Below are 121,896 nucleotides of genomic sequence, written 5' to 3'. Positions count from 1 at the left end.
AATGTTAACCTGTTTAAAGGTTTTACTCACATCAGCTACGGAGAGCTTGATCACACAGTCATCTGGAACAGCTGGTGCTCTCACGCATGGTTCAATGTTGCTTGCCTCGAAGCGAGCATAGAAAGCATTTAGCTTGTCTGGTAGGCTCACGTCACTGGGTAGCTTGTGGCTGGGTTTCCCTTTGTAATCCGTGACAGTTTGCAAGCTCTGCCACATTCAATTATTTATTAATGAAGCCGGTGACTAATGTGGTAAACTCATCAATGCTATCTGATGAGTTCCGGGAAATACATTTGTCTGTGATAGTGAAACAGTCTTGTAGCTTGGCATTCACTTCACTTCCGCATTGAGCGTGTCACTGGTACTTGCTGTTTGAGTTTTTGCTTGTAAGCAGGAATCAGTAGGATAGAGTTATGGTCAGATTTTCCAAATGGAGGGCGAGGGAGCGCTTTGTATGCGTCTCTGTGTGTGGAGTAAAGGTGATCGGATTACAGTTTTCCTGCATTATGTGGCTGGGAATTGTCAGGAGAGGTGGAGAATTGGAATGGTACCCCTAGCGGTTGGAGTGCAGTAACATTCATGTCATTCATTGTACTGTGTATATTTTTCCCCTGACCCTAAATGTATTCATCCATTCCAATTCAACAGTCAGCATACCAACAATGTGGAATATTTGGTTATGTATGAGAGAGATGCATATTGAAGCTAGATCAACTTTATTATTAGGCTTATGATGAATAAGACACAGATAACTGCCAAGAAGCAGAGAGAGAGGTGACACCCTGGCCAAATGTGGTCACAAAAATGTGATAAGTGCCAAGTTGTTGCACTGCTGAATGACACAGATGAGCTTGGTTTCAATGACAGATCAGCAACTGATCCCAGGTCTGGGTCTCCATCCACATGTTTTCAGTTTAGGTTGCTTGGTTCATTTCATGGTAGTACTGCATTTGGCAACTTGAAACATTGGCACATTGTTTGCATAACATTATTAACAGAGACTGATAATTTTATACAGTCAAAAAACAAACTGTATTTGAACCTTGTTATAAAAACAAAAAATATACACGACTTACTATTAGCACAATACATCATAGCATTACAACAAATAATGCAGTATGTATGTTAAAGCAAGATATTACTCTTGTAAACTTAATAGTAGGCCACTGGTCTAGCTGTGCATTGTTTTTCAACTTTCCCATGCCATGATCAGCCTAGACAACATTGGCCAGCTATGGGATCTGCAAAAGACATTCACCAGCCAGGGGAGAAACTTCAATAAGGTGCCTGGAACGTTCATGAAGTCAAATTTGCCTTAAATGCTGAAATAAATAAATAAAATGGGATTATTTTAACCCCAAACCATCCCTTCAATTGAATCTTAAAAGATTGAAGCCTCTATCTGTGACAGGCTTCATAAAATCAACTAAATCCAATCAATTGACATCCATCGGTAAGAAAGTGTTAACTCTTCACACTTTTTGTCAATGACTCAACCTAGTCCTAGAATCACAGTTAAACAGAGGGAAAAGACAGTCACATTATCTAAGTCAATACTCAAATTGTGTCAGAGACATCACATCAATAGCACAAAACAAGACTTCATCTTGATCTACCTGGCGTACCTTATTGTTTGTTCTGTTTTAAAGCATTAATGAGCCTATACTGGATAACCCCAGCCGCCTGGACATACAGTATTGTGTTGTTGTAATTGTATTACCTTCTGAAAACTATCAAAGTAATGGATTCACATACATTTTTTGACAACAGAAATACAGGTGCTGTACAAACAGTAAATTGCACATAATCCCTCTAAAACTCGAATTTGTAGCCTATTCTATGAAAATGTAATTAAAATGGACATATTATGACATCTGAAAATCTAATACATATTCACTAAATAACTAAACAACAACATGGGGAACAAGAAAGAAAACAACCCACGGAGGAGGTGACAATACTGTCACTGCAGTCCTTGATTAGAAATATTGTGTGGTTTCCTGGTTTAAACTCCATGTAAGTGTAACAGTTGCCCTTAAGAAAAGGCACTTAAGCTGAATTTGTTTAAATCAGTAGAAATATGTCATATAAAATGATCTATGAAACTTGTGTGACTAATCTATGTCATGCTGCAAAAGAAGATTATTCAATAATTTAATGGCAAATATCAGATAAATGTAAAGTATCGTAAAAATCTGCTAAATTGACAAAAGCTTTTTAAGTGTAAATTACCTTTAGCAGCAAATTTCAATGTTCCATCTGCTATAGAAACCCCTTCAGAGACATACATTCTGGGGCAGTAGGGTCACCACCAGGAATTCTTTTTACAAAAAGAAGATGCATAATTTTCACCTGCAAGAAACATTTCCAGTAAAAAAAAAAGCAATATCTTGGATCTCTCATGAGGCAACTGAAGTAAAATAACTTTGCCCATGCCCCTTTAACCTATTTGATTTTAAACTCTCTAGTTGACTTTGGGTCTATCAAACTGGAATAGTAAAAAGATAATGACTTTCCAAAACCTTGCTGATCACAGACATATAGACGTATAGCAAAGAACATCTACATTTACTTGTGTCTCTAACCTAGAACTTCTAAAGGTTTATGGGAGAGTAAGTGACAGAAAATACCAGCATCAGTAACAATAATAGACATTTACTCTTCATGTAGATGAGAAATATTTCATCAGCTTGCTAAATTGCATCCAGTTAATTTGTGAAGGCTTTCTCTCGCGACCATCAAAGTGGCTAACAGAGAAACGCAAAGCGTAGAAAACATAATAGCATAAATAGGAATTAAACCAAAGAGACAGACAACACTGTAATCACAATATGAGATTAACTTGACCCTTTTCTGAAAAACTTGATGGTCCTCAAGCTTGGATGAGCACAAAAAACTCCCAGAGTTTAACACAATAAAACAGCCAATGAGAGCCTAGGTTAATGCTGTTTATAAAAAAAGAAACAGAAAGAAAAAACATTGGTCACAACTATTCAATAAGGAAACAGAACAACAACTGTCCGACTTGCTCCTTTCTATAAACTCAGCACTTCATAGGTTTCAGTTCTTGAAAAGGGGGAATAACATTGACAACCCATTTTCTCTCTCAACCTGAGGGACCAGGAAGGAGATCAGTCAGCCTATTACAACACAAGTCCACCTCACAACAAAAAACACAGCGACAGACAGGAAGGGAGAGAGTTCTGTCTTCCCCTTGCTTTACCACCATGTGATCTTGAACTCATAGATTGGCCTCTTGCAGTAGTAGTGGTTGATGAGGTGTTTGTCGCAGACGCCGATGCATTGCTGGTCGGCAGTGATGCCGCGCTCCGCCAGGTCGCTGACAATGCAGTGGAGCAAGTCGTAAACATCCGCCACCGCCTCCCAGGGCCCGAACGACACGTCCACCTCACAGTGGTGTTCAAACAGTTTGGCCTCGCTCTCCGTGCGCTCAAAGCGCAGTGAGTTGAAGAGTGGCCGCTCGTACGGCGTGATGGGCATCTCCTCCTTGTACACGCAGATCTTCAGCTTGGCGAAGCGTGCCTTCCTCTGCATGGCCCGCAGCTTGGCGATCTCCACGATGCGCTCCAGATTATCTGGAAACAATACAAGGGATAACTTACTTCACTCCAGTCCAAGCTTTTCCAAAATAGTTCATTGACACATTTCCATTTACTTCACACATTTCTACTTTATTATAGTCAATGCCACTTAAAAGGCCCAATGCAGCCATTTTTATCTCAACATCAAGTAATTTCTAGGTTCCATTCAAAAAGAAACTAAATTAGCTTTTTACCCAAAAACTATTTCTCAAGCAATAACTTTGCTAGGACTGTCTGGGAGTGGTCTGAGTGAGGGACTAATTGGAGTGGCCTAATGGGAGGGATACGTAACCTGAAAACTAGTGGTTATTGGTAGAGAGGTTTAAACGCTTTTTGTTATTAATTTATAGAGCTTGGTGATGGCACCAGGCAAGCCAAAACCCCACCCATGTAAAACCTGCTGATTAGAAGGTCCTTTGTAAATTGTACACTACATGCCCAAAAGTATGTGTACACCTGCTCGACAAACATCTTATTCCAAAGTCATGGGCATTAACATGGAGTTGTTCCCCCCTTTGCTGCTATAACAGCCTCCACTCTTCTGGGAAAGCCTTCCACTAGATCAGGTATTCCCAAACTTGGGTACGCGCAATGCCGTCAGGGGTACGCCAAATAAAAATACACGTTTTTTTTCTCACCTGAGTAGCCTCGTTTCACTGCCAAAAATAAAATGAAACAATGTTCAGCGAAATAACAATGACAAATACAGGTAGCCTAGTCAAATAATCAACATTCAATCACATTACTCTCTCACGGGAAACCTTCACTCTAGTGCAGACATTTAGAAAGTAAACATGACAATTTGAAAAATAAGCCACAGGAGTTTTTTGAGCGAGAATAAAGATGACTTTCAAGTAGTAAGACGTATAAAAGCAAAAGATACCATTAATAAGAAGGGGCTAGAAGCGTCTTATATTTTGAGCTACCGAGTGGCTAGGACAAGCAAGCCCCATACTATTGTGGAGGACTTCATTCTTCCTGCTGCCACGGATATGGCTGGGACAATGCTGGGGGAAAAGGCCCAAAAAACTATACAGACAATAAGTCTATATACAATGTGAGCAAATGAGGTGAGATAAGGGAGGTAAAGGCAAAATAAAGGCCATGGTGGCAAAGTAAATACAATATAGCAAGTAAAACACTGGAATGGTAGATTTGCAGTGGAAGAATGTGCAAAGTAGAGATAGAAATAATTGGGTGCAAAGGAGCAAAATAAATAAATAAATACAGTAGGGGGAGAGGTAGTTGTTTGGGCTAAATTATAGATGGGCTATGTACAGGTGCAGTAAATAAGGTTTAATATGAAAGATGGCTAAATAAAGAGCAAAATTATTGATTATTATTATATTATTATTTGTGCCCTGGTCCTATAAGAGCTCTTGGTCACTTCCCACGAGCTGGGTTGTGACAAAAACACTCATTGTCATTGTACGCTGTAGCGTTAAGATTTCCCTTCACTGGAACTAAGGGGCTGAGCCCGAACCATGAAAAACAGCCCCAGACCATTATTCCTCTTCCACCAAACTTTACAGTTGGCACTATGCATCCGGGCAGGTAGCGGTTCTCCTGGCATCAGCCAAATCCAGGTTCGTGCGTTGGACTGTCAGATGGTGGGTTTGAGGTCAGGGCTCTGTGCAGGCCAGTCAAGTTCTTCCACACCAATCTCGACAAACCATTTCTGTATGGACCTTGCTTTGTACACGGGGCATTGTCATGCTGCAACAGGAAAGGGCCTTCCGCAACCTGTTACCACAAAGTTGGAAGCACAGAATCGTCTACAATGTCATTGTATGCTGTAGAGTTAAGATTTCCCTTCACTGGAACTAAGGGGCCGAGCCCGAACCATGAAAAACAGCCCCAGACCATTATTCCTCTTCCACCAAACTTTACAGTTGGCTATGCATTCGTGCAGGTAGCTTTCTCCTGGCATCCGCCAAACCCAGATTAATCCGCCGGACTGTCAGATGGTGAAGCGTGATTCATCACTCCAGAGAACGCATTTCCACTGCTCCAGAGTCCAGACGGCGAGCTTTACACCACTCCAGCCGACGTTTGGGATGGTGATCTTAGGCTTGTGTGTGGCTGCTCGACCATGGAAACCCATTTATTGATGCTCCCGATGAACAGTTATTGTGGTGACATTGCTTCCAGAGGCAGTTTGGAACTCGGTAGTGAGTGGTGCAAACGAGGCAGACGATTTTTATGCACTTCCGCATTCGGCGGTCCCGTTCTGTGAGCTTGTGTGGCCTATCACTTCGTGGCTGAGCCTTTGTGGCTCCGAGACGTTTCCACTTCACAATGTCAGCACAGAGAATGTCAGCAAGGAGATTGCATGGCTGTGTGCTCAATTATATACATCTGTCAGCAACAGGTGTGGCTGAAATAGCTGAATCCACTAATTTGAAGGGGTGTCCCACATACTTTTAGCCATGTAGTGCATTTTCAACCAGCAACTATCAGGAAGTAACACTGATCACATTTTTTGACGCTTTTAAAGTGTTAGTTTCCTCAGCTGTTGTCCAATATGATACAACACAGGAAAACCAATTTTGACTGCACTGGGCCTTCATACATAAGCAACCATATGCAATAGGGTTAGCGGGTGAAAGTAAAGTGCCAGTTACCCTTGTAGTAGGGCAGGAGATCGAGGAAGGCCTGGCGGACTTTCTCTCCTGTGAGAGGCTGAGTGTCCTCCAAGCTGTCTAACAGTGGACCAATAGCATAGTACAGGGCCTCCCTATGTACCGCCCTCACATGATCCCTCTGAGGTAGCTCGCCCTCGCGCAGGAAGTTCAGGATGTCCCTATACAAGGAACATGCAAACAAACACGGTTTTGAGTTGAAATTGCATCCACCATCCTTCATCATCTGTTCATTCAACCTTGTCGAGACATGGATAGCCCACCTTACCATTTTGTCAGTCAACCTGTTAGTGGTGCTTTCTTGTCAAAGTGTTGCAGAATAAGGGTCTGGCATGCTCACTCACTGTTATTAACATGTAATACGCATGTTTTGCTGCAGGCTATTTGAAGAGTGCTCACCTGAAATATGCCCCATCCCGGTCAATGAAGAAGCAACCTTCAGCATCACGTGGGATATGATGGCGTCCACTGAACATGGCGGCGAGCATGGTGTCTTCATAGCGCCGTAATGTGGACAGACGGGTGGTGAAGTAGGTGCCACCCACATTGAGAGAAATTACCTCAGGAAACTACGAGTGATTGGAAAAAAATCAGGACAGTGCATTATCCATTTTGGAAGTTCTGTGCATAAAATACAGTAAATGTTATTTTGGTTTTAAAAAAAGGTGGATTCCATTAGATACCATAATCATTCATTCATTTTTTTTATTTTTACTTTTATATAACATCATCAGACCAATTTTACTAAACATTTTAAAATGTGACAAGTGCAAATACAGAACTCATCAACAATAAATTACTATTGTCATTTTCTTTTGTTTTCTTCTATCACCTCTAATCTTGGTGCTCCTGAGTTGCGCAGTGGTCTAAGGCACTGCATCTCAATGATAGAGGCGTCATTAGTGTGCTAGTTCGATTCCAGGCTGTATCACAACTGGCTAGGATTGGGAGTCCCATAGGGCGGCGCACAATTTGCCCAGCATCGTTCGGGTTAGGGTCGGCCGTCATTGTAAATAAGAATTTATTCTTAACTGACTTGCCTAGTTAAACCAGGGTTAAATAAGATTTAAAAAATTGATTCCTCTGCAGTTGCTTCACAGAAGCCAAATAAATAAATTAATAAGTATATATATATATATATATATATATATATATATATATATATAATATATACACACACACACACACACACACGCATACATTACCAGTCAAAGTTTTGGATGCACCTACTCATTAAAGGGTTTTTCTTTATTAGTACTATTTTCTACATTGTAGAATAATAGTGAAAGACATCAAAACTATGGAATCATGTAGTAACCAAAAAAGTGTTAAATCAAAATAGATTTTAGATTCTTCAAAGTAGCCCCCTTTTGCCTTGATGACAGCTGTGCACACTCTTGGCATTCTCTCAACCAGCTTCACCTGGAATGCTTTTACAATAGTCTTTAACTTCTTGGTGACAGGGGGCAGTATTTTCACGTCCGGATGAAATGCATGCCCATATTCAACTGCCTGCTACTCATCCCCAGATGATAAGATATGCATAGTATTAGTAGATTTGGATAGAAAACACTCTGAAGTTTCTAAACTTGTGATGTTTATGGGACATATTGGAGTGCCAACAAAAAAAGCTTGTCAAAGGTAAGGCATGAATTATATTTTTATTTCTGCGTTTTGTGTCGCACCTGCAGGGTTGAAATATGCTTCTCTCTCTTTGTTTACTATGGCGCTATCCTCAGATAATAGCATTGTTTGCTTTCGCCGAAAACCCTTTTTGAAATCTGACATGTTGGCTGGATTCACAACAAGTGTAGCTTTAATTTGCTATCTTGCATGTTTTGCTATCTTTCATTTCATGAAAGTTAGATTTTTATAGTCATTTATTTGAATTTGGCGCTCTGCATTTTCACTGGCTTTTGGCCAGGTCCCACATATCCCAGTGAGGTTAAAGAGTTCCCACATATGCCGAGCACTTGTTAGCTGCTTTCCTTCACTCTGTGGTCCAACTCATCCCAAACCATCTCGATTGGGTTGAGGCTGGGTTATTTGTGGAGGCCAAGTCATCTGGTGAAGCACTCCATCACTCTCCTTCTTGGTAAAATAGCCCTTACACAGCCTGGAGGTCATTGTCCTGTTGAAAAACAAATGATAGTCCCAATAAGCGCAAACCAGATGGGAGGGCGTATCGCTGCAGAATGCTGTGGTAGCCATGCTGGTTAAGTGTACCTTGAATCCTAAATAAATCACTGACTGTCACCAGCAAAGCACCCCCACACAATTACAGATCCTGCTCCATTCTTCACGGTGGGAACCACACATGAGGAGAACATCCGTTCACCTACTCTGCGTCTCACAAAGATACAGCGGTTGGAATCAAAAATCTCAAATTTGGACTCATCAGACTAATGGACAGATTTCCACTGGTCTAATGTCCATTGCTCGTGTTTCTTTACCCAAGGAAGTCTCTTATTATTGGTGTTCTTTAGTGGTGGTTTCTTTGCAGCAATTCAACCATGAAGGCCTGATTCACACAGTCTCCTCTTAACAGTTGATGTTGAGATGTGTCTGTTACTTTTACTCTGTGAAGCATTTATTTGGGCTGCAATTTCTGAGGCTGGCGAATCTAATGAACATATCCTCTGCAGCAGAGGTAACTCTAGGTCTTCCTTTCCTGTGACAGTCCTCATGAGAACCAGTTTCATCATAGCACTTGATGGTTTTTGCGACTGCACTTGAAGTAACTTTCAAAGTTCATGAAATGTTCCGGATTGACTGACCTTAATATCTTAAAGTAATGATGGACTGTCATTTCTCTTTGCTCATTTGATTTGTTATTGCCATAATATGGACTTGGTATTTTACAAAATAGGGCTATCTTCTACATACCACCCCTACCTTGTCACAACACAACTGATTGTCTCAAATGCATTAAGAAGCAAAGAGATTCCACAAATGAACTTTTAAGAAGGCACACCTGTTAATTGAAATGCATTCCAGGTGACTACCTCATGAAGCTGGTTGAGAGAATGCCAAGAGTGTGCAAAGCTGTCATCAAGGAAAAGGGTGGATACTTTGAAGAAACTCAAATTTAAAATATATTTGTATTTGTTTATTATTTTTTATTGAACAAGGCAAGTCAGTTAAGAACAAATTCTTATTTACAATGAAGTCTTACCCTGCCCAAACCCTCCCTTAACCCAGACGACGCTGGGCTAATTGTGCGCCGCCCTATGGGACTCCAGATCACGGCCAGTTGTGATACAGACCCGGTTTCGATCCTGGGCTGTAGTGATGCCTCTAGCACTGCGATGCAGTGCCTTAGACCACTATTTAACACTTTTTTGGTTACTACATGATTCCATATGTGTTAATTCATAGTTTTGAATGTAGAATATACAATGTAGAATATAGTAAAAATAAAGAAATACCCTTGAATGAGTAGGTGTCTAAACAAATAAAACCCACAAATGTTGTCTACTTGATAGCTATTTGTGTAGGTAGCTATCTCAAATAAATGTGTTATTAACGAGATAAAAATGTATTAAAAGACTTAAAAGCAATACAAATAAAGTTGTTCAGTATGCATCTACATATACATTTAAGCAATAAGGCACGAGGGAGGGTGTGTGGTATATGGCGAATATACCACGGCTAAGGGCGGTTCTTACGCACGAGTGCCTGGACACAGCCCTTAGCCATGGTATCAGCAATAAGAGGATGGGATTACTGCTAAGGATATTATAATCACAAGGCAGATATCAACCAGACATATTGGGCAAAAGTGACAGTCATTAGACCTGACACTGTCGGCAAGGGTTCCCCTTCACACGATTAAAGATCAATCCCAGTGAGGGGCTGTCACAGAAAACAAGAGCCAATTGGGCTATCCCTCTGTGTGGGTGGTGAACCAATCATGGTAAAGACAAAACCGGAAGAAGAAATACATGGGCAGCGTTCAGTATGTTTTTACGTTCTGGAACGTTCAACTGAACGGAAACAGTGCTGTACTGAAGACCAGTTGAAAAACAGGGCAGGGTTGGGTTGTGGAACGTTGTAAGCATGGCCACTGGCCTTTAAATAAGTAACTCATTGCTTCAAGCCACACCTCCCCACACGTCAAACGGTAGCAAACGTATCTCAAAGTCTGTTCAAGAACGTACAACAATGTTTTGGGGAAACTTGTCGTTCAGTAAACGTAGCAAGCGTTCAAACTAACTGAACGTGCCTACGTTGCCCGTGGAGACGAATCCATATAATTTACAGCTTCTTTCTGATCAATGCTGAATTGTACAGAAAATGTGCAAAGATAGTCTCACAGATAACGACGTTTATATAGCCATTGAACTCACATCCTAATTAAGCACCTTTAGTAACAAATGTCCCTGGATAAACAACAACAAACGCCCATCTCCTCACCTCTGGAGATGCGTTTAACGTGGTGCTGAGAGACTTGCCCAGATTTAGGTTCGGTGCGGGAGTGGATCGCTTTCGGAAATCACCCTTCACAGAGCCTGCACTAGACATTGCATCGCCTGGTTTTCCAGCCTCACTAGCGGCCGAAAAAAACACCATTACTCTCGAATGAGGGAGTGTTCGCCTCTCCTGAGCGAACACCCTTAACCGTGAAGGAGCCACGGGTAAAGGGCTGGACATGTTGAAAGAGAGCGGCGGTCGTTCTCCATTGGAAGCCTCGTCAGATCCATACTGCTGCATGCACACACACCAGGTCTGTGAGTGGCCAGTGCATCCGGTGAACTCAAATCAATCACCAAGGATAAAGCACCATCCACGTTTGATTGTAAGGGATGACAGGACAACACTGTAATCAACCTAGTGGTGGTACGTGTCAGCTGATAGGGACATTTACAGTATGGTACGAGATAATAATCCCCTTTACCTACTTTGAGTGTACTCCCATTTACGCCCTCTAGCTGACATATTGCAATAAGGCAGTTTGGAGTAGAAATGTCTCCAGGGAGAAGAAACACGCTACGCACGACGAGAACCTCAAACTGTTACGCCAACTGAGCGTGTTCTGTACAATAGCCTATGGGTTGCTTAGCCTACGTTTAATACGTAGTTTATATCCTTCCAAGTATTCCGATTATGCGTATGTTATACTGAAAATGAGACTAACCAATGAAAACCGTGATTTTAAACCGACAAAAACAACACACCTTTCAAGATTGTAAATGCATAATAAACTCAATAATACATTTGCGGCCTCCAGATTAGCACGACAAAGTTCTGCTATAATGTAACCCAAATCAAGCGTGATAATATGCTCTATATCCCTCAAACTCAACTGTTGACCTCGAAGCCAGTTCCACTGCATTTTTCATCGTTCCCCTCTAATCAGGGACTGATTTAGACCTGGGACATCAGGTGTGTGCAAATATTTATCAGGTAGAACAGAATGCCAGCAGGCTGCAGACCTCGTAGGGTTATGCCGCGTTCAAAACCTTCTGGGAAAAATACGAGGTCAAATTATGACTTCAGTGATCTTCAGGTCGCAGCACTAGAAAGAGGCCCAAGTTCCCGAGTTGGAATTCCGATTTGGATGACCGTTCAAATCATTTTTTCCCCAGTCGAAGCTTGTTTTTTCCCCCATAGTTCCCTGTTTTGAACGCACTGAAGTTGGAGATCTCCGAGTTCCCAGTTTTTACCACGGCAATAAGAGTTGAGTACCCCTGCTCAAAAGACAGACCCTTTTTGCGGTGCGCGCAAATTGGTGGCAAAACAATGGGGACTTCTTATAGAACGCCAGAAAAAAAGCCCATTTACATGTTGCTTATGGGTGAATTTCACACTAATTTTGAATTATAATTTAATTTTAAGGCTCTTATGAATATCTTGCTTAATATAATGTGTGTCATCATCGCAAATTGAACGGCATTATACTTTTTTTTTAAACACTTCAACCAGTAAAATGGCTCTTTGGCTAGCTTGTGCTACAACATATATAAATGAGCGTTAGCATTCTAGCTAACTGCTGCATCCAAAATAGTGTAGCGATCCGCCCAGACAGCTGTGTGTTGTACTTACCAGTACCCAGTATTCGCGGGGTCCGACATGCCAATCAACCTGCTATCTGCCAACCACGGGAATGCTCTGATGCCGGATATCCTGGTGGAGTGGCGGGGCGATTGCAAGTTAAGACCATGTTTACCAATTGTTCTCTCTCTTACGTATGGTCTTCACAAGAGAAGGTCACAGTTGTTTTATAGGGTATCTTTAATTTATTTGGCGTGGGCTACGGCCAAAAAGTAGCCTGTGTGGAGTTAGGTTAATAAACCGTAAACTAAATTCATTGTCTGGACAATTGTCCCTTTATGATCTAGCCAGGTCATTACAATAGTTATTTTTCAAAGATCAAAAACAAATATAATCTTAGCAACTGTTTCAAGCAACAATCAAAATATCACTGTAAGCGTATGAAATATCACTGTAAGCGTACAAAAGTATAAATATATTATCTTTAGAAGTCACGTAGATCTAGGCTATGCTGAATGGGTGCAGATGGCGATGGCTTGCCTACTGCTGCCAAGAGTCGCACGCATCTGTGCGCGATGTCAGTGTCTCATGAACTGGAAAAGGGTCTAATGAGATGGTCTTGTATGGAGCGAGATAGCTGCCAAAAGGTTGAATGTCGGTAGCGTTCGTTAGGATCGTGAAAAAATCTATAAGTAAATTACGATAGTAAGAAAAGCCATGCGTGAAACATGAAATGTAAACGTTCAATTTGATATGTAAACTTACAAACCCTGTTTCGACTATGAATTAACATTTATACGTTCAAATCTATACATCTCCCTTTACTCGGTTACAGATATTTTTTATAGGCACACACATTTGTCAGTAATGTGGCATCTGCAAAGGACATTAATCGACCATTGCTAGTCAAAATTAAGCAAGCAACTCTCAACGGTAGAGTTGCTTTGCAGCTTCCGGTTTCATTTCCAAAATAAAAGTCTAGAGTTTGTTATATAACTGTATTTAATAATGACATTATACCAGTAGATGGCGGAGTATAGGCATGGTCCTTCAGCAAATGACTTGTGTGATAATGACAGACACAGAAGAGCTGTGGCTAGAATAACCACATGAGTTGCAATATAGAAAGTAAATATCATTTAGGCTAGGTCTATTCCACTATCTAAATATGACATGCTGTTGTGTGTTATTTAATGGCCATATCATTTCAAAATTTATTTTTATAGCCATGTGGGGCTACTGTGATGATCACGTAACTGAATGAATCACACTTTCTCCAGTATTTGGGAGCACGGACTGTAGGCCTTATATTAGACATTTTGACTGTTGGATTAGTGAATTCCACTCTGTATGTAGGCTTGTTATAGCCATTTGCATTGCACAACCCCATCACGCAGAGGCTATATCCATATCAATAAATGAGACAAAACAAAATATTGATGAAGTCGAGGGTATAACATGTCCTGAGCGAAATAGCCAAGGGGTCCCAAATGGTCAAGACTATCTATAGCCTATTCTTATTGGCAGATCTGTTTTCCCTATCAGCCACAGCACGTGCTTTTTAAACTATTTTGTTCAACATTTATTTAGAGGCCTGTGAGCTAGGGCCTCTTTTTAAGGGGAGCCCTATAATAAGAACTGATAAAACATAGTTATAAAATTATCCCGCAAGACACCAGTACCAAAAATGATAGCCTAAATTCCAATGCCTACAAGTTGAAGGCCTGTTTTTTATTTGGATAGGCCTAAAAACTTAAATAAGTACTGAATGATTAAAGTGATAGGCTAAAGAACTTTGGAGACTTTAGATCATTTTGAATACACACATGGATTTCAATAATCAAATGGATAAGACTGTTCTATTTTTTTATTTAGTTCCTATTGCAATTCAGACAAATGACAATGAATGACATACTGACTGAAGGATGAATTAAATGTTGGAATGACGAGTTGCACACATCATGCATGCTCTTTATTTGGCTAGTAGGCAAATAGGCCTACATTCGGGTATAATGACTCTATAGCTGCATGCCTCCAGAAGGGCATCACCTGTGGTTTAGTGGTGCTTTTCCAAAGGTGCATGGTGCTGTGGTGCTGCATGGAGATCACAAGCTCTTCAACTGGGTAGCAGTGTCGCGATGGAGGGAATAGCCTATACAGAGATTTCCTAAAACCACTGCAACCACTGTAAAATGTGGAAATAAGTTCATGCCAGATTTAGCCTACGTTTAACCTCTCCCTTGTTCATTCCAAAGTCCATATGTTCATGACCCGATTCATATAAATCATGTCAAATTATTTTAAATTCATATTAATCCCTCCTACAGAATATGCGTCAGCAGGATTTTGAATGATTAAATAAATATCAACATGTTCAATAAAAAAATAGAGTGGCAAAGACTCCAGTAGTCATACATAATTCCTAGATTAACCAAACATCTATTATTCTATGTTTCATTATTCCTGGTAGATACTCCTGGTTATGATTACAGACAGAGCCCAGAGAATGGGATCGTGCAATATTGAATTAGTCATATTCTGATATGGTGCATGCATGGGGATGTTCACTCACCCAGAGATATTCACATGCTTGCAACATAATATTTGTTCAAACCTAAAATGTTAGTCTGTAATCGTAACATGGTGTTTGTATGTTCACAGATGAAATTTCACGTTTACGTTTCATGTTTCACACATGACTTTCATTATGATCCTAACAATTTACGTAGGGATTTTTCTTACTATCCTAACGCTATGCACATTCAACCTTTTGGCAGGTATCTCGCTCCATAGTCTTGTCTCCGAGCTCGCCAGTTAATAGTCCTAAAAACCGGAAATGATTTACCTCTGGTTCGTTCGGCCATTCCTATGGGCAAAATTAATGGGGAAAGAATAGTGTTATGGAATAAACGCTTGAAAATAAGGTCTGAGGTTAATACATGCTTATGAGATCTTATACGTTTTGTTCTATGAGATCATATCAGTCAGTTAACGTGACCTTAATGAATTATTAAGCATTTTTGTATTACATAAATGCTTAAAAATTCACAAAATGTGACATTAGCTGACGAAGATGATCTCATGGTACAAAACGTATAAGATCTCCTAAACCTGTCTTCTACAGACCTTATCTTCTGCTTTTATCCCAAAACTCTACAAAAGCTCCATTCATTTTCAATAGACTTTGGCCAACAAGCCATGGCGGAGTATGACTGCCTTAGTGCTTACAAAAAGACGCCATTACTATTGCTGCCAGCCGTGGGCCTATTGCCTACTTTCGGTTTCACATTCACCAGGTTTTTGCGCAAGTGCATGTGAGGAAAATCAGGAAGTATGTACGTCAAGCCTACTACTAGGGTGCGGTTCCGGTGGTTAGAAAAGTATGTTTATTTTCTCAACTATACATATTAAAGTTAGGACAAACTGATCGTAGATCTGCAATAAACCCACGGTTTGCAACGAACAATAAGGTTGGAACTACAAATATTTTAGCAGGATAAACAAGTGTGAAGATCATCAAGAAAGTTACATCATACTTTTGTTCTACCCTTGGCAGCGATGGCAGGTAAAATGCTGTGCAATAGTGTAGCCTATAAGTGTCACATTGCATATTCATAAAAGTTACGTGTGATCTATTAATAGTGAAAAACAGTCAGACATGCCAGTAGACCGTATTGTGTCTGTCATAGTTGTCATGAGCAAGTCTGTTATTCCTCCTAACTCATTTCAAGAAGGTCCCCCAACTACAATGTATAAAGACTATATGTGTTTACAAATATAGTCTGTATTTATTTACCAGTTGAAAGTTATGGGAACTGAGCCCTAAAAATAAGTGAAATGGTAACACAAAAACAGCCTATTAATTCATTGTTTCTTTGGTATTAATTAATATAAGCACCACTATGCACATTCACAATTGATATAATTAAAAGTACCCATTGATATAATTTCCTTGTTAATACCAAGTAAATGCATTGTAAACCGGTCTACCCTTACAGTAAAGTACTATAGGCCTATCAACATTTCCAAAATTGTAATGTCAACAGCTCAGCAGCTGCAAGGCTGGAGGACCAAATTCATTGAAAAGGTGTCAAAGACCGTTCTAGATCAACTGATGGATGACCTCTTAGAAGACATGGTGCTGAACGATGGAGAAATCGAGGAGATAAAGGAGAACAACATGCTGAGGGCGGATAAGGCTCGCCAACTTATTGATAGTGTGCGCAGGAAAGGCAACACAGCCAGTGAGAAGTTTCTCATACGACTCCAGGAAAGAGACAAAAATGTCTACAGTGAGCTTAACCCCCAGGTGTAACCAATATGGATGAGAGAAAAAGGTTAGTCTGACATTTGACCCCTTCACCGGGGGAGAAACCAGATAAATGTTGGCTACAATATACTTATTTTGACTTATTTTTATCTCCACAGTGTCTGACTCTTGACCCTCTCTTGAAAGACCTGGAGGTGCCACCCAGAGAGCCTCTTTACATTCCTTTTGACCAAGGCTTCATAATTAAATGTCTTAATGTACGGTATTTTTTAAACAAATGAAATATCTATATTTTTCACAAGAATGTTTAATATAGAATAAATATATATACAAACTAAATATATATATTTTTACAATGTTTTTCTACTGAATTTTTTGAATCTAATAAATACTTTTATTTCCTGTTACATTTTTTAAAAACATTCTTGCCTTATATCCTAGCATCAAATATTAGATGAATCGGCTAGGTGAGCCTCAAACATAACTGATTACAGCGAATGCTGTAGTGGAAAACCAAATACATACCTTATACCTCAGATTCTCCTGGCTAGTGGATTTGATTAGATAGCATCATCAGTGTGTGCAGTGAAGTGGGTTGAGGCTGATCCCCTCAAAGACCTGCTGGGTACAGTATAACGACTCTGTACCGGCTGATTTCCCACCAAGGCCTTCTGTGTATTTGTTGACCTAATTATTCAGTGCAGACAACATCCCTCTAGAGGAAATGTTCCCCTGTGTTCCTAGCCAGATGGAATGTCCTGTAATCTCTTTAAAAACAGTAAGCGTATCAAACAATGAATTAACAAACTAGTAAATAGCAAAAAAATGATACCATAGGTGATCAAATATGTGTGTATTTTCACTTAGCATTGCACAGTAACTGCAGATCTAACATTGAATTGATCTGACAGTGCTCTATTCCAATGAATAGTTAGTTCCCAACAGTTCAATAAAAATGAGTTGCTGCACACTGCACTATCAAAGTATCACTTGTTGATTTAGCAAAGTATGAATTGTTTATTTGCAAAGTATTGGTTATTTACTTTGCAAAAGTATTTTTGTGACAAAATAACCAAGTAATAGTTTGCGAGTGCAATATCTTCTTATCTCGGAACTGTTCACCATTTTTTTCTACATACCTACAAAGTAATCCCTTGATGTGTAAGTACATGTTACCTTTGTTCCAAATTGGATGATTATGCAATGCATGTAGCATAACTGCACTGTAAAATATGACCAACACAAATTATTTATTTGTATTAATCACCAATTATTATTTAGCTTTATGCATTAACATGTTTCATGTGAATTTAATTGAACTTGTTCTGAATCATCTTCATCGCAAATGTGATTACCTGTTCAATTTGAAGCGGAACCCTTTTTATCATTGAATCAGATAATAGAAGCCCCCTGTGTTCCACATAATATACTAACAGTGTACATTCATAGTGATTAATGTGAACATCATAGTGTCAGTTCACAGCTGCAAGTATTGACTCAGCAGGCCGTAGTGACAAATGTTCACTCCCAAAGTTGACACCATAGAAATAGTATCCCTCTATGGTTGACACACAGTGGCTTGAACGCTGTTCTTCATTTCCTTATCCAATTAAAACACCATTTAAAATTGCACCACTTGTGAGCATCAACAGACAAGGGATTTTAAGGGAAGTCATTACTCAGTCAGCCTATTATCTTCACTAGCATATAAATGAAGGCAATCTTCTTGTCTAGGGCCTACTACTATCATTAGCCTACTCGGCGTCCTAAAGGCCACATTTACTAAGTGCTTATTTCAGTTGAGGATAACAGACCAAAGACAAAGCTAAAGCATGTCTTAATTTACAATTACAAGACTTAAAAATCTATTATGCATTTTCTACTTTATATGCGTTATTCCCTCTGATTCAAACCTCGCACCTAGTGCAAATACTTCATAGCATACATCTGGCCATACGTCTGTAGTCAGTAACAACTACAGCATCCCCATAATCTTTTCAGTGTATTTTTTTTCTCCCAACCATGTACCAGGGTACCATCTCCCTTATGAGTGCAGTGGCAGTGCTACAGTGCCTTGCGAAAGTATTCGGCCCCCTTGCACTTTGCGACCTTTTGCCACATTTCAGGCTTCAAACATAAAGATATAAAACTGTATTTTTTTGTGAAGAATCAACAACAACTGGGACACAATCATGAAGTGGAACGACATTTATTGGATATTTCAAACTTTTTTAACAAATCAAAAACTGAAAAATTGGGCGCTTAAAATTATTCAGTTTAAGTTAATACTTTGTACCGCCACCTTTTGCTGCGATTACAGCTGTACGTCGCTTGGGGTATGTCTCTATCAGTTTTGCACATCGAGAGACTGAAATGTTTTCCCATTCCTCCTTGCAAAACAGCTCGAGCTCAGTGAGGTTGGATGGAGAGCATTTGTGAACAGCAGTTTTCAGTTCTTTCCACAGATTCTCGATTGGATTCAGGTCTGGACTTTGACTTGGCCATTCTAACACCTGGATATGTTTATTTTTGAACCATTCCATTGTAGATTTTGCTTTATGTTTTGGATCATTGTCTTGTTGGAAGACGAATCTCCGTCCCAGTCTCAGGTCTTTTGCAGACTCCATCAGGTTTTCTTCCAGAATGGTCCTGGATTTGGCTCCATCCATCTTCCCATCAATTTGAACCATCTTCCCTGTCCCTGCAGGCCCAAACCATGATGCTGCCACCACCATGTTTGACAGTGGGGATGGTGTGTTCAGGGTGATGAGCTGTGTTGCTTTAACGCCAAACATAACGTTTTGCATTGTTGCCAAAAAGTTCAATTTTGGTTTCATCTGACCAGAGCACCTTCTTCCACATGTTTGGTGTGTCTCCCAGGCGGCTTGTGGCACACTTTAAAGACACTTTTTATGGATATCTTTAAGAAATGGCTTTCTTCTTGCCACTCTTCCATAAAGGCCAGATCTGTGCAATATACGACTGATTGTTGTCCTATGGACAGAGTCTCCCACCTCAGCTGTAGATCTCTGCAGTCCATCCAGAGTGATCATGGGCCTCTTGGCTGCATCTCTGATCAGTCTTCTCCTTGTATGAGCTGAAAGTTTAGAGGGACGGCCAGGTCTTGGTAGATTTGCAGTGGTCTGATACTCCTTCCATTTCAATATTATCGCTTGCACAGTGCTCCTTGGGATGTTTAAAGCTTGGGAAATCTTTTTGTATCCAAATCCGGCTTTAAACTTCTTCACAACAGTATCTCGGACCTGCCTGGTGTGTTCCTTGTTCTTCATGATGCTCTCTGCGCTTTTAACAGACCTCTGAGACTATTACAGTGCAGGTGCATTTATACGGAGACTTGATTACACACAGGTGGATTGTATTTATCATCATTAGTCATTTAGGTCAACATTGGATCATTCAGAGATCCTCACTGAACTTCTGGAGAGAGTTTGCTGCACTGAAAGTAAAGGGGCTGAATAATTTTGCACGCCCAATTTTTCAGTTTTTGATTTGTTAAAAAAGTTTGAAATATCCAATAAATGTCGTTCCACTTCCTGATTGTGTCCCACTTGTTGTTGATTCTTCACAAAAAAATACAGTTTTATATCTTTATGTTTGAAGCCTGAAATGTGGCAAAAGGTCGCAAAGTTCAAGGGGGCCGAATACATTCGCAAGGCACTGTATATACAGTGCATTCAGAACATATTTTTATTTTATTTGATCCATTATTTTACCAGGTAAGTTGACTGAGAACACATTCTCATTTGCAGCAACGACCTGGGGAATAGTTACAGGGGAGAGGAGGGGGATGAATGAGCCAATTGTAAACTGGGGATTATTAGGTGACCGTGATGGTTTGAGGGACAGATTGGGGATTTAGCCAGGACACCGGGGTTAACACCCCTACTCTTACGATAAGTGCCATGGGATCTTTAATGACCTCAGAGAGTCAGGACACCCGTTTAACGTCCCATCCGAGAGACGGCACCCTACACAGGGCAGTGTCCCCAATCACTGCCCTGGGGCATTGGGATATTTTTTAGACCAGTGGAAAGAGTGCCTCCTACTGGCCCTCCAACACCACTTCCATATTCAGACACCTTCACTTTTTGTTACGTTACAGCCTTATTCTAAAATGGATTGAATTGTTTTTTTCCCCTCATCAATCTACACACAATACCCCACCCCATAATGACAAAGCAAAAACAGGTGGAGACATTTTTGTAAATTTATAAGATAAACATGGAAATATCACATTTACTTACACACAGTTGAAGTTGAAAGTTTACATACACATTAGCCAAATACATTTAAACTCTTTTTTTCACAATTCTTGACATTTAATCCCAGTAGAAATTCCCTGTTTTAGATCACCACTTTATTTTAAGAATGTGAAATGTCAGAATAATAGTAGAGAGAATGATTTTTCTCAGCTCTAACTTCTTTCATCACATTCCAAGTGGGTCAGAAGTTTACATACACTCCATTAGTATTTGCTAGCATTACCTTTAAATTGTTTAACTTGGGTCAAACGATTCGGGTAGCCCTCCACAAGCTTCCCACAATACGTTGGGTGAATTTTGGCCCAATCCTCCTGACAGAGCTGGTGTAACTGAGTCAGGTTTGTAGGCCTCCTTGCTCGCTCACACTTTTTCAGTTCTGCCCACAAATGTTCTATGGGATTGAGGTCAGGGCTTTGTGATGGCTACTACAATACCTTGATTTTGTTGTCCTTAAGCCATTTTGCCACAACTTTGGAAGTATGCTTGGGGTCATTGTCCATTTGGAAGACCCATTTGCGACCAAGCTTTAACTTCTTGACTGATGTCTTGAGATGTTGCTTCAATATATCCACATCATTTTCCTGCCTCATGATGCCATCCATCTATTTTGGTGAAGTGCACCAGTCTCTCCTGCAGCAAAGCACCCCCACAACATGATGCTGCCCCCCCTGTGCTTCACGGTTGGGATGGTGTTCTTCAGCTTGCAAGCCTCCCCCTTTTTCCTCCAAACATAACAATGGTCATTATGGCCAAACAGTTCTATTTTTGTTTCATCAGACCAGAGGACATTTCTCCAAAAAGTACGATCTTTATCCCCATGTGCAGCTGTAAACTGTAGTTTGGCTTTTTTATGGGGGTTTTAGAGTAGTGGCTTCTTCCTTAGTGTATGTTAACTTCTGACCCACTGGAATTGTGATAAGTTAAATAATATGTCTGCAATCAATTGTTGGAAAAATTACTTTGTGTCATGCACAAAGTTAATGTCCTAACCGACTTGCCAAAACTATAGTTTGTTATTAACAAGAAATTTGTGGAGTGGTTGAAAAACAAGTTTTAATGACTCCAACCTAAGTGTATGTAAACTTCCGACTTCAACTGTAAGTATTCAGACCCTTTACTCAGTACTTTATTGAAGCAGCTTTGGAAGCGATTACAGCCTTAAGTCTACTTGGTTCCTCCCATTCTTCTCTGCAGATCCTCTCAAGCTCTGTCAGGTTGGATGGGGAGCGTTGTTGCACAGCTATTTTCAGATCTCTCCAGAGATGGTCGTTCAGGTTCAAGATCTGGCTCTGGCTGGGCCACTCAAGGACATTCAGAGACTTGTCCCAAATCAAATCAAATTTTATTAGTCACATGCGCCAAATAACCAACCATGCAGTTTTAAAAAATACAGATAAGAATAATAGATAAAAGTAACAAGTAATTAAAGAGCAATGGTGAAATAACAATAGAGAGACTATATACAGGAGGGTACCGATACAGAGTCAATGTGCGGGAAACCGGTTATTTGAGGTAGTATGTACATGTAGGTAGAGTTATTAAAGTGACTATGTATAGATGACAACAGAGTAGTAGAAGTGGTGTAAAGAAGGGGTGAGGGGGGGCACTGCAAATAGTCTGGGTAGCCATTTGACTAGATGATCATGAGTCTTAAGGGTAGACGATGTTTAGAAGCCTCTAGGACCTAGACTTGGCACTCCGGTACCATTTGCCATGCGGTAGCAGAGAGAACAGTTTATGACTAGGCTGGCTGGAGACTATTTTTAGGGCCTTCCACTGACACCACCTGGTATAGAGGTCCTGGATGACAGGAAGCTTACTCTCTGTAACGCCTTGCGGTTAGAGGCCAAGCAGTTGCCAAACCAGTCAGGATGCTCTCGATGGTGCAGCTGTAGATCCTTTTGAGAATCTGAGGACCCCATGCCAAATCTTTTGAGTCTCCTGAGGGGGAATAGGTTGTGTTGTGCCCTCCTTCACGACTGTCTTGGTGTGCTTGGACCATGTTAGTTTGTTGGTGATGTGGACACCAAGGAACTTGAAGCTCTCAACTTGCTCCACTGCAGCCCCATCGATGAGAATGGGGGCGTGCTCAGTCCTCTTTTTCCTGTAGTCCACAATCATCTCCTTTGTCTTGATCACGTTGAGGGAGAGGTTGTTGTCCTGGCACCACATGGCCAGGTCTCTGACCTCCTCCCTATTGGCTATCTCGTTGATGTCGGTGATCAGGCCTACCACTGTGGTGTAAATTTAATGATGGTGTTGGAACACTGAGCTATAGTCAATGAATAGCATTATCACATAGGTGTTCCTTTTGTCCAGGGGGGAAAGGGCAGTGTGGAGTGCAATACAGATTGCATCGTCTTTGGATCTGTTGGGGCAGTATGCAAATTGTTGTTGGTCTAGGATTTCTGGGATGATGGTTTTGATGTGAGCCATGACCAGCCTTTCAAGGCACTTCATGGCTACAGACGTGAGTGCTACGGGTCGGTAGTCGTTTAGGTAGGTTACCTTAGTGTTATTGTTCTTGCGGCCTTCTGAATATTGACCTGTTTAAAGGTCTTACTCACATCGACTGCGGAGCGCAGTCTTCAGGAACAGCTGGTGCTCTCATGCATGCTTCAGTGTTATTTGCCTCAAAGCGAGCATAGAAGTAGCTTAGCTCATCTGATAGGTATGTGTCACTGGGCAGCTCTCGGCTGTGCTTCCCCTTGTTGTCTGTAATGGTTTGCAAGCCCTGCCACATCCGACGAGCGTCAGAGCCGGTGCAGAACGATTCGATCTTAATCCTGTATTGACGCTTTGCCTGTGCGACAGTTCGTCGAGGGGGATAGCGGATTTTCTTATAAGCTTCCGGGTTTGAGTCCCACTCCTTGAAAGCGGCAGCTCTAGCCTTTAGCTCCATGGCTTCTGGTTGGGGTATGTACTAGAGGTCGACCGATTAATCGGCATGGTCGATTAATTACGGGCGATTTAAAGTTTTCATAACAATTGGTAATCGTCATCAACTTTTTATTGATCTAGTCACGGGTGCTTCCTGCTTTAATTTGAACTTGTAAGCAGGAATCAGGAGGATAGAATTATGGTCAGATTTGCCAAATGGAGGGTGAGAGGGAGCTTTGTATGCGTCTCTGTATGCGTCTCTGGAGTGTAGGCGGTCCAGAGTTATTTTTCCTCTGGTTGCACATTTAACATGCTGATAGAAATTTGGTAAAAAGGATTTAAGTTTCCATGCATTAAAGTCGCCGGCTACTAGGAGCGTCACCTCTGGGTGAGCGTTTTCCCAAAGCCACTCCTGCATTGTCTTGGCTGTGTGCTTATGGTTGTTGTCATGTTGGAAGGTGAACCTTCACACCTAGTCTGAGGTCCTTAGACCTCTGGAGCAGGTTTTCATCAAGGACCTCGCTGTACTTTACTCCGTCCATCTTTCCCTCGATCCTGACTAGTTACCCAGTCCCTGCCGCTGAAAAACATCCCCGCAGCACGATGCTGCCACAACCATGCTTCACCGTAGGGACTGGTGCCAGGTTTCCTTCAGACGTGACGCTTGGCATTCAGGCCAAAGTGTTCAATCTTGGTTTCATCAGACCAGAGAATCTTGTTTCTCATGGTCTGAGAGTCCTTTAGGTGCCTTTTGGCAAACTCCAAGTAGGTTGTCATGCCTTTTATTGAGGAGTAGCTTCCATCTGGCCACTCTACCATAAAGGCCTGATTTGTAGAGTGCTGCAGATATGTTTGTCCTTCTGGAAGGTTCTCCCATCTCCACAGAGGAACTCTGAAGCTCAGTCAGAGTGACCATCGGGTTCTTGGTCACCTCCCTGACCAAGGCCCTAATCCATCGACTGCTCGGTTTGGCTGGGCGGTCAGCTCTAGGAAGAGTCTTTGTGATTCAAACTTCTTCCAGTTAAGAATGATGGAGGCCACTGTGTTCTTGGGGACCTTCAATGCTTCAGACATTTTTTGGAACCCTTCCCCAGATCTGTGCCTCGACACAATCCTGTCTCGGAGCTCTACAGACAATTCCTTTGACCTCATGGCTCGACATGCACTCAATTTGCTCTGACATGCACTGTCAACTGTGGGACCTTATATGTGCATTTACAAATCATGTACAAATCAATTGAACCTACCACAGGTGGACTCCAATTAAGTTGTAGAAACATCTCAAGAATGATCAATGGAAACAGGATGCACATGAGCTCAATTTCGAGTCTCATGGCAAAAGGGTTTGAATACTTATTTGTAATACATTTCAAAACATTAAAAAAAACTGTTTTCGCTTTGTCGTTATGGGGTACTGTGTGTCGATTGATGTAGGAACATATCCAGTGTGCTACAGAGTGAGGGACGGAACAAACAGGTCACACTGAGTCATTTACAGATCCATGGCCGCTGGGAGAGGAGATGGTGAGTGACAGCATAATGACACAGCCAGGTGTCTATAAATATAATGTGCTACACTCAATACACTATGAAAGTCCAGCCTACTTCCTGGATCATGTTACGTATTGTTTTTGAATGGGATTCAAGATATCAAATTCAAGAAACGTGGTTATGACGATGACGACGAAGGGACCAATCAGAAAGCAGGGTTATAACGATGTAATTAGGAAGGGACCAATCAGAAAGGAGGGTTATGATGATGATGATGATGTCATTATGAAGGGACCATTCAGAAAGCAGGGTTATGATGATGTCATCATGAAGGGACCATCACACAGCAGGGTTTTTTTATTTTACCTTTATTTAACTACGCAAGTCAGTTAAGAAATTCTTATTTTCAATGACGGCCTAGGAACAGTGAACAACTGCAGAACGACAGATTTGTACCTTGTCAGCTCGGGGATTTGAACTTGCAACCTTTCGGTTACTAGTCCAAAGCTCTAACCACTAGGCTACCCTGCCGCCCCTTATGACAATGTTATTACGAAGGGACCAATCTGAGAGAAGGGTTATGACGATGTTATGAAGGGACCAATCAGAGGGCAGGGTTATGACGATTTCACAAGCATAAATACTTCCAAGACAAGCAAGCACACACATTTTCTTTTGGAAATGTCATTTTCTGGTTATAGATAGCTAGATAGTTCAGAAGTATTAGTCAGACAAATCAAACAGAAAATGCTGACTTCACTCATCAAAAGAGGCCATTTATTTTGACATACAAAAAATAAAAAGTTATTTTCAATTGGAATGTAAGAGTTACAGTACTGTTGTCAAAAACACTAATGTCCCGCTCCCGGTTACAATCAGACCCCAAATACATTTTAAATGTCACTGTAAAACATTCAACATCCAACAATCAATAAGACGTTTAGAACCACATATTATTTACAAGAGACACTCATGCATAACGAATACACCTGCCCTGTACACTGTCTATCTTTTATTTGTGTGTGTGCGCATGTGGGTCTATATGTGTATAATGTGTCTTCTATGCTAAACTTCCACCAACACTGGAGGCAATAACAATACCAAGAACCACACAACATATAATAATCATTATTTTCTTCTGCATGACCATTATTGCATTATGTCAAAAGAAATAAAACAAGGATTCCAGGCAGCAAGAAAGAGTAGAGGGGGAAATGGCGTTACCAAAATGTCAAGAAAATGTTATTGTCAGAACTACTACTAACCATATTGCCAACAGCACAGTTATGTGCAACAGGTAAAACACACATGGGCATGCTTACACACTGACATTGCTAGGAAATACACACATGCCCCAACATTTCACAGCCTTAGGCAAACAGATACATTTTGAAAGTATGTTCATGTATTGGAATAGGGTTTTATTCTCTATATATGAGCTTTGTATTAGAGTCATACTTTAATTGTCTGTTTAAATTGCAAATTCTCTCAACCTTGACCTGCTGTACTATTATCTGACCAAGTGGTGGCAATATTGTACCGCCTGTCACTCGGGAGGAGTATGATGAGGTTTACCCGGCCTATACGCTGGTCTAACGTCAGTTTCACATTTTCTCTCTGATAGCAATGCTCAGAAGTTGGTAAGAGTAAGCTGATCCTAGATCTGTGCCTAATGGTAAGTTCTACAGTGTGTGTAGGAGAGACAGTTGAATAATAGATGTAACCCAGCAGATACCAGTAGGCTTGGGGAGATTCATGCTGTTCTGTCACAGCAGCAGTGTTGAGGGTATATAGACACATGGACTTCAATGAGACCATGTCACATAAGGTCATGCATGGTTTGCCTGGGTTGAAAAGGGGTTGAGGGTAAATGCAAGTAAACAGTTTGTGCACCTTTATTTGTGACTGTTTAATTTACCCACCTATAAACACTAGATGCAGATTTATTTACTACTGGAGATGAGCAAAACAGAAGAGGTGAAATTAATAGTAGCTTTTCCCACGGAGGTCTCCAGAGATCAATTGATGTCAATACGTGACATATTCACTTTAAAAGTGAGTTTGTGGGTCCAATGTTTAGTCTGGTTAGGAGCTGGGAGAGGGCTGTGTGACCAATATGAAGGGACATGCACTGTTCCCCATTGCACAGACAACAACTGTACAAGCATCACTTCTATGTGAGCAGGGTCCCATTCCATCCTGCACTGTATCTGTTCAGACACAAGGGGGTGGACGAGACATCTAAAATGTAATGTATGCTGTGTGTGACAGTCTTCTCATTGAACCACTGAATGGAGCGGGAGAGACAGAGAGAGAGAGAGAGAGAGAGACCTATTGGCCTGAGTCAATTATCTCTCACTGAATCTTTTATTTTGGGAAAGACATGCACAGCCGACCAAGCCACCTCACGTCAACTTACCTCACGTCAAGCCACGTCGCATCTAAGTCATATCTAACGATAACACTCGCATCAGGTCACATTGACAGTATTTGACTTACCCTCCTGGCTTTACTCTGGTACTTCACTGCCTTCTTGGTGTCAGACACGGCCCTCTCTACATAGTCCACTGAGTGCTCCACGTTGTACTCTATACGATCTATCATCTCCCCCTGGAAAGAAAGAAAGAAAGAAAGAGAGAGAAAGAGAGAGAAAGAGAGAGAGAAAGAGAGAGAGAAAGAGAGAAAGAGAAAGAGAGAGAAAGAGAGAGAAAGAGAAAGAAAGAGAGAGAAAGAGAGAGAAAGAGAAAGAGAGAGAGAGAGAGAGAGAGAGAGAGAGAGAGAGAGAGAGGGGTGAACGGCAGAGCAGGAGACAGAAAGAGAGGGATTTCATTGTAGTGGATTTTCTAATTGGTATGTGTGTAGTCTTCATTGTTGTGTGTTGGCCAGTCAGTGTGTATAGACTCCTACCTGGCTCTCCACCAGCATGGCCATGTCCATGAACATGTCGTGAAGTTCTCTGATGCTGTTCTCCAGCTTGATGATCTCAGTGTGTCTCGTCTCAATCTCATTCATGGCCTGCTGGGTGATGTTGGAGTCCATGATGATCTAGTAGAGACAGAGACACAGTTTATGTTTCATCACACACAAGTTCTCCCCCTTGTAGGTGTGGCATACTCAGTTGCTATACCACACCTCGCCAACAGAGAAAGTTCATCTGCTAGATTGTACTGTGTATGATTATCTCAGATACTTGCATGTTCTTGTTTGTGTACAGGCTACGTGTAAGTGTGGTCACTCACCCCTGATGTGAAGATGGCAGGGTTGTCACTCTCCAGCATGCTCTCCAGTTCCTCATTAGTTGTGTTCCTACCAGCTACAATAACAAAGACAATCCATAAAGTTGGTCTCCAATAACCAACCTGTAACCAACAGCAATTGGGTATTTTCAGCACAATAGAAGACTATACATTCTGAAACAGCAATAAACCTCAAAGTTATCAAACTGGTAACTGTAACTGATGAAGACAGACCGAATGTCATTGTGACAGGCTAAATTAGTATCCTCAGGGATGATCTGTGTGTTTCTGTGTGTGTGTGCACGAACAAGTATACAGTATGTCTTTGAATATGTCTATGTGTGTACTATACAGTACCAGTCAAACGTTTGGACATACCTACTCATTCAAAGGTTTTTCATTATATTTACTATTTTCTACATTGTAGAATAATAGTGAAGACATCAAAACTATGAAATAACACATCTAGTAACCAAGAGTGTGCAAAGCTGTCATCAAGGCAAAGGGTGGCTACTTTGAAGAATCCCAAATATATTTTGATTTGTTTAACCTTTTTTTGGTTACTACATGATTCAATATGTGTTATTTCATAGTTTTGATGTCTTCATTATTATTACACAATGTAGAAAATAGTTAAAATAAAGAAAAACCCTGGAATAACTAGGTGTGTCTAAACTTTTGACTGGCCCTGTATATTCAAAAACACGTGTGTGTGTGTACTTGTCTTTGTGTGAGTGAGTGTGTGTGTTTGTGTGTACAGACGCATCACTCATCACGATGGCAGAGAGTGGGCGCCCATAGCCTCATTCGGGCAAGTAGTCTGGGAGGACGAGGAGCAAAGAGAAAGAACAAGATTTAAGAGAGAAAGAAAGAAATGAAGAAAGAGAGCGTGAGAGAGGCATCAGCGTAGGATTAATCACATGCTAGTCTCTCATCTGCCTGTTTCTATCTCTGCCTAACCCAGCCACTGGTGGGAGACACATTGTCTGTTTCAAAGGCAGTATTTCACACATTTCCTGTTTAAAAAAGCTAAGATGGGGCTGAATAGATGGATACAGTGCCTTGCGAAACTATTCACCCCCTTGGCATTTTTCCTATTTTGTTGCCTTAAACCTGGAATTAAAATATATTTTTGGGGTGGTATGTATCATTTTATTTACACAACATGCCTACCATTTTGAAGATGCTAATTATTTTTTATTGTGAAACAAACAAGAAATAAGACAAAAAAGACAAAACATAACTATTCACCCCCCAAAGTCAATACACTGGGTGATAAGAGGTGTTGGGTTTGTGCCAGACATAGTGTTTTCCTTGATGGCCAAAAAGCTACATTTTAGTCTCATCTGACCAGTGTACCTTCTTACATATGTTTGGGGAGTCTCTCACATGCCTTTTGGCGAACACCAACCATGTTTGCTTGTTTTTTTTCTTTAAGCAATGGCTTTATTTCTAGCCACTCTTCCGTAAAGCCCAGCTATGTGGAGTATACAGCTTAAAGTGGTCCTATGGACAGATAGTCCAATCTCTGCTGTGGAGCTTTGCAGCTCCTTCAGGGTTATATTTGATTTCTTTATTGCCTCTCTGATTAATGCTCTCCTTGCCTGGTCCGTGAGTTTTGGTGGGTGGCCCTCTCTTGGCAGGTTTGTTGTGGTGCCATATTCTTTCAATTTTTTTTATAATGGATTTAATGGTGCTCCGTGGGATGTTCAAAGTTTGATATTTTTTTATAACCCAAACCTGATCTGTACTTCTCCACAACTCTGTCCCTGTTTGGAGAGCTGCTTGATCTTCATGGTGCCGCTTGCTTGGTGGTGCCCCTTGCTTAGTGTTGTTGCAGACCTTTCAGAACAGGTGTATATATACGGAGATCATATGGCAGATCATGTGACACTTAATTAAATAAAGTCCACCTCTGCGCAATCTATGTGACTTCTGAAGGTAATTGGTTGCACCAGATCTTATTTAGGGGCTTCATAGCAAAGGGGGTGAACACATATCCACACACCACTTTTCCGTTTAGAATTTTTTAGAATTTTTTGAAACACGTATTTTTTTCATTTCACTTCACCAATTTGGACTATTTTGTGTATGCCCATTACATGGAATCCAAATAAAAATCTATTTAAATTACAGGTTGTTAATGCAACAAAATAGGAAAAACACCAAGGGGGGTGAATACTTTTGCAAGGTACTGTAATAGTTTCTATGAACCACCTGGGTGTAATGAGTTTTTGATGCCTCCTATTACACACATAAAAATGCATTATAACATTTGCTAAGCATTCATAAAAGCATATATGAAATCATAACTGCATAGATCATTTTCTAGGGTACCCACCCACAGAGCGCTTTGGTGATGACAGTTCACTTCCTTATGTTATAAAATACATTTTACCAAGACAACTTTGTTCTGAATCATTCAGTGGGGTATTTCTCTAACATACAGTTGAAGTCTGAAGTTTACATACACTTAGGTTGGAGTCATTAAAACTCGTTTTTTTAACCACTCCACAAATTTCTTGTTAACAAACTATAGTTTTGGCAAGTCAGTTAGGACATCTACTTTGTGCTTGACACAAGTAATTTTTCCAACAATTGTTTACAGACAGATTATTTCACTTATAATTCACTGTATCACAATTCCAGTGGGTCAGAAGTTTACAGTTGACTGTGCCTGTGTCTGGCTTGAGAAGCTTCTGATAGGCTAATTGACATCATTTGAGTCAATTGGAGGTGTACCTGTGGATGTATTTCAAGGCCTACATTCAAACTCAGTGCCTCGTTGCTTGACATCATGGGACAATCAAAAGAAATCAGCCATGAGACCTCAGAATAATTGTTTTAGACCTCCACAAGTCTGGTTCATCCTTGGGTGAAATTTCCAAATGCCTGAAGGTACCACGTTCATCTGTTCAAACAATAGTACACAAGTATAAACACCATGGGACCACGCAGCCGTCATACCGCTCAGGAAGGAGACGCATCTCCTAGAGATGAATGTACTTTGGTGTGAAGCCACTGCTCCAAAACCTCCATAAAAAAAGCCCAACTACGTTTTGCAACTGCACATGGGGACAAAGATCGTACTTTTTTGAGAAACGTCCTCTGGTCTGATGAAACAAAAATAGAATTGTTTGGCCATCATGACCATCGTTATGTTTGGAGGAAAAAGGGAGAGGCTTGCAAGCTGAAGAACACCATCCCAACTGTGAAGCATGGGGGTGGCAGCATCATGTTGTGGGGATGCTTCGCTGCAGGAGGGACTGGTGCACTTCATAAAATAGATGGCCTCATGAGGCAGGAAAATCATGTTAAAGCTTGGTCGCAAATGGATCTTCCAAATGGACAATGACCCCAAGCATACTTCCAAAGTTGTGAAAAAATGGCTTAAGGACAACAAAGTCAAGGTATTGGAGTGGCCATCAGAAAGCACTGACCTCAATCCTATAGAAAATTTGTGGGCAGAACTGAAAATGCGCGTGCGAGCAAGGAGGCCTACAAACCTGACTCAGTTACACCAGCTCTGTTAGGAGGAATGGGCCAAAATTCACCCAACTTATTGTAGGAAGCTTGTGGAAGGCTACCCGAAACAATTTAAAGGCAATGCTACCAAATACTAATTGAATTGAGTGTATGTAAACTTCTGACTCACTGGGAATGTGGTCCCCCCTTTGCTGCTATAACAGCCTCCACTCTTCTGGGAAGGCTTTCAACTAGATGTGAACATTCAGCCACAAGAGCATTAGTGGGTTTGAGGTCAGGGCTCTGTGCAGGCCAGTCAAGTTCTTCCACATCAATTTCAGGAGGTAGGAGCGAGGAGAGGGATGGAAGTTATACTGTTACACTGGCAATACTAAAGTGCCTATAAGAACATCCAATAGTCAAAGGTATATGAAATACAAATGGTATAGAGAGAAAGCATCCTATAATTCCTATAATAACTACAACCTAAAACTTCTTACCTGGGAATATTGAAGACTCATATTAAAAGGAACCACCAGCTTTCATATGTTCTCATGTTCTGAGCAAGGAACTTAAACGTTAGCCATCTTACATGGCACATATTGCACTTTTACTTTCTTCTCCAACACTTTGTTTTTGCATTATTTAAACCAAATTGAACATGTTTCATTATTTATTTGAGGCTAAATTGATTTTATTTATGTATTATATTAAGTTAAAATAAGTGTTAATTCAGTATTGTTGTAATTGTCATTATTACAAATACATTTTAAAAATCGTCCGATTAACCGCTATCGCCCTTTTTTGGTCCTCCAATAATTGGCACCGGTATCGGCGTTGATGAATCGGTCGACCTCTAGTTGGCACTATGCATTCGGGTAGGTAGGGTTCTCCTGGCATCCACCAAACCCAGATTTGTTCGTCGGACTGCCAGATGGTGAAGCGTGATTCATCAATCCAGAGAGCGCGATTCCACTGCCCCACAGTCCAATGGCGGCAAACTTTACACCACTCCAGGCGTTGCTTGGCATTGAGCATGGTGATCTTATGCTTGTGTGCAGCTGCTTGGCCATGGAAACCCATTTCATGAAGCTCCAGACAAACAGTTATTGTGCTGATGTTGCTTTCAGAGAAAATTTCGAACTCAGTGGTGAGTGTTGCAACCGAGGACAGATGATTTTGCCGCTCTACACGCTTCAGTACCCGCCAGTTCCGTTCTGTGAGCTTGTGTGATCTTCAGTAGGGGCCATTCTACTGCCAATGTTTGTCTATGGCGATTGCATGGCTGTGTGCTCGATTTTATACACCTGTCAGCAACAGGTTTGGCTGAAATAGCTGAATCCACTAATTTGAAGGGGTGTCCACAAAGTTTTGGTCATGTACTGTAACATTAAGCAATAAGGCACAAGGGGATGTGGTAAATGGCCAACATACCACAGTTGAGGGTTGGTCTTAGTACCTGAACATATCACATAGCCGTGGTATATTGGCAATATTTCACAAACCCACAAGGAGGCTTATTGCTATTATAAACTGGTTATCAACGTAATTAGAGCAGTAAAAATAAATGTTTTGTCATACCCATGGTATACGGTTTGCTATACCACGGCTATCAGCCAATCAGCATTCAGTGTTCGAACCATCCAGTTTATAATTAACATTATATCCCAAAAGTTGGATTTTGTAACCTAATTACATCCGATAATAAGCACCGACTTCTGTTGACACAGCGGTGCAACTTTCTCGCCAAAACTTTTGAGGATTTTACATTTTGTGGTCGTCGTCTTCCAAGGGTTACAAATAGCTAAATTAGCATGACACCAGCTGAATTAAATGTAAAAGGCTTTGGAAATAAAAAGCTTGCAGTACGCTCAGTGGTCCGTTGACATTATGGTGGAAATTACAAGATTATGTTATAATGCTGTTACTGCATCAAATGGTTGTTAGAATGCTCATCTGTGTGTGTTCTACTGAGGATGGGCCTCTGGAAGATTTACCATGTCTTTGGGTGATACCACATTCCAGAGCATGAGTTAATGTTTCAGTACTGGGGTACCAGGGGGAGATGGCTGCAGTATGGAGTTGGGGTCCAGACACTGGTCTCTACACAATGAGGACTGCTTTCACACACAATGAGGACTGTTTTTACAGCAGATACCGTTTGCTGTGAATTATAATTATCTTTCATACAAATCTTAACCTTGTGACCCATTCCATACATCTGTTGTGTGTCATGTAAATGAGAGGATGGAATTTACTATAAAATGCGGTGGCTCAAACCAAGCTCGTTGAGTTCTCAGTGATCACCTCCAGGGGCGATTCCCGACCAGGGGCGGGATTCACAAAACATTACTTACGAAAAAACTTAAGAAGCTGCTTAAGACTAAAAAATAAGAAGTTCATAAGATAGTTCGTAAATGTCTTCTTATGTGGCATGAGTGTTATCTTCTTATGTGGCATTGACATTAGTGACATGCTTGAAATTAATAAATAAGCCTGTATAACAGGGATGATAGGATTTGGCCCACTATAATAAAGTGTTGATATTTACTTTTACTTAATTTTTTTATAATTATTTTTTTGCTTTATGTCTCGAGAATAAAACAATTTTAGTTGGCTCGCGAACCCCTTATACACACACACACACAAAAAAAAAACATTTTTCACACATTATAGCCAGACTAACGTTAGCTACTGTACATCAAAATCAAAAATGGATAACCAAGGAAAGCGCAATAAAAACTTCAGCAAACAAGAGCTTGAAGTGATGGTGGAGGAAATATCAGCCAGGAAAAGGTTGCTGTTGGGGAGACTTGATAACTGCGTGGTCACTGCAGACACCAAAAAGACAGGATGGGCGAGAGTGGCCGACTCTGTCTATGACTTCGGGGGTATGGCAATGGACAGTGAAGCCGTAAAAAAGTGGCCCGACATCAAGTCGGCTGCTAAGAAGAAGGGAACTGAGAGACCATTAATGTGGACCAGCTGGAGGAGAAGGTGTCGTCCATGATAGGAGAGGTGGTAGAGGGACTGCGCAACCGGTAAATTAGGTAGCTACCTTAGTTTCCCAACGTGTCCCGACGTAGCCAACAACATAGCTAACGACGTTAACATTAGCTAAATTAGCCAAGCTATTCTTTGCAAATTGACGAGATTACGCTAGCGATTTAACACTTCTAGAATATTGTAATATATTGTTAATTACTAGTTAGCTAGATAATGCATGTTTAATTTGTTTTCTTGCTGTATTTAAATATCCGATAGGCAACTGTGTCTGTGGTGCAATAAATCCTTCATGTTTACAAAAGTATCCATTCGTCTCAAGACAAGGGTTTAGCTGTCCTAAAGTTAAGTACATTTCCAAGAAGAAATCCTAAAGCATTATTTTCAAGAATCCCATTTCTTAACCTTTTTCTTAGGAAGAAACTTAGGAAAACCCTTAAGAACATTTCCATTAACTGTATTAAGGAATATAGCAACTTTGCCTAACTTTCTTCTTAAGTCTATAGTTAAGGAAAACATGGCAAGTTAAGAATACATTTCTTCTTAATTAAGAAGGTTTTGTGAATCCGGCCCAAATGTTCTTCTCTGGCCTCCATTGATTTACTCACCCCTAATTTTGACCATCCTACATGGATAAAAACTCCAATAAATTGTGAACAGATTATGATAGAGACATGAGGTTTGGACCAATGGCTTTCTTAGAGGATTATGTACAAAACATATTTACCCATTGGTCAAAAGATTTTGATTGGACACCCTATATAATCCTACAGAATAGAATACAACTTTATTGGCCATTGGTTAAAACTGATATTGGTCTTCTGCCCTTCCTAACACCCCCATATACACACACACACATGTTGCGAGGCACAGGGTCAGCAGCGGTGCAGTGCCCCTGGATGGATAGTAATTGTGTGCAGTTAATAAGTGCCTTGCTCAAGGGCAACAACTGGAGATGGTCATTAGAGACCAGTAGCCTTCTAGCTGCCAGTTCAGTTGCATTCCCATTTTTGTGTTTAGTCCGGCCCAGGGCTTGAACTGGTCCACCTCTCTAATCTCTAGGCTACCGCCCAAATGAATTACACAGACCATATTTGATTAATACAGTATGGACTTTTTTTGTTTCACTCAGTAAATGTGTCTTAGTGATTGAATTCATCCAAACAAGAATCCATAGAAACCTGTTGTAGAGTTCCATCATGGTTGAATTACAGATTTTTAACACCATTACTATTGGAAATAAAGCATGCACACGCAACATTGCTTCAAGGGATCTTTCTACAGCTTTCCAAAGAAAAGTGCCTGCTAGCAAAACACAGAGATGTGTTGGGGCTATTTTGTGACAGCAGTTGGCAATAGGAGGGCCTAATCCACTCTTCCATCCAGGGGGAAACTGATATTTCAAGTCTGTAACCTTAGTGACCGACCCTGTGAGGATTTAGCATGGCAGCTTGTGACAAAAAAAAAGGCTACAACATGTGATGGCTACACACATACGTACAAAGACACATGTAGACACACTTGTGCAAGCACACATACACACATATAGATATAACACCCTGAAAACAGACCTCTGCCTCCCTCCAAGTGTCCTTCTGTCCTCCCACTTCTAAATCCATCCAACCTCAGCCGTACCCAGTAACAGTCCCTGTCTCTTTCCTCTCCCTATTTGGGCTCAGGGCTGTGTGCAGGCACTCCTTCAAGAGAAGCTGAATAACTCTCACATTTGTCAATTTAGAAATCTTGGTTGGTTAGAGGTAGCAGGTAGTGACAGTATTATATATTTTTCAACATGTTAATCTGCATGGCATAACATCTTGGTCCAGCTAAATTAATGAGTGTGCCCTTTCACTAATTGGCATTGAGAGGAGTGAGTGTCATGATTGACTTATTCGGGATTGGAGAGGACAAAGGTAACATCGGCGTGGCAACCCAGCGCCCAATCAGGACACGGCCAGTGCGTACCCACGCTTAGACAACAATTTTTGCATTTTTTTGTTGTGATTGAGGTGTGAGTGTGTATGTACAGTATATATGTGTGTGTGTGTGTGTGTGTAAATACACATTTGTGTACATTTGTTAATGAGTGTGTGCACACACTTCCACTATGGATCGGTTCACCAAGGCTAACCCTTGTTCCACCCCCTCATTCTCTCTCTCTCCACTCTGCGGGGACCCAGGGCTATCAACACCACCTCCTCATCTCATCCCCTAGCCTAGTCAGCCTCCCACTCACAGGTAAATGGTAGATTCCCACACTGCCTCACATGACACTGGAGAGCAGACAATGTGGTAGTGACGATCCAAATAGAGCAACGGTCAATTTGACAGCCATAGAGAATTTTGTATTTGCGGGTATCAACAAAGTGTATACCCCTGTAGACTATGCATAAACACTATGACTGTACAACAATCTATGGCTTGGTATGATGTCTTACGGTTGTTGATAACGCTCCTTTCGATTCTTAACAGTATTAAATTATTATTTGACCAGGACGTCTCTCTCAATTTTTGGAAAGAGACCTGTGAGAAGTGTAGGCCTACAATGCTTTACGACTGTGTTTAACACTCTATAGCTATGCATAATGCTTTATGGCTGTGCAGTGTGTGTGTGTATATGTGTGGAGGTTCAGCTGCAGGATTTCTGTTGTGTGTGATGCTCCGCCTGGTTCAATATTGACTTAGCGCTGCTAGCACTTCCTGGCTGCAACACACCTGCAGCTCACCTGGGAGCCATGAAAACACACACACACACACACACACACACACACACACACACACACACACACACACACACACACACACACACACACACCTTGTGGAAGGCTGGGGATTTAGACAGGGAAGTCACAGAAGCTGGCTCACATGCCTGTTTAATCAACCTCAACCTTTGAGGGGGGAGTCCCTTTGATACCCATCTACATATTCCTTGTTTGAAACGGTCAATTAAACTGAATTAAAATGTCATGCTTTTTCCAGGAGCAGGCTTGAAACACAGGCTAGCAATTGCATGACTTCTTGAGACAAATTAACAAACCCATGTTGACAGTTGGATTCATTTGAAGTTGTAAATATCAACACACATTCATGTACGGTGGCAAAAAGCATAAGCCATAACAACATGATGCTAATGTAAGAGTTTTAGATGAAGGACCAAGAAAAAGAAGAATCATCTAACCACAAGAAGCTATTTTGGTATCCCCACACTTCTCCAATAGTGAAACTTGTTGGAGAACCCAAGAGGAGCTTGTCTCTACATCTCTAATCACTTCAGAGTCAATCTTTCCCCATTCTGCCTCACATCATTTGCTTCCAGCTTGAGTGACTTCAGTGTTTATATTATATTCTGCTCAATAAACCCCTAAGGGTGTTATCTCCTCACTACCGTCATCTGGAGCTGAAATTACAGTGCGACACACACACCTCCAGCCAGAGAAAACCGGAAAACTGTTTCGATGATCGCTTCAAGGTTTATTAAATGCAGTCTAAACTGCATGAGTGAGTGGAGAAATTAATTTAAAAAAGGATATTAAAATGACGTCGGTGCCCTCACCTTGTTTACTGCTATTCCCATGATGGCTTTTTAAATTAACCGGATCAATATCTCAAACATTGGCTTGATTTCCCAGTCACTCTCGCACACTCTCACACACCTTTTCCGGAAACAACAAGGTTCTACCAGATGAAACAATTTAAAGAGCGTCTTAATACATGAGGCGATTCTCAAAGCCCTCATTATGCAAACCACAACAGTAGAGGCTGCTGAGGAGAGGACAGCTCAAAATAATGGCTGAAACAGAGCAAATGGAATGGCATCAAACCATGTGTTTGATGTATATTATACCATTCCACCGATTCTGCTCTAGTCATTGCCACGATCCCATCCTCCCCAATTAAGGTTCCACCAACCTCCTGTGAAACACACGCACATTTGCAAAACACACACACACACGGGTCACCAATGGGTTGTCCTGATCAAAGTTGACTACACAGCCCTAAAGTTTATATGATCTACCCGTCTTCCATTACTCATGAAACACAGCCTTGAATCATGCATGTGAACAGATGCATTCTACATAAATATATGCTAATAAAATTAGCATACACATCTACACCTCAACCAAGCATTAGGAATCCCAGCCACTATTAAGAATGCATAAAATAAGCCTCCCGGGTGTCGCAGTGGTTAAGGGTGCTGTACTGCAGCGCCAGCTGTGCCACTAGAGACTCTGGGTTCGCGCCCAGGCTCTGTCGTAACCGGCCACACCCGTATGGGAGTTGTAGCGATGAGACAAAGATAGTAGCTACTAAAACAATTGGATACCACAAAATTGGGGAGAAAAAAAGGGGTAAAAATAGACAAAATGTTGGACGGGGGAAATAAAACCAAATCAACCCATTTATTCGGTGTGTAACTATGTACTCTGTAATGCTAACATCGTATCACAATTCCCGAAAAGAGAATATCAGGCACACACACACACACACACACACACACACACACAGAGAGAGAGAGAGCACACTCACTAATCTCCAGTTGTCTTTGGATGCGGCCCTTGCAGCGTTCCCGGTAGTCCGACTGCGTGGCATTATACTCTGACATCACCTCCACAAACTTCCGAGACAACGTGGAATGCTGGTAGGGAATGATGCAGGATGAGTTTTCCACAATTCACTAGACTAGAGTTACACAGTACAGCAGGGATGGCAACTCCAATCCTGAAAACTCCAGACTCAGATTTGAAAGTCCCTGCTATATATAGCATAACCCACCTGTGTCTTACGTATCCTCAGATCTGCAGACGACCTGCTTAAAGCCTCCTCATGCTCTATGGACTGTTCAATGCCTGTAGGGAACAGAGCAAGAAGGAGAATTCATCTACTATCTACTACTGGTATAGCATTTATTCAGAAGGTCTAATTAATGAAGAACCTAATGAAGGAGAATTCATCTACTATCTACTACTGGTATAGCATTTATTCAGAAGGTCTAATTAATGAAGAACCTGGGCCTCGTTTCCCCCAGAGCCTTCGTAGCGTTAAGATCATCGTTAGAACCTTCTTACGATGGATCATTAGTAGCCAAGGTGTTTCCCAGAGCCTTTGTTAGTAACGTGGCTCTTGAAACCCATGCACATCTACGAGTGATCCAGGCCACTCATAGAGCAGCCAAAATGCATTGTTAGAGCTTCATTTGACCCCTTTCGTCGCAGGAGTAAAATAATCTTGCAGCAGGATGATTTTAATATATGAATAAATATTTAGAATCGCCGCCAGTGGGCAGCTGGAAGTGGTGTTTGTATATAAAATGCAGTACCGTACCTAATGTACATTGTACTTTACATAGGCTAAATGCAGGCTTCAGCACATCTCTTGTGAATTCTTATGTGGATTATAAAACATTTACATATTTGTAGGGGGTAGATGTATTTTTCATTAAGGAAAATCTGTTGTTTTAGATCAATTGTTTTATTAAATGTTGAAGACAAGCAATAGGCATACTCAATACCTGTTTGGTCCAGCAGTTACAGCCACTGACCCGACACACATATGCCAGAGTAGGAATGGGTTCGAATCCGGCACACTGCCCTTTGACTCATGGATGAACGGCAAAGATTATGGCTATTCTGACAAGATACATGTCTCTTAGCCCTAACAATGGGAGACATAGTCCATTCATTTTTTGTTGTTGACGAAATTCGATACTCTCTCATTGACCTCCAAACAAAAACACCTTGCCTGGTGGGTGAACATTTTATTTTATTTTTTAAACACCATCTGCTGGAGGGAGTCAGATTTTCCGCTGAGTTGGGCCTCTCTCTTCCAACGTCTATTTTTGACACATTAATGGTTACAAGCTTAAAACAGGAACAACTTAAAAGGTTAAGAGTTTAGGCATTAATTCAGAGTGGTTACGGTTAGGGCTATGTAACGACACGTCTATGTATCATCAGTCTTCATAGTATTCTTAGTGCTTGCTAGAGCATTGTGAACTGCCGTAGGTCACTGGTCTAAGCAGAGTGCTCCGAGTTCATGCCCAGCACTGGGACAAATCGTGACCAGTCTAAGTCTACATTAGGCCCACAAATTAATTCAAATCAAATCAATTGCATTTATTTCAATGTTTTCAAGAAGTAAAATTAATCGTCTGATAATTTTCTTTGATGTGTAAATTGTCTAAGCTCAACCAGAACGTCTTTGGATAGGCTCAAATACATAAAACATCTTGACAGCTTTAAGAAATAAAATATTAAAAAGATACACACAATACAGGCTTTCAATCCACACCAAAGACCAGAACTATACAAAAAAATATAAATGCAAAATGCAACAATTTCAACGATTTTACTGAGTTACAGTTCATATAAGGAAATCAGTCAATTTAAATAAATAAAATTAGGCCCCAATCTATGGATTTCACATGACTCGGCAGAGGCACAGCCATGGGAGGGCAAAGGCCCACCTACTTGGGAGGGCAAAGGCCCACCCACTTGGGAGCCAGGCCCACCCACTGGGGAGCCAGGTCCAGCCAATCAGAATGAGTTTTTCCACCACAAAAGGGTTTTATTACAGACAGAAATACATTCCTCAGTTTCATCAGCTATCCGGGTGGCTGGTCTCAGACTATCCCGTAGGTACAGAAGCCGGAAGTGGAGGTCCTGGGCTGGTGTGGTCACACGTGGTCTGTGGTTGTGAGGCCGGTTGGACGTACTGCCAAATTCTCTAAAACAACGTTGGAGGTGGCTTATGGTAGAGAAATGAACAAATTCTCTGGCAACAGCTCTGGTGGACATTTCTGCAGTCAGCATGTCAATTGCACACTCCCTCAAAACTTGAGGAATTGTATTGTGACAAAACAGCACATTTTAAATTGGCCTTTTATTGTCCCAGGACCAGGTGCATCTATGTAATGATCATGATGTTTAATCAGATTCTTGATATGTCACACCTGTCAGGTGGATGAATTATCTTGGCAAAGGGAAAATACTCACTAACAGTGATGAAAACAAATGTGCGCACAAAATTTGAGAAACATTTCTGGGACATTTTATTTCAGCTCATGAAACATGGGGGACCAACACTCTACATGTTGCGTTTATATTTTCGTCCAGTATGTATATTAACAAATTATACATAGCCTAACTAGAAAATGTAAACGAGCATCCACAGTGGAAGAAAGTTTATCGTTGTACAGTACGCCTACATCTGTCAATCAACTGATGGCCCAAATCAGCTCATCAACTCAACCAGGGAAACAAACAGCCTATTATAGGTTCACACCTTTCATTATGTAACTATGGATAGGCTAACTGGTGGTCCGATCGAGGGTAAAAAAAAATAAATAAGGTGTTAAACACACTTTTCTTTTTAAATGGTTCCTGATCTTATATCTCCCAGATATTGGACAGACACTTCAGAACAAATTTCCTTTAGATTTTTGGGGGCAGGACTATCTGTTTCTAGTAGTGAATTTGTTATTCAAATGCTATTGTATGGCCTAATAGCAGTAAGGCCCAAAACATTTTTTTTTTATACTTCAAAAATACTTCTTAAAATTCTAAATCAAATGGCAAAATTATCCTTGATATGACCTTATTAAAACAATTCCATATAGGTTTAGTCGAAACACCCAGCTTAGACTGTATAGTGCCAAAAATAATGGGCTAAATACATGTAAAAACAAAAATAAACATGTTTCCTCATCTTTCTTATCTCTCAGATACAGGACAGACATTTCAGAACACACTTCCTTTAGATTTTTTTTTTTTGGGGGGGGGCATCTGTTGTTCCATGTAGTGAATCTGTTATTCAATGCATTTGTATGGGCTAATAGCAGTAAGGCCAAACTCTTTTTTTCATCAAATCATTAAAAAAAAAAAATCAAATGGCAAAATGATCCTTGGTATGACTTTCTTTTAAAAAATCCATACAGCTTAGTAGATCCATTGTCAGTATTGTGAAATATAATATTAAGGTAAGATTTGAATGGAGAAAGCTGAGCCGAGGGCAGCGCTGCTTTTCTTTCAATCCAATCAGTAGCGACACATGGTCTGACGACGCACTTAGCCAATGAACGTTCTCTCTACTTGCTTGTTTGGGTAACACTTAAAAAGTTGGCTAGTAAAGAACAATGCATCTGGTACAATCATCCTAATGCTGAAGTAACTAGGAAACGAGGCCCTGGTTTAGTTTAAGAGAATCTGGCCAAAGGCGGCAACATTATTTAGCGTAGAGAGGGAAGTGTGTTTGCAACATACTTTTTAACTTGGAGCGCACTTTGTTCGCAAACTTCTTTATGTCCGTCATCAGCTGCTCCAGCTCTGCCTTCGTTTCTGTTGATAGAGAGTAAAAAAATAAATACAATTTAAATCACAATTTTATCCAACAAAATCAACACGATTGCAACAGTGAGTTTGTTTCGGTTTCTTCCAGGAAAGAAAATAACATCAAAACACCCCCAGCCATATCAACAGATGCTGAAATGCTTTAAACTAATACATCTTCCTGAGAGGGGTAAAAGATTCCTAAATAAACCAAAATAATACATCAAATGGAAGATCAGGGATGCTTTGGTGGTGATGACCTAGTTCCTGTTCCTGTCCTGTCCCACATCAGCCAGCTCCCAGCATCAGTCATCTTCTCAGTGGGCTGCACAGACCACACCATCCACACAGAGATATGGTAATTTCACCCTACTTCTAAGCCCTATATACAACTTTGGGCTAGGTCTCAATAGTCAAAACAAGTGGATCCCTGTTCTCATATCCTTACCCTAATGATCTAGAATGACTGGATAGGTGAAAGTAACATGTTGGTTTGAGTTCCTACATGTTTCTCTCATATATCCTGAGTTTTCAGCTCGGTGTGGGTAAAGCTCCTTTTCTGTTTTTATTCCTCCTAAAAAATTATGTCTGGAGTAAGAGGAAGGCAGCCACAGCCACTCATCAATTATGAATAGGAGAGTGATGGCCCAAAACCACCACTAGACCCCACAATAGCTTGTTAGTGTAGCTCTGTGTTCTTTATATACTGTACACTCCTTGTAATCCTCCTGATTTGCAGAAATCAGACTCAACCACCGTTTGGAGATTTTATTCTCTCTTCTAGAGGCTGAGAGGAGAGATATTCACATAAGAGGCTCCCTTTGGCTCCAAGACAGCTCTGTCTTCAGTGGGTGTGGGTGAGTGTGAGTGTCGTGTACGTGTGTGCATACCTGTGTGTGTTTGCATGTGTGCGTGCATAAAACAGACCATCTCTGTTATGGTATGTGTGAGGAACCCTGGCTCTTCTCGCTAATCATGCATCTGATCAGAATGCAGCAGCAGGGGCCTCCTGAGTGGCGCAGCGGTCTAAGGCACTGCAGTGCTAGGGGCATCGTTACAGACCCAGGTCGAACCCAGGCTGTATCACAATAGGCCGTGATCGGGAGTCCCATAGGGCGGTGCACAATTGGCCCAGCATCATCCGGGTTAGGGGAGGGTTTGGCCTGGGGGGGGCTTTACTTGGCACATCGTGCTCTAGCGACTCCTTGTGGCAGGCCGGCCACCTGCAAGCTGACCTGGGTCGTCAGTTTAACAGTGTTTCCTCCGACACATTGTTGCGGCTGGCTTCCGGGTTATGCGGGCATTGTGTTAAGAAGCAAGGTTTATGCGGGTCATGTTTCAGAGGAAGCATGACTCAACCTTCTCCCGAGCCCGTTGAGATAAGATCGAAATTGGGGAGAAAAATGGGGCGCTGACAACTAATTTCTGCCTGCTGTAACCCTGACAACGAGGGTAGGCTGAGTGTGTGTCAAAACAGGGAGGTCAAGTTCATCTGTTGCAGACGAGGAGCTTGTTTGTGTCACTGTCGGCGGCACTTTAATGGGGGCAAAGGTCTTCTCTAACCAGCATTAATGATGCAGGGTTATTCCTCTACTTCGACAGTGACCTGGGAGCACATAGACATGTTAAGGCTTAGATACATCCAAACGTCATGACGAGACAATAAGTTGGAGGAAATCTTGCCAAAATCGTCATATCATCAAATAACTGAACCCATGCTTCTCTCTCTGTGTAGCGCTAGGGTAGTGACTGCCCTATTGATCAGGGCAGGGGTGTCAAACACATTTTTCCACAAGGGCTACACTGTCACTTTTGGAATTTTCATTGCTCCCTGACTGTCTAGAATTATTTTCAATTACTGTTAGCAAGCTGGTCGGGTGAATGAAGTATACATGTAGACCCATGATCATTTCTACAGTTTCTATTCGTTTTTAGTCATTTCAATGACAATTGAGATTGTGTTCCCTCAAAAAAAGAATGATATTTATTTAACTCAACCCCTCCCATATGTTTTGACACCAATGGATTAGAGCCTCTAACTGAAAACAAAAGAATGACTACTGACTAGAGGGAGGTAATCAGTATTATTACCTCTCCATTTTATGTGGATTATCTTCCTCCATCCTCAACGTGTCTCCAGAGTGGACACAAATCAATGCAACACACTTCCTCTTGTTTAGGTGGGTTCCATTGAGCTGCTGAAGGGCCAGGTTTCACAAAGTGTAGGTTTGACTGACTGTCTCTCAACAGCAAGTCAGCAGTCAAGGTAGCATTGCCCTTGAGTATTATACTATGCATTAAACAAGTAGTGTAGCCAATGGACTGTGACAATACTGTCTTAACAATATGGTCATAAGATACTTTTATTCAAAAGAACTTACAATCCATGTTATGCTAGTTGGAGCACTGAGTGGGTGGGGAGTTGAATCTGACATGTGTGTGTGTGTGTGTGTGTGTGTGTGTCTTGAGTGATGAAAAAATATTTTTATACTCGGTGACAGTTGAAGAACATGCTTCACTTTGATTCCCCTCAAAATGGAGCCACTTCTCTAATGACACCAAAACAGATCAACAAATTAAAGCATTTCTCTCTGTACTTCAGTGAAATGTCATACGTGTTACTGTGAATTCAACACAGACACTTTCCTACGCTAGCAAGAGTGCTTTGGTAATTACATCAATATTCATCTAATAAGACTTAATGGGAGATGGAACATTGCATCTCTCTCCAAATGCAACCCAGGGGAAAAATTGCCCAACGTTAGTAGTCTATAATTGGAATGTATTAATATTTCACTTGACGGGTCTGTCGATGAATATAAATGCAAATGGAGGCTTTTCTTTTTCCACCATCATTAAACCCAGTGGTTCTTCTCTGCAAGGAACCTCTCTGCAAGGCCAACCAGAATGCATTGGAGATTAGTGCTTGTTAGGGAAATCACTTAATTAATTGGCCATGTTTAACAGTTTTTGATTGATAAAAATAGGAACTTTTATCTTTGCGGGGGGGCAAATGCATCCATGCATAACTACATGTATTATTTTATACAATGCAATTAAATGATTATATTACAACTTCCAAAGAAAACAGAAGGATATCTATACACTAATTAAAATGAAGTTGTGGCACATTGACTCACTAACTTACATACTGAAAGTAAGTGTGGTGGCGTCGCGCACACACACACACATACACGCACACACACACACGTCTCTCCAGAGAGTGAGTGACCTTCCATAAACGGTGTGAGTAGACACCACTCCACACCAACAACACCAAAGTCCTCATGCTAGGGCATTCACATAATGGGCTGTTCTCCACCTCAATTCAATAAGTAAATTCTCCAATTCCTGAACTTAACAAGCAGTGTTTGAGTCTCCTCTCCTTTTCACACATTACATGTGCTGCCATCACTGATAAGAAAACAGTAAGGGTGTGAGAAGAATACATTGCGGGTTGAGAGTAACATAGGGCTTGCTAGTATAGCATGTGGTCTCAACAGATAATAACTCTTGATATATAACTAGGCTGTAATGAAAGAGAGGTTCAGAGGTAGTATGCACTACCTATGTCCGTGTGTGTGTCTGTAGGAGGCAAATAGCCTCCTACCATTTCGCAAAAATCTAATTTCATGATCTGTGGAGGTTACCACCCACCTTTTCCCTCTCCCTTGTTCCATCTCGCATCCTTTCATCCAGGGAGGAAGAGTAGAGGAGAAGAGTGACTTACTTTCGTCAGGATTGGGGGCAGCTAAGATGGCGCTGTGTTGTCTCTTCACCTCCTCCACCTTCTCTGAGAGCTCCTCGATGAAGCCTCGGATCTCCTCCACCTGGTACAACAGAGAGGGAGACATTATACAACAAGCCCACTCGAGGAGGCCATCCACAAGCAGACCAGGTAATGATGTAGGACCCAGAATGAAGCCCATTTTTAAAAAAGCATAACATCTATACTTAATATGATTTCTGTTTGGACAAATGTGTTATATCACTCAGATTTGGGGAGACAAAATCTGTTAGCACATTAGAGGCCAATTGCCTAATCAAAACAGGCAAGCTAACATAGAGCTTTTTACTTGATGTAGCCCATGCAGTCTCTGTAGATATGCCCCTAATATAATTGTCATAAATATATCAAACAGTATTGGGCCCATTCCATTAATTTGTCTCCTGAGTGGCACAGCGGTCTAAGGCACTGCATCTCAGTGCAAGTGGTTCGAAACCAGGCTGTATCACATCCGGCCGTGATTGGGAGTCCCATAGGGTGGTGCACAATTGGCCCAGCGTCGTCCGGGTTTGGCTGTCATTGCAAATAATAATTTGTTCTGAAATGGCTTGCCTAATTAAAAAAAGGGTGAAAAATATATATATATATATATATCTATCAGCCCTATCACAGCACACCACACTTAGTTATAGGCCTCAATGATGTCATCGGCGTGCAGTGTGTGTCTATAGGGAGCTGGTCTAAATATCACTCGTGGAGGAGAGAGACGTTGGTTACGTCAATGTGTATATTCCACCACTACGGACGCTGCACAGTGCCTGGTAGCTAGGGAGATTCTCAGCTGAGTATGGTGCTCCTCTACAGCTCAGCATGGTGTAGTATTTAAGTGTGCTGTTAGAGAGCTCAGACACTGCATGTGGGCAGCCTGATGGGAAAATGCCTGTTAAAGTAGAGGAAGCAATGCCAGGAAGACTTCAATGAGAGAGAGGAGAGCAGAGGGGATTTAAGTTATTATACCATCACAGTCCCTGTGGAATAAGTTGTACTTAGAGCTAAATTCAATTTATGTATTGATTTATCCACTTTTATTTGATCAGGTAAGTTGATTTAAGAACACATTGTCTTGGGAATATAGGAAGAGGTGCATCATGGGAGAGGTGAGGGGGAGGTTTGATTAAGCCAGTCGGAGGGTAAGGAATCGGATGCTAAAATAATCAAATCAGCAGGTTCAGAACAGTGCTGTATGTACCATGCTAATATCAAACACAGATAGCTAATTTCTATGGTCCTCAGATAGCACCAAGCCCCACTCCCATAGAGGCCTATGTTTGATGGCTTGATGTGTATCTCGATACGGCATGGGCCCTTTGCTGACTGATCCCTTACTTTGGAAGAGGACTGCTCGCGGAAGATGTGTCTGAAGTAATGACGCAGGAGCTTGAACATCTGTAATTGGGAGCGCAAGACATTGCCTACCTACAGTGAGATGTATCGACTTCAGAGCTCAAATGCTGAGCACAAACATGGCAACCCCGCTGCTTCACGCATAACAAGGGCCTGTTCAGTTATGGAAGTAGCTAATGTTAGAAACAGGATAAACTCCAGCTGAATTACAGATTAAATCCTCAACTCAGAGTCAGCACCACTTACAGCTGAGGCTGAACTAGGGCTGCACGATATGGGCAAAAAAAAATATATAATAGTGATTTCTTTACCAAATATTGCGATTTGACACACGATATAGATCAAAACACTTGAGTAAAGTGTTGGAATCATAGAAATATAATGACTTACAGTGTATATTAAGACGCAAAGAAGAAAACAGCACCGTTCTTGTTTGGAACAATAGGTTGACTCCATATCACCCAACAGAACGGTATCCAGTATGATATTGAATCTAACAGAGGAGGAACTGTGCTGCTTGAGTGACAGTGGGCGGGGCTTGGTGTTTGTGGGAAGCAGCCGCAAGAGAAAGAAAACGGAGTAAACTATAGAAACGAACATTACATGCGGCTGAGATGCAGTTCAAAATATTGCATGCGATATGGATCTCGTGCGATATGGATATTGAACATGTAAATATTGTGATTTCGTTGTGAATTTGATTAATTGTGCTGCCCTAGGCAGAACCTTCCATGGCCTTTTCCTGTCCACGGAAACCAATGCTAATGATAAAGGAGTTAGCCTATATTTGTGTAAATGCTGCTGGTGGGTTTTGTTTTCTGCCCCAAATCTACAAGAACCACTAAACATTTTGCCCAGTTACCACTTTAAATTAGGATCCACAAGTAGGCCAGGTCTGGTTGCCATACCTAACCAGATGTTCAGTGTAAAAATGCTAGACCTGCCCAGTCAAAGTGGCAACTCTCCCCTAGTGCTCATATCCCACATTTGTACCAAATCTGAACCATATGACAAAAGTTCATGTGCCAGCACTGAGACATATATGTTGCACCAAAAAAAACGATATGGCCCACAGTCGGCTGCTGTGTACGTTAAGATTAAACCAGTGTAAGAGTAAGATGCAAATGGTGGGAGAAGAAGGCAAGCCAAACGTTGCTTCAACACATTGTTATTTAACCTTGAATACAGGGTTCTTCTTTGCAACTTTAGATGATGCTAATTGGACCTCTTAGCTAAATTACAAGTATTCAGCAGAAATATAAAAGGCACTTGATGAACAATGTTTTGTATAATTGAATGGACCTCAGAATTTCTGATTTAGTTGTCCTGTGCAGTGCCTGTGTACATCTCAGTGGTGTACATAGACAGAGCACTCGCCGCTCACACACACACCTGGGGCTTACCTGTACAAAGAACTCATCCATAAATCGATCTTTTTCCATGTTGACTGCCACATCATCTTCTTCCTCAGTCTCCTTCCCCTAAAGGTGCATAGACAAGGCAATATTAACAGAAATGAATACATTTTCAAAATGTGGATGTAGAAAATGCATCTAAAAAGCATCAAAGACCATCTGCCTAGAGCCTGAAAACCAGATTTAAAAAATGAACTGGCAACTTCCACATTTGTTATGCCTAGTGCAACTCTACTAGTTTATCTAACGTCAACAACAAAGTAAAATAATTATTCGCAGCCAGAGAAAAAGATGCCTGTGATGACAAAGGATCCGATTGATCCCCAAAAAGAAGGCAAAATCAGGGAAGGATGGCTCTCTCTGGGGGATTCGTGAAGGAAGTGCTATCCTCATCACATAGACCTTAGCAGCTGGGGGTGGATGCAATGAGTCCTTAAAAGCATGTATGTTTAATTCCTCTACCAGAGGGGGTCCTTGGGGAGGTTCAGGACGTGGACACAGGGTTAGGGTTCACCTCCTCTGTATGCGGTCTCTGTCACATCTCATGCATTTAATTAATCTTATCTAGAGCGACTTACAGTTAGTGCATTCATCTTAAAGATGCAATATGTAACTTTTTGGGCGACCTGACACAATTCACATAGGTATGCGAGTTATTGATCGGTCATTCTAATTGAAAGCAAGTCTAAGAAGTGGTAGATCTGTTCTATTTGTGCCATTTCTATGCTGCCCGTGCTTAAATTAATTTTTTTCATCTTTTACTTTCGGTTTTGTACACAAGCTTCAAAACAACTGAAAATACAATATTTTTGGTTATGGAAAATGTATTTCAGAGCAGATTAGATGCTACAATGATTCTCTACACTATACTTGCTTGTTTGGTCACAAAATGAAATTAGGCTAACTACTATAATTTTTCAGCTGAGCAATTTCTGCATATTGCATCTTTAAGATAGCTAGGTGGGACAACCACCGTAACGACTAAGGCAAAACAGGTTATTGGACATTATTGCAAATACATTACAAATAAAAAAACAGAAATACCTTATTCCTTATTCAGACCCTTTGCTATGAGACTCAAAATTGAGTTCAGGTGCATCCTGTTTCCATTGATCATCATTGAGATGTTAACAACTTGATTTGAGTCCACCTGTGGTAAATTCAATTGATTGGACATTATTTGGAAAGGCACACAACTGTCTATATAAAATGTTCCACAGTTGACAGTGCATGTCAGAGCAAAAACCAAGCCATGAGGTCGAAGGAATTGTACGTAGAGCTCTGAGACAGGATTGTGTCGAGGCGCAGATGTGGGGAAGGGTACCACAAAAATGTCTCCCAAGAACACAGTGGCCTCCATATTTATTAAATGGATGAAGTTTGGAACCAACAAGACCCTTCCTAGAGCTGGCCGCCCGGCCAAACTGAGCAATCGGGGGAGAAAGGCCTTTGTCAGGGAGGTGACCAAAAACTTGATGGTCACTCTGACAGAGCTCACCCTTCCAGAAGGACAACCATCTCTGCAGCATTACTACCATAAAGGCCTGATTGGTGGAGAGTGGCCAGACGAAAGCCACTCCTTAGTAAAAGGCACATGACAGCCCGCTTGGAGTTTGCCAAAAGGCACCTAAAGGACTCTCAGACCATGAGAAACAAGAGTCTCTGGTCTGATGAAACCAAGATTGAACTATTTAGCCTGAATGTGTCACGTCTGGAGGAAACCTGGCACCATCCCAACTGTGCAGCATGGTGGTGGCAGCATCATGCTGTGTGGATGCTTTTCAGTGGCAGGGACTGGGTGACTAGTCAGGATTGAGGGAAAGGTGAACGGAGCAAAGTACAGAGAGATCCTTGATGAAAACCTGCTCCAGAGCGCTCAGGACCTCAGACTGGGGGGCGAAGATTCACGTTCCTACAGGACAACGACCCTAAGCACACAGCCAAGACAATGCAGGAGTGGCTTTGGGGACAAGTGTCTGAATGTCCTTGAGTGGCCCAGCCAGAGCCTTGAACCCAATCGAACATCTCTGGAGAGACCTGAAAATAGCTGTGCCTCGACGCTCCCCATTCAACCTGACAGAGCTTGAGAGGATCTGCAGAGAATAATGGGAGAAACTCCCCCAATACAGGTGTGCGAAACTTGTGGTGTTATACCCAAGGAGACTCGAGGCTGTAATCGCTGTCAAAGGTGCTTCAAAAAAGTACTGAGAAAAGGGTCTGAATTTTTTATTTTTAATACATTTGCAACAATTTCTAAAAAACAGTTTTTGCTTTTTCAATATGGGGTATTGTGTGTAGATTGATACGGGGGGGGGGGGTGTAATTCATTTTAGAATAAGGCAGTAATGTAACAAAATGTGGAAAAACTCAAGGGGTCCGAATACTTTCCGAATGCATGTCGCATACATAGTCAGGCCCTTGTGATTGAAGAAGGCTCAATGACGATGTTGGTATACATGGGTGGGAAATGCTCATTTATCAACACTAGAGCCTTTGCTACCTCAACAGCTTGAATCAGGCAATACATTTTTCTACCCATACCCATTTTCTTTCACTGATCACCCAATTCCCACTGACCTTTGGCCTCTATTGAGAAGCATTAGCCAGCCACAGAAGGAAATTAGCCTCCATGAATATCGCCTTAAAGCTAGCCTGGCATGCCAGAATTCGAGACGCCTGTAATAACACCAAGACATCAAGGCTAGTGAACAAGCAGGAAACCAGATGAAGACAGATCAAATTATATCATTCCAAAGATATCCAGCAAATAGGATGAAAATATACTTGGGAGCAAAATGCAATTAGCAGAAACAGGCTATTGATGCCATTGTAAACCCTGCTTATCTAGAAGCATATTGGATTTAGACTTTACTCATTATAATAAAATCTTCAAAATGTAATCAAGGTATGAGTACTTGTAAAGCACAGATTTGATTCTTTGTCTCACAATAAATGTAAAAAAAGGACATTTGATGGTTGACATCAAGAGAGGTGGAGGTTGATGATGAACCTAATAGTCCCCATGGAAGTAGTGGGGGAGCGTTTTCACCGTCACACACTCATCCTGCTCCTACACATAGGCTGTGGGAGGGCACAGGAAGGGAGACAATGGTTCCTGGCTCTATGCTGCTACACCATAGTCATTACAGCCATCAGCCCACAGTGACACCACATTATCTCCATTAGCCTACACGTTCCACGACACAAAAAAACCCCACACATGCAAACACCGTCCTCTCACCCACACACACGAAAGAGAAAGGGAGGGCGATAGAAAGAGGGGTGACCACTCCACCCCCCCCTCCCCGCTCTATGGTTAGGGAGGACATGCCTTGTCACGACTGCCATTCTGCCGACTCACTCTAACTCCAGCTCCATCTTCACACTCATCATCACACTCAAAACAGTCAATGCTGTCACTGGCAAGTGTTACATAATATTTCAAGTGGTCAAAAGGAACCATCAATAACATTAAAGAAGTGTCATAGCTGAGATATTAAAGATATTATGCAGACAACATGTAAGCATTATATACTAACCAAGAACTGGCCATGGGCAGTTTGGACAATCCCATTGCTTTATGCTGTTCTACAATCTACGAGAGACCCTTGAGAAGTACAGTATCTAAAGGTTTTCATAATGGGCACCAGTGAATACACAATTCAACACTGACATACACTAACAGACATGATGCATCTCTGAGAATACACCAAGATCTCAAACAACTAAGAACAGCATTGGTATAGCACTCTAACCATCGGACAATAGTGATCGGGGAAAATTGTAAAAAATACAATCGAATACATATCGGGATATTAATTTTGACAATACATCGTATTGTTTTGACAACATCGCGATGTCTTTCTATGCTAGTTGGCTGTACCTGCACCAAAACATCAGTATTTTTCCTTCATTGCTTGTTTTATTTTCTTTAACCAGGCAATTTAGTTTACAGTGACGGCCTATTCCGGCCAAACCCTAACCGGGCGATGCTGGACCAATTGTGCGCCGCACTATGAGACTCCCAATCACGGCCAGTTGTGATACAGCCTGGAATCGAACCAGGGTCTGTAGTGACACCTCTAGCACTGAGATGCAGGGCCTTAGACCGCTACAACACTCGGGAGCCCCATCTCCTATTTCAATAGAGAGCCAATTTGTTTTCAGCATTTCATATCCATGACTGATCAAAACTTGTTTTCTCATGGCTCTCGTCCATCTGCAGCAGCAGACATATTGTGAGTAATATGGTTGGAACATCGAATCGCAATAAAATTACAGCATCGAGTTGCAATACATATAGAATTGTGAGCACCGCAATATACACTACCGTTCAAAAGTTTGGGGTCACTTAGAAATGTCCTTGTTTTTGAAAGAAAAGCACATTTTTTTCCCATTAAAATAACATCAAATTGATCAGAAATACAGTGTAGATATTGTTAATGTTGTAAATTACTATTGTAGCTGGAAACGGCTGTTTTTTAATGGAATATCTACATAGGCCCATTATCAGCAACCATCACTCCTGTGTTCCAATGGCACGTTGTGTTAGCTAATTCAAGTTTATCATTTTAAAAAGGCTAATCATTAGAAAAACCTTTTGCAATTATGTTAGCTGTGCACAGCTGAAAACGGTTGTGCCGATTAAAGAAGCAATAAAACTGGCCTTCTTAAGACTAGTTGAGTATCTGGAGCGTCAGCATTTGTGGGTTAGATTACAGGCTCAAAATGGCCAGAAAGAAATAACTTTCGTCTGAAACTCGTCAGTCTATTCTTGTTCTGAGAAATGAAGGCTATTCCATGTGAGAAATTGCCAAGAAACTGAAGTTCTCGTTCAACGCTGTGTACTACCCCCTTCACAGAACAGTGCAAACTGGCTCTAACCAGAATAGAAAGAGGAGTGGGAGGCCCGGTGCACAACTGAGCAAGAGGACAAGTACATTAGAGTGTCTAGTTTAAGAAACAGATGCCTCACAAGTCCTCAACTAGGAGCTTCATTAAATAGTACCCGCAAAACACCAGTCTCAACGTCAACAGTGAAGAGGCGACTCCGGGATGCTGGCCTTCTAGATGTCTGAAAAATGTATTGTGGTGACTTTGTCACATGTAAAATGCCTGATGTAAACAAATCAATCTAATAGCTGATATGTCAGCTCCATGGACAGTGACAGAATCCTAAACTGTTGAAATTCAGCACCACAGAACATTGGACAGTGACAGCAACTCATTATTGCACTGAATATGAGAGGAAATATCACCCTCCAGTCATGCTATGTCTTGTGGTGTTTAACAGCCACCGCAGCATGACGTTCCAGTGTGAAATGGCTTTTTTAATAGCAGCAAGCTGTGGAGCCTGAAATGGATTTGAACTTAATGTAGAGGTTTAACAATGACTGGGCAGTCATACACTGCATGACCAAAAGTATGTGGACAACTGCTCGTCGAAAATCTCATTCTAAAATTATGGGCCTTAAAATAGAGTTGGTCCCCCCTTTGCTGCTATAACAGCCTCTACTCTTCTGAGAAGGCTTTCCACTAGATTTTGGAACATTGCTGGGGGGACTTGCTTCTATTCAGCCACAAGAGAATTAGTGAGGTTGTGCACTGATGTTGGGCGATTAGGCCTGGCTCGCAGTCGGCCTTCCAATTCATCCCAAAGGTGTTTGATTGAGTTCAGGTCAGGCCTCTGTGCAGGCCAGTCAAGATCTTCCACACCAATCTCGACAAACCATTTCTGTATGGACCTTGCTTTGTACACGGGGCATTGTCATGCTGCAACAGGAAAGGGCCTTCCCCAACCTTTTGTCACAAATTTGGAACAGAATCGTCTAGAATGTCATTGTATTCTGTAGCGTTAAGATTTCCCTTCACTGGAACTAAGGGGCCTAGCCAAACCATGAAAAACAGCCCCAGACCATTATTCGTCTTTCGACCAAACTTTACAGTTGGCAATATGCATTCGGGCAGGTATAGTCCTTCTGGCATCCGCCAAACTCAGATTTGTCCATCGGACTGCCAGATGGTGAAACGCGATTAATCACTCCAGAGAACTAATTTCCACTGCTCCAAAGTTCACTGCTCCAATGGCAGCGAGCTTTACACCACTCCAGCCGACGCTTGGCATTGAGCATGGTGATCTTAGGCTTGTGTGCAGCTGCTCGGCCATGGAAACCCATTTCATGAAGCTCCCGACGAACAGTTATTGTGCTGAAGTTGCATCCAGAAGTAGTTTGGAACTCAGTAGTGAGTGTTGCAACCGAGGACAGATGATTTTTACACACTACGCGCTTCAAAACTCGGCGGTCCCGTTCTGTAGGCTTGTGTGGCCTACCACTTCGTGACTGAGCCATTGTTGCTCCTAGATGTTTCCACTTCACAATAACAGCACTTACAGATGACAGGAGCAGCTCTAGCAGGGGAGACATTTGACAAACTGCCTTGTTGTAAAAGTGCCATCCTATGACAGTGCCACATTGAAAGTCACTGAGCTCTTCAGTACAGGCCATTTTCTGCCAATGTTTTTCAATGGAGATCGCATGGCTGTGTGCTAGATTTTATACACGTCAGCAACGGGTGTGGCTGAAATAGCTGAATCGACTAATTTGAAGGGGTGTCTTTTGGCCATGTAGTGTATGTAAGAAATTTTCCCCTCTATAAAAAGAAAAATCTTGACTCTCTGTGAAACCATTCCTAGATTACATTTGGGATATCACTCATGTGAGACGGACTGTGATTGGTCAGTGTGGTACCTCTCGGGGAGAAACCAGGTGTCGACTGTCATCCACAGATGCTAACGCAGCTCCTCTGAGAACTGAGGAATGCCCCCTTTTCCCCCACTGTGTGTGTGAGATAGAAAGGAAGCGCTAAAGAGATACAGTCCCTTCGGAAAGTATTCAGACCCCTTGACATTTCCTACATTGTTTTACGTGACAGCCTTATTCTAAAAATGGATTAAATCCCCTCAATCTACACACAATAGCCCATAATCACAAAGCAATAACAGGTCTTTTTTCTTTTTTTTTAAACATTTTTACAAAAATTGAAATATAAGATTTACATAAGTATTCAGACCTTTACTCAGTACTTTGTTGAAGCCCCTTTGGCCGTGACTACAGCCTGAGTCTTCTTGGGTATGACGCTACAAGCTTGGCACGCCTGTATTTGGGAAGTGTCTCCCATTCTTCTCTGCAGATTCTCTCAAGCTCTGTCAGGTTGGATGGGGAATGTTGCTGCACAGCCATTTTTAAGTATTTTCAAAGATGTTGGATCGGGTTCATGTCCGGCCTCTGACTGGGCCACTCAAGGACATTCAGAGACTTGTCCCAAAGCCACTCCTGCATTGTCTTGGCTGTGTGCTTAGGGTTGTTGTCGTGGAGGAAGGTGAATCTTCGCCCCCCGAAGTCTGAGGTCTTGAGCACTCTGGAGCAGGTTTTCATCAAGGATCTTTCTGTACTTTGCTCCATTCATCTTTGCAGCGATCCTGACTAGTTTCCCAGTCCCTGCTGCTGAAAAACATCCCCACAGCATGATGCTGCCAACATCATGCTTCACCTTAGGGATTGTGCCAGGTTTCCTCCAGGCGTGACGCTTGGCATTCAGGCCAAAGAGTTCAATCTTGGTTTCATCAGACCAGAGAATCTTGTTTCTCATGGTCTGAGAGTCCTTTAGGTGCCTTTTGGCAAACTCCAAGCAGGCTGTCATGTGCCTTTTACTGAGGAGTGGCTTCCATCTGGCCACTCTACCATAAAGGCCTGATTGGTGGAGTGCTGCAGATATGGTTGTCCTTCTGGAAGGTTCTCCCATCCACACAGATGAACTCTGGAGCTCTGTCATTTAAGAATGATGGAGGGCACTGTGTTCTTGGGGACATTCAATGCTGCAGACATTTATTGGTACCCCCAGATCTGTGCCTTGACACAATCTTGTCTCGGAGCTCTACGGACAATTTCTTATACCTCATGGCTTGGTTTAGCTGTTACATGCATTGTCAACTGTGGTACCTTTTATAGACAGTTGTGTGCCTTTCCAAATCATGTCCAATCAATTGAATTTACCCAGGTGGACTCCAATCAAATTGTAGAAACATCTCAATGACGTTCAACGGAAACAGAATGCACCCGAGCTCAATTTCGAGTCTCATAGCAAAGGGTCTGAATAGGTATGTAAATATGGTATTTCTGTTTTTATTTTTAATACATTTTCTAAGATTTCGAAAAATCTTTCGCTTTATGATTATGGGGTATTGTGTGTAGATTGCTGACGATTTTTTTTGTATGTAAACATTTTAGAATAAGGCTGTAACGTAACAAAATGTTGAAAAAGTCAAGGAGTCTGAATTCTATCTGAAGATGAACGTGATTTAAAATGTTAGTAAGGTTTCACTGAGATGTTAATTGACTCAAGATCGTTAATAAACACTTGGATATAGTCTATCCGATAAAATACAACTAGCCTATGTGGAATTAATGGGGAAAGTAAAGCACTACACATTCGGAGAAGGCAAGTTAATAAAACAATAGTTAATACGCCGTTTTCTATAGGGCTGAAGCTAGAAGCTAATTCATTAATAATTTGACACACTGGCTAGACTACAAGTGAAATCACATTGGGTAAAAAAAGTTTCACTCGCGCTTTTATGAACAATTCCCATATAAAGATAATGTACAACAACTATCCTATTAATGGACAACATTCTACGACACCTGACGGGTACCAATGTTTTCACCGTCCTCTCACACGTTGCGTTTCCATATGGACGTGTGGAACAAGTTTTACCTTGATAGCCTACTTAGTAAAACGGATCCCCAGAAATGTACATCATTGTTATGAAATGACAATAAATACTTTAAAAAGATGTTCTACTCTAAAACAACTGCCTTCCAAGTCCCACGAAATAAGTGAGGCGCACCTTCCGCCCAACCCCTCCGAATAACCACCGTTTGCTTCTGGGGTCTCGAATACAGTATGGTAGAATTACAAATATAATCACTTACCACCCTTAGCTCGTGTGTACGGTCCTTCATCGTGAATTAACAACTTTTCTACTTGTTTCTACAACTAGGTTGATGCTCCTTATATCCGTACTCTCGAGTCAGGGTTTTATTTTATTTTCCGTGAAGAGAGCAGCGGGCGCGCGCAAGGGGTGTAGATCAATCGAGAGCGCGCGATTATCTCGAGGCACAAAATGTCATGAATTTTCTTGACATCAATGTATTAGAAATATCACTTCAACAAACAAAAAAACAAAAAATCGTAATTATTTTCGCAGAGATGGATTAAAAGAGAAACAAATTGCATGGTACAGACTACAATATAGCAGACACATTTTAAATGGGCCTCCTTTACAGATTATGAAGAATAAAAACTGGCATTCAAAATGACTGTTTTGGGAACAGTTCATATATTATCAAAATTATCACTTTAAAATACATATCTATGTTTTGCACACTAGCGCCACCTGGTGGAGGAAATCACTGCAGTTTAGCTGACGCCTCATACGCATGGTTTTACTCTGATTCCTTCGAAACATCTCAGACAATATAAAATGTCAGACTCATCCTTGAATTAATTTCTTATATTGTATTTCATGGTAAGGTAGAAACGTTTACAAAAAGTGAACATACTTCCTTGGTGTCCACATCACCAACAAACTAACATTTTTGTTTTACCAGGTAAATTGACTGAGAACACGTTCTCATTTGCAGCAACGACCTGGGGAATAGTTACAGGGGAGAGGAGGGGGCCAATTGAGCCAATTGTTAACTGGGGATTATTAGGTGACCATGATGGTTTGAGGGACAGATTGGGGATTTAGCCAGGACACCGGGGTTAACACCCCTACTCTTGCGATAAGTGCCATGGGATCTTTAATGACCTCAGAGAGTCAAGACACCCGTTTAACGTCCCATCCGAGAGACAGCACCCTACACAGGGCAGTGTCCCCATTCACTGCCCTGGGGCATTGGGATATATATATATTCTTTAGACCAGAGGAAAGAGTGCCCCCTACTGGCCCTCCAACACCACTTCCAGCAGCATCTGGTCTCCCATCCAGGGACTGACCAGGACCAACCCTGCTTAGCTTCAGAAGCAAGCCAGCAGTGGTATGCATGACCCAAGCACACCAAGACAGTCGTGAAGAGGGCACAACAAGATCTATTCCCCCTCAGGAGACTGAAAATATTTGGCATGGGTCCTCAAAAGGGTCTACAGCTCACTGTAAAGTCTACACCTGTTGAGTGAGTGAGTGAGTGAGTGAGTGAGAGAGATGTTTTTTATTTTGAGGTGTTTTGAATCATGTCACATCTATGCTAATACATTAGGGCTCAAATTTGCTAGCTAGCTAATTCAACATCTGTAACAATGGATTTGAGAGATAAGCACTCATTATTTAAATAAACATTTGGAGAGGAAATATAGTTTAAATGTTGTCAACAATTATTTGATTCTATTAAAGCCAAACCCATCTGTTTTGCCCCAAGGGTCGTATACACATCGGTTTTATTGCTAAATTTAAAACAGAGAAATTGGCATAGTAGGCAATAGACGGGTGGGCGTCTATTGCCTACTATGCCAATTTCTCTGTTTTAAATTGGCCATAACTCTGGAATTTGTATATGCCTGTAGAATATATGATGTTCAACAATATATTGAAAAGTTTGCCAAATAATTTAAAAAAAATATTTTCCATATTCATGTTTATATATTTCTTTATTTTCATAAATGAATGTAAGAAATTATTGAAAACAAAATACTACTAATATTACAGAGCAAGAGGTAATATTTGCACCCCAGTACTTGCACACTCATCTTATGCACATCTATCACTCCAGTGTTTAATTGCTATATTGTAATTATTTTGCCACTATGGCCTATTTATTGCCTTACCTCCCTTATCCTACCTTATATGCACACACTGTATATAGACTTTTTCTATTGTATTATTGACTGTGTGTTTGTTTATTCCATGTGTAACTCTGTGTTGTTGTTTGTGTCGAACTGCTTTGCTTTATCTTGGCCAGGTCGCAGTTATGAGAACTTGTTCTCAACTAGCCTACCTGGTTAAATAAAGGTGAAATAAAAAAATACATTTAAAAAAAAGCTTCATATGACAGCAATGTTTGCAGTGTAGCACCGAGAGATGAAACATTATGGAGTCTTAAAGGAGACTTGAGTAAGACCATAATGTCATAAATATGCCAACATTGAATCATTATTTCACAATTATGCTTTTAGATATAAATGTCTAATATACTGTACACTCCCTTATGTATTTATTTGGACAGTAAAGCGTAAACTTTTAATTTGGCTCTATACTCCAGCATTTTGGATTTGACATCAAATGTTTCATGTGCGGCAACAGTACAGAATGTCACCTTTGGTTTTGAGTGTATTTCCATAAAAATCGGTTTACCGCTTACAAATTAAAGCACTTTATGTATCTAGTACCCATTTGAAGTTGTCATAAGTATTTGGACAAATGTAGTAGTCAAAAGTTTAGTATTTGGTCCTATATTCTTAGGACGCAATGGCAACATCAAACTTGTCACTCAACAAATTTGTTGGATGCATTTGCCATTTGTTTTGGTTATTTCAGATTATATTGTGCCCAATATAATTTCCACCTGGCTACCCCTACCCCGGTCAACAGCTCTGCACCACCCCCAGCAACTTGCCCAAGCCTCCCCATTTCTCTTTCACCCAAATCCAGATAACTGATGTTATGAAAGAGCTGCAAAATCTGGACCCCTACAAATCAGCTGGGCTAGACAATCTGGACCCTCTCTTTCTAAAATTATCTGACGCAATTGTTGCAACCCCTATTACCAGTCTGTTCAACCTCTCTTTCGTATCATCTGAGATTCCCAAAGATTGGAAAGATGCCATGGTCATCCCCCTCTTCAAAAGGGAGACACTCTAGACCCAAACTGTTACAGACCTATATCTATCCTACCCTGCCGTTCTAAAGTCTTCAAAAGCCAAGTTAACAAACAGATCACCGACCATTTGGAATCCCACTGTACCTTCACCGCTATGCAATCTCGTTTCCGAGCTGGTCATGGGTGCACCTCGGCCACGCTCAAGGTCCTAAATGATATCATAACCGCCATCGATAAAAGACAATACTTTGCAGCCGTCTTCATCGACCTGGCCAAGGCTTTTGACTCTGTCAATCACCGCATTCTTATCGGCAGACTCAACAGCCTTGGTTTCTCAAATGACTGTCTCGCCTGGTTCACCAACTACTTCTCTGATAGAGTTCAGTGTGTCAAATTGGAGGGCATGTTGTCTGGACCTCTGGCAGTCTCTATGGGGGTGCCACAGGGTTCAATTCTCGGGACTCTTTTCTTTGTATTCATCAATGATGTTGCTCTTGTTGCTGGTGATTCTCTGATCCACCTCTACGCAGATGACACCATTCTGTATACTTCTGGCCCTTCTTTGGACACTGTGTTAACAAACCTCCAGACAAGCTTCAATGCCATACAACACTCCTTCCGTGGCCTCCAACTGCTCTTAAACTAAATGCATGCTCTTCAACCAATCGCTGCCCATACCCGCCTGCCCATCGAGGATCACTACTCTGGACAGGTCTGACTTAGAATATGTGGACAACTACAAATACCTATGTGTCTGGTTAGACTGTAAACTCTCCTTCCAGACTCACATTAAGCATCTCCAATCCAAAATTAAATCTAGAATTGGCTTCCTATTTTGCAACAAAGCATCCTTCCCTCATGCTGCCAAACTTACTCACGTAAAACTGACTATCCTACCGATCCTTGACTTCGGCGATGTCATTTATAAAATAGCCTCCAACATTCTACTCAGCAAATTGGATGCAGTCCATCACAGTGCCATCAATTTTGTTACCAAAGCCACATATACTACCCACCATTGCGACCTGTATGCGCTCGTTGGTTGGGCCTCGCTTCATATTCGTCGCCAAACCCACTGCCAGCAGGTAATCTATAAGACTTTGCTGGGTAAACCCCCGCCTTATCTCAGCTCACTGGTCACCATAGCAGCACCCACCCATAGCACGCGCTCCAGCAGGTATATTTCACTGGTCATCCCCAAAGCCAACTCCTCCTTTGGCTGCCTTTCCTTCCAGTTCTCTGCTGCCAATGACTGGAACAAATTGCAAAAATCACTGAAACTGGAGTCTTATATCTCACTCACTAACTTTAAGCAACAGCTGTCAGAGCAGCTTACCGATCACTGTACCTGTACACAGCCCATCTGTAAATAGCCCACCCAACTGTAAATAGCCCACTTCATCCCCATATTGTTATTTATTCTTACTTAATCTTACTCCATTTGCACACACTGTATATATATTTTTCCATTGTGTTATTGACATGTGATAAACTGTTTATCACATGTGTAACTCTGTGTCGTTTGTGTCACACTGCTTTGCTTTATCTTGGCCAGGTCGCAGTTGTAAATGAGAACTTGTTCTCAACTGGCCTACCTGGTTAAATAAAGGTAAAATAAAACAAAATAAAAATATATATAAATTCATGGTAAATAATGTATTGTGTCATTTTGGAGTCACTTTTGTTGTAAATAAGAATGGAATATATTTTTCTGAATACTTCTACATTAATGTGGATGCTACCATGATTATGGATAATCATGAATTAATGATGAAAGTTACAGAGGCATAAATATCGTGAGAGGTTAGCATGTCTTGTGGGTATGATCTTTGTGCCTCTAACTTTCACTTAATCATTATTCATTATTCATTCATTTCTACTGGGCACAACATAACCCGAAACACAACCAAAACAAAAACTGCAAATGCATCCAACAAGTTTGTAGACTCAGAAGCTTGATATAGTCACTCCGCGCTAGCAATATGGGACCAAATACTAAACGTTTGACTACTTTAATACATAAGGGAATTTGTCCAAATACTTACACTACCGTTCAAAAGTTTGGGGTCACTTAGTTTAATGAACAAAAAATGACATTTCTAACATCAAATTGATCTGGAATACAGTGTAGACATTGTTAATGTTGTAAATGACTATTGTAGCTGGAAATGGCTGATTTTTCATGGAATATCTACATAGGTGTACTGAGGCCCATTATCAGCAACCATCACTTCTGTGTTCCAATGGCACATTGTGTTAGCTAATTCAAGTTTATCATTTTAAAAGGCTAATTGATCATTAGAAAACCATTTTGCAATTATGTTAGCACAGCTGAAAATGGTTGTGCTGATTAAAGAAGCAATAAAACTGGCATTCTTTAGACAGTTGAGTATCTGGAGCGTCAGCATTTGTGGGTTCGATTACAGGCTCAAAATGGCCAGAAACAAAGAACGTATTCTGAAACTCGTCAGTCTATTCTTGTTCTGAGAAATGAAGGCTATTCCATGTGTGAAATTGCCAAGAAATTGAAGATCTCATACAACTAGGTGTACTACCTTCACAGAACAGCACAAACTGGCCCTAACCAGAATAGAAAGAGGAGTGGGAGGTCCCAGTACACAACTGAGCAAGAGGACAAGTACATTAGAGTGTCTAGTTTAAGAAACAGACACCTCACAAGTCCTCAACTGGCAGCTTCATTAAATAGTACCTGCAAAACATCAGTCTCAACGTTAACAGTGAAGAGGCGACTCCGGGATGCTGGCCTTCTAGGCAGAGTTGCAAAGAAAAAGCCATATCTCAGACTGACCAATAAAAATAAAAGATTAAGATGGGCAAAATAACACAGACACTGGACAGAGGAAGATTGGAAAAAAGTGTTATGGACGGAAGAATCTAAGTTTGGGGTGTTCGGATCACAAAGAAGAACATTCGTGAGACGCAGAAAAAATGAAAAGATGCTGGAGGAGTGCTTGACACCATCTGTCAACCATCGTGGCGGCAATGTGATGGTCTGGGGGTGCTTTGGTGGTGGTAAAGTGGGAGATTTGTACAGGGTAAATGGGATCTTGAAGAAAGAAGACAATCACTCCATTTTGCAACGCCATGCCATACCCTGTGGACGGCGCTTAATTGGAGCCAATTTCCTTCTACAACAGGACAATGACCCAAAGCACAGCTCCAAAATATGCAAGAAATATTTAGGGAAGAAGCAGTCAGGTGGTATTCTGTCTATAATGGAGTGGCCAGCACAATCACCGGATCTCAACCCTAGTGAGCTGTTGTGGGAGCAGCTTGACCGTATGGTACGTAAGAAGTGCCCATCAAGCCAATCCAACTTGTGGGAGGTGCTTCAGGAAGCATGAGGTGAAATCTCTTCCGATTACCTCAACAAATTGACAACTAGAATGCCAAAGGTCTGCAAGGCTGTAATTGCTGCAAATGGAGGACTCTTGGATGAAGAAAAGTTTGAAGGACACAATTATTATTTCAATTAAAAATCAGTATTTATAACCTTGTCAACTTCTTGACTATATTTCCTATTCATTTTGTAACTCATTTCATGTATGTTTTCATGGAAAACAAGGACATTTCTAAGTGACCCAAAACTTTTGAATGGTAAATGGGGGAACTAGATACATAGTGCTTTCATTTCTAAATGGTAAAACAGATATGAATTAAAACACCCTTATAAAAAACATTTGCCCTCAAATCCAAAGTGCTGCAGTATAGAGACAAATGTTTTAGCCTCACTGTCCAAATAAATACGTCAGAGAGTGTGTCAACAATCCTTCCACCAAAGGAACATTCTATAAATTAAAGTAGGCTATTAAAGTCAAAGACTAGATAGAGTTCAGAGAACAGAGATAGAGAGACCAGAGAGAGAGCGAGACCAGAGAGGTCAGAAAGAAAGACCAAAGAGCAGAAAGTGAGGGGAGACCTGAGAAAAGGGTCATAGGGAAATATAAGAGAGCGTTTGTCTGTGTCTGTAGCGTACCTGTGGAGCAGTGGAGGCTGCTGAAGGGAGAAAGGCTCATAATGATGGCTGGAACGTAGCAAATGGAATTGCTTCAAACACATAGAAACCAGTGGTGGAAAAAGTACCCAATTGTCAAAAAGTAAAGATAACTTGATAGAAAATGACTCAAGTAAAAGGGAAAGTCACCCAGGAAAATACTACCTGAGTGAAAGTCTAACAATACTTGGTTTTAAATATACTTGGTATTCAAAGTAGGCTAAATGTAATTGCTAAAATATACCTAAGTATTACAAGTAATTAACAATTCATTATATTAAGCAAACCAGACGGCACAATGTTGTGTTTTTTAAATTGATAGATTGCCTGGGGCACACTCCAACAGTTCGACATACAAACGAAGCATGTGTATTAGTGAGTCCGTCAGATCAGACAGAGGCAGTAGAGACGACCAGGGATGTTCGTGTTTCCCTGTCCTGCTAAGCATAAAAAAATGTTACGAGTAGCCTACTTTGGGGTGTCAGGGAAAATGTACGGAGTTAGAAGTACATTATTTTCTTTAGGAGTGAAATAAAAGTACAAGTTGTAATAAATATAAATACTACAGTAAAGTACAGATACACCAGAAACAAATGTTGCGTAATTACCATGACGTAACGCAGTGATGAGTCTCAAACATGTTTCTCACATTTGATTGGCTACTTTCTGTGCGCTTTCCAAGTACCAAGGTTTTTATTGGCCCGTTGCTGTAACTGGAATTGTTATTATTAGCTCCTTGCAAACATGGCGGAGGTCAGACTGAAATTTAGTAATGGAGTCTACAGAATTCTTCAAAATACATATCATCAGTTGCCTCTGAGGATTGAGGGCAACCAAGCTAAAGGCGCAATACAAGCCACAAGCTTGCTGACAGAATATCGGTCTGGCGAAGCTCAAGATGACCATGATAATACAGCCCGGGTCCAGTTGCCGTTTCTCGGAAGTCCTGAGGAGACTTTAAGAACTGAGAACTCAAGGTCCCTCAGCAGACTCACCGAAGGTGGATTTAAGATTGGATTTTGCCACGACCTTATATCAAAATGCGGTGAGGGGGTATTACAGTTAGGTTCTGCATGGAGGAATAACTTGTCGGACAGTGAGAATATAAGAAGACTCGATAGTGCTTCAAGGTGGTTTTATCTCAGTTCACCTCACCTGGCCGACACACAAGTCCATGTTATTGCCTCCAGAGCTTCAAGCTGGATAAGAAACGGTCTCGTGACGGCCACCATAACTCAAACCAGGCGCGAGCAGAGAAGATCTCTGTGTATGGTGCGATTTGCCATCGGACAGTCGAGCTTTAGTTTGCGACAGTCTCATGAGCAGTTATTTGTGAGAGCTTATGGCAACGGCAACATGTCTGAGCCCCTATATAAAAGCAGAACGGCATATTATGAAATCCTCCAGGTGTCTCCAACCGCCACGCAAGCTCAGATCAAGACGGCTTACTACAAGCAGTCTTTCGTCTACCACCCAGATAAGAATGCAGGCAGTGAGGAGGCTACGAACCGCTTCTCCAACATCAGCGAGGCTTACAACGTGTTGGGCAACAAGGGGCTGAGGAAGAAATACGACCGAGGCATTCTGAGTCAGGGAGACGTTACTGGAGCGAGCAAACCTTCCGCGAAGGACACCAAGAGCTCCTCATCTCAGCCAACGAGGGAGGCACGCCAGACTTCCGCCTTGGGGATAGACAGCAAGAACATTTTCGACTTTGACAACTTCATCAAATCCCACTATAAATCCCAGCTCATGAGAGAGGAGGAGCTGCGAGTTAGGAAGGAAGAGATTATGAGGAAGAAAGAGGCCATCAAAGATCAGGAGATGGGCAAGATGATGGAGATGGCTGTGGGAGTGTTGGTCATAATAGCAGTGTCTATTCTGGTCAACTTGAAACGGGGAGGAAATTGATTTTGCAAACTGACGCTGGACAAGCATAGGATGGTATTCTTTTCATCCACACTATAGGATTTATATGGGAAGGCTGAGTGCAATGGTAAAGGACATGCCTTGTGCCAATTTGACACACCCTGGACTGGTTTCCATCTGTTCCATTCTTGCTGTATCCAGATGCCCTAATGAAAGCTGTTTAACCTAAGAATATATGTCAATAATAATACTGTAATAGATGCTGATGATTGAGTGATTACTGGTGCTTTGGGTTGAGCTGTTCCACAATCACAAGACTGCACTGTATCACTTGTGTGTTCGCATATAGTTCACTAGAAAATATAAATATTTAAATTGGAAATTGTTGGAAGTTTGATGTAGGAAGTGATGCAGTGAGGAACCAAAGCATATTGGTTTAGGCCTATATTGCAGTTTTGATTGATTCTGCAGTGTTGAATGAATTGCAGAACGGTGCAATGGTTAATTAGGTTAACGTTCAATATGGTGCTATGATTCAGCTTGGCTTTTAAAAAGTTGTGAAAAGTGAATTTTATGTCATGAGCACAGTTTTAAGTGTGGGAAGTAAGCTGATGATACCTGGCTGCACAAGTTTGGACCTTGGCATCAGATAGCTCTTGATCATGAGTCTCAGTTCCATTACATTACACATAAGAGTCATTGGATGAAGGCGTCTTCTGTAGGGGAGTTTTGTTAAGATCCCTGCTGCTCGGTCTGAACATTAACACGCATCGCTTCCGATACAGTTTTGGAAGCATAAGGACCTTATCTTTCATATCAGTGAGAAATACTTTAAAAAAGGTTCAATTGATACACACCTTAATAGGATTATGGTTCCCACACAGGCATATCTCCATTTTACAGCACTTGTTCAAGGAAAACAGATGGAAGCTATCTATTAGCTATCTAGCATGCTCTGAACACCTGTGCGTAAGCGTAACTCGGGAAGTGTAGTAGAAGTTTAATTTCATCGGATGGAGGCACCCATAGATGTAAGGATCTGTGCAAAACTGCTATAGGTAAGTATATTTTTTATCTTAAGGATACTGTATGGGCCATATGTTTCGAAAGCCGTATCGCAAGCCATGATTATTGACGCTTCTAAACGTTGAAACACAGTGTCTGGATTGTATTTCACGAGGCAGTCGTGGGCGAAGCAAATATAAAGCAGAATGCCAAATATAAAGCAGAATGCCGCCTAGAGTTGAGTTAGGTGTCAGCCAGCTGAGCAGCAGTTGTAGCTGGGTGAAAAGGTGCTTTTGAGAAAACGTTTGGTAATTCAGTTTAGATGAGACTCCTGCAACGGACTAGTGCACTGAAGGGCCCTAGGTGGGCTTCTGTACTGGGCTCCTGTACAGAAATAATAAAAATGGAACCTAAGATCAGTAAGAGACAAGATAACTTTGTGTACAGTAAATTAGTTGAAATGTGCCTTGACGATATTTGAAGTAAGAACATGTATGGCCAATCTCATGTCATTTTCCCTGCCTCAACACTTTTAATGTATTTAAGATGAATAAATTATTTTAAAAGTGTGCTTATGGAAGCACATGAAAAAGGAATGTCACTTGGGTCTTTATTAGCATGTGTCAGTATTTATACAATACTGAATACAAAGAGGATTAATCATAAGGGTTACAGCAGCACAGGACTTTCCAGTGTTGTAGAACTGTACAAAAATGGGTACAACACAGTTCAGAATAATTAGTGTTTATTTTCTCTCCTGCAGATGCATCAATTAAGTAGGGCCGGGATGATACGAGTATTGCAATATGGCAAAAATTAAAACATGAAGCAGACCCTTCCTTTTTAAAAACCTGCTGTATGTAAAATATTGTGTGCTATAAGCTTGGAAAATAAATAAATGTGACTGGATGACAACATAATGATGTTTGTTTCGAACATTAGGACTGTTTTCCTAAAGAAGAAATCTGCTTTGTGTTTTGTTTTCTTGCCACAATAATAACGAGTATCGCGATGCTGGTATTGTCCCGGCCCTACAATTCAGTCTAGTAGAGATGCACGTGACCAATGTTTGTCAGACATTTTCAGACTTCAAAATGTATTCCTATTCATGTTTGATGAACTAATCTACACTACTTTTGAGGTCGCTTTAATGTATATATATAAAATGTTATAGTTAGCAAATTTACAGAGCCAGTAGAGTTATAATTATCCCAATAGCAATGCATTGATGTTCTTGTAAGTATACATTTTAAAAGACCGAACTTTAAAATATGGGGAATAATAATAAGTGTTTGGTTAGTGTAGTGTAGTCAAATATTTTTACCACCAGATGTCTCCTACAGCATCTTGATTGAATTAGAGGGGACAGTGTGACAATTTTCTTTTCTTTAAATGTCCAAAGCAGCCGTTTTATCTCAATAACCAGGTTTCCATCCAACCTTTTATGCACGTAAAGTACATGTCAGATAATTTTTTTAATGAAAGGCCTGATGGAAACAGAATTTGTTTTTCAGTAAACTTTCCAAATGTCAGCAAAACATTAGACAAGGTGTTATCTTTTTGTGTCATAAAATGAATTATGTGAGAAATGTAATTGGAAATGCTTTTTTGCACAAATATTGATATAATAACCATCATACCGAAGTAAGCTTGGAGTCACGCAATGACATATTGTGTTGTCCTTCCACTACGACTCATCGGGAAAGCATGCAGTTTATTAAACTACAGATGAAATAAATGATGATGAACTTCACAGGGTGTTGAAAGTGCAAGGTGATGAGCTTGATGCTCCTTTCCAATAAAATATCTAGGGTCTTATTCTGGTGACATGATAATCGATGCTTGGCTACCGTACATTAAAAAATATATAATCTTATCATGTATGTTATGCGTACACTAGAGCACTTGCCAATACCAAAGTGGGCACACTTGCCATATAACGCTATTTTTCTTGTGAGAAAATCATCAGTAGAGTTCAAAATGCGATTGAAACCCTTTTTTTTTGATACATGAGCATTAAACCACAAAATGTATTTTTATGTGCACTACGTCATCACTCGCTACTTATGTAAGAGCAATTTGACAAGCAAGAATTAAGCTAGGACTGTCGGAGTGGTCTGAGTGAGGGGCCTAATTGGACGAGCCTGGTGGGAGGGATATGTAACCTGAAAACTAGGTGTTATTTTGGATCTAGACTTGGTCCTCCGGTACTGCTTGCTGTGCGGAAGCAGAGAGAGCAGTCTATGACTTGGTTGATTAGAGTAAAAAAAAACAATTTAATCAATTTTAGAGTAAGGCAGTAACGTAACAAAATGTGGAAAAAGTCAATGGGTCTGACTACTTTCCGAATGCACTGTATATACAACACAGGAAAATCACATTTTTGACTGCACTGGGCCTTTACATTTCTTTTGCATTTGATACAATTTTATTCAGGAAGGTACACCAACATGTCATAGTAGCAAGCACAGTGGCATTTCTGTAAATGTTTTTATTACATATTGCTCCCTGTTGACTAATGGTAATACTCCATGGGGCCAGGGGATTTATGAAACTCTCTAGAGAATCAATTTATCATGGTACAGACATTGGGCCACAGTCTTTTGATCAAAGGGGATGACTGAGATCTGGGAGGGATGAAGAGGATGAATATAACAGTTCCATCCACTTGGGTGTATCATCCTCTCCTTCCTTGTCATGTGTTAGGTCTGAGATTCCATGACATTGACAACTACCACAAGTTGTTATCTCAAGTTCACTGCAAGTCCCCATCCATTCCTACCCGATTCCGACCAGAGTTAAACGCGCGTAAATGGAACATTACTTCCTTTTTATGCACTTTTAGCTCTATGCGTATTCTTACCTTGAACTTAAGCATGATAATAGCATGCTATTCATTCGAGGGGGAGGTCTAAGAAATGGTGTGGCGAGAAAACCATGAATAAGGTTGAGCTATTAGAAATAACTATATTTCCCGAAAGAAATAACAGCACTCTCCATTCACTGTAATGTATACATTGAAAATAACTATTGATAAGAGCTAGGTAAATGAGTAATACATTTGGAGAAGGGGATTGTAAATGCACAGCAATTGTTTTAGATGATTTTTCCTTATGATCCCTGGAGACGAATGTGAAACCAGCCATATGGAAGCAAACTGAAAACCACATCAACATGACATGATTTACGGCCTCTTTTCCACAGTGAAATAGGCTATAAATAGCTGTGCCGTTATTCAACATTTTAATTGTGCCCTCGTAAATTGTATGGATGAAATTTGGAGACCAAAGCTTCTGTAGGGCTGAACCTGCCGAGTTGATGTGTGCGCTTTAGAATGTTGTAATTACAAGCTTACGCCTGGGCTTTTCTCCATTTTCTTTTACAATGTGTATCATGTTAAATATTAACCTCTATCAGGAGCCACTGTCAGTTATACCCAGATACATTTACAAGTATCACTTTAGTGTTTGTTTTCTTGTAGCTTACATTTGGCATCATTCCATAACCTTACCTTTCTTTACTCTGTCACGTCCGTGTGTTTCCTGAGGGTCGCTAGCATTAGTGGGTCATATTAGGCTAACGTTGTGGAATAATTTGGGGCATGTAGCCATTTGAATCATTATGGAACTCAGACCACACATAGCAGGTTAAACCTGGAGCCTGGCGCACAGTTCACTACAACTGGACTTTTGTTATACAGTTCCATGATTAGTGAGGATTAGGGTAGATTTATAGGACTATTGTTCAACCCCTGTTGTACACTTTTTTTCCACCATCCAATATTTCAGGGACTAAACTTGAATATGACAACTTTCAGGATGAATCAAACCACTATATTGTTTTTATTCATCAATATATTTTGTGCGTAAAGGCTCTCCAAACCTGTTCCACCACCTGCAAAATCCATTTGACAAAACAGATATCTGATCCTGATGCTGTCAGAGTCATAGATGATGTCAAGGTTCCTCAGTAGAGAGAGTACTGGTTCTCTACTGCTCTTGTTCTTTGTGCTCCCTCAGTCTCCTGCTGTTCATCAGCTGAGCCACCAGAGGGTGGTAGAAGATGCTCTATGCTGCCACTGCGGCTCTGTAAGCCACCATCACCCCCATCCTCTAGTCTGGGGAAGGGAGGCAGGATGCGGGGTAGAGCAGGGGAACTAGGGGGAAGAGGAGAGTCCACAGATCCACCAACTGGCTGCAAGACTCCGGGAAAGAATTGTGCCAATTGGTGGAGGCCGTTCCGACAGCCAGGCTCTCTGGTAGGGGTGGACATCCGAGACACACAGAGCTCTGCAAAGAGGAACCCAACGGATACACGAGACATGTTTGAAACACACAGACAAATGCACCATAGATCTAACCTTGTTCGGCAATCCTGATGTTACATTCTGCAAGCTTACATTCTGTTGTGAAACTAAAATAAAACGCAGCGGTCAGGATGGTGGATCAGGCTACCATAGATCGAGCTTGGAACACAGCAGCATCAAGTCAGAAATTGCAATTACAATAATATGATGTTCTATGTTCTATATTCTATATTCAGGGGGTAATAATACAAAACAACATAAGATAAAACAAAACAAGAGGACTGGTTTTAGTGATACATAGGGAAGGATTTGTGAAGGAGGATATTTCAGTAGAAATCAAAACAGGAGACCAAATTAATTCAGAAAGGCTGGCACTAAGAGGGGTTGCCAGTGGTGTAAAGTACTTTAGTACTTTCAAGTATTTTTACTTAAGTTGTTTTTTGGGGTATCTGTACTTTACTATTTATAGTTTTGACAACTTTTACTCCACTACATTACTAAAGAAAATAATGTACTTTTTACTCCATACATTTTCCCTGACACCCAAAAGTACTCGTTGCATTTTGACAGGAAAATGGTCCACTTCACACATTTATCAAGAGAACATCCCTGATCGTCCCTACCGCCTCTGATCTGGCGGACTCACTAAACACAAATGCTTCGTTTGTAAATTATGTCTGAGTGTCAGAGTGTGCCCCTGGCTATCCGTCAATAAAAAAAGAAAGAAAATTGTGCCGTCTGGTTTGCTTAATATAAGGAATTTGAAATGGTTTATACTTTTACTTTTGATACTTATGTCAATTTTAGCATTTACTTTTGATACTTAAGCATATTTAAAACCAAATACTTTTAGACTTTTACTTGATTATGACAATTGAGTACTGGCCACAGTGAGAGGATTGGCCACAATTGGAGCAGGTGAGGGAAGAGAGAGCAGCACTGAGTAAAGAAGGTAATCCTACAGAGGGAGAGCCAGAGAGAAAGGGATTAGGACAACTAAAAGTGCCCTTTGTCTCTTTCGCCTCTCCCTTCCCTTGTGGCGAATCATCAAAAAGACATCAGCCTGGAAGAGTGATCCTCAATTCCTTATGCTTGCCTAGTCCAGTGGATCTTTCCTAAAAGACTCCTTTGTCGGCTTGAAACTACTTTTTCTTTGAAAACCACTGTTCGGCTAGGTAACCCTTTTTGTAGCTCCGATAATGTAAATGCTTGACTGAACACATTTAAGATAAGAGGTTAGATATGGGTCAGGAATCAAGGAATGCAGCGATTGTTTTTGGACATGTTGGACATTATTATAATCATAATAGCCTACATTTGACATATCTCAAACAGTAAGACAGCATTAGCCCACGTGTTACCTGGGCGGCTGCGCTGTGTCTGGACGTAGCATCGCAGCGTGACATCTGCAGCCCCGCGGGACTCCAACGGAATGGGGTGGCAGTGGAAGTGCTGCAGCATGTCCCCCACGCTCTGGAACCACAGGTGGTGCACATGGCACTGGCCCTGAGAGTCCACAGACAGACGCAGGTGCTGCTCACAGGGAGGTAGAGGCATGCTGTTAGGTATTTCTACCATTGGCTTGCGTTCAACAATGCTAATGCTAAGCTGTAGCTTAGTAAACACACACATCTTGGGTCGTTGCTAGACTACTTTTATGTGTCCATAAGATGAGATACATTTGGGTGAACTAGCAGGGGAATACAAGGGAATCTTGGGGTGAATAATTGTTTTAATGAATCAAGGCCATATGGCCAATACTCAGCTGAGGAAGCATGTGGTTCACATACATTTTGCCCTTGTGATGCAAAGGGGAACCCTGAGTGAATGGGCAGCCGGCCAGATAAAGAGACTAGTTTGGAACCAGGTTGCGTCTGAGTGTACCTTGGCTTTGCCCTGGAAGTTGAAGGTGAGGACGTATTCTCCCGGGCGCGTCTCACTCTGGCGAATCACAAAGAGCCCATGGCTCCGGGCTCCGCCCACCAACACCAGCTGAGCAGCACTCACTCGAGACAGTGTACCGTGGAACCATGGGTAGCAGGTCAGAGAGGTGTCCATCTCAGAGCGGGGTGTTCCTTCACCTACGGGTGAGAAGCATAATATAAGCACCTTTTATCACAATATTGTCTTAGCAAAAAGCAGCCTTTCCACAGAGAGAGCTGGCCATTACCTGCTCCAGGCCTGTTGGACTCCAGTGACTGGAGGAAGCGTTCTAGGGGGACATGGGTGGGGTGCAATGGGGAGGCCAACAGGGTCCGAAAGCGGGGCCCTGAGGCGCCACAAGGACCAGCACGGTGCTGAGGGGTCTTGGGTATGTCTGGGTGGACATAGAGAGAACATGGAGTTACCCTATACAGTCAGATGCTGAGTTACCATTACCAATTAAAGTGAATAAATACTCACTAGCCATGAGCTCACAGTTACAGGTGGACACCGAGGGGAACTGGCCATGAGGACAAGACGTCAGCTCAATGTCATCTCCACTGTCCCTGCACACAGAAGACAAACAGGGGATGAGAAGGAACGGGTTTGATTGTTACTGCATAAAATCATCTATATAGGGTACAATAGTCTTCTGTCAATCTGAAAAGACAAGGTCGATGAAAGCAATATCGTGGTTGCCCACTGGGATTTTGCTTTCACATCAGTGCAGGAACAGAGAGAAGGGAAGGAATCTACTTGCACTTGTAGACTTCATTAAGATTCACCCCTAGATCACAGAGAAGCGAGTGTAATGGTATTTTTCTTTACCCCGGGTCTATGCAGTCCTGAATGTCAGCCACCCAGGAGTGTTTCTGCAGGGAGTCTAATGTCTCCAGGATGTATTCTCCTCCATTCTCCACCTGCAACACAGGCATTGGATTAGGCACAAGATTAGCACATTCCAAATCAAATAGACACTTGTGTAGATATGAGAGTATTGGATAGGTGTATAAAGAAACCAAATGATACAGATGGTTAAGTTCTATTATACAGTACATATTTATCTATCAAACGTAGTTCTTACAGGGCTGAAGGTCACAAATATAAGATCATTTCAATACATACTATATATAGGCCAACCTATAATTGAGTGAATGTAGCAGAACATATCTTGATGGTACCATATTAGAAGCCTGTTTTAGCCTACTGACAAGAGCTTAGCTGAACAATATGGTCCGTGGTTTACCTCAGCCGACTATTTGTCTCTCTGTCAACTGCATCTCTGTATATTTATCACTCACTGTGCACAAAGCATTGACATTGATTACTACAAAAGTTGTGTTTGACAAGTGTATACAGAGTGAGGGAATCAATTATCTACATAGACACTGTACTCAGACAGTCTTTCACTGTTTGGTTCATTACGCAAATCTGCATCATACAGAGCATTTGGTAACCCTGACTGTTATGTCATAACGCCTACGTACAGTTGAAGTCGGAAGTTTACATACACCTTAGCCAAATACATTTAAACTCAGTTTTTTCCAATTCCTGACATTTAATCCCAGTAAAAATTCCCTGTTTTAGGTCAGTTAGGATCAACAATTTATTTTAAGAATGTGAAATGTCAGATTAACAGTAGAGAGAAAGATTTATTTCAGCTTTTATTTCTTTCATCACATTCCCAGTGGGTCAGAAGTGTACATACACTCAATTAGTATTCGGTAGCATTGCCTTTAAATTGTTTAACTTGGGTCAAACGTTTTGGGTAGCCTTCCACAAGCTTCCCACAATAGGTTGGGTGAATTCTGGCCCATTCCTCCTAACAGAGCTGGTGTAACTGAGTCAGGTTTGTCGGCCTCTTTGCTCGCACACACTTTTTCAGTTCTGCCAACAAATTCTCTATAGGATTGAGGTCAGGGCTTTGTGATGGCCACTCCAATACCTTGACTTTGTTGTCCTTAAACCATTTTGCCACAACTTTGGAAGTATGCTTGGGGTCATTGTCCATTTGGAAGACCCATTTGCGATCAAGCTTTAACTTCCTGACTGATGTCTTGAGATGTTGCTTGAATATCCACATCATTTTCCTGCCTCATGATGCCATCTATTTTGTGAAGTGCACCAGTCCCTCCTGCAGCAGAGCACCCCCACAACATGATGCCTCCAACCCTGTGCTTCACGGTTGGGATGGTGTTCTTCGGCTTGCAAGCCTCCCCCTTTTTCCTCCAAACATAACGATGGTCATTATGGCCAAACAGTTCTATTTTTGTTTCATCAGACCAGAGGACATTTCTCCAAAAAGTACAATCTTTGTCCCCATGTGCAGTTGCAAACCGTGCTTTGGCTTTTTTATGGCGGTTTTGGAGCAGTGGCTTCTTCCTTGCTAAGCGGCCTTTCAGGTTATGTCAAGATAGGACTCAATTTACTGTGGATATAGACACTTTTGTACCCGTTTCCTGCAGTATCTTCACAAAGTCCTTTGCTGCTGTTCTGAGATTGTTTTGCACTTTTCGCACCAAAGTACGTTCATTTCTAGGAGACAGAACGAGTCTCCTTCCTGAGCTGTATGAAGGCTGCGTGATCCCATGGTGTTTATACTTGCATACTATTGTTTGTACAGATGAACGGGGTACCTTCAGGCGTTTGGAAATTGCTCCCAAGGATGAACCAGACTTGTGGAGGTCTACAAAAAATTTTCTGAGGTCTTGGCTGATTTCTTTTGATTTTCCCATGATGTCAAGCAAAGAGGCACTGAGTTTGAAGGTAGGCCTTGAAATACATCCACACGTACACCTCCAATTGACTCAAATGATGTCAATTAGGCTCTCAGAAGCTTCTATAAAGCCATGACATCATTTTCAGGAATTTTCGAAGCTGTTTAAAGGCACAGTCAACTTAGTGTATGTAAACTTCTGACCCACTGGAATTGTGATACAGTGAATTATAAGTTAACCGACTTGCCAAAACTATAGTTTGTTAACAAGAAATTTGTGGAGTGGTTGAAAAACAAGTTAATGACTCCAACCTAAGTGTATGTAAACTACCGACTTCAACTGTACACTTGTGATAAAAATGTACTGACATTACAAGTAAAGCTGACCTTGAGGACAAAGGTGTTGTCCCTGTCTGGCATCTCCAGTGGCATGGTGGTCCGCACCTCCATGACGGCTGTCAGAGGAACACTCAATTTGGGCTTGGATGACTGGGTCAGAGAAAAAAGACAAGTTAGCACTGCATCCCTGTTAGAAATCTATTTTTCACTTGTAGTTTGACCAAAATTCATATAGTTCACTAGTGGCTGACACCTAACTCGAAGTCCTCCTGACTTCAGTGTCTGGAAAGGCTATGTTGATGTTGTTGGAACGATGCGTTGAGGATGTGCTTTTTTACTGATTGGTTCTGCTTTGTGCCTTTCTCACAGTTTGAGATAACCAATCAAAGCTCAAGCCAACTTCTGCGCGGACCAGGGAACCTACCTTGGGTGGTACATAGAACTCCAGCAGGAATCCCCCCTCCCCTTCAGTGACCCCTCCTTCTCCTCCTCCTCTCATCCTCCTCAGCAGCAGACGACACTTCTGCCACTGAGCATTGCTGCCCATGCTGTGCGAGTCGTCTGCCACCATGTAACGCAGGGCTCCTTCCCTCTGCACCTCAGCTGGCAGGGGCCTCAGGGCAGCACAGCGGGATCCCCGGGGCATACGCAGCAGGCGGGGACTCCAACACCCTCCCGTATCCCCGTTGAGCCTGCAGCGGGGTTCTGGAGAGGCTCCTCGGCTCCTCTGGAGCATGTCCCGGACCCCGTCCACCACACACAGGCTGACGTTACGTAGGGAGAAGCCCTTCCTAAAGTTGGCCCTGGGGAGGCCCTCAGATAGGTCCTCTGTGCTGCGGGACTGGCCCAGAGTCAGTGTGGAGGGGCCCCTGGGTTTGGGCCGGTGTCGCGGGCTGGGCTTCTGCTTCTCTGGGCTGCCCTCCATCAGAGACCAGGGAGTGGCTGGAGGGCCCAGTGGAATACTGTAGGTGCAAGCAGAACTAACAGTCACCCCCTTAGGACAGCAGGCTGTCAGGGGAACTTCCTCAGGTTTTATTGGCTAAGTCAGCTCTGCCCTAAACCACACCCAATAATCCTGAGTACAGAACTGAGAGAGTTCCTCCTCACTCAATCCTGCTCTAAATCCTCCTCAGTGCATTCGGCTGGTGAGATCTGTGGATAGAGAAGGTCAGAAGAGATGAGGGAGCTGAATTCTATTGTAGGATAACCTCATTATTTCATTGTGGATACTCTGGTGTGCTGTTATAGAGACACCTCCATTTTACATCCCCTCCTACCTGATATGACGGCCTATCCTAAAATCCTAATCTCAAACAAAAACATGTGACACTCCCTACCACATGTGGGAGACTGTAACATGATACTCATCCATACCCTAACATCGACAGACTACAATCAATACAAGACTGTGTACCGGTCCAATACAAGCCCTGGTTTGAATATCACTTTCAACTGATAGGTTTTTGTTAAATATAAAATTATGTTTTTTTGGGAGAAGCAAACTGCAAGTACACCTTATCTGGTTCCGCCCTGACCATTTAGACACATGCATCACTGCCCTTTGGCAGGGGGGGCCGGGAAGGGAAATATGCAGCTTCAAAGTTTAATGAAGCTTTGAACAGAGAGAAAAAAGATTGGGAAAAAGGATAGGAGGCCCAAGTAGGAGGAAGGCCAATGCCAGACTAAGACTACTCCTTAACACTGACGTTATACTAACATTTGCTGACTTTCTCGAGAAAGAAAATGACCTATTTGCTATTTCACATCGTCTTCAATGAAGGAGGTCCTAGTCTGTAATTGTACACATGCTGTGCTCTCGTCTGCAGCCTAGCAGATAAGCTGCCAAAATGTGACAAGATTTCTCTCAGGCACAATTGCAGGGGGTTATCACCTAGCACTGAACAGCCACCCTTTGAAATAAGGGCTCAGCAGGAGAGAAATACATATCTCCTTATCTTAAAGATGATCCATAAATATTAAAGAGGTCCAATTAATGGTATCAGGGCCGGGGCTAGATGGGCTAGACGATCAGGCCTGGGCAGCTGGCCGCCTCACATTGAATCAACGTCTCTACTGATTGGACTTTTATGACGAGCGAAGGGAGATTTCAGCCTAATTATCTTCAAATGGCTGTGCCTGTCACGACGAAATGGTCTTTAAAAAAAAATAGGTGGCAAACGCTAGTGAGGGGCCCTGTCACCATGGGCAGGAGGAAACTACAACCCCCCCTGTCATTGCCAACCTTGCACAAAATGACAGTTATCACAGAATTCGTCTGTGTTAGCACTTTTATTGTCATTCTGGCAGAGATACAGTTATTCACTGGATATGTGTGGTCGCAAACTCAGTACATTATGATGAGTCTGGAGATTCTCCTGTTATTCAAGGATAAGGGATGCTTTTCAATAGTAGATAGAGCCGCAGTCAAACATATTTTATGTAATTATTATGGATGAATAAATAGACAACCCTCCATATCATCCATGTTGATGTTCTTACATTTCGTACAGTTTTTGTTTGGGTTCATTCCCCCAACTCTCTCTCTCTCTGTGTGTGTGTGTGTGATATTGTCACAGTGAACATCCGTCATTATGAGACTGAGGTATGAGTTAGGTTTGATCACTACTTCTATGCTGGTTCCTATGTCTGAATAATGTATGAATACAGTGTCGCCTTCCAGGAAATGTAAATTGTCTGGGAGGAAAAAAACATTATATAGTCACCTGATCAAAGATCCATCATTGGAAGATAACACAGTGAAGTGGAATATTATCATATTGCAAAATGTTACAACAAAATGCATCGTCTCATTGCTTGAGATGCTCATCAAATATGTCCTCATTCACTCAAGGTCCTGTTCGCGTACCAGTATCCCACTGGGCACAAACTGGTTGAATCAACATTGTTTCAACGTAATTTGTCAATGTATTGTGGCGTGGAATCTACATGGAAAATACATTGGATTTGGAAAAAAGTCATCAACGTAAACTGTTAATTTTGAGGGTGACATTTCTACCACACAATGATGGCATCATGGTAACCAAATGTCAATTTCAAAAACAACGTCAGATCTTCAATGTTATATCCACGATCTGAAAAAAATCAATAGGCTGGGCAGCACCTCCTACTGGAGAATTGATCTACCTACAACTACTCTTTAATCTCCCATTCAGAGTTTTAAGCAAGCCCTTCTTAGCTATGATAGCTTTCACAGACTGTTACCAATGTGCTATCGTGAGAATGATTGTTGAGACAAAGATCTCCACTTAAAAAATGAAATAGATTCACTGTTGCTATCAAAGTCATTCCAAAAGGGTAGGATTAATAGAGCAAATTAAATGTGACCATACTTTATCACTCATATATCATCAATGATGCTATTTAGGCCTATATACAATTTGGAAAGTCATCATCATCTATTGTTCAAATTCAACCAAGAATTAAACTAAAAATAGACAATACAATACACTTAGGGTTTCAAGCTCTGGTTGATTCAAAATGTAATGATATTTATTGACTTAATGGCTTAGTTCCATTCTTTAACTTTTATTTTTGGTTGAGGTGGAGACGTGAATCCAACATATAATTTGTTAACAAGTTAATAGGCTATTTATCAAATCAAATCTTATTGGTCACATACATATATTTAGCAGATGTTATTGTGGGTGTAGCGAAATGCTAGTGTTCCTAGCTCCAAAAAGTACAGTAGTACCTAACAATTCAAATTGTATTTTTGTATTTCAAAAGTGATATTGAATTGTGTTTGGTTGTCAATGCAACCAAATATCAACATTTGAAGGAGATTTATCTTGTGCTTAGATAGTTGGAAATTCAACTAACTTTTGACTGTCTTTTTGAGTAGGTGAATGAATATAGGTTGTAAATCTCATTGATCAATGTCTAAACTTAATATTACCCAATTATCCACGTTGAAATAAGGTGATGTGCCCAGTGGGATGTGATTGAATAAGTGAAAGCAAGGACCACCATCTATCTGTGATCCCTTAAAGCTACAATCAGGAGTCTGTGTTTCAGTTTAACTGCAGCTTCGCCACTTGGTTTGGAACAGAACAAGCTACATCGTCAGGGAAGGATTTAGGAGGGATGCAATTTTAAGTCAATTTATACAGTGCCAATGGGGGTCGTTTTATTTTTTGTTCTTTTGCATTGTTTGTTACATTATTGTGTAACTTTTTTACTTTAGTTTATTTGGTAAATATTTTCTTAACTCTTCTTGAACAGCACTGTTGGTTAAGGGCTTGTAAGTAAGCATTTCACGGTAAGGTCTACACTTGTATTCAACGCATGTGACAAATAAAGTTTGATTTGATTTGATTTGATGAGTGAGGGTGAGTGAGTACCTAGCCAGATATGGCATTTAATGCGATTACTAACAGAAGGATAGTGTGAGAAGCTTAACGTGAGAAGGTTAACTGCCAGGTCCTCACTATATGAGCGACAATATTTGGATTTATGGCTGGTTAATTGGAATTGGGACCAAGGAAAGCAGCTACATGCGTAGGTAAAAATGTAAATTGGTGTGAATCCCAACCACATTAGTCTCTGGTATGGTTTGATTACTTTCTGTGGATTTTAAAACTCAATGCGCAACAGATTAAATTGGAATGTAACTAGGCTTCTAGAATTTTAAAAAGTACAAACTTCCCATCACTCTGATTCCCGCTCTGCTTCCAGTGATACAGTCCAATGCAGATTATCTTACCGGGTGGTGTTATTTCCGCTTCATAAGACAAATTTAAAGAATCCCATCAACCATTGGCAACGATGCCAATGGGTCCCTAGATACCATTATGCACATTCCATACACTCTCTCTCTGACCTGAGTTAAGATGGCAGATACCCACACAACTTACTGAATCTGTACTCATAGGACCTCAGGACAAAAATATAATTGTTATTCAAACTAACATTTTCACTTCACAGCAGGGGTCTTTAGAGTCTATAATAAATATTCTAATATCTTTTAGATTTTAAACTAGGTGTTTAATATCCACCCAGATCTGAAATGCTCAGCTAATACAACCTCCCCTTCCTCTGTTTTCGAGGAACTTGAGAAGGAATATTGAGCCCTTTTCTCCCCCAAAAAATCAGCAGAGCACATCCGACATCTCAACATTTAATGAACGGTGTGCCAAACCTGAGACAGTATATAAGGGCACTGAGGGACATTGAGCACATTCCTCTCTAACTTCACTAGTTAGTGTGGAGAAATCCAAAGGGCCCCTCAGCTTTACAAACCATGGACATTCTCTATGGGGCGAGTCCAATTTGGCATCAGTGACTTCTGCCCCTAAATTTCCTGCACATTTCTAGTGCTGTTTCTGTAATATTTTCAGTGACATTTCTGCTAATGACAGTGAGTCAGAGGCCATTTTCTAGGTTCTTTCATGGCAATTCCTATGGCAGTCCATTACCTATACAGTTCTGGTTAGGAAAAAGATAATTAATTTATGTTATTGAGCAGATGATTTTCATGCCGGCAGCACAGTTTGTGTGTGTGTGTGTGTGTGTGTGTGTGTGTGTGTGTGTGTGAATTGAGAGGAGAAACATGATCACTCCTGACCAGCGCCCCCTCTCTTATACAACGTTATGCAGAGACAGGAAGTAACTGTAAGTGGCTCAGACCTCTGACACCACTCCACCCACACACAGAAAAGCAGCTGGCCAAACACACACACACACACACACACACACACAAATGCCCATACAAATAAGTGAGCATAACCAAACAAGCACGCATGCAATTTCACTAAGCAAACTAAAACTCCCTCACACACACACACACAACATGTTTTGCACAGAGGGCAGAATTAAACAATCATAAACATAACGTAACTGCATCACCAAAACACACACAGAGAAATAGAATTTTCAACAGCATCCAATTAGATACATGGCCAATGTGGCTTTGAGGCAGATCCAAAATCCAATTCATGAATGTAACTTAGGCAAACACTGGCCTGAATGAAACAAAAACATTCCACTCAGATCAAGACGACAAGGCATTGACCAACATCAATGGCAAAGCATACCAAACATGTATTGACTGGTAGATGAAGTTCTCATGCATAATATAACAGTAGAGATATGGAATGTTATGGCTTAACTGTCTCTCATATCATATCATCATGACTCTGACATTTTTGTGTCCCAAAGATAAGAGTTATGAAAAACAAAGGGAAGGAGGGGAATTTTGCACATTCATAGAATTGAAGTGAGTCAATCAGAATGTAGCAACTGGAGTGGAATATCTGGAGTGGGGGTTGAACCAGCGACTCTTTGTCAAAACACAACCACACTACCTCCTGTGCCATAAAGACCCAGACCTCTTGGATATCTATGGAATAGGTTGTCTGTTCACACATTTTAGGTGGTGTTATTTATATGCCAAGAAAACAGAATGGATCATGTTTTGCATAAATTCTGTTTTGAATCCAGCCAGAACTTTAAAACATCAGTCCAAAATGAACCATGTTTTAAGACATAATGAAGCCTTCACAAACACTTAAGAAATCCTATATGCTTCAGAAAACATTATTAAGGGAAAATGGTTATGCCAAATGTTCACACTTTATTTTAGTATTCTGTTTCTAAATTATACATGAAGCATTTAGACCATGTAGTGCTTATGAAGACTTTATAAATCGGCCTATAGCCTTTATAAGTAGTGTGACACCGACTGATGGTGGCTATGTAGTGTCATGGATGGATGATGCATAGACCAACACCTATTAGTTCATAGTAAATTCACCGTTTCACACTCAGTTTACTTTCATATATAATTTTTAAAAACCTAGTCGATATAATTTTCTCTGTTACATGTCCCACAGTTGAACCCTTGAGGGATTCATAATGCGGTTATAGACGCTTCTGAGCGAGTTCATTTGGTGGAGACACTCGCAATATGGAGCGGCACTTCAAAAGCCATACATAAATCAATTGCATTTACATCGCGAGCTCGAGGACAAAACAGTCGCATATTTAATCAAAATTAAATCAGTCACGTTTTAATCGGTAAAGTAATTACTACCTACGGCATAGGTTATACCGCTAATTAACTCAGATGGGTAATTATAATTAAGTATATCAATGAACGCTTACCTTATCATCGGCAGTATACTCGCAGCATTGTCTGTCTTTGTCCTCTTATTTAACGAATTACGACAGGTTAGGAAATGGATTATCAGTCACAAAAATATCATTTCTATGGAAGCCTATAGCTACTTCAACGTGTCCCCCTTCATCAAAAGTGAACAGACACTAGCGCGCGCCGCACAGCGTGGGTAGTCTGATCAATGCCGCCTTGTTTAAAGGTCCAATGCAGTCATTTTTTAAAATATCAATATCAAATCATTTCTGGGTATCAATTAAGTACCCTACTGTGATTGTTTGAAAATAAAATGGTCAAAAAGAAACAGAAATATCTTCATAGCATGAGCAATTTCTCAAACAAGAATTTTGCTAGGACTGTCTGGGAGTGGTCTGAGTGGGGAGGGGAAAACTGAAAACTAGCTGTTATTGGCAGAGAGTTTAGGAACTCTATTTCCTATTGGTCTATTGACCAATTTACCACCTAGTGATGTCACCAGGCAGGCCAAAACTCAGGTCTTTTCAAACAACTCGTATACTAAAAGGGCATTATCATAATTTTCACAATTTCACAATATTATTCCATCCTCATAGTGTGGAAATATTTATAAAACATAGGAAATCACGTTTTTGACTGCACTGGGCCATTAAAGGAAACAAGATGGAGTTTTGGCTCAAGTCTACATAGCTCTACAAAACCAGAGTTTTAGCCCACTTCCTACTTTCACACAAAAATATACACAAAAAATGATTACAGATTGTATGTAAGTATTTGAAACCCCTTACATTCCGAGAAAATTAGTCTACATGTAGCCTCTATTAGACAGAGCCTACTTACATGTTTTGGTAAACACAAAGGAAGACCACTTACAATTGTCACTGTTTCAACTCATAACTCTATTATATTGTCGATAGGCCTTTTCACGCTGCTCAATAGATGTAGGATAAAACAAAGTATTGGCATGACAAAGGAATGTCATGTGAAAGAATGCCACAAGTCATTAGGCTATTAGCTCTCTAAAATGGCCTCAGAGACTTTGGGAAAAAAGTATTATTACACACACACACACTAGGGAAGCAAGCCTTCTTACCGTTGGATAAACAGCATCCCATCCCATGAGTAGTATGTAGGGGGGAGGGGTGTAGAGGGCAGAGGAGAGGAGCGGGTAATTCAGCCTCTCAGAGAAGGATGCTCCTCTGTCTCACTGGGTCAGCACCGCTTCCTGTTTTAATGTCACAGTGACTTCTGTGAGCTTTGGGCTCTTCAACACAGTTGAGCACAGCCTCATACACTGTGCTCTCCACAGAGCAATAGATTGTGCTAATGACCTCAGAGCTGAACCTCAGTAATGGGGAAGACATTAATCGGACACTAAACAGTGCTGTACATCCAACAGCAATGCTCCGTCAGCAGGGAAACCAATTCCACTGGCTATTTTTATCCACGCGAGGCAGATCATATCACATATTACTTAGGGAATGGAGACGCGCAAAACAGCAGAATACAGGGCAGACCATTGGGGTATAGAGCAAGGACCTCTGCTAAGATCATGTGGTACTCAACACAAGTCCTTCATTCAAAGATGGTAAAAGAAGACAATTGATCGCTGAGATCCATTTGGTCTATTTGGATGAGAACCAGCAGCCAAATTAATGTCCCTTCATTGGATAATGAAGGATCACTTGATTTGACTTGAGCATCAATCTGTTGAACTGAAAGGGAATGTGGACTGTTGAGGATCTGACAAGGCACCAAGCCTACAGTCATGTTTTCTCAACCATTCTAACCTAAACTGTGGAGCATGGTTGTGACAGGTATGGCGGACAGCAAAGGTTGCATGCTGAAGAGCCCAGACTGACATGGAGTGATAAAGCCACCAGTGGACTGACACGCAATGAAGAAACAAAGAAGAGTGGAGGAAGGGAAAAAGGAAGTCACAGAGACTAAGGGAGAGCTGGGGGCCTGAGAGCAGAGGCCCTATCGGAGCTGAGATCTCCCCCCGCATCCAGCACAGTCTGACAGTCGCCCAGAAAGGTAACACAGTCCACATTACGCAGTACCCTGTCTCAACACAATCTCAACACAATCTCAACCTTGTCCAATCTACCCCTTGGCATCATCGGCAGCATCTGGACTCAATTGATCCTCCCACCATACAGCTTACATCATATAGCACATCAAGACTAATGTAATCAAGACTAATGTTATATCGTTCACAGTACTGTAGTAAAAGATTAGAGAAAAAACCCCTCGGAACCAAAACTGCAGTGGGTGTTTCCCATGTAGCTACATAAAACCTTCAACTTCTATTTTTATAGAGCACCAATGTGTTGAAGTCAATGTTTTGTGAAAGGTCCCTGTAAAACAAGTCAATAAGCAGTTTAGGAGATCCAAATCACAGAGCAGCCCAGCCTCCCAACTTCAGCCATGTTATCAGCATCAAGCATGCTTTGCCAGTTGGGCAGAATAATTACTCCAAGCTGTCTCCACTTACGGGCACAGGAACACCACATGAGAGGGTTCAGTGCAGAGGCAGACATGCACCCACGCACACGCACATGCACAAACACCCACACGCACACGCACTCCTGCCCCCAGCCACAAAGGCTTTGAAGTTGAACGTTGCTATGATAATAACTTACTTCCCATATGCCAATCTTGTGTTATTAGCTGCGTGGCTGTCATTATGTGGCCTGCCTGTGAGATCGACCTGGCACACTAGGCTGGGTATCATTAACCCTTTGTGTTGCCTTGCCAATGTGTGTCCACACACCAGATGGAGGTCAGTCAGACAGAGATCTGGCAAAGAGACCAACTGACAGACTCTGTCAAAAACAATCATGATGCAAATAGAGGATGCATCGTGAAAGGCAGAAAATAAAAGAGCTCGGGGGTCACTGCTTGTTTCTGTGTGTACGTATCAGAGGAGAGGACTGCTGATGGTGAAGTCATAAAGAAGTCAACAGTACATACAGGCTACATTGAGGCCTGCCATTGTGCCGCCCGATCTTCAGGCACCACCTATCATTGTTTGATTAGACATGGCTACAACACCGTCACGGGCATGAGGTTTATTGGGTGGCCTTTGTCACATGATGTGGCTGAAGCCAAACTGCCTTGCCGAGGAATCAGGGTGGTGTGTTCTAAAGACATCATATGGCGTCATTGGTGAGGTAAGTTCTCACTTCTCAGCATGGCATTTTCACATTGTACTGTTCCCATGGAAACGACAAAGTACGCTCCAAAAGGGCGAGCTGTGACCAAGTGCGTGTATGCTGGGAAGCCGAGGAGATGCTATGAATCCTGGCAACAGAAAAGAAGAGGATTGTCATGTTATAATTGAATTGGAAGAATTTGAACATCAATACAATACAATACAATACGTACTTCAGAAAACCCAGGTGCAACAAACCGAATAGATAAGGATTGCCATGTTGCAATTGAATTGGAACCCACTGAACATGTAAGAAAACAATCAAATATGCACCTCGGAAAACACTGTTGCAAAAAACAGAGATGGTGAGCATTGGAGAACACATGGCAGACCACTGAATGAAAGAGAAACTTCCATAAAGCCCTACAGTGCAATCAGAAAGTATTCAGACTCCCTTGACTTTTTCCACATTTTGTTACGTTACAGCCGTATTCTGAAATTGATTAAATAAACACAAATTCTCAATCTACACACAATACAAAATAATGACAAAGTGAAAATGGGTTTTTAGAAATGTTTTCAAATGTATTTCAAATAAAAAATAGAAATGGCTAATTTACATAAATGAAATTGATTGGACATGACTTGGAAAAGCACACACCTGCCTATATAAGTCCCACAGTTGACAGTGCATGTCAGAGCAAAAACCAAGCAATGAGGTCCAAGGAATTGTCCGTAGAGCTCCAACACAGGATTGTGTCGAGGCACAGATCTGGGGAAGGATACCAAAAAAGTTCTGCAACATTGAAGGTCCCCAAGAACACAATGGACTTCATCATTCTTAAATGGAAGAAGTCTGGAACCACCAAGACTCTTCCTAGAGCTGGCTGCCCTGCTAAACTGAGCAATTAGGTGAGAAGGGCCTTGTTCAGGGAGGTGACCAAGAACCAAAGGGTCTCTCTGACAGAGCTCCAGAGTCCCTCTGTGGAGATGGGAGAACCTTCCAGAAGGACAAACATATCTGCTGCACTCCACCAATCAGGCCTTTATGGTAGAGTGGCTAGACGGAAGTCACTCCTCAGTAAAAGGAACATGACAGCCCGCTTGGAGTTCACCAAAAGGCACCTAAAGGACACCATGAGAAACAAGATTCTCTGGTCTGATGAAACCAAGATTCTCTTTAGCCTGAATGCCAATAGTCACGCCTGGAAGAAACCTGGCACCATCCCTACGGTGCACAGTGGTGGCAGCATCATGCTGTGGGGATATTTTTCAGGGGCAGGGACTGGGAGACTAGTCAGGATCAAAAGATGAATGGAGCAAAGTACAGATAGATCATTGATGAAAACCTGCTCAGACTAGGACGAAGGTTCACCTTCCAACAGGACAACGACCCTAAGCACACAGCCAAGACAATGCAGGAGTGGCTTCGGGACAAGTCTCTGAATGTCCTTGAGTGTCCCAGCCAGAGCCCGGACTTGAACCCGATCAAACATCTTGTGAGAGACCTGAAACTAGCTGTGCAGCGACTCTCCCTATCCAAGCTGACAGAGCTTGAGAGAATCTGCAGAGAGGAATGGGAGAAACTCCCCAAATACAGGTATGCCCAAGAAGACTTGAGGCTGTAATCACTTACAAAGCTGCTTCAATAAAGTACTGAGTAAAGGGTCTGAATACTTATGTAAAATGTGATAATTTGCGGTTTTTATTTTATACATTTGTAAAAAAATCTATTTTGGCTCTGTTTTTGCTTTGTCGTTATCGGCTATTGTGTGTAGATTGATGAGGGATACAAACCATTTAATCCATTTTAGAATAAGGCTGTAACATAACAAAATGAGGGGAAAAAATGACCGGGTTCTGAATACTTTCCGAATGCGCTGTACTGTAGATCCTCTATATATAGATCCTCTATTTACCCTCAAACATGTGTCACTGTACTGCATATATGGACAGATATTGCACAACACAAGTCTGAGTTATATCCTCACACATGTTCAACAGAGATTAATATCAATGTAACAAATGTATCAATGTTGTGCAGAGGCTAAACAGAAAGTTAACCCCAGATTTTTTGTTGTCTGTATTTGCCTGGGGAGCTAGTGGGGCCAATGTGAGGAAAGCTGCTATTTTTATCTCTTATGGGAACATTGGGGGAGCTTTATGTTGTTTGTTGATACTAATCGAAATATGTTCAGGATTCTGTCAAACAAATCAGCTCCGAGTCCAATTTGAACAAATAACCATGACAAGATATTACAAGATATATGGCCTCAAAAGATTAAAACATATTTTAAGAGTTCCATTGTGACATGAATATTTTGGCTCAAGAAGTTTATCATCAGATTATGAGACAAAAGGAGATCAACTAGGTCTATCTGAAATGTCTCTTGATTTGTGGACCTTTACATTGTCAGCTCTCAACTATACAACCGGTGGGAGACAAAGCAAAGTGAATGCATCATATAAATTCAGCAAAAAAAGAAACGTCCCTTTTTCAGGATCCTGTCTTTCAAAGATAATTCGTAAAAATCCAATTAACTTCACACAGATCTTCATTGTAAAGGGTTTAAACACGGTTTCCCATCAATGAACCATAAACACTTAATGAACATGCAGAAGGAAAAGAAGAAAAAGAAAGATGGCCAGGGTCCCTGCTCATCTGCGTGAACGTGCCTAAGGCATGCTGCAAGGAGGCATGAGGACTGCAGATGTGGACAGGGCAATAAATTGCAATACTGTGAGACGTACTGTGAGACGCCTAAGACAGTGCTACAGGGAGACAGGATGGACAGCTGATTGTCCTCGCAGTGGCAGACCACGTGTAACAACACCTGCACAGGATCGGTACACCCGAACATCACACCTGCGGGACAGGTACAGGATGGCAACAACAACTGCCCGAGTTACACCAGGAACACACAATCTCTCCATCAGTGCACAGACTCTCCGCAATAGGCTGAGAGAGGCTGGAATGAGGGCTTGTAGGCCTGTTGTAAGGCAGGTCCTCACCAGACATCACTGGCAATAACGTTGTCTATGGGCACAAACACACCGTCGCTGGACAAGACAGTACTGGCAAAAAGTGCTCTTCACTGACGAGTCGCGGTTTTGTCTCACCAGGGGTGATGGTCGGATTCGTGTTTATCTTCGAAGGAATGAGTGTTACACTGAGGCCTGTACTCTGGAGCGGGATCGATTTGGAGGTGGAGGGTCTGTCTTGGTCTGGGGGCGGTGTGTCACAGCATCATCGGACTGAGTTTGTTGTCCTTGTAGGCAATCTTAACACTGTGCGTTACTGGGAAGACATCCTCCTCCCTCATGTGGTACCCTTCCTGCAGGCTCATCCTGACATGCATTGTCCAGCATGACAATGCCACCAGCCATACTGCTCGTTCTGTGTGCGATTTCCTGCAAGACAGGAATGTCAGTGTTCTGCCATGGCCAGTGAAGAGCGAAGAGCCCATTCCCCCCAGAAATGTCCACGAACCCGCAGGTGCCTTGGTGGAAGAGTGGGGTAACATCTCACAGCAAGAACTGGCAAATCTGGTGCAGTCCATGAGGAGGAGATGCACTGCAGTACTTGATGCAGCTGATGGCTACACCAGATACTGACTGTTACTTTTGATTTTGAGCCCCCCTTTGTTCAGGGACACATTATTCCATTTCTGTTAGTCACATGTCTGTGGAACTTGTTCAGTTTATGTCTCAGTTGTTGAATCTTATGTTCATACAAATATTTACATTTGTTAAGTTTGATGAAAATAAATGCAGTTGACAATGAGAAGAAGTTTCTTTTAAGTTTTTCTTTTAGAGTTCATTTATGAAAATAATTTAACAACTGTGTGACAGTAACCAGGTTTCCATCCAACCATTTCATGCTGTTGAATTACCTGTCGCATTAAAAAAGTCATGAAGATGGGAAAATGAAATTCCTGTACAATTTTATAAATACCGACATTCGATATGGTGGGTTATTTTTTAGTCGGTCAAATTAATTATGAAAGTAATTTCTGTGGAAAGCCTTTATGATATCGGAGTTAACTTGATGTCACGCGATGATATGTTGTGGGAAAGCAAAACCATGCAGTTTATTAGGCTACAGATTAAATAAATTATGATGAACTTCACAGGGTGGGTGGTGAGTGTGCAAGGTGATGAGTTTGACGCTCCTTTCCAATAAATATCGAAGGTCTTATTCTGGTGACATGATGATCGATGCTTGGCTGCCGTTTGACAAATACAAATATCGTTCTTGCCCATAATAATCTGATAATATAGGTAGGTTCTCCGCACTGTATATGCAAATTGTTGGCTAGAGCGCATGTGCCAAGACCAGTGGGCACATGCTATTAATGCAACGGATTTGGTGACAAAACCAGCAGTAGAGTTGAAAAAGCGATGGAAACTCATTTCGCCTTTTATGTGCACTGTCATCAAGCACAGCCGTTTATCCTTAAAAAGTCAGTTTGATGGAAACATCTCTGGTGGGAAAATACGCATTTTGTTTTATGCCGATTTTATAGTATTCGCATGAAAATGTGCCGTAAATTGGATGGAAACCAAGCTAATGAGAATAATCCTGAAACGGTACTACAGTGCTCTCTGCTGGCTGCATATTGAATGATCAAACCAGCTCAACCTCAGCCTTCACTGATATAGTATGTTGTGTTGGTGTATAACATAATTGCTTTAGACCTACTACCTGTTGCCTTTGAATGAACACAATGATTCCCAGTGACCAAATCCATGTTATTATAATGGCTACTACAGACTACTTTATATATTTTGTTATCAACTTACCTGTGTTTTCATGATATTACAGACCTACAGTGTACCTACTAAGTTGATATTTGGTACAATGAAACAAACTGTTTCGATGTAGAGTGAAAAAAAGGCAACACCATACAGTTTTGAAAGTGTGTGGTAAGACAAAACTTTACAAGCTGATCCAAGGACAGATTTCCAAACAATTGGTTGGGAATGAGCTTACAGTGTGGCAAAAAAGTATTTAGTCAGCCACCAATTGTGCAAGTTCTCCCACTTAAAAAAAAGACGAGAGAGGCCTGTAATTTTCATCATAGGTACACTTCAACTATGACAGAGAAAATGAGAAGAAAAAAATCCAGAAAATCACATTGTAGGATTTTTAATGAATTTATTTGCAAATTATCTACAAACAAGCAAGATTTCTGGCTCTCACAGACCTGTAACTTCTTCTTTAAGAGGCTCCTCTGTCCTCCACTCGTTACCTGTATTAATGGCACCTGTTTGAACTTGTTATTAGTATAAAAGACACCTGTCCACAACCTCAAACAGTCACAATCCAAACTCCACTATGGCCAAGACCAAAGAGCTGTCAAAGGACACCAGAAACAAAATTGTAGACCTGCACCAGGTTGGGAAGACTGAATCTGCAATATGTAAGCAGCTTGGTTTGAAGAAATCAACTGTGGGAGCAATTATTAGGAAATGGAAGCCATACAAGACCACTGATAATCTCCCTCGATCTGGGGATCCACGCAAGATCTCACCCCGTGGGGTCAAAATGATCACAAGAATAGTGAGCAAAAATCCCAAAACCACACAGGGGGACCTAGTGAATGACCTGCAGAGAGCTGGGACCAAAGTAACAAAGCCTACCATCAATAACACACTACGCCGCCAGGAACTCAAATCCTGCAGTGCCAGACGTGTGCCCCTGCAGTGCCCCTGCTTAAACCAGTACATGTCCAGGCCCGTCTGAAGTTTGCTAGAGAGCATTTGGATGATCCAGAAGAAGATTGGGAGAATGTCATATCGTCAGATGAAACCAAAATAGAACTTTTTGGTAAAAACTCAACTCGTTGTGTTTGGAGGACAAAGAATGCTGAGTTGCATCCAAAGAACACCATACATACTGTAAAGCATGGGGGTGGAAACCTCATGCTTTGGGGCTGTTTTTCTGCAAAGGGACCAGGACGACTGATCCGTGTAAAGGAAAGAATGAATGGGGCCATGTATCGTGAGATTTTGAGTGAAAACCTCCTTCCATCAGCAAGGGCATTGAAGATGAAACGTGGCTGGGTCTTTCAGCATGACAATGATCCCAAACACACCGTCCGGGCAACGAAGGAGTGGCTTCGTAAGAAGCATTTCAAGGTCCTGGAGTGGCCTAGCCAGTCTCCAGATCTCAACCCCATAGAAAATCTTTGGAGGGAGTTGAAAGTCCGTGTTGCCCAACAACAGCCCCAAAACATCACTGCTCTAGAGGAGATCTGCATGGAGGAATGGGCCAAAATACCAGCAACAGTGTGTGAAAACCTTGTGAAGACTTACAGAAAACGTTTGACATCTGTCATTGCCAACAAAGGGTATTTAACAAAGTATTGAGATAAACTTTTGTTATTGACCAAATACTTATTTTCCACCATCATTTGCAAATAAATTCATAGAAAATCCTACAATGTGATTTTCTGGATTTTTTTCCTAATTTTGTCTGTCATAGTTGAAGTGTACCTATGATGAAAATTACAGGCCTCTCTCATCTTTTTAAGTGGGAGAACTTGCACAATTGGTGGCTGACTAAATACATTTTTGCCCCACTGGATATAAAACCCTATTGAAACCGAGACCCTTTCGGAGACCACCCTTACAAGATGTCACTCTTTGCATGGCCCTTCAGGCCGAATTTAATCAGCAAAGTAAATAGCTGATCCCAGATCTGTGTGTACAGTACCCTGCGTGAGATGGTGGGTGCACCTAGGGAGGTTGTGTGTCTGTAATGATGTATTGAAGGCTCTCACCTGATAGCGACGTAACCCCAGGCTCCTGATGTTATACAGCCCAGTCTATCACAGCATAGAAACCAGAGCTCTCCTTGATCCATGAGGAGGAAACCAGATGTCTGTGGAGATGGAAATCCAAACTGCTACAGTAGCACTGGAGGTAAATTGGACAGTTATGCAAACATAAATATGCCATCATGAAAATATACCATATTGACGCTGGTTTAGTTTGTACCTCATCTGTTTGCCGAAACCGATCCCTATGTAACTTTCACGACTCTTTGCAATTTAAGTTGTTGTGAGTGGGCTACATTTACAGTTTTATCCAGAGCGACTTACAGTAGATTTACTAACTATGACAAGAGTACTGCGATCGTTATATAGATTGATGGTAAAAGGGAAAGCGGATACCTAGTCAGTTGTACAACTGAATGCAATAAACTAAAATGTCTCTTTCGCATTTAACCCAACCCCTCTGAATCATAGAGGTGCGGAGGGCTGCCTTAATCGACATCCATGTCTTCGGTGCCCGGGGAACAGTGGGTTAACTGCCTTGCTCAGGGGGAGAATGGCAGATTTTTACCTTGTCAGCTCGGGGATTTGATGGGAAGTGCAAGATATTGTTGAAGGGTCTTCAAGAGGCTCTATGAATAATCCAGCAGTCTTTAGACTACTTCCTGTATTTGGAGACCCTCACTACCATCTCCTGTCGTCTAGAGACCCATAGGACCAGGAGAGGAGGAATAGGTCAAGGGTCACCAAGGCTCATTAAGCACATCACAGATGCTACTTCCGGTGTTGTTGGGAAACAGATGGTTGAGTTACATATGAAGGACTACACATGTACCATTAGTAACTCATGTGTAACATACTGTGCAATAAGCTGAGGTCACAGTCAGTTTTATTGCGTATAGTTTCTAGGGTGGAAAGCTGTGGAGTTTTAAGACTAAATATGCCAAGTAGACTATTTGGAAACACCTTATGTAGCTTCAGTCAAACCCCTCACATGACATGGGACCATGTCTATGTTTCCTCAGCCCCCTTACCCTATGTTTCTTCAGCCCCATATTCCCTGAGTTCCCTCAGCCCCATGTTCCCTCAGCCCATGTCCCCTCAGGTCCCTTAGCCCACTTACCCTATGTTCCTTCAGCCCCATGGTCTCTCAGTTCCCTCAGCCCCATGTTCCTCAGCCCCATGTTCCCTCAGTTCCCTCAGCCCCATGTTCCCTCAGCCCCATGTTCCCTCTGTTCCCTCGGCCCCATGTTCCCTCTGTTTCCTCGGCCCCATGTTCCCTCTGTTCACTCAGCCCCATGTTCCCTCTGTTCCCTCAGCCCCATGTTCCCTCTGTTCCCTCAGCCCCATGTTCCCTCTGTTCCCTCAGCCCCATGTTCCCTCTGTTCCCTCAGCCCCATGTTCCCTCTGTTCCCTCAGCCCCATGTTCCCTCTGTTCCCTCAGCCCCATGTTCCCTCTGTTCCCTCAGCCCCATGTTCCCTCTGTTCCCTCAGCCCCATGTTCCCTCTGTTCCCTCAGCCCCATGTTCCCTCTGTTCCCTCAGCCCCATGTTCCCTCTGTTCCCTCAGCCCCATGTTCCCTCTGTTCCCTCAGCCCCATGTTCCCTCTGTTCCCTCAGCCCATGTCCCCTCTGTTCCCTCAGCCCATGTCCCCTCTGTTCCCTCAGCCCATGTCCCCTCTGTTCCCTCAGCCCATGTCCCCTCAGGTCCCTCAGCCCCCTTACCCTATTTTCCCTCAGCCCGACGTTCCTCAGCCCCCTACCCAGTTCCCTCAGCACCATATTGCTTCAGCCCCATGTTCCCTCAGTTCCCTCAGCCCCATGTTCCCTCAGCCCCATGTTCCCTCTGTTCCCTCAGCCCCATGTTCCCTCTGTTCCCTCAGCCCCATGTTCCCTCTGTTCCCTCAGCCCCATGTTCCCTCTGTTCCCTCAGCCCCATGTTCCCTCTGTTCCCTCAGTCCCATGTTCCCTCTGTTCCCTCAGCCCCATGTTCCCTCTGTTCCCTCAGCCCCATGTTCCCTCTGTTCCCTCAGCCCCATGTTCCCTCTGTTCCCTCAGCCCCATGTTCCCTCTGTTCCCTCAGCCCCATGTTCCCTCTGTTCCCTCAGCCCCATGTTCCCTTTGTTCCCTCAGCCCCATGTTCCCTTTGTTCCCTCAGCCCCATGTTCCCTCTGTTCCCTCAGCCCCATGTTCCCTTGTTCCCTCAGCCCCATGTGCCCTCAGTTCCATGTGCCCTCAGTTCCATGTGCCCTCAGCCCCATGTGCCCTCAGCCCCATGTTCCCTGAGCCCATGTTCCCTCAGTTCCATCAGCCCATGTTCCCTCAGCCCCATGTTACCTCAGCCCCATGTTACCTCTGTTCCCTCAGCCCCATGTATCCCTCTGTTCCCTCAGCCCCATGTTCCCTCTGTTCCCTCAGCCCCATGTTCCCTCTGTTCCCTCAGCCCCATGTTCCCTCTATTCCCTCAGCCCATGTCCCCTCAGGTCCCTCAGCCCCCTTACCCTATTTTCCCTCAGCCCGACGTTCCCTCAGCCCCCTACCCAGTTCCCTCAGCCCCCTACCCAGTTCCCTCAGCACCATATTCCTTCAGCCCCATGTTCCCTCAGCCCCATGTTCACTCTGTTCCCTCAGCCCCATGTTCCCTCAGCCCCATGTTCCCTCTGTTCCCTCAGCCCCATGTTCCCTCTGTTCCCTCAGCCCCATGTTCCCTCTGTTCCCTCAGCCCCATGTTCCCTCTGTTCCCTCAGCCCCATGCTCCCTCTGTTCCCTCAGCCCCATGTTCCCTCAGCCCCATGTTCCCTCTGTTCCCTCAGCCCCATGTTCCCTCTGTTCCTCAGCCCCATGTCCCCTCTGTTCCCTCAGCCCATGTCCCCTCTGTTCCCTCAGCCCCCTTACCCTATTTTCCCTCAGCCCGACGTTCCCTCAGCCCCCTACCCAGTTCCCTCAGCACCATATTCCTTCAGCCCCATGTTCCCTCAGCCCCATGTTCCCTCTGTTCCCTCAGCCCCATGTTCCCTCTGTTCCCTCAGCCCCATGTTCCCTCTGTTCCCTCAGCCCCATGTTCCCTCTGTTCCCTCAGCCCCATGTTCCCTCTGTTCCCTCAGCCCCATGTTCCCTCTGTTCCCTCAGCCCCATGTTCCCTCTGTTCCCTCAGCCCCATGTTCCCTCTGTTCCCTCAGCCCCATGTTCCCTTTGTTCCCTCAGCCCCATGTTCCCTTTGTTCCCTCAGCCCCATGTTCCCTTTGTTCCCTCAGCCCCATGTTCCCTTTGTTCCCTCAGCCCCATGTTCCCTTTGTTCCCTCAGCCCCATGTTCCCTTTGTTCCCTCAGCCCCATGTTCCCTTTGTTCCCTCAGCCCCATGTTCCCTTTGTTCCCTCAGCCCCATGTTCCCTCTGTTCCCTCAGCCCCATGTTCCCTCTGTTCCCTCAGCCCCATGTTCCCTTTGTTCCCTCAGCCCCATGTTCCCTCTGTTCCCTCAGCCCCATGTTCCCTCTGTTCCCTCAGCCCCATGTTCCCTTTGTTCCCTCAGCCCCATGTTCCCTTTGTTCCCTCAGCCCCATGTCCCCTCTGTTCCCTCAGCCCCATGTTCCCTTTGTTCCCTCAGCCCCATGTTCCCTTTGTTCCCTCAGCCCCATGTTCCCTTTGTTCCCTCAGCCCCATGTTCCCTCTGTTCCCTCAGCCCCATGTTCCCTCTGTTCCCTCAGCCCCATATTCCCTTTGTTCCCTTAGCCCCATGTTCCCTCTGTTCCCTCAGCCCATGTCCCCTCTGTTCCCTCAGCCCAAGGCCCCTCAGCCCCCTTACCCTGTTTTCCCTCAGCCCGACGTTCCCTCAGCCCCCTACCCAGTTCCCTCAGCAACATATTCCCTCAGTTCCCTCAGCCCCATTTGCCCTCAATTCCCTCAGCCCCATGTGCCTTCAGTTCCCACGGCCAATGTTCCATAAGCTCCCTCAGCCCATGTTCCATCAGCTCCCTCAGCCCATGTTCCCTCAGCCCTTGTTCCTTCAGTTCTCTCAGCACATGTTCCCTTTAGTTCCCTCAGCCCATGTTCCCTCAGTCCATGTTCCCTCAGCTCATGCTCCCTCAGCCCCATGTGCCCTCAGTTCCCTCAGCCCCATGTGCCCTCAGTTCCCTCAGCCCCATGTGCCCTCAGTTCCCTCAGCCCCATGTGCCCTCAGTTCCATGTGCCCTCAGCCCCATGTGCCCGCAGTTCCCCCCGGCCCATGTTCCCTCAGCCCATGTTCCCAGAGCCCATGTTCCCTCAGTTCCATCAGCCCATGTTCCCTCAGTTACATCAGCCCATGTTCCCTCAGCCCCATGTTACCTCAGCCCCATGTTACCTCAGCCCCATGTTACCTCAGCCCCATGTTACCTCAGTTCCCTCAGCCCTATGTTCCTTCAGTTCCCTCAGCCCCATGTTCCTTCAGTTCTCTCAGCACATGTTCCCTTTAGTTCCCTCAGCCCATGTTCCCTCAGTCCATGTTCCCTCAGTCCATGTTCCCTCAGTCCATGTTCCCTCAGCTCATGCTCCCTCAGCCCCATGTTCCGTCGGTTCCCTCAGCCCCATGTGCCCTCTGTACCCTCATCCCCATGTGCCCTCAGTTCCCCCAGCCCATGTTCCCTCAGCCCATGTTCCCTGAGCCCATGTTGCCTCAGTTCCATCAGCCCATGTTCCCTCAGCCCCATGTTCCCTCAGCCCCATGTTACCTCAGCCCCATGTTACCTCAGCCCCATGTTACCTCAGCCCCATGTTACCTCAGCCCCATGTTACCTCAGTTCCCTCAGCCCCATGTTCCTTCAGTTCCCTCAGCCCCATGTTCCTTCAGTTCTCTCATCCCCATGTGCCCTCAGTTCCCCCAGCCCATGTTCCCTCAGCCCATGTTCCCTCAGTTCCATCAGCCCATGTTCCCTCGGTTCCCTCAGCCCCATGTTACCTCAGTTCCCTCAGCCCATGTTCCCTCAGTTCCCCCAGCCCATGTTCCCTCAGCCCATGTTCCCTCAGTTCCCTCAGCCCATGTTCCCCCAGCCCATGTTCCCCCAGCCCATGTTCCCCCAGCCCATGTTCCCCCAGCCCATGTTCCTCGGTTCCATCAGCCCATGTTCTCTCAGCCCATGTTCCCTCGGTTCCCTCAGCCCATGTTCCCTCAGCCCATGTTCCCTCGGTTCCCTCAGCCCATGTTCCCTTGGTTCCCTCAGCCCATGTTCTCTCTTACTCTCTTACTTCCGGCGCCGCAGAGATGGCCGCCTCGCTTCGCGTTCCTAGGAAACTATGCAGTGTTTTTTTTTTTTACGTGTTATTTCTTACATTAGTACCCCAGGTCATCTTAGGTTTCATTACATACAGTCGAGAAGAACTACTGAATATAAGATCAGCGTCAACTCACCATCAGTACGACCAAGAATATGTTTTTCGCAACGCGGATCCTGTGTTCTGCCTTTCAACCGGGACAACGGAATGGATCCTATGCGGCGACCCAAAAAAACGACTCCGAAAAAGAGGGAAACGAGGCGGTCTTCTGGTCAGACTCCGGAGACGGGCACATCGTGCACCACTCCCTAGCATTCTTCTCGCCAATGTCCAGTCTCTTGACAACAAGGTTGATGAAATCCAAGCAAGGGTAGCATTCCAGAGGGACATCAGAGACTGTAACGTTCTTTGCTTCACGGAAACATGGCTCACTGGAGAGACGCTGTCCGAGGCGGTGCTGCCAGCAGGTTTCTCCACGCATCGCGCCGACAGAAACAAACATCTTTCTGGTAAGAAGAGGGGCGGGGGCGTATGGCTTATGGCTAACGAGACATGGTGTGATGAAAGAAACATACAGGAACTCAAATCCTTCTGTTCACCTGATTTAGAATTCCTCACAATCAAATGTAGACCGCATTATCTACCAAGAGAATTCTCTTCGATTATAATCACAGCCGTATATATCCCCCCCCAAGCAGACACATCGATGGCTCTGAATGAACTTTATTTGACTCTTTGCAAACTGGAATCCATTTATCTGGAGGCTGCATTCATTGTAGCTGGGGATTTTAACAAGGCTAATCTGAAAACAAGACTCCCTAAATTTTATCAGCATATCGATTGCGCAACCAGGGGTGGAAAAACCTTGGATCATTGTTACTCTAACTTCCGCGACGCATATAAGGCCCTGCCCCGCCCTCCTTTCGGAAAAGCTGACCACGACTCCATTTTGTTGATCCCTGCCTACAGACAGAAACTAAAACAAGAGGCTCCCACGCTGAGGTCTGTCCAACGCTGGTCCGACCAAGCTGACTCCACACTCCAAGACTGCTTCCATCACGTGGACTGGGATATGTTTCGTATTGCGTCAGATAACAATATTGACGAATACGCTGATTCGGTGTGCGAGTTCATTAGAACGTGCGTTGAAGATGTCGTTCCCATAGCAATGATTAAAACATTCCCTAACCAGAAACCGTGGATTGATGGCAGCATTCGCGTGAAACTGAAAGCGCGAACCACTGCTTTTAATCAGGGCAAGGTGACTGGTAACATGACCGAACACAAACAGTGCAGCTATTCCCTCCGCAAGGCTATCAAACAAGCTAAGCGTCAGTACAGAGACAAAGTAGAATCTCAATTCAATGGCTCAGACACAAGAGGCATGTGGCAGGGTCTACAGTCAATCACGGACTACAAGAAGAAATCCAGCCCAGTCACGGACCAGGATGTCTTGCTCCCAGGCAGACTAAATAACTTTTTTGCCCGCTTTGAGGTCAATACAGTGCCACTGACACGGCCTGCAACGAAAACATGCGGACCCTCCTTCACTGCAGCCGAGGTGAGTAAGACATTTAAACGTGTTAACCCTCGCAAGGCTGCAGGCCCAGACGGCATCCCCAGCCGCGCCCTCAGAGCATGCGCAGACCAGCTGGCCGGTGTGTTTACGGACATATTCAATCAATCCCTATACCAGTCTGCTGTTCCCACATGCTTCAAGACGGCCACCATTGTTCCTGTTCTCAAGAAAGCTAAGGTAACTGAGCTAAACGACTACCGCCCCGTAGCACTCACTTCCGTCATCATGAAGTGCTTTGAGAGACTAGTCAAGGACCATATCACCTCCACCCTACCTGACACCCTAGACCCACTCCAATTTGCTTACCGCCCAAATAGGTCCACAGACGATGCAATCTCAACCACACTGCCCTAACCCATCTGGACAAGAGGAATACCTATGTGAGAATGCTGTTCATCGACTACAGCTCGGCATTCAACACCATAGTACCCTCCAAGCTCGTCATCAAGCTCGAGACCCTGGGTCTCGACCACGCCCTGGGGCCCCACAAGGGTGCGTTCTGAGCCCTCTCCTGTACTCCCTGTTCACCCACGACTGCGTGGCCACGCACGCCTCCAACTCAATCATCAAGTTTGCGGACGACACAACAGTGGTAGGCTTGATTACCAACAACGACGAGACGGCCTACAGGGAGGAGGTGAGGGCCCTCGGAGTGTGGTGTCAGGAAAATAACCTCACACTCAACGTCAACAAAACTAAGGAGATGATTGTGGACTTCAGGAAACAGCAGAGGGAACACCCCCCTATCCACATCGATGGAACAGTAGTGGAGAGGGTAGCAAGTTTTAAGTTCCTCGGCATACACATCACAGACAAACTGAATTGGTCCACTCACACAGACAGCATCGTGAAGAAGGCGCAGCAGCGCCTCTTCAACCTCAGGAGGCTGAAGGAATTCGGCTTGTCACCAAAAGCACTCACAAACTTCTCCAGATGCACAATCGAGAGCATCCTGGCGGGCTGTATCACCGCCTGGTACGGCAACTGCTCCGCCCACAACCGTAAGGCTCTCCAGAGGGTAGTGAGGTCTGCACAACGCATCACCGGGGGCAAACTACCTGCCCTCCAGGAGACCTACACCACCCGATGTTACAGGAAGGCCATAAAGATCATCAAGGACATTAACCACCCGAGCCACTGCCTGTTCACCCCGCTGTCATCCAGAAGGCGAGGTCAGTACAGGTGCATCAAAGCTGGGACCGAGAGACTGAAAAACAGCTTCTATCTCAAGGCCATCAGACTGTTAAACAGCCACCACTAACATTGAGTGGCTGCTGCCAACACACTGACACTGACACTGACTCAACTCCAGCCACTTTAATAATGGGAATTGATGGGAAATGATGTAAATATATCACTAGCCACTTTAACAATGCTACCTTATATATTGTTACTTACCCTACATTATTCATCTCATATGCATACGTATATACTGTACTCTATATCATCGACTGCATCCTTATGTAATACATGTATCACTAGCCACTTTAACTATGCCACTTTGTTTACATACTCATCTCATATGTATATACTGTACTCGATACCATCTACTGTATCTTGCCTATGCTGCTCTGTACCATCACTCATTCATATATCCTTATGTACATATTCTTTATCCCCTTACACTGTGTATAAGACAGTAGTTTTGGAATTGTTAGTTAGATTACTTGTTGGTTATTACTGCATTGTCGGAACTAGAAGCACAAGCATTTCGCTACACTCGCATTAACATCTGCTAACCATGTGTATGTGACAAATAAAATTTGATTTGATTTGATGTTCCCTCGGTTCCCTCAGCCCCATGTTCCCTCAGCCCCATGTTCCCTCAGCCCCATGTTCCCTCAGCCCCATGTTCCCTCAGCCCCATGTTCCCTCAGCCCCATAGTCCTTCAGTTCTACCTTCTAAACTAGGGGTCGGCAATCCAAATGAGAGAAAGATACATTTTTCAACTTCTGGTCACAGGTCACCAATGATTCAATGCTTCAGGCCATTTAATTGTGCATATTTGAGCCAAACCTTTAAAAAAATACTTGAGTAGATGCTGAGATACATATTTTTTAATCTCAGAAAATCCAATTCAGACTGCTGGAATATTAATAAAAGGTCAAGGCAATAGTGATTGACCATAATTAAGTACGTCAGCATTTTCTACTTTATAGCAATAAGCATTTGTGTCAATTTTGCCAAAGTCTGAGGCAAAGAGCAATGTGCAGCTCTAACTGACACATAAATGGAACTGCCAAAATAAAGAAACGCCAACATTAAGTGTCTAAATAGGGTGTTGGGCCACGAGCCACCAGAACAGCTTCAATGCACCTTGACATAGATTCTACTGGTGTCTGGAACTCTATTTGAAGGATGTGACACCAATCTTCCATGAGAACTTACAGTGCCTTGCGAAAGTATTCGGCCCCCTTGAACTTTGCGACCTTTTGCCACATTTCAGGCTTCAAACATAAAGATATAAAACTGTATTTTTTTGTGAAGAATCAACAACAAGTGGGACACAATCAGGAAGTGGAACGACATTTATTGGATATTTCAAACTTTTTTAACAAATCAAAAACTGAAAAATTGGGCATGCAAAATTATTCAGCCCCCTTAAGTTAATACTTTGTAGCGCCACCTTTTGCTGCGATTACAGCTGTAAGTTGCTTGGGGTATGTCTCTATCAGTTTTGCACATCGAGAGACTGACATTTTTTCCCATTCCTCCTTGCAAAACAGCTCGAGCTCAGTGAGGTTGGATGGAGAGCATTTGTGAACAGCAGTTTTCAGTTCTTTCCACAGATTCTCGATTGGATTCAGGTCTGGACTTTGACTTGGCCATTCTAACACCTGGATATGTTTATTTTTGAACCATTCCATTGTAGATTTTGCTTTATGTTTTGGATCATTGTCTTGTTGGAAGACAAATCTCCGTCCCAGTCTCAGGTCTTTTGCAGACTCCATCAGGTTTTCTTCCAGAATGGTCCTGTATTTGGCTCCATCCATCTTCCCATCAATTTTAACCATCTTCCCTGTCCCTGCTGAAGAAAAGCAGGCCCAAACCATGATGCTGCCACCACCATGTTTGACAGTGGGGATGGTGTGGTCAGGGTGATGAGCTGTGTTGCTTTTACGCCAAACATAACGTTTTGCATTGTTGCCAAAAAGTTACATTTTGGTTTCATCTGACCAGAGCACCTTCTTCCACATGTTTGGTGTGTCTCCCAGGTGGCTTGTGGCAAACTTTAAACAACACTTTTTATGGATATCTTTAAGAAATGGCTTTCTTCTTGCCACTCTTCCATAAAGGCCAGATTTGTGCAATATACGACTGATTGTTGTCCTATGGACAGAGTCTCCCACCTCAGCTGTAGATCTCTGCAGTTCATCCAGAGTGATCATGGGCCTCTTGGCTGCATCTCTGATCAGTCTTCTCCTTGTATGAGCTGAAAGTTTAGAGGGACGGCCAGGTCTTGGTAGATTTGCAGTGGTCTGATACTCCTTCCATTTCAATATTATCGCTTGCACAGTGCTCCTTGGGATGTTTAAAGCTTGGGAAATATTTTTGTATCCAAATCCGGCTTTAAACTTCTTCACAACAGTATCTCGGACCTGCCTGGTGTGTTCCTTGTTCTTCATGATGCTCTCTGCGCTTTTAACGGACCTCTGAGACTATCACAGTGCAGGTGCATTTATACGGAGACTTGATTACACACAGGTGGATTGTATTTATCATCATTAGTCATTTAGGTCAACATTGGATCATTCAGAGATCCTCACTAAACTTCCGGAGAGAGTTTGCTGCACTGAAAGTAAAGGGGCTGAATAGTTTTGCACGCCCAATTTTTCAGTTTTTGATTTGTTAAAAAAGTTTGAAATATCCAATAAATGTCGTTCCACTTCCTGATTGTGTCCCACTTGTTGTTGATTCTTCACAAAACAATACAGTTTTATATCTTTATGTTTGAAGCCTGAAATGTGGCAAAAGGTCGCAAAGTTCAAGGGGGCCGAATACTTTCGCAAGGCACTGTATATCATTCGTTTTTTGAAAACGCTGTCTCAGGCCTGCTCCAGAATCTCCCACAAGTGTTCAATTGGGTTTAGATCTGGTGACTGAGACACACAACTTTTAAACCCCATATTCTCCTTTATTCTACTCTTTCATATTCACTGAGATATCTTCTTCTAGACATGGTTAGCCAAAATAATAATGACCCTAAGCATGATGGGATGTTATTTGCTTAATTAACTAAAGAACCACACCTGTGTTGGAGCACCTGCTTTAAATATGTTTTGTATTCCTCATTTACTCAAGTGTTTCCAGCTGGCTGGTTAACACTGGGTTAAACTGATTAAGAAGTTAACGGCAGAGCCAACACGATAACTGGCCTTCTCTTAGCGAGAAGTAAATTATATTTGTACATGAGCTATATATGCTATCCTTATATTCTGGATCCTAGTGATTTCGGACTGTGTAAAACAGCAATAAAAACAACGTGGAATAAAAACAACGTGTGTGGGTGGAGAGAGGGTTGGTTTTACAGGTTTACTTGCTCTAGATTGTCAGTACTGCACATCTTCTTCGCTATCGTGCCACGGCTGTGTCAGTGTCGATTGTAAGTCAAATGTATGTATCCCTTCAAATCAAATCAAATTTTATTGGTCACATACACATGGTTAGCAGATGTTATTGCGAGTGTAGCGAAATGCTTCTAGTTCTGACAGTGCAGCAATATTTAACAGTAATATCTAACAATTCCACAACAAATACCTAATACACACAAATCTAAGTAAAGGAATGGAATAAGAATATTGAAGTCGGAAGTTTACATACACTTAGGTTGGAGTCATTAAAACTTGTTTTTCAACCACTCCACAAATTTCTTGTTAACAAACTATAGTTTTGGCAAGTCGGGGAGGACATCTACTCTGTGCATGACACAAGTAATTTTTTCCACCAATTGTTTGCAGACAGATTATTTCACTTATAACTCACTGTATCACAATTCCAGTGGGTCAGAAGTTTAAATACACTAAGTTGACTGTGCCTTTAAACATCTTGGAAAATTCCAGAAAATGTCATGGCTTTAGAAGCTTCTGATAGGCTAATTGACATCATTTGAGTCAATTGGAGGTGTACATGTGGATGTATTTCAAGGCCTACCTTCAAACTCAGTGCCTCTTTGCTTGACATCATGGGAAAATCAAAAGAAATCAGCCAAGACCTCAGAAAAAAATGTGTAGACCTCCACAAGTCTGGTTCATCCTTGGGAGCAATTTCCAAACGCCTGACGGTACCACGTTCATCTGTACAAACAATAGTATGCAAGTATAAACACCATGGGACCACGCAGCCTTCATACAGCTCAGGAAGGAGACTTGTTCTGTCTCCTAGAAATGAACGTACTTTGATGCGAAAAGTGCAAAACAATCCCAGAACAGCAGCAAAAGGACTTTGTGAAGATACTGGAGGAAACGGGTACAAAAGTATCTATATCCACAGTAAAATGAGTCCTATCTTGACATAACCTGAAAGGCCGCTTAGCAAGGAAGAAGCCACTGCTCCAAAACCGCCATAAAAAAGCCAAAGCACGGTTTGCAACTGCACATGGGGACAAAGATTGTACTTTTTCGAGAAATGTCCTCTGGTCTGATGAAACAAAAATAGAACTGTTTGGCCATAATGACCATCGTTATGTTTGGAGGAAAAAGGGGGAGGCTTGCAAGCCGAAGAACACCATCCCAACCGTGAAGCACGGGTTGGAGGCATCATGTGGTGGGGGTGCTTTGCTGCAGGGGGGACTGGTGCACTTCACAAAATAGATGGCTTCATGAGGAGGGAAAATTGTGTGGATATATTGAAGCAACATCTCAAGACATCAGTCAGGAAGTTAAAGCTTGGTCGCAAATGGGTCTTCCAATGACCCCAAGCATACTTCCAAAGTGGTTGACAGTGAGTAAGAGGTTATTTTCCTGACACCACACTCCGAGAGCCCTCACCTCCTCCCTGTAGGCTGTCTCGTCGTTGTTGGTAATCAAGCCTACTACTGTTGTGTCATCTGCAAACTTGATGATTGAGTTGGAGGCGTGCATGGCCACGCAGTCCCGGGTGAAGAGGGAGCACAGGAGCACAGAAGAGGGAGCATGCACCCTTGTGGGGCCCCAGTGTTGAGGATCAGCAAAGTGGAGATGTTGTTTCCTACCTTCACCACCTGGGGGCGGCCTGTCAGAAAGTCCAGGACGCAATTGCACAGGTCGGGGTTGAGACCCAGGGCCTCAAGCTTAATGATGAGCTTGGAGGGTACTCTGGTGTTGAATACTGAGCTATAGTCAATGAACAGCATTCCTACATAGGTATTCCTCTTGTCCAGATGGGATAGGGCAGTGTGCAGTGTTAAGGCTGTCCGTTGTCTCCATATCTATTTATTATAGCAATCGAAATGCTAGCTATTAAAATTAGATCCAACAAGAACATCAAGGAGTTAGAAATCCAGGAGTTACAAGTTTCTTCTTAAGTCTGGATCCCTGCACAGTCTCAATGTAGATCTTGATCACTTTTATAGTCACTGGACTAAAACCTAATTAAGACAAGTGTACTATATTGCGTATTGGATCATTAAAAGACAATGTTTACACTACCTTATAGTTTACCACAGGGGTTCAACTTTGGTTTTAGAAGTGGGGGGGACATATTTTTTAAATGTTTTTTTTATCCAGTTGGATAAACACTCCAAACCGCCTACCCGACTGCTCGGTGGGGTACGCATGGTCCTAAATCACACCGTCGCCTCGTTTTGTATCCATGACAGTGAAAGTTGCGCCTCTGGTTTACCAATTAAATAGACAGATTGTTTAGTAGACATACTTGGTATTCATATCTCAAAACATAAATTAACTTACCGCAACCAACTTCAATAGAAGGTTTGCAAAAATAGATAAGATTCTGCAACCACGGAGAGGTAAATACCTGTCTATTTATGGAATTTTATTAACTCCAATAATAGTTTACTTACTAATGGCACTGCCTACTCCAGATGACTAGTTTTTAAAAACCATGAGCAAAAAAATATTGGAATGCAAAGCCAGACAAAATTAAAGATGCCTATTTATAATGAATATGAGTTTAGGGGGCTAAATTATTAAATAATAAATCATTAAACCTCTCACTAAAAGCTTCACTCATACATAAATTATACTTCAACCCAAAATGGTTCTCCAGTAGATTATTAATAAAGGATCATACTTTGTTCAAATATTGCCTTTTTTGCCTTTATATAGAGCGGCAGGTAGCCTAGTGGTTAGAGCGTTGGGCCAGTTCCATTCATCAAGGATGATGAACGGAAACAGGATGCACCTGAGCTCAATTTCGATTCTCATAGCAAAGGGTCTGAATACTTATGTAAATAAGGTAATAATAAAAAACATTTGTAAACATTTCTAGACACCTGTTTTCACTTTCATTGTGGGATATTTTGTGTAGATTGATGAGAAACATTTTTTATTTAATCAATTTTAGAATAACAAATAGTGGAAAAAGTCAAGGGGTCTGAATACTTTCCGAATGCACTGTATGTAAAACTGTTTACACTTGTTAATAACATGGAACAGACCGAACAACGACAGAGAGTAATATTATAGCAAAAAAAGACACCACACCAACTTTGTGTTTGTATAAAAGATATTTACTTCAATTATCACACCTAGGGTGCTAGTGAATAATAATAACAATAATAATAATAACAACAATAATACATTGTGAGTTTCATACAGTGATATTGCCTCTCCATATTCTATAGGGACTGTCTTACAGTGCTGAGAACAGACTACATGACTTAAATGACCAAATAAAAAGGAACCAGATGAAAACAACAAACGAGAGAACAACTGAAACTGGAAGAGATTTCTGTGAAGGAAGAGTCACCCTCTCATTGCCAATGATCATGAGGCCTAGAATCACGCCATAGAAAAATATATCAGCGGACAGCAACTAGCTAAACCTCTCTCTGGACTGAAGAGGGGGAGGAAGAGCACTGTTGTGGCCAGTGATAGTGACAAGGACTCTGCTAAAAGTAGTTTCCACCTGAGCTTTGAGAGAGACAATTAGACCAGCTGAGATGGAGGGAGGTTTCCTCACTTCAAAAGCAGTAAGTAAAAAGAGAGGACACAAACTAAAAGAGAAGGAAACTGCAGCCCTTAACTGCATAAGAGCTGCTCAATGCGCCACACACATATAGACACGCAACGTCATATGAATGCCTAAACCCCCACTGGGTGTCATTATACCCCATGTCAAGCTAGAATTCAAAAGTGAATTGCGCTGTAACTCTTCAGTTGGAAGTGCCAACTCTTTGTTGAGAAAGACACTTTTTTGGTTGAAGGGATTTTAAAAATTTATTTTGCAACATAGGGTAGCTTCAATGTGAAGTTTGGTTTAAAAAAAACTAAATCACATAACCTTAAAAATAAATGAAATTGCACAAATCAAATGTCTATGGAAGCCATATCTGTACAAGGTCTAAGGTCTCCATCATACTGGCATTTATTCTGCCAAAACAAGAGCTCTGAAATAAACATATTACTCAAGGGACTTAAAAGGTCTCTCCAGCAGTGGACAACACGGTATAACATCTGGATCTTCTTCCTCCCATTTAAGGAAAAGCAAAAAACCTGTTCGTCTCAATTATTTCCAAAAATCTAGTGTCTATAGCAGTGTTTCCCAACTCCTCAATAACACCTAACAGCACACATTTTTGTTCTAGATTAAAGTCATTGAGGGCTTGATGATTAGTTGACAAGTTGAATCAGGTGTGCTTGTCCAGGACTACAACAAAGATGTGTACTGTTGGAGGTACTGGGGATCACTGGAGTTGGGAAACACTGGTATATTTTAACAGGCATTCTCAAGTTCTGCTATTGAATGACATTTGACCAACAACATGACCTATGTATATTCAGATATTATATACAATGTACTGAAAGTCAGCAACTTGACATTACAGTAGATAAACTGATAGTGAGATGGCAGCCTGACCAAACACAAGAAAGCTGGAGACCTCTGGCACTTTGAAGGAGAGAGTGGGCACACTCTCAGACTTCTCAAATGCTTGGTAAAAGTAGAGTCCCAGTTTCAAACTCATCAGCTGAAAATAAAGGTTGCTTATAAACCTGGTAGGGTAATTAATAGTAAAGGCGAGGAGCCAAAACCATTGGCGAGTATGGCTAGCTTTGTTCTGAACGAAAAGAGTCAATGAGAATCAGATTATACGACAACATTTAAAATGAATTATCTTAGACTTGGATATAGCACATGGCTAAACAAAGGTGAATTGGAGTTGAGAAACCAAGACAAACTTGATGACTTCAGCAGTTTAGAAACAATGGTTCTAAATTCATACAGTCAGTTGAGGCTTTGGGAGCATGTAAATGTGAGTATGGAGACAGATCTGAACTGAGAGAGGGGACTCCATGGACACCCATCTTATATAGGTCTTAGACAATGCCATCATAACACATTCTCATTTGACTAGACAGCAAGGTAGCAGCAAAGGACTGTGGGTGATGTAGTTCTATCATGACTCCTTCACTAAAGCGCTAATTACGCAGCTTTCAAAAAACACAATATTGGTTGTCAACTATAGGGGGCGAGAATGGTTCAAAACCCATGGAACACAACCAACAGTTAGTCAATGTAAAAATGTATCATATAGTTAGTTATTCATTGTTGACCTATATGTCAACTACCACTGAGTGACAGATTCAATGGACATTGGTTGACCTGCAATGCATAGAGTATTATGGACCTTACGTACATAATCCAATTTGAATATGACATGATTAATGCTGTTGTTGTTGACCATTATTATAGTTTCCATTTCCAACGTCACTGGCATCCAAACTCTATTAACATGCCACTTTTGACTCCTCACAATCACAATAAGCCTGTCCCTGGCTGACATCTGAGACTAAACACAAACAAAAAGATACGAGAGTAAGAATGAAACGTATTCATGTTCAAATCAAATCTTCAATCAAAATGGGAAGGCAAATCAAAAGCAAATAAATCCAGATTTTCATCAAACTTTTGGCAAACATTGTCAAAAATCTTTTGTCACGACCAGTGGCTCTTGACATTGAATAAGGAGATCCAATAAGGCAAAAGGAGTGTATATAGTATAAATAAAAGTAAGTATAGATTGGGGGTGGTGATGTACAATGACGACATATGATTCTGTATATGCTTCTATGAGAATCAAGGCATTGGTCTTAATGTGTACTAGGTTAAAGTTTGTCTCACAAATACCGCAAGGTTATGAAATGATTGAAGGGTCATATTAGAAATGTGAATTAATGATACACAAACACCATGAGACCAACGCTGGCTAATGCTAAAACTTCTGCAACAATCCTTGTAGTCGATCTTACAGAAGTGTGAGGTTTTCGTAGTCCTAATATAAAAAGAAAAAGTTAAAAACCTAATGGACACAAACCCTACAGAGAACTACCAATACGTTGACAGTAATAACAAAAAACAAACCCATAGTAATGCTTAACAACTTGCTATAAGGATATATTTCATCTGTACAATTTTATATGACAGTGTATATAATATTGATAGCAATCTGCTTTAGTTCTATAGAAAAATATTTGCAAAGGGCAAATTCCTGAAATTCGTCCAAAAAGAATCGTATAGATTCTGCAACAAATTATACACTGTTTAACTGGACATTGGACTCGAATGGAGCGAACTGTGTTTTTCTTAGCAACAGAAAAATAACATGAAAACACAGAAGGGAATTGTAGCACAAAAAAACTGCACAAACACATGCAAAATGCCCTCTGTACTGTATGAACCAGTGTAGCAAAATGCCCTCTGTACTGTATAAACCAGTGTAGCTTTGGGTGCTTCCTCCAGGGTTCCACTGAAATCCCATCCCCTAATTCTTCATGATACTCAGAATCTTACCCGTTCATTCAGAAAGCTACAGACAACTCTGTGTCTACAAAACTGACGAACACTTAAAGAAAACCTTTCCCTGTCAATAGCAGAAATATACACATGAACAGGAGCAGAGAAAAGAGGATCGACCTCTAGCTCTTGGACTCCCTACAACATAAAGACTTTATTAACTTGTGACTGATAAGAGTGGCCTGTTCTATATGATCTTTACATGGACATGTGATAGACAATAACTCACAGACAGGTAGACAAGCCTGATTTGGTCCTCTTTCAGAAGTTGTATTGCTCATGTATTGGTGTAATCGGCATTATTTCCATGACTGTGGCCTCTTGGAGCATTGTGTCCTTGAATACGGGAGTCTGACAAAGCAATGTCCTATATGTGAACCAAACCTACAGGGAAAAGAGGCGTGGTATACATCAACCAATGACGTTCAGACGGTTTGAAAACTAGGATAAGGTAAAAAGTCATTCAAGCACTTTTGCTTCTACTACAACCAGAATGACTTCCATTAGTTCAGAGTGCACAACCCCCCTTTAATGATCACGATAAAATAATAATCCAAAACACATTGACCTATGAATAATAAAATCCAATTAAAGTTCATGATGGTTGATCAAAAACATTTCACTCTGGGCCAAAAGACCAAACTACACTGAACAAAAATATAAACACAACATGTAATATGTTGGTCCCATGAGCTGAAATAAAATCCCAGAAATGTTCCATTCGCACAAAAAGCTTATTTCTCTCAAATGTTGTACACAAATTTGTTTACAGCCCTGTTAGTGAGCATTTCTCATTTGCAAAAGATAATCCATCCACCTGACAGGTGTGACCTATCAAGAAGCCGATTAAACAGCATGATCATTACACAGGTGCACCTTGTGCTGGGGACAATAAAAGGCCACTTTAAAATGTGCAGTTGTTGTCACACAACACAATGCCACAGATGTCTCAAGTTTTGAGGGTGCGTGCAATTGGCATGCTGACTGCAAGTATGTCCACCAGTGCTGTTGCAAGAGAATGTTAATTTGTCTACCATAAGCTGCCTCCAATGCCGTTTTAGAGAATTTGGCAGTGTGTCCAAATGGCCTCACAACAGCAGACCACGTGTAACCACGTCAGCCAACTAACTCCACATTCGTCTTCTTCACTTGCGGGATAGCCTGAGGGGGAGGTGGGGGTGTTGAGAACAAGTTTGGTCTGTAATAAAGCCCTTTTGTGGGGAAAAACTCATTCTGATTGGCTGGGCCTGGCTCCCCAGTGGGTGGGCCTATGCCCTCCAAGGCCCACCAATGGCTGCACCCATGCCCATTCATGAAATCTATAGATTAGGAACAAATGTATTTATTTAAATTGACTGATTTCCTTATATGAACTGTACCTCAGTATAATCTTTGAAATTGTTGCATGTTGCGTTTATATTTTTGTTCAGTATACATGCAATGTTTCCAAAATGACTGACAGCAGAACATGATTTGGGGAGAAAAGTGAGAGAACTCCTGTTCAAATCTTCAATTAGCGTCAAATGAGAAACAGATAAATGAAAAACAAATCCACACAAATTCAACTCCCAATCAAAAAGCACTGCCTGTCAAGTATGTCGCCTGTCCTAACCGGGCAATAGCTGGGAACAGTTTACATCATGACAGCACAACTTGACATGTTAGTAATAGTATCAAAGTGAAATCCCTCTGATCAACTCCATTTCATTAGTGCCTCTACCAGACACTCAAGCCTGCATCGTTCTCAATGAGGGCCATACCCACTATCTGCGTGGGGGGGCTTTTGATTGCGGACCTCTTACTAAATCTGTGGCCTACAAGAGTCTGCCTTGGCATCACCTCTGGAGGAGCCCAGGACTGTAGACAGTCACAGAACTGGCCCCCTTTTGTTCAACAGCAGTGAAGTATTTCCAGACAAAACAACTTTGCTACAGACGTCAACAGCTGCGTTGAAGATGCAGCATGTGGGAGACCAATCAAAATGATTGCTTGTTTCCATGTGGTGCCTGCACAAGACTTGGAGACCAGTGATGAAAAGTCTCATGAGAATGACGATGGGATGGGCGCAAGACTTCAGTCCAAGAGCCAGCTTACTGCATTCGTTTATGAGCAATCCTGAAAAGAATATCAACACTTTGGTCTGGATCACTTTAAGGCAAAGGCAATCCTATGAAAATATAGACTGAAGGAAAAGGTGTGCAGACGGTTAAGTGCTAAGATGTCTCTTTAATAGTGCTAAAAGATCAATACCTTTTTTGAAAGGTAACGTTTTTGGGTGTGATCAATTTAAGCTTTACGTGTCAAAAACCATTATATATAAATACCATTATGTTTTACTTAAACTTGTCGATGTACTTGTGCTTTTATCAAAAGATCAACACTCCTTGATTTTTTTGTTTGTGTTCAATCGATTACATTTTTTCAATGAAATTCAGTAGAAAAGTGTAACCAGCTGATAGGGACTGCTGTGGCTTAGCCAGACTGGCAGTGTGTCACTTGAAGAGAGCGTGGTTTGGAACCATGCAGGACACAGGGCTTTTGAACAGTGTGCTAACATCACTCCCCTCCAGAAGTGATCCAATCACCACCAGCTTCGCTGTAGGAGGGGCAGCTGAGCAGTAGCCATTCAGGACCCAATTCTGTTCCAAATGCTCACAATTTAAAAAAGTATCCAATAATCTCTCTTTAAAGACTAAACTTATTGTAAAGTCAGAACGGCATAGAAAATATTCATGAGCATGCAATTAAATCTTTTAAGGTAAAGTTGCCTTCCCCCCTTTTTAAAGAGGTTTTTGGTCAGTAGTGCTTGTGCTTTACACAGCTGTTTGTGTTATTGTTAGTATAAAAATGTCATTTGATCAGTTTTTTTGTCTGAAGGAACTAAACCTATATTTAGCAAATAATAATTGAGGAAATATTAATCTTCTAAATAGTAGGTGTACGTAGTACAAAGAGCGTCACAAAATGTAGCCAGTGCATCCCAGTTTATAGTCCAATAAACAGGAAACGCCAAAGTCACACTCTTGCTGGATCTAAGCACATATATAGTGATGTGATCACAGCTTATTTTAGATAAAATCTACCTCACTTTATTCATCTCAAACAAAGCTGGGAAATCTCCAAAGATAAGTGTCAGATTCAGAGGTGATGCCAAAGTACAGCAGTTCCAGACCTTCAGATGCTACTGGTTCTTGAGCCCCACCACAACTTCGGTCCTGTGCTGGGTTCAGTAATACACGGAAAATGTACAAAAGAGAATATAAGTCATGATTTCAATCATGCTTGTTGAAATGAAAGAGGAAAATAGAAATGCAGACGCATCAAATCATGAACGGTGAATGCACCATAATGCTATAGACGACGTTGTCGGGTTGCTCTCCCATTTCAGCTCAAACAACATAAATGACACTGTCAAAACGTCTTCAAAGATCACTAAATATACATGTATGACAACTAAATCTCGTACGTATAACCCAATACTGCCGGCAGTCTATCAGTCAAAAAAAATATTATATGACCCTTTATAGTCCCTTCCATACAATAATAACAACAATAATGAACAGAAATCAAATAAGACATTAAAATGTAAAATACAGCACCTATAAATAAGCATAACAAAAACATGAAACAAAAAAACTTTGTTGAAGTGATCTACTGCTTGTCTTTAATATGGCAATAAAGGGGACCTACTGTATGTGAGTCTGCTATGCCATAAGCCGTATCATTTAGAAAACAGCTTAGAAGAAGCAAAGGGTGGCAGTTGTGCACTCTACGTGTGTGCAGGTATATACAAATCAAAGCCACACAGACTTATAAAACACACAGACACACACATACACACACACACTCAAGGGTGTGTATGGCAGAGCAGGGGAGCTAGTCCTCGCTCACACCCTCACACCCCCTTCTTACGGTACGTGGATACAAAAATCACACACGCCTACTTGTGTACACGTACGTGTGTGCTCTCACACACTCAAACACACAGGGAGAGGCAGTGGGCGGGCAGGCACTGTGAGCTTGTGGCATAGGAGGAGGAAAGGGGGAAAAGGGAAGAGGTTGCGATGTGTGCGGGGGGGTCTAATGTTCTACCATATCTGGGGAAGGGAGGGTGGGTTGAGGGTTAAGTATAAAACTAATGTCTTTGTTTTCTTCCATTGACCCGTGTCAAGTGATCTTAACCTCTGAGATATATTCACATGGGGCAGGCCAAGAGTTACAGCTGAAAGTAAGAGGACTTGTTGTGACCAGTGGAGAATGGAGATGCTACGTAACAGTCATGAATTGATCATAAAACTGGTCATAATATAAGGAGTGAGCGCATCAAGATTGGTGGGAGAATCAGCTTGACTTTGAAAGAGACAACCAAATTGGATGGGGCTTTGTCACATTGACACTAATTTGGATATAACTTTTGGTGTTGGTTATTCAATTAGTAAAAATTTACCTTGAAATATCTCTACTAAGCCTTGGCACTGTTTCGTACATTTGACCTCTTGACCTCTGCGCAACACAACATGGCAGCCTGGGGAGAATATATGTCAAAGGGTTTTAAAGGAGGGACGTGTGACTGGTTGACCATGACCAGGTCAGTCTTGTAGCTCTGCATGGGAACACACAAGCAGAGGAGAGTCCATCTCCTCCTCAGACTCGTAGTGCACCGCATGTGAGGACCGACACGCAACAGCTGGGGTTTCTTGTCTTTCTTTTCTGTCTTTTTACAATGTACAAATATACACACAACCGTAGGTAAAGAGTTGAGAGCAAAAGAGCCAGATGCTTGGAATATACAGTAAAGTGAGCTGTGCATCTCCTGGCTTTTTCACCCAATGAAACGCAAGCCTCCCCATCCGAGGGCCAGGCTGTGAAGTGCAGCGGCCGTCGGCTCTACTGTACACCCTGGTTCTGAGGTCTTAATAGTGTGGTTTTTGTGGTTAAAATAGGTTAAAAAGCATGTTTGCAACTTTTTATTTTTATTTTTTTAATATCTAGACGGAAATAGTTTTTTTTCTCCATGAACTTGTATACAACTTTTTTGTTTATTTTCTTTTTTTCTCAAACCTGATTTTGGCCTAAAATGGAGTGTATTAAACAAACGCTCCCGGTGCCACCAAAATGGCGTCCCCCGGAAGTCAGTTAAAGCTATGAAAGAAATGTACACTACTTATCAAAGAGCTTCTAGATCACCCACGAGAAAGAACACAAAGTAAGCTACCACAAGATGTTTTTCTGATTTTTCCTTTTTCCTGACATGACCGTTGCATTTTATGTTGTACGTTGAAAAACTGTGAATTAAAGTGATACTTTTTTTTCAAAGTTCCTTTCAACTGATAATGAGTATTTCACTTCAGATTTTACCCTTCCCAAATATTTAGGAATCTAAAATAGCATTGTTTAAAGTCGACCGACTGTGCAATCTCTTAGTGGCAACCAAATTGCTATAAAGTTTTTTTTCTTTCTCAGAGGAGAAAAATAATTTTATAAAAATGTTAATTATTTTCTCAATAGAGTGGATAGCATATTAAGAGTTCCAGTGCCATTACATGGCAGCTTTTGGGGCACAGAAAGGAACATTGCTTGGGAAAGGGTTCTCCTCTCCTGCAGACTAATTTTCTAAATGCTTGGCTTTTCATTCTCTTTTTTTGTTTGACGATCCTATCAGAAAGCCAAAGAACTGCAATGGAGTTATGAGGAGAAAGAACCTCTTAGAAAACAGAAAAAAAGGGAAAACATTGTAACAGTCAGTCTACTAGATGTGAAAACTCACTGAGCGAACAAGGTTAGAAAAACTTTGAGGTGGTGAATAAATCTCTCAAAGGGAAACACACACACACACACACACACAAATAAAACACATAATTGCTTCTCGTGACAGTTTCCTCCTGTGGAGTGACGCTCCTTTGTGAGTAGCGCAAGTCTTTCGTCTCCTCCGCACCTTTGGCCGGTGGTGTTGGGGCCCTGTGGCCAGCAGGGCTGTTAAGTGCTTTATCTCCAAACAAAGCCAGGTTGTTGCTGTTGTTTCGCTTCTTGAAAAAAATCTATGAACCCTCTTTGATATGAAAAGTCGTAAAAGATGCCAGTTCCTCTCTGGCAGCACTGCTCCAGTCTTGGCCTTGGAACTGTGCAGTCAGGGCACTAGAAAAATAGTAACTCTCACTCTCCAGCAGCAGGGATACCGTATCAGAACTCCCACTCATGGGGCTCGTCTTTACCGGCAGCCTTCTCCAGGCGGTGGATGATATTATTGAGGTTGGCGGCTTTCTTCTTACGCAAGCTGCTGTCGCGGGGGTTGCGGGCAGCAGTGGTGGTGGCAACAGACGCAGAGGAAACATGGGTGCTCTCGGGGAAGCTGAACAGGCTGTCCAGGGCGCCGCCCTTGTGGTGGCCGCTGGTACCTGCAGCGTTGCTGCCAGTGGCTGACGTCGTGCCGTCGTCTCTGTGGTCGGACCCCCCCTCGCCTTCTGAGGCCGGGTGGTGCTCGTGGCCGGGGCGTGTGCCCTCCACTGTGCCATCTGACTCGGTACCGTCACAGCTGTCGCCCTCACTGGCCTTGCCCGCCCTGGTGGACGGGGAGCCGCCCTCACCTCGCTGGATCTCCTCGATGAAAAGCTCCCGTCGGATACGAGACCTGGAGGCCAGAGAGAAAGAGAGCAGAGGAACCCCAACATCCCTCAGTCAGACACAGACACATAGCTGGGAGTCTCTCACATCAACACAGAAAAAAGCAAGTATTTGGAATAAAATGAAAAACTATTTAGATCCAGATCTGCATCCATTCCCAGCCTTCTCCCCCTGTTTCTCTCCACCCACCTATAGTTGTGGAACCAGTTGATGACGGTGCTGGTTTTGAGATTGAGCTGTGAGGCCAGCTCCTCAATGGTCTTGGGCGAGGGGTAGGGCTTCTGCTGGTAGGCCCTCTTCAGGGCCTCCTTCTCCTCGGGAGCCAGCACCACACGGGCCTTCTTCAGGTGCTGCTGGGGAGGCTGCTGCTGGTGCAGGTGGTGGCCGAGGCCGTGCTGGGGGCTGCCCCCCTGGCTGAAGTCTCCCCCTGACAGGCCACCACTGTCCGCCGTCTGGCTCTCGCTCACAGAGCTGTGGCGCCGCTTCATGTACGCTGGCGGGGAGAGATGGGAGGGCAAAGGGTTGAAAATATACGAGCCCTCTACAGAGAGAGATGGAAGGGTTAACTATAGTACGAGGATGCCATGTAAACTCCATGTAGACTTGCCTGACAGGGCTTTGAATTCCGCTTTAAATTCACACAAGCAACATGACAACATATCTGTCCACAGCAACTGAAATACTACAGCATTCAACAAATGTGGATGTGATCTTTTATAAGGTTCACAGGTGTAGTAGCTAAATACTCTAATACAAGAGTCACAAAATCAAAGATAAACATTGCCACCAGGGGGCAGTATTAGCATACACATGCTCAGGAGACAGATTCCCCATCAGAAAGAACAATTGAAAGAGGAAATTGACTGTTCGACTCCTCTTGAGACCTGCTTGATACGTTTAAACATGTTCACATGGCATGTGTGACATGGAAGTAACAGATAAGTCACATTATGGACCAAAATATGAACATGATTTATGATACGTCTTCATATATATAGCAGCAACACTTAATAAACAAAAGGCTCCATGACTGTACATTTAATGCTAGCTTCAACATGCTAATGGTTAATGGCTATTGGCTAACCCGTTACCCTTTAGCTTGAGATGTATGTCGAGTTTACTTAAGTGCTGATAGGTCAGCCTCGTTTTCTTTTTTTTTTAACTTCCAAATTGGTTATAGTGAGGAGAGGACTGGGTTAGTGTTAAGCTTATCCAAGATAATCTGTTAAGGGGAAACAGCGCTTCCATTACGCCTTAATAACCATCCATATCAGCCGCTCTATCATTTGACCATACACTTTTAAGTGCTTTTAGACCTAACAAAAAGCACTATATAAAACACACATCATTATCATCATGCATACAGAGTGCAAAACCCCGTAGCCATAACTGTGTTATGAGCAGAAGTCCCTGTCGCCTGGTCGGGGGTTTAGGCAGGGAAAAGAACATCCAGGCCGTAGTGTTAGCAGGCTAATGAGGAGTCTCCCTGCAGTTATCCTCCGTGCTTCGCTACGGTGACGCTACCCGAACACACTTCGCCAGACTGGGCTTTGACTCATAACCAGCCTGGCGTCAGCCCCAGCCCCAACGGAGGACCAATATATGCCACTTTTACCCCGGGAGAAGTGTTAATGGCCTAATCACTCCAAGAATGTTCACTTTGCTTATGGAGAAAGGGAGGGGGAGGAGGAGTGGAGAGCAGGAAGTGGAGAAAAGGGTGCTCTGATGAGTGCATTGGACTTTGAATAAGCAGGCCCCGGAGAGACTGGGGCCCGTCATGTCTGATGAGAGCGTTGACGTCTCGTGCCCAGATTGATCTCGACAGCGTTGAGAAACACATATCCCCCACCCCTCCGACACACACACACACGTCTCCACCCCCTTTTCTTTTTAACCAGGAGCACTGGGCATGTGCTGTTTGACTCGGCAGCCCGGGGACACATCTGGGCTATTAGAGGAGGAAAAAGAGCAATCAGAAATGCCCCCCCCTCCCCATGCTCTTCTTCCTCTCCGTCCCTCCTCCTTGTTCGCTAGCTCGTCCTCTCACTCCATCTCGTTCTCTCTTGCCATCTTGTTTTACTTTGTTCTCTCTACTTCAAGCCCCACAGAGTGTTTAGGACGGTTGCCTGGCGGGCCTTAAGGGATGGTACACTCCCAGGGAGGGGTACAGGGACAGATGTTGGTGGGTAAAAACATGGCCTATGGAGGTAGCTAGCTTGTAGCTACATCAGTGTTCTCTCTATCCTAGTCTCTGTCTTGAAAGCAAAGACATAGGACATGAAGGACAGACTCATGCCTAACTCTAAATCCCATCTAAGGACAACGTGGCACAAATTCTGAGTGCCAGGCAGGGAAAATGCCATACATTGGCTTGAACCATTTTAGATTCAGATGTGTAAAAGGATAAGGGGCTAGCTTACAGAGGTGAGGGAGGGAGGTAAAAAGAAACAGAGAGATGGAGGAAAGAGGGATGGAAAGGATAAAAGGAGTACCTTTCTTCTCCATGCGTTTCATGTCCATGAGTTTCTCCACGTTGCGTGGGTCCTGGAGCCAGAGCTGCATACGGACGAAGGGCTCGCGGCCTTTCAGGCTGAGCTTGTGCCAGGGCTTGGGCCTCGCCAGCAGGTCAGACACCGAGCCCTGAGTCAGACCCAGGATCGTTTC

At 42.3% G+C, this 121,896-nt stretch overlaps 5 protein-coding genes and 1 long non-coding RNA gene across 12 annotated transcripts in view; 2 read left to right on the top strand and 4 right to left on the bottom strand.

Annotated features, from left to right (window-relative positions):
- Positions 1-699: 699 nt before the first annotated feature.
- LOC112257922 (BTB/POZ domain-containing protein KCTD7) lies at positions 700-11,146 on the bottom strand. The gene is made up of 4 exons (XM_024431863.2): positions 10,661-11,146; positions 6,644-6,813; positions 6,227-6,405; positions 700-3,596 (listed from the first exon to the last, which is right to left on the bottom strand). Exons 1-4 carry the CDS (start codon positions 10,955-10,957, stop codon positions 3,220-3,222), a joined length of 1,023 nt encoding a protein of 340 aa, XP_024287631.1. The 5' UTR covers positions 10,958-11,146; the 3' UTR covers positions 700-3,219.
- Positions 11,147-14,109: 2,963 nt separating this feature from the next.
- Positions 14,110-16,482, top strand: LOC121847162. Its single transcript, XR_006084088.1, has 2 exons — positions 14,110-15,618; positions 16,285-16,482. It is a non-coding gene; the product is annotated as an uncharacterized LOC121847162 (long non-coding RNA).
- Positions 16,483-25,917: 9,435 nt separating this feature from the next.
- On the bottom strand, positions 25,918-58,894 carry LOC112257921 (syntaxin-1A). 3 transcript variants are annotated; one of them, XM_042326859.1, is made up of 10 exons: positions 58,730-58,894; positions 49,725-49,802; positions 46,921-47,020; positions 43,125-43,199; positions 39,640-39,713; positions 39,394-39,502; positions 28,402-28,475; positions 28,070-28,207; positions 27,662-27,772; positions 25,918-27,449 (listed from the first exon to the last, which is right to left on the bottom strand). In XM_042326859.1, exons 1-10 carry the CDS (start codon positions 58,757-58,759, stop codon positions 27,336-27,338), a joined length of 903 nt encoding a protein of 300 aa, XP_042182793.1. In that variant the 5' UTR covers positions 58,760-58,894; the 3' UTR covers positions 25,918-27,335. The 3 variants fall into 3 exon arrangements, with proteins under 3 accessions (XP_042182793.1, XP_042182795.1, XP_042182794.1); XM_042326861.1 differs by having other exon boundaries at positions 25,918-27,006; positions 58,730-58,892; XM_042326860.1 differs by having other exon boundaries at positions 25,918-26,300; positions 58,730-58,892.
- A 7,454-nt stretch (positions 58,895-66,348) lies between these two features.
- On the top strand, positions 66,349-70,257 carry LOC112257920. The gene has a single exon (XM_024431861.2). The coding sequence runs from the start codon at positions 66,375-66,377 to the stop codon at positions 67,539-67,541; it is 1,167 nt and encodes a 388-aa protein (XP_024287629.1). The 5' UTR covers positions 66,349-66,374; the 3' UTR covers positions 67,542-70,257.
- A 570-nt stretch (positions 70,258-70,827) lies between these two features.
- LOC112257919 (SH2B adapter protein 2) lies at positions 70,828-85,293 on the bottom strand. Its single transcript, XM_024431860.2, has 9 exons — positions 84,911-85,293; positions 78,213-78,940; positions 77,837-77,938; positions 75,562-75,653; positions 75,214-75,299; positions 74,981-75,127; positions 74,695-74,891; positions 74,172-74,343; positions 70,828-72,793 (listed from the first exon to the last, which is right to left on the bottom strand). The coding sequence occupies exons 2-9, from the start codon at positions 78,711-78,713 to the stop codon at positions 72,471-72,473; spliced, it is 1,620 nt and encodes a 539-aa protein (XP_024287628.1). The 5' UTR covers positions 78,714-78,940; positions 84,911-85,293; the 3' UTR covers positions 70,828-72,470.
- A 24,012-nt stretch (positions 85,294-109,305) lies between these two features.
- The window catches only part of LOC112257918 (homeobox protein cut-like 1), a 266,499-nt gene continuing 253,908 nt past the window's right edge, over positions 109,306-121,896 (bottom strand). For all 5 annotated transcript variants that reach the window (XM_024431855.2, XM_024431859.2, XM_024431858.2 and 2 more), the window contains 3 exons: positions 121,725-121,896; positions 119,422-119,725; positions 109,306-119,239 (listed from right to left, as the gene is read on the bottom strand). The exon at positions 121,725-121,896 is cut by the window's right edge and continues 17 nt beyond it. In XM_024431855.2, the coding sequence (XP_024287623.1) occupies positions 118,792-119,239; positions 119,422-119,725; positions 121,725-121,896 (924 nt within the window). In that variant the 3' untranslated portion in view covers positions 109,306-118,791. The remainder of the gene's footprint in view (positions 119,240-119,421; positions 119,726-121,724) is intronic.

Source organism: Oncorhynchus tshawytscha, linkage group LG09 (genome assembly GCF_018296145.1).
Source record: "Oncorhynchus tshawytscha isolate Ot180627B linkage group LG09, Otsh_v2.0, whole genome shotgun sequence".
Taxonomy (NCBI): Eukaryota; Metazoa; Chordata; class Actinopteri; order Salmoniformes; family Salmonidae; genus Oncorhynchus; species Oncorhynchus tshawytscha.
Note: the sequence above shows the minus strand (reverse complement) of the source record. Positions and strands in the feature narration are given on the sequence as shown.

Bases quoted from the DNA above. Each gene is read 5' to 3' on its own strand.
- LOC112257922 (XM_024431863.2), bottom strand. From the start codon at position 10,957: ATGCAGCAGTATGGATCTGACGAGGCTTCCAATGGAGAACGACCGCCG. The intron at 6,406-6,643 runs GTGAGCACTCTT...TTCCTTGTATAG, and splicing joins CGGGATGGGGCATATTTCAG to GGACATCCTGAACTTCCTGC. The intron at 3,597-6,226 runs GTAACTGGCACT...TATTGTTTCCAG, and splicing joins TCTCCTGCCCTACTACAAGG to ATAATCTGGAGCGCATCGTG.
- LOC112257921 (XM_042326859.1), bottom strand. From the start codon at position 58,759: ATGAAGGACCGTACACACGAGCTAAGGGTG. The intron at 39,714-43,124 runs GTATGTTGCAAA...TGTTCCCTACAG, and splicing joins AGTGCGCTCCAAGTTAAAAA to GCATTGAACAGTCCATAGAG. The intron at 28,208-28,401 runs GTGAGTGACCAC...TGTCTCTACTAG, and splicing joins CTGCCATCTTCACATCAGGG to ATCATCATGGACTCCAACAT.
- LOC112257920 (XM_024431861.2), top strand. From the start codon at position 66,375: ATGGCGGAGGTCAGACTGAAATTTAGTAATGGAGTCTACAGAATTCTT.
- LOC112257919 (XM_024431860.2), bottom strand. From the start codon at position 78,713: ATGGAGGGCAGCCCAGAGAAGCAGAAGCCCAGCCCGCGACACCGGCCC. The intron at 75,300-75,561 runs GTAAAGAAAAAT...TTCTGTGTGCAG, and splicing joins CAGGACTGCATAGACCCGGG to GGACAGTGGAGATGACATTG. The intron at 74,344-74,694 runs GTACACTCAGAC...CCCTGTGAGCAG, and splicing joins ACTTCCAGGGCAAAGCCAAG to CACCTGCGTCTGTCTGTGGA.